The sequence below is a fragment of the Papio anubis genome, chromosome 3, assembly GCF_008728515.1.
Source record: "Papio anubis isolate 15944 chromosome 3, Panubis1.0, whole genome shotgun sequence".
NCBI classification, from domain to species: Eukaryota; Metazoa; Chordata; class Mammalia; order Primates; family Cercopithecidae; genus Papio; species Papio anubis.
The window spans coordinates 173,200,386-173,344,564 of NC_044978.1; the positions used below are offsets into that span (position 1 = coordinate 173,200,386).

The 144,179-nt window shown below is 37.0% G+C and overlaps 1 protein-coding gene and 1 pseudogene across 5 annotated transcripts; one reads left to right on the forward strand and one right to left on the reverse strand.

Moving 5' to 3' along the window:
• Positions 1–3,200: 3,200 nt before the first annotated feature.
• RAB28 (RAB28, member RAS oncogene family) lies at positions 3,201–121,280 on the forward strand. 4 transcript variants are annotated; one of them, XM_021938301.2, is made up of 8 exons: positions 3,201–3,485; positions 7,992–8,088; positions 13,121–13,209; positions 30,085–30,214; positions 107,438–107,541; positions 112,420–112,497; positions 117,105–117,180; positions 120,345–121,279. In XM_021938301.2, exons 1-7 carry the CDS (start codon positions 3,411–3,413, stop codon positions 117,147–117,149), a joined length of 618 nt encoding a protein of 205 aa, XP_021793993.2. In that variant the 5' UTR covers positions 3,201–3,410; the 3' UTR covers positions 117,150–117,180; positions 120,345–121,279. The 4 variants fall into 4 exon arrangements, with proteins under 4 accessions (XP_021793993.2, XP_021793991.2, XP_021793992.2 ...); XM_021938300.2 differs by lacking the exon at positions 117,105–117,180 and adding an exon at positions 119,018–119,112 and having other exon boundaries at positions 3,226–3,485; XM_021938299.2 differs by lacking the exon at positions 117,105–117,180 and having other exon boundaries at positions 3,224–3,485.
• On the reverse strand, positions 98,487–99,373 carry LOC103884226 (annotated as a pseudogene). Its single transcript, XR_646748.3, has one exon. The product of XR_646748.3 is annotated as a proteasome subunit alpha type-1 pseudogene (transcript).
• Positions 121,281–144,179: the final 22,899 nt, after the last annotated feature.

Below are 144,179 nucleotides of genomic sequence, written 5' to 3' on the forward strand. Positions count from 1 at the left end.
GAATGCCTGGTACATAGTAGGCAGTCACTAAATATTTGTAAATTTAATTACTTTTTTTTTTTTTTTTTGAGACAGGGTCTCATTGTGTCATCCATGCTGGAGTGTGGTGACACAATCACTGCTCACTGCAGCCTTGACCTTCCGGGCTCAAGTGATCTTCCTACCTCCGCCTCTGAGTAGCTGGGACCACAGGCACCCACCACTATGCCTGGCTGGGTAATTTTTGTTTTTTAAAGTTTTTTTAGAGACAGGATCTTCCTATGTTGCCCAGGCAGGTCATGAACTCCTGGGCTCAAATAACCTTCCTGCCTCGGCCTCCCAAAGTGCTGGGATCACAGGTATGAGCCACCATGTCTAGCAGTCACTGAATATTAATGAATCACTTTGATCATCTTCCTGTGGAATGGGGAGTTTTTGTTTTATTGAGAAAGACATACCTATTACCATTAGCTGTAATTTATAGTGATAAGTTTTGGCTTATCATCAGAGATAATATTTTAATAACCAGGCCTATTCACCTACAGGCCAGGTTGTTTCATAACGGAAGAAACTCCTTGAATGTGGATGTATTCAAATAACATTTGAATAATTATCTGTTAGAGATGCTATAAAAGATATTTTATACAATGTCTAGAATTCTTATAAACCTTTTGTCTATTAGTTTTAAAAACATTGAAGACCATTCCTCTAATTTTTGACCCCGTTAAGAGCATTGTACATGACAATCCACAAAGATATATTCTTTTTGGTGGATCAGCTCTATTTTTCTTTAGTATGTCAGAGTATCATACTGGAAGCTCTCAATGCTAACATGGTCCTCCTCACATAGAAAGTTTTTTTTTCTTTTTCTTTACAGAATGGCTCTAAGTCTTTAAATTATAACTTTTAACCCAGAAACTTACCATATGTGTAAAATATGATCACTAAAATAATGCAACTTTTTGTTTTGTATAACATTATCCTATTGATGTACCCATATCCAAATGAATGTCTCTTAATCAAAGCAGTCATCTCAGAAATTGATGAGTGAAAAATGAGAAATTTTCTTCTAGACTTCCCTTCATATAAAATCACATATGAAAACTAGGCCTATGAGTTTAGCTAAATCTAGTTTTTGGCCAAAGTAGTTATGTCGGTTGGAATTTTTTTGTTTGTAAGTAACAAAATACACTACCAAGGTACCTTATTATTATTTTCCATAACAAGAAACCTAGAAGATAGGCTGAAAAAGTGTAGTAGTTCCAAAAATCCTGTTCTTACCCAATAATAACAGCAAAGGAAAGGAGGAGGAGGACTCTTCTGTATCTCTCCTTTTTTCTTTTCCTTTTTTTTTTTAAATAGTGGGGGGAGGGTTTTTTTACAAATGTCTTCCAAAGGACACTGTCTTCTGTCTCATTAGTCAGGTGGATCACATAGCCATCTAAGGAAGACTGGAAAAGAAATTTTCTTGCATTTTAACTGCCCTTATGTACAAGAAGGGGTTAAGTCTGTCCCCAATGGAAGTAGATTCTTCACACTAACAAGTACATATCCTCTTTCTTCGAATTCTTATGAACAAATCTGGTGAATCGAAAATGGGTGGTGGCAATGGTGGTGGGGGACTGGGGAAAGAATTGGGTACTAATACTTAACTGGGTACCTATAATTGTGGGCTAGCCCTACCTGCAGATGAAGAGACTGAGGTTCTACATACAAAACTTATATAAGGTAAATTGGGTAGAAAGTAGTGACGCTTCCAGCACGGATCGTCATCTAATGATGATGGTGACGATGACGGTGATAATTACACTGGTTAATATTGAGCGCTTACTACACACCAGGCATTGTACTATCTACTTTATGCTGATTATTTCATTTAATTTTCAACCCTACAAAGGCAGTAGTCTGTTTTATAGATGAACAAACTGAGGCTCAACGACATGTATCTAGTAAACCTGTGATTAAACTCCAGTGTTGCCTCCAGGTCTGGGCATTTCTTTACACTGTTCTGCTTCCCTGTTCTAATGCCCATATGGTCTCCAAGACTACTGCCTCTGGGCTAAGCACTTTGTTAACTTAAGATACTTCATCTGCAAAATGGGGATAATTACACTTTATAATTCCTAAGAGTAGTAAAGGTAATAATAAATTTAAAGTGATTAACAATGAAACAAACATAGCAGGACAGCATTATTACTTTTGAACTTATCTCACTATATTGTAATTTTCATTTATGCCGTTTACCTACGCTCCTGGACTGAGATTATCCAGGGTAGCAGTTCTTAAATGTTTTGGACTCAGGGCCTCTCTATAATGTTAAAGAATTACTGTGACCTCCAAAGAGCTTATGTTTATGTGGGTTACACCTATGACTACTGCATTGAAATGAAAACTGAGAAATGTTTTAAAACAACAACCACAAGCTCCCTTAGCTGCCAGAGATGACGTCGTACACAAAGCATATCCTCCAGGAAACGGTATACTTGTCTGTATTATCATGAAAATTGTTCTGAGGTCATCGGGATTTCCTGGGGTCCCTAGACCATACTTTATGAGAACTGCTGCCTTAGGGTAAAGATGGGGTGCCCGGAGGTTGGCGCTCAGTAGCGTTTGATGAACGAACCATGGGAGCCTGGGGTTGTTCAGATGAGGAAACCGAGAGTTAAAGGGGCCGAAATAAGCAGCGCCAGAGCTCCACTGTATTCACGGCCGCCATTGCGGCATCCCGGCAGCCTCGGCCCTTAGCAGATGTCCCCTCATCCGCCCCGCGGCACCCTCTTCCCTAGTCTGGTTTTTCAGGGGCCATTTCTGGCGCGCCCCGCCAGGCTGCCGGCGTCCCTGGTGCCCGGAGACAGGCCCCGCCCCGCCGCCGGTCCTCGAACTCCTGGCTGCCAGGCAACCCTGGCGCATAGCCCGGGCGTCACTGCTCCACCCCGTCAGGCTGAACCATTCCCTTCAGAGACTTTCTCAAGAGGGAAGGAGAAAAAGGAACTTGATGGAACGCCTGAAAGCTGTTCTGCTGCCGTTTTCTCTCCTTAATTTGAACGAACACTTCTTTTCTTCTTCTAGCCAACTACCTCCTGAAGGGCAACGCAGCAATTCGCCTCTCCCGCCAGCATGTGCCCCCCACCAGTCCAGGGCCGCGAGTAGTTTGGCTCGTCAGGGAGGCCGGCGGTCGGCGCGGGTTGGCTCTGAAGCGGGGGCGCGCGCCCGACGTGCGCGTAGGGGGCGGGGCCGCGCGCAGAGGGCGGGGAGGTGGGCAAGATGGCGCCTGCCGAGTGATCCTCCTCGGGTCCCTCCTGCCGGCGCGGAGACACCGGGGCGGGGGTCCTGCAGCCGCTACCTCCCTTCCTCCTCTCCCCCGCCCCCGGAGCCTTCCTCCTTCCCTTCCCCCCTCCACCTCGGGGGGCGGGCCTGGTTCTCGGGACACCATGTCGGACTCTGAGGAGGAGAGCCAGGACCGGCAACTGAAAATCGTCGTGTTGGGGGACGGCGCCTCCGGGAAGGTCAGTCCTCGAGCAGGCCCGCCGTCCCTGGCCTGCAGGAACCCCGGCGCTCCCCGGCCTCCTCCCCGCCGCCCGGCGTCGCCTAGTTACCCCAAGCTCTCGGGCTTCTAGGCCCGGGCCCGTCTGGTTGTGTGGCCTGAGGCCAGACACGAAATGGGCGCTTGGTGAAGGCCGACGCTGTCCCGCTCCCCCTTACAAAAAAGTCACTTCCTAACTCGCCGTCTGGATTGCGAACTCCTGCAAGACTCAGGCCAGCCTTTCAGCTTCCCGCCTCTCAGGACTGGCAGGGATTTGCCAAGGCATCTTAGCTCCTCTTACTTGTAGTCCAGGTCACACTTGCTCCTCCCCTCCCACCCCCTTTACCGTTTCTGATGCTTCCACTGCACCGTGAGTCCCCAGGAGCGTGACTCTGGGATCAGTATTTCCCGGGTGAGAATAGGGGGCTCCGCCACTTAGTCGTCGAGTCATTGGAGGGCAAATTGCTAATCAGTTTGAGCTTCATCTGTAAGATGGGTATTGAAAAGGGCCGCCGCAAAGGGAGAAATGTGAAAATACATATTAAATGTGAAAATACACATAAAACCTTTAGAGCACAGTGTCCACTCTATACACGTTAGTTGCTATTTTAGTATCATACCTGTTCATCACCTCTGTTTCCAGCTCAGCACTCGGTACAAGCAGTCGGTCAACAAGTGTTTATAGAGCTCCTGTTATGGGCAGGATGCTGAGGCTAGAGCTGCTTGCGTGACAGAAGGGATCCCTGGTCGAATGAATGAGAGTATCAGGCAGCATCAGTCTTATTATCTCCTAGGCAGCGGCTCCTACCCCAAGGTTGTGAAACTCCTGAAATGGACTGAAAAGTGCCCGGTGCTTGCTCTGGGGAGACGGTCCATAAGATCTCAGAGAGGTCTATGATCCCTCCACCAACAAAGTGAAGAGCCTCTACCCGGATGCCTTCTTACGTATGCTTCTGTCAAAGGCGCCAACACTTTCTGGGATTATTGCTAAAGTTTATCTCCCCTCTACTCCCCTCCCTTATCCCAACCATAGTCTAAAGAAACCCAGGCTCTGTTTCCTGTTTAAGGCTTCACATTTCCCTGTTGCTGGTCGCAGTTTGGACCCTGGTTTCTCTGGTGACGACTTCTCTTTGCATCCTCCCTGGCATAGCTGCTTCTGCCTTTGGTTCTGACATTTGAGTTTCGAGGTCCCCTGGGAAAGATGTAAAATTTCATATGCAAAATTTGGAGTATTTTGTTGTTTTTTTTTCTTGTCTTCTTGGATCCTTTGTTACAGATTTTTAAAGCTGAGGAAAACAATATGCTATGATTACATTTAAACTTTGGGGGAAGAAAGGAACTTGGGGTAACTTTTCTTTATAAAGTATATTAATTTTTGTATACTTAGTAAACTTTTCGAATGAATGAATTGCTATAAATAAATCATCATTGTTTCTAACACCTTTATTCAATAAAAAGTTTGTTAGATTTTTATAGTTTCCTCATCATTTAGATTTTCTTTTGAAGGCCGTCTACAGTTTTGGCTCTTAAATTTTACTGTATTCAATTCATAACTGTTCTTATTTCCCTTTTAAAATGATAATGACAACGCATAACATAATACATTTGTAAAAAGACACAAAAATTGCTGGTTATCCTATATGCTATCATAATTCGTTAAACTTTTGTTCATTTTTCTAACAGTATTTATTGTACATATATTACTCAGTGAAATTTGTTCATAATTTTGGGTCTGAGTTTTTTATTTAACCTATCATACACGTTTTCCCTTTGTTGCTAATTTAGTGTGAATAATTACAGTTTTTTATTTCTGTTTAAAATTTTTTCTGGTATAGGACAGCATAATTTTTTTCACTTCCATGTTTTAGAGTTAGTATTATCATTCTGCTTCAAAGGATAACAGTAATATTTTTTATGGTGCTCTGACTTAATCTTCATCATCTTGCCTAAATAACTTATTTTAAAACTGTAACAGTTTTTTCTAATAGGAACTTCCAGACGCAGACATCTGACACCTAACCTTCTTTCATCATTCTTAAATCAAGAATTTTTTTCTCCATACCCTATTAAGTTCTCAAATACTTGGCAGCCACCAACATTCCCATTCTTTTTCCTTTATTGTTCTTTTCTTTGTGAACTCAGCCTCTCTTTCATTCTTATTTGTATCCTGATTTAACTCTTGGCTCTTTTTTCCTAGCATTTGTTTTTCCTGCTCAATGGAACTCTGAGCATTTTTCAACACACTGACAGATGCAGTAGAGTATTGAGATGATGACTTAACAGTTTCTCCAAGAGAAATTTAGCTCCTCCCTCCAGTATCACGTGTTTCTATTTCTTTCCTTTTCTGATTCATATTTTTTCTTTTATTACATAATCTCTTAAGAGCTTTTTGAGGCAAAATATTCATTTTTTCTGTCTTTCCAGTGTTTGTAAATGTAGTATGGTTAAAAAATGTTCGTAGAAATTTACCAAATCAAAAATGTTAGTAGAAATTTTCCAAATCAAAAAATATAAAGATTCAGATAAAAATATTTCTGATATGGAAGCTAGTTGTTCACTTAATACCTGTAATTAAGAAGGATATTTATAGAGTGACTTGAGAAATTATTGAATGTGTAAGATTGCATGCAGTCTAGATAATTGAAGAGAAAGTGACCAACACTGGTTCAGTTGATTCTCTGTTCAATTTTTATCTCAAGATATTAGGAGATGATATAGTAAGAACTTGCTTTAATACTCTGTATGTTCCCAGTAACCTGTATTTTTGACAGTTTATACTCGATTCCAGTTGAAAATCCCAACTTTATATTTGCCTCAAAAGTGTGAAAGCAGGGCTTTCAAAATCTAGAAGTCACTTTTTCAGGAAAAGAAACTTCCTTAGAAGTTTTCTGAATACTCCTTAATATGAAAATATTGAACTCTGCGGTTCTTTAAAATGAAAAATTATCTCAAATGACATTATGTGGCTGTTACACATGCCTTCAGTTTCTCTTTGACCTTTAACTATCAGTCTATTAAATATTTTGAATTACCTGTAATAATATAAGTAGTGATAGTTATTTTTTTCTAGAATTCTGAACCTCATCAAAGATAATTTTGTGGTGTAAGTTAGATAAGGTCAGTAGAATAATATAGTGTAAATGAGAAACAAAAGTCTGTAAAAAGAAATATCTATCTTTTCAATTCTGATCTCTCAGTTTTGATATTGTTACATGTGTCAAAAATACAACAAGTTTGTTTGTTGCTAGATGTCTAGCAGAATATCCTTCACATGGTAGTGCTCAACAAATACTTGGCCAATTATCTTAGAAATTTATTACAAATGCTGGGTGTTTAAACACAAAAATATTTGGAATTACGATGTCCAAATTGCCATTTGTGTGAAAAATATTGTTCTGTGTAAAAGGAAATTTAGATGAACTTGCTAAAAGGAATTGAAGTTTGGCCAAATTTTCTTTTGCACTGTTGTACTACTTATGTCATAATGAACTGTAATCAGCTGTCTTAGAAATTTTATCTTAGTTTTCATTATTTTAAGAGTTGACATGTAATTTTAACTTTTAAAATAGAAAACAGCTATTTTCTCTTAACATAGAGAGTCTGTCTTGAAGAGCATAAAAGCTAAGTGAAGTTGCCTTTCTCTTTTTTGGAGGAAGTTTATAAATAAAAATAGTGCATTTAAAATGTTTAAGAATTTGTTGAGTTATTGTTATTTATTTGTTACTAGAAAATTCTTCTTTTGCTTTGATAAGAAATGATACTTTAAAAAGAAAACAGTTTTTGACTAAAACTTTGAGTTTCTATTTAAAAAAATGTATATCTGTTCTGGTTATAATAGCTTGTGACTTCTTGGCATTATGGTTCTTGGATGGAAAATATTCATTTTGTCTGCTTTATATTAATCTTCAAAATACCAACTTCTTTATTTAAAAGATACATATTGTCACAGTCATTCTTTAGGGTCATTTTCAATTAACATCTTTAAAAATAAAGAAAAATTACACATGATACTTTTCCTGTGGGGAAAAGAAAAATTCTGTAAGCAGGTTTCTCCCTCCTTAATTAATGCTTCTTATTATTAGCTGAGGGCTCAGCTACCCTTAGAATATTTAGCCTCAGAAACTGATCTAAGTTAGATAAGATCTTTAATTATGTTTTAAAATAATTCAGATCTTTATTATTATTATTTTTTTTCTGTTGATAACTCTCAAATTCTGATTTTCAGCAAGGAAAAGGATCTTGACAAGCAGGGGATTTAAAGAGATCTAACCCATTAGTTTATTGTCCCTACTGATAGCTGCTGGCCAGTGAAATTTACCTGGTGGTGTTAAGTCTCTCCCGGCCTTGTAACTGATTAGAACTACTTAAAGTTGCTTGTTGGATTAATTGGAGTATACATGTTAAGATTGCTTAATAAGATTTAGTAGTGGTCTTATGATTACATTTCTTTAATGAATTAATTTTGACATTCTGTGCGTCAATTTTTTAGACCTCCTTAGCTACGTGTTTTGCTCAAGAAACTTTTGGGAAACAGTACAAACAAACTATAGGACTGGATTTCTTTTTGAGAAGGATAACATTGCCAGGTAAGAGACTAAAAAGTCTTAACGTAGAAGATTATAAAAAAATCTTACAATAAATGCCATAAGAAAGAAATGTGTAAAATTTTGGGGCTGCTTCTACATGAAGATGTATAGAATCAGTATATTTATCTTAGGGAGGTTAACTTTCATCACAATCTATCATGAAGGCATATTGTCCACGGGTGTGAGAAAAAGTTTATATACTCTCCCACTCCTTCCCTGTTTTTGGCTACTATACATTTTTTGAGGATAAACAATGGTTGCTTATAAAATTCTGAAAAGCTTTTAAAAAATTAAGTGCTATACATTTGTCAACAGATATTGTATTAACCAAATGTGAAAAGATTGGGAAGGATTATTTTTTAAAATATTATTTTGATTTGCCTCTACTTTAGTTTTTTTGTTTAAAGTTGGAACAGAAGTATAATGTAGCTATGGAACTTCTGTGCTCTAATATGTGAATGCTGTTTTATGCAAGGCAGCATGAAATTGCTGGCATTTAATAGACCACTAAAATTTAGGGTCCCTAGGCACTCATAAAAATACAGTTTGAGCATTCAAGATGTTTCACTTCACCATGCAAAGAAACTATTTAGATGCCAGTTGCAGCACATTTTGTGGGAAATACGGGGAAATAATAACAAAGAAAGAGTGGTTTATGTTTTAAGTTAGTTTCTGAACAATTGGGGCTTTAAAATGCTGTCCTTTTAATTTCAATGGTTAAATTATATGTTTAAAGTATTTTATTAAAAGCAGTTTATCTTGATTGACTTTATAAACCATCCGTCCCTCTCCTCTGTGAGGAAGCACATTTGGAGAAAACAGTTGCAAGTGTAATGTCAGATTCATGTACTGAAATGTGAGTGATATAGTGGGAAGGGGTTTAATACATTCCAATTATTATTGAAATATGTTAACCTCTCAGACACCCCATCTATCAGACAACTCCCCATGAAAGTTTTAGAGTAGCTAATGAAAACTCTTGGTAATGGAGGTATTCTTCTTATCTCCTTAGTAATATACTTTGTTATATTTTGTGATGGTTTGTATTTGGCTACCAGTGAAAAATAGATTAGGAGATATCCCATGAGAAAAAAAATAATTTCAGTTTTTCCATTACTGGGTTATTGTTCAGCAAGAGGTTTAAGGAGAAACATATGCGTACTTTGTTTCATTTGTATTTTCTTTTAATGTATCCAAAACTGAAAACGTCATTTTAATTTTATTATTCTTCGTCTTACCGATAATCTATGCTGCATTCAGAATTCTTAATAGCAGTCACTAGCCGAATACATACACAAATCACATAATATAGAGGCTGGAAGCTTATTTTTGCAGCAGTTTTTTTCACAGATGCCAGTTGTACGCAGAGAGTCTCAATATAATATTTTGCTATTAGCTATTTTGTTTTGATGCTTAATTTGAAAAACCACCACACCAACTTTTTGTCTCATTACTTTTAATATTTCTCATTTTTTAGTTGAAAAACTTAAATAAAGAAACAAGTACCTACTCAAATATTAAAAACAAAGACTGGTTTTTAGACATTTCATACAGGCGATATATGTGATGATTTCTGACCTGTAGCACAGCACTACCAATTTAAAAATTTTGATTACTTTGTAAAAAATATTTGATATTCTTGAAATCTAGATTAATAGTATAATATTTTAGACTCACACAGTACTTAGGTTAAAAAATGAAATTAGGGCATGTATACTCTTAATGAATGTATATTTTAATTTTCCTAGTTAAGTTTTTATTTTGATGGTAAAGTTCCAGAAAAAAAGTTCTATTTTTTTTTTTAAGGCAGTTGGTTTTATGCTACTTAACAGACTCAAACTTATGGTAGAAATTTCAGTAAGAAAAAAATATTTTAATGTATTTTGTTTTTATATAATTAATAAGTATATTAAGAAATGAGGTGAATAAATTACAAGGTTTATAATTATTCTTTATATACTTTAAATTCATTATAACTGTCAAATGTAGGATCATTAATATATCATTAGCTGAATAAAACATTACAGGTAGCTTTATTGAATTTATAGCATAGTCAGTGAATCTAATATTTGTTAGTAGTCTAGTAAGTCCTCTGACCAGTTAGATTGTTAGGGGTGTAAACCTCCTGTCCATCTATTTACATTCTCTTCATGCAAGTTTTCAAGATCATTACTTTGCAAATACTCATCCATTTTAGTATATTTCATGATCCGGTATGCTGTATAGTCTGGATGCAACCACTGTGCAGATTTTACTGCTTAAAATAGTGTATCTGTTAGTCAGAGATTCTGCTGATAGAGCTTCTTAAGAGTCTTAGTCAAATACTTTCAGGAAGCTTGTGGGTACAGTCCAGTAAACAGCGTTCTACTGTGAAAAAGATTTCTGAGTCTTTAGTACAAGAAGTGGGCAGACTTGTGTTTTTAGTTCCATCTTGACTATGCAGCACTTTAAGTAAGGTTAACCAAGGCACCAAGTGTACTTTTACAAGGTCACTGTTGAATCCTCTTGGTGGCTTTAATTCATACCAAAAGCAACTTACCTGTGTTTTGTCACCTCATTTATTTTATTTTTTCTTCTAGTTACATGTCATTTCTTACAGAGGAGCAGGAATTTTGTAGCATTCTGGGTTTGGGATTAGATTTCTGACAATTTCCTTAATGTTCTGTATCGGTTAGAAATTTGTATTAGATAGATTCTTGATTTAAACAAAATTATAATATTATTTGAATATTCTTATATAGCTTTATAGGTGTGTCATCTTGAAAATATACTAGGAGAATTCATATGTTTATGCCTGCAAAAACAATAATGAATAGTGATTTGAATCATATCCTCATGCGATTTTGCTCCTCAAATAAGGAATCTACATTTTATTTTTAGCTTTATGTGTTAATAATCCTAAAATTAAAATGTGGAGTTAAAAATATATTTCTAGATATAAGAAGTAATATGAAGTTAATATCATTTGTTGAAACTGTAAAGATAGTAATTTTTTGTTAGCATTCTACATTAGTGGACTATCAGTAATTCGTAGCTATTTTTATTTCTGAGTCACTATAATTTATATGTTTAAAAAAACAGGCAAACACTGACAACAGAGTTTATTTGGAAAGGCATGCATTTAAAAAGTATCCTCAACACATGAATATGGGAGACAATTGGATAGATAGATGATTTAGGGTCTTGATATGATTGTAGTCAGAATTTGAAAACATGTAATGAAGATCATGTTCCTGAAATTGTAGTCAAAGTGTTCACAACACCTCGTTCAGATAGGATCTGAATATCAGAACTTCTAAAGAAGAAAGCTTTATATTTTTTGTTGTGAGGTTAAGCAATAAGGACTATTGACTCTGAAAAAATGGGATTAAACACCTTTTAGTGCTTATTTAGTATTGCCTAAAATCTTCCTCTGTAAAAGTTAGTATTGTTAAGCACTGTCTTTTGAAGTAATCAAATAACTCTAAAGAGTTGTGCAAGTAAAATGAATAGCCTACTGCCTGCTTAGGGGTTTCTGAAACTATTATATATACTTCTTAGTGATGGCTAGCCCTTTCTTATCTGCTTAATTTGAGACAGCATTATAGAAGAATTATTTCAGCCTTGAATCTCAAAAAATTTAGATTTTTAAGAAATTCGATTTGTATAAGTTTTTGGACACATCTTAGTCTGTGACGTTTTGGTTTTTGTATTCATAGGGCTTTAAGAACATTTTGGTCATTAGTGTAAGTGTAGAAAGTATGTGTCTGTAGGAATAATGGTGGTGATAAAACATTAGCGCTCATTAATGCTAATGGAAGTTCCTCGTGGAAATCCTCTGCACGGTGGCAGATGGAACAACCTATGTTTAAATAATGGAAAGATTGTAATACAAACTCACCAAAATTTAGAAAACTGTGCTGGTTAATCAAATGTCTTTTTCTTTTCAGTTGCATAGTTAAATGGTATGACTAACTGTCTCTGATTTTAGTGTTTTATGTTGGCGTATAAATTTATATCTTTATAATCTTTTTTTGAAATGAGATCATTTTTCAGTTTCTAACCTTTTATTTTATTTTCTTTTGATTTGCAAATCATTCAGAAAGTGCTAATTGAGACTCTGGAGAAAACTCCATAATCTTATGAGGGATATAGTTTAAAATGTTCAACTAAATAGCATAGTTTGGCTTTTGTAAGCATACTCATCAGTTGCATTGAGAAGAGAGAACAGCTTATCTCATAAATTTTTGTATCAACCAAATATTTTACAAAATGCATGAAAGGATTTTAAAGATTCCCTTTTAGAATGCTTTTATAATGCTCATAGGGGAAGATGATTAGTTACACTATTTTATGAAGGCTTGGAAGTATACATAGTTTGTTTAAATGGAAATGCTTTGAACAAGTTTGAATACATTGTAATATTTAGTGATATACATGGTATGTATCCTACATTTGTTCTGAATAGGGCTATCAAATGTGTTTCTATTTTATGGGTTAAATTTGAAAACACAATTTTTTGGTTATGTTTGCCATATCCTAGAGTAGCTGACAATCACATTATGAAAAGATTCATTAATTTGAGCTGAAATTATGGGTGCATTTTTATAGTTTGCTATTATTCCATGAGTTTTAGAACCCATAGAGTTTAGAACCTGCAACAAAATTCATATATATGATTGGATGGTTGAGTATTTAAAGCTTCAGTTTTTATTTCTAAAGTACATTTCTTGCTCCATGGATGTGTGTTTCATTCTATTCTCTAAGAAAAACGTTTTTCTAAGGCTTAAGTTTATAAATTAAAGCTTACTTTGTTTTGTTTTGAAAGTGATTGTAAATATGGTTCCATGGAAATGGAGTAAAAGGATAAAACTAGATTCTCCACTATGATTTCTTTTGACATTGTTTTCACAATTCCAAATATGTGAGCCTGTACATAAAGGCAAATTGGGCTCAGTTTCTTATTGTGACTTAGTATTCTGTGATACTGTGTCAGCTGTTGTATTGTTACTTAATTTTTTTGATATTTTTATATTCATTTTTTATATTCTAGGAAACTTGAATGTTACCCTTCAAATTTGGGATATAGGAGGGCAGACAATAGGAGGCAAAATGTTGGATAAATATATCTATGGAGCACAGGTATGATATGAATTCTGATTATTCCAGTATTGAAAGTATAGCATTTACAAGCACATATGCAAATCTACACCCAAATGCACATACACACACACATACTTTCTTTCTAACTTTTTATCTGATATGTAGAGAGAATAATTTTATGTTTGTGCTAGTCCTTTGGTTTCATTCTCTCCAAATTATGTTTGGAATGATTTGGGTGAGGGAATAGGAAAACTCTTTAACAGCTTTCGTATGGTATTTATATTACTAGGTGTTATTGTTAGCAGTTCAATAAATGCAGTGATAAATGATATTTTGATATTTATTAGCTGGTTTGGTTATAGTGACTACTTTTAAATAAACTGAATGAAAAATACAGGGATGAAAATTTAACTTCATCTTAAGTTACAAGGACTAAAAGCATATCTATATGTCTATATTTTTGTGTAATGAATATTGATAGCTTTTCAGATTTAATAGACATGTCAATATTTTCTATCAGATAACTAAATATGACAGTGTATATGTGAAACACGTACAATAATTTATGATAATGCTGTATTTTCAGAAGAAAATCCATGTAGAGCAAGAAAAATGAAAGTGAAAAATGAAAAATGACCTGAATAATTACATAAATTTGGCCACATGAGCTTATATTCTCCATGAGCTTATATTGATATAATTTATAAGATTTTAAATAAAGTTATTATACAAATAGAAAATATACAGGGTGGTAATATACTTTAAAAAGTTAATAATTTCTCTCTGAGCATGTTCACTGAAGAATTGTCTTTTTAATATTTGGCAGATTGCTTTTGATTAAATGACACACTTTAGAAATGCAGTAATACTATTGAAAGTAATCATCCGATGAAGTAGAGAATATGGTATATAGCCAAATATTAAGTACGTTGTGCTTACTGAGCTCTGTATGTAATACTTGATGTGCTATTTCTTTATTTTTGCTTTTTTAAATTAGTGTGTATCTTCTACATCATCTGGGGACATAGGGGTAGTAGTAAAAATTTTTAGTTCTTTATTAGAGTTTGGTATTTTAAGTGGGACAAATATAACTTGGTTATGTGGAACCATGTTGCTCATAATAAATGATTCTATAGGGTGGAGATATAGTAGGTTAAGCACTGCTGTACAAAGTTTGGTTCATGTCAAGTACCATTGCCTTGATTGTGGATGAAAAATAGATTGTGATTTATTTTATAAAATATTCAGAGAAGGACAGTATGGTTATAGAGGCTAATATGGTTCTGAATCACATATAAAGGCCCTAGAGTTTTGATTTTTTGCATTGCTGATATAGAGATTTGGCTCTTAATGCTCTTATCTTTTATACATGGTTCTTTGTCTCCTGCAAAATTTTTCTGTTCACATTTATAGCATTTTCATCTGTGGTTAAGTGACTTGGTATTTTATGCATGTTCATTTTTCTCTTAAAAAGTACATCTCAGAATTTTGTGTATGGCTTTTTTGTTTTATTTATTTATTTATTTTTCTGTTTTAAACTGATTAAAGTGGATACTAAGCTAGATAAAACTTGCTGGACAGAGATTTGTGGGAAGCCACAGTTCTTGTTTCATTCATGTGGTTGATAACATGGGAAAATAACACTCTTATCTTTGTTCCATAAAATCTGTCTATAAGGCCACATAGAGGATTTTTAAGAAAATGAAGATTCGATCTAACTTCTAATGAAATTTGACTCTTGGTGTCAAATGGAATAGTCTTTTATGATTTATAGGTGCAACCAGAGTTAGTGGAGAACAGGAGGACTTTATGCATTTCAGGGTAAATAATAATATATAATTCAATTAATACATTTTTCTTTCCTTAAAAATTAGGGGAATATTATGCCCATGTGTTGAATTCTATTAATTCTATCTTCAAATCATTAAAAAATTTATTATCTAATTTATTTAAATTATTTAAAATTTATTACTATTATATAAAAATTAATATTGATGTGAAATTTGTGTATTATAAAGTTAACCATTCTAAAGTGTAATAATCAGCTATACGCAGTGGCTCATGCCTGTAATCCCAGCTAATTGAGAGGCACAGGTGGGAGGATCACTTGAGCCCAGGATTGTGAGGTTTCAGTGAGCTATGATCACACTACTGCACTTCAGTCTGGGTGACAAGTGACACTCCATCTTTAAAAAACAAAATAAATAAAAAATAAATTATATAATCAGTATCATTTAGTGTACTCACAGTATTTTGTGACCATTTCCTTAAGTCAGTTTTTGACAGTATATATTTTATGTTATTACAAAGCTGCCTACGATCAGCAGACATTAATGAGAACATTGGTAGACATTTCAAGAATTTCCATCTTTTTTGAAAGTCCATAAGTTTAGTAAAATGTCTTCATTATTTTTTAAGGTACTTTATTTCTTGGGAGAAAGTGAATGTTATATTTCTTAGAACTTGTATAAGGTTTCTATCTTGAAGGTACATACTGACTTAGTTTCTCTTTTGGTAGTGCGTTTTATTGTTTATACTTTACGATTGCTGTGACACTTATATTCATGTACTGTGTTTTTATTAAACAACAATGTACAGTATTTCTGAGAAATTCATGAATCTTTCTATGAAATTGCCTGACAAAACTGGGAATTCTGAGATGATGAAATGAATTGTTAAAAATAGATGATAGGGCATGGGGGCAGGCACTTGTAGTCCTTGCTACTTGAGAGACTGATACGGGAGGATCACGTGAGCCCAGGAGTTTGGGGACTGGAGTGAGCTATGATCATGCCATTCTACTCCAGCCTGGGTGAAAGAGCGAGACTCAGTTTATAAAGAAAAAAAAAAAGGATGATAATATAATAATTTTTTCTGCTTTCCAGAGATTCCAAATAAATGCTGTGTTAAGTGCATAAAGTCATTGACCAGTGGTCTATTTTGTTAAACTATTTTTAAATTCTATATCCAGGCTAGAGAGGCTGTGACTCATTATTTACTACTATAAATTGGAGAAAATGTTACTTTTCAAAACCAGTGATTTCAAAAACATCCTGATAGCATTTTAATAAACTCAATAATTTTATATAATAATATAATTATTCTTCAAAGTAGATCTATATTGCTTCTGGAGTTATAGATGCTTTATATTACCTATCTCATGAGTACTTTAGATTTTGGTATACTACAGGACAGAAATCTTCCACAGAAATGTTGAGACAAGCTTTTTCAGGATATCAGTTTAATGTGTTATTTAGGGTTTATTTTAGGTTCTCTAACTTCTGTAACTTCTGTATTGTATATAGAAAGAATTATACATGTCTGGGTCATTAAACTAATCAATCTGTTTCTTTAAAGCATTTCTTAACATCTGCATAGAAGCTTATTTGTAGGCTGGGAGTTAACTTGGACCCAAATAAAACCGATTATTTTACCCTCTTCACTCCCCTTACCCCCAGCAACATTTAAACGTTAGCAGTAGCCTGTTGAAAGTGTTGGTGAAAACTAAATTGAATTGACACCCCAAAAAGAATTAGTGAGGTATTTTGACAAGAACTAGTTCTAAGAATTGAAATATGTCCCAGTTAAATTCCCAGATTTTAAATTAACTTAAAAATTTCTAGGAGTCTTTAGAAAGATGTTATAGGCGATTTTTCATAGTGGTTAAGAGCAAACACACAGTACATAGTGTTTAGTGCCCTGTAACCTGTGGCTAACAGAGGCTAATAACAAACCTCAGAGAAGGACTGGATGTTTCATTTTTGTAGCTCTTTCTGTCCTGGAATCTAAGTGGTTTGCAAACACTGACCCACTGAGCATAAACTCAATGAAGTGTAGTCACTTGTGAGGTAGAACATAACCACTATTATGTACCAGTGGCCCCACACAGATGAGCCTGCTTTTTAAGTACCAACAAAAGGATTTGGTGCCTACATGACAGCTAGGGAGAGGGTGCATCTTAAAACTGGACTCTGCAAGACCTTCTGCTCTCTTTTGCTGTAAGTTTTTTAGTTGGATATTTGCCAACTTATAACATGTTTGTGCACTTTCTTTGCGTGTTTCTTACAGGTTATACTTATAAAGCAAGATATATGTTGTTAATGGCTATTATATAATCTGTATGATTTAATTCATTTCTATATATAACTAAAAAACTAAAGCAGATTATTTGTCTTGCATATAAGGGAGAAAACAAATAACCTGCATTTTGGGACTGGGAAACCTTTCATTTTTTGAGAATGTTAAACAGTAACAGTGTGTGTACTGTGTTTAGCACACATTACACTGAAGAACTATATCTATGCAATGCTTTACAAGACTGTTACTTGGTAGGCATCAGTGTTTGTTCTTTCAAAACTTCTATCAAGGCCAGGTTAGTGGGTCATAATCCCAGTGCTTTAGAGGGCCAAGGCAGGATAATTGTTTGAAGTCAGGAGCATGAGACCAGCCTAAGCAACATAGTGAGACCCTTTCTCTACAAAAAATTTAAAAAATTAGCTGGGCACTGTGGTATACGCCTGTAGTCCTAGCTACTAGAGAGGCTGAGATGGGAGGATTATTTGAGCCCAGGAGTTCGAGGCTGCAGTGAGCCATGACTGCATTCCAGCCTGGGGAACAGAGCAAGACCCCATCTCTTAAAAAACAAAAATGCTGTCAATTATTACCTTGAAAATGGTATCCATTTGATTTACTCTCTCATAATGCTTATTAGATATGGTGGTGAGTGCAATAGATGAAAACAAACTACTATATAAACTAACATTATATAATATTTACTAAAAATCTTGATGTTTACAAAATACTATGGATGGTAGTATTTTCTTGGAATCGAAGTTGGAGGAAGGCAGTTAAGGCATAAAATGAAGGAAACTGTTGTTGAAGAGGGATTTGTTAAACTTGAAATCTGATTTCCAAAGGTCATGTAGAAGATTTGGGAAGAAGAGCAGCAGCTGAAAGGTAAATTGGGAAGTGGAAGGAAAGGATGGTATGGGGTTGAAGACATAGGAGAGAGATAAATGTCAGATATGTGGTTGATAACAAAAGTTATCTGGGACATGAGACATGGCAATGGATTTAGATGACCGTAAGATTGCCAAGAAAATTAGATCTAGAAGTTCCCAGGTAGGTTGCAAGATGTATTCCATGTTTGAGGGAGTTGTACTTTCTTGTGGCTGAGAAGATTCCGATAGTTTTCTGGAAGGGATCAGAAGAGTTCTGGATTGATTGATGTGGTCAGAGACTTAGGGATTTGAGGGTGCTGGTATTTGAGGGATTTGAGGCTCCTGAAGAGGTGAGTACTTAGAGGTCTGGCTTTGAGGCTGGTGAGTAGAGGCCCTGAGAGTCAATAGTTTTGATAATGTGTGTCTTTTAAAGATTTGGTCCATTATATTTATATTGTCAAATTCGTGGTCACAAAGTTATTTATATTATTTTTTTAATGTCTGTGGAATAGGTAGTGAAGACCCTTATTAATTAATGTTGTTAATATGTGTCTTCTCTCTCCCTCCCTTTGTTTTTGGTTAGCCTGACTAGGGGTTTGTCAGTTATACTGATCTTTTTTTAAAAACACAGCTTTTGGCTTTGTTGATTTTTCTCTGTTGTTTTCTTCTTTAATTTCAATTATTTCTTCCCTAATTTTTAATTACTTTCTTCTGCTCGCTTTAGACTGAAATTACTCTTCTTCCTCTAGTTTCCTACAGTGGAAGCTTAGATTATTGATTTTTCTGCTTTTCTAATATATGCATTCAATGCTAAACACTTTCCCTAAGCACTGCTTTTTCTGTATTCCACAAGTTTTGGTAGGTTGCATGTATTTTGTTTTTGCTTCAAACTATTTTAAAATTATTTTTGAGACTTCTTTGATGCTTGTGTTATTTAGAATATATTGTTTAATCTTCACATACTTTGAGTTTTTAAAGCTATTTTACTGTTACTGATTTCTGGTTATAGTTTGAGAACATGGTTTTTTTGATTTCTGTTTTTACAAACATGTTAAGGTATATTTTATGGCCCAGAATGTAGTTTGTCTTGGTGAATGTTCCATGAGAGCTAGGGAATAGTGCATATTCTAATGAATACAGTAGTCTATAAATGTCAATTAGATGAAGTTGATTGTTAGTGTTGTTCAGATCAACTATACCCTTACTGATTTTCTGTTTGCTTAATGAAAAAAGTCTTCAACTCTAGGGGGATCTGCAGATTTGGAACTCCTTGCAGTTTTATCAGTTTTGGCCTCATATATTTTGATGCCCTGTTATTAGGTGCATATATAGAGAGGATTGTTATGTCTTCTTGGAGGACTGACTTATCATTATGCCAGTCTTGTCTTTAAACTTGATAATTTTCCTTATTCTGAAGTCTGCTTTGTCTCAAATTATATAGCTACTCCAGCTTTCTTTTTGTTAATGTTTTCATGGTGCTTTTCTATCCCTTTACTGCTAACCTGTCTGTGTCTTTATATGTAAGGTCAATTTTCCGTAGGCAATGTATAGTCGACTCTTCTTTTCTCATCTCCTTTGACAATCTGTCTTTTAACTTGTGTATTAAATTCACATACAAAGTGGTTATTGGGATAGCTGGGTTAACATCTGTCGTGTTCGTTTTCTATTCTTTGCACGTTTTCTTTGTTTATCCCCTCTTATTTACTTTCTCTGGTTTTATTTGAGTATTTTCTCTCCTGTTTTAGCATATCAATCATACTTCAAAATTTTTTTTAGTGATCGTTCTAGAGTTTGCAATATATATTTTAAACTAAGTTTAGTGCTTCATGTGTAGTGCAGGTCCCTCAGAATATTCTCAGTTCATCCTTTTTGTCCCTTATGGCATGGCTGTCATTCATCTCACTTATCTATATGCTGTAATCATCCAGTACATTATTATTACTTTAAACAGTTGTATTTTATACCAATTAACAGTAAGAAAAATAATTGATACTATGTTATCTTCATTTTTTCCTTTTCTGATATTCACTCACTCTTTTTTTTACATTCTGTATGATTTTATTTAAAAAATGTTAACTTTTATTGTGAAGTGGCAGTTTATAATTGGTTATATTTATGGAGTACAGAGTGATGTTATGATTTATGAATACAATGTGGAATAATTAATTCAAGCCAATTAGCATATTCATTATCTCAAGTCCTTATAACTTTTTTATGTTGAGAACATTTGAAATTTACTTTTAGCAGTTTTGAAATGTATGATATGTAATTATTAACTGTTTTAACCACACTGTGCAATAATTCTCAAAAAAACCTTTATGTCTCCTGAGATTTTGTACCCTTTGACTATTTCCCCATTTCCCCCAACCCCTAGCCTCTGCAACCACCAGTCTACTCCCTACTTCTGAGTTTGATTACTTCAGATTTCACATAAGTGAGAACATGCAACATTTGTCTTTTTGTGCCTGGCTCATTTCACTTAGCTTAATGTTTTCCAGTTCCATCCATGCTGTTGCAAGTGAGAGACTTTTCTTTTTTTGAGGCTTATAGTATTCCATTATGCATATATACTTCATTTTCTTTATCCATTCATTTGTTAATGGAAACTTAGGTTGATTACATAGCTTGGCTATTGTGACAGTGCTGCAACAAACATGGGAGTGCAAAAACCTCTTTGACAAACTGATTTCAAATCTTTGGGTAAATACACAGAAGTAGGATTGCTGGATCATATTCTTAGTTTTTTTTGAGGAACCTCCACACAGTTTCCCCTAATGACTATTCTTCTTTACATTTTCACTCAGAGTGTACAGAGTTCCCTTTTCTCTATATCCTCGCTGATACTTGTTATCTTTCATCTTTTTGATAATAGCCAATAGCCATTCTGACAGGTGTAAGAGGATAATTTTTTTGCTTTTAATTTGCATTTCTCTGGTGATGTTCAGTATTTAAAAAATGTATCTGTTAGTCATTTGTCTTCTGAGTAATGTCTTTACAGGTCTCTTGCCAATTTTTAAATTTAGTTTTTTGTTTTCTTGCTATGGAGTTGTTTGAGTTCCTGGTATATTTTGGATGTTAACCCCTTCTTGGATGTATGACTTGAAAATATTTTAATTTGTAGGTTGTCTCTGCACACTGTTAATTTTTTCCTCCTTTGCTGCACAGAAGCTTTTTAGTTTTCCCGTATTGGCTATTGCTTTTGTTGCCTGTGGTTTTGGAGTGAAATTCAAAAAATTATTGCCCAGACCAATATTTTGTAGTTTTTCCCCCTAAATTTTCTTGTAGTAATTTTGTAGTTTCTGGTCTTTGAAATCTTTACTCAATTTCGAGTTGATTTTTGTATATGTTGTGAGATATTGGTCTGCATGTGGATATCTAGTTTTCTGAAAACCATTTATTGAAGAGGCTGTCCTTTTCCCATTGTGTGTTTCTAGCTCTGTTGTTGAAAATCAATTGACTGTACATGTATGGCTCATTTCTGGACTCTCTCTTTATGTTATGTTGGTCAGTGTGTCTATTTTTTGCCGGTACCATGCTGCTATAATTAATATAGCTTTGTAATATAGTTTCAAATCAAGTAGTGTGATGCCTGCAGCTTTGTTTTTCTTATGTGTTTGTGCTCACGATTGCCTTGGTTATTTGAGTTTTTTCCATGCTACTCATTTTTTCCTATGTAGAGTTTAGTTTCTGACGCATATCATTTTCCCTCTCCCTGAAGAACCTCTTTTAATGTTTCCTTCAGAGCAGGTTTGCTGACAACGAATGGTCTATTTTTGTTTTTCTGAGAAGATCTTTATTTCTCCTTTACTTGTGATAATTTTGAGGGGTATAGAATTCTAGGCAGTTTTTTTTTTAATTTTAATTTTCTGCCAGTATTTTTTTAAAAATTATTATGCTTTAAGTTCTAGGGTAGATGTGCACAATGTGCAGGTTTGTTACATATGTATACATGTGTGATGTTGGTGTGCTGCACCCATTAACTCGTCATTTACATTAGGTATATCTCCTGATGCTATCCCTCCCCACTCCTCCCACCTGACAACAGGCCCCGGTGTGTGATATTCCTCTTCATGTGTCCAAGCATTCTCATTGTTCAATTCCCACTTATGGGTGAGAACATGCGGTGTTTGGTTTTCTGTCCTTGCGATAGTTTGCTGAGAATGATGGTTTCGAGCTTCATCCATGTCCCTACAAAGAACATGAACTCATCCATTTTATGGCTGCATAGTATTCCATGGTGTAGATGTGCCACATTTTCTTAATCCAGTCTATAATTGATGGGCATTTGGGTTGGTTGCAAATCTTTGCTATTGTGAATAGTGCCGCAATAAACATATGTGTGCATGTGTCTTTATAGCAGGATGATTTATAATACTTTGGGTATATACCCAGTAATGGAATGGCTGGGTCAAATGGCATTTCTAGTTCTAGATCCTTGAGGAATCGCCACACTGACTTCCGCAGTGGTTGAACTAGTTTGCAGTCCACCAACAGTGTAAAAGTGTTCCTGTTTCTCCACATCCTCTCCAGCACCTGTTGTTTCCTGACTTTTTAGTGATCACCATTCTAACTGCTGTGAGATGGTATCTAATTGTGGTTTTGATTTGCATTTCTCTGATGGCTAGTGATGATGAGCATTTTTCCATGTGTCTGTTGGCTGCATAAATGTTTTCTTTTGCGAAGTGTCTGTTTATATCCTTTGCCCACTTTTTGATGGGGTTGTTTGATTTTTTTTCTTGTAGATTTATTTAAGTTCTTTGTAGATTCTGGGTATTAGCCCTTTGTCAGATGAGTAGATTGCAAAAGTCTTCTCCCATTCTGTAGGTTGCCTGTTCACTCTGACGGTAGTTTCTTTTGCTGTGCAGAAGCTCTTTAGTTTAATTAGATCCCATTTGTCAATTCTGGCTTTTGTTGCCATTGCTCTTGGCGTTTTAGACATGAAGTCCTTGCCCATGCCTATGTCCTGAATGGTATTGCCTAGGTCTTCTTCTAGGGTTTTTATGGTTTTAAGTGTAACATTTAAGTCTTTAATCCATCTTGAATTAATTTTTGTATAAGGTGTAAGGAAGGGATCCAGTTTCAACTTTCTACATATGGCTAGCCAGTTTCCCCAGCACCATTTATTAAATAGGGAATCCTTTCCCCATTTCTTGTTTTTGTCAGGTATGTCAAAGATCATATGGTTGGTAGATGCATGGTATTATTTCTGAGGGCTCTGTTCTGTTCCATTGGTCTATAACTCTGTTTTGGTACCAGTATCATGCTGTTTTGGTTACTGTGGCCTTGTAGTATAGTTTGAAGTCAGGTAGTGTGATGCCTCCAGCTTTGTTCTTTTGGCTTGGGATTGTCTTGGCAATGCGGGCTCTTTTTTGGTTCCATATGAACTTTAAAGTAGTGTTTTCCAATTCTGTGAAGAAAGTCATTGGTAGCTTGATGGGGATTTCATTGAATCTGTAAATTACCTTGGGCAGTATGGCCATTTTCACAACATTGATTCTTCCTGTCCATGAGCATGGAATGTTCTTCCATTTGTTTGTGTTCTCTTTTATTTCATTAAGCAGTGGTTTGTAGTTCTCCTTGAAGAATTCCTTCACATCCTTTGTAAGTTGTATTCCTGGGTATTTTATTCTCTTTGAAGCAGTTGTGAATGGGAGTTCACTGATGCTTTGGCTCTCTGTTTGTCTGTTGTTAGTGTGTAGGAATGCTTGTGATTTTTGCACATTGATTTTGTACCCTGAGACTTTGCTGAAGTTGCTTATCAGCTTAAGGAGATTTTGGGCTGGGACAATGGAGTTTTCTAAATATACAATCATGTCATCTGCAAACAGGGACAATTTGACTTCCTCTTCTCCTAATTGAATACCCTTTATTTCTTTCTCCTGTCTGATTTCCCTGGCCAGAACTTCCAACACTATGTTGAATAGAAGTGGTGAGAGAGGACATCCCTGTCTTGTGGCAGTTTTCAAGGGGAATGCTTCCAGTTTTTGCCCATTCAGTATGATATTGGCTGTGGGTTTGTCAAAAATAGCTCTTATTATTTTGAGATACGTCCCATCAATACCTGATTTATTGTGAGTTTTTAGCATGAAGGGCTGTTGAATTTTGTCAAAGGCCTTTTCTGCATCTGTTGAGATAATCATGTGGTTTTTGTCTTTGGTTCTGTTTATATGCTGGATTATGTTTATTGATTTGTGTATGTTGAACCAGCCTTGCATCCCAGAGATGAAGCCCACTTGATCATGGGTCGGTAAGCTTTTTGATGTGCTGCTGGATTCGGTTTACCAGTATTTTATTGAGGATTTTTGCATCGATGTTCATCAGGGATATTGGTCTAAAATTGTCTTTTTTTGTTGTGTCTCTGTGAAGCTATGGTGTCAGGATGATGCTGGCCTCATAAAATGAGTTAGGGAGGATTCCCTCTTTTTTATCAATTGGAATAGTTTCAGAAGGAATGGTACCAGCTCCTCCCTGTACCTCTGGTAGAATTCATCTGTGAATCCATCTGGTCCTGAACATTTTTTGTTGGTAGGCTATTTATTATTGCCTCAATTTCAGAGCCTGCTATTGGTCTATTCAGGGATTCAGCTTCTTCCTGGTTTAGTCTTGGGAGGGTGTATGTGTCCTGGAATTTATCCATTTCTTGTAGATTTTCTAGTTTATTTGCCTAGAGGCATTTATAGTATTCTCTGATGGTAGTTTGTATTTCTGTGGGATTGGTAGTGATAACTCCTTTATCATTTTTTATTGGATCTATTTGATTCTTCTGTCTTCTTTATTAGTCTTGCTAGCAGTCTATCAATTTTGTTGATCTTTTCAAAAAACCAGCTCCTGAATTCACTGATGTTTTGAAGGGTTTTTTGTGTCTCTATCTCCTTTAGTTCTGCTCTAATCTTAGTTATTTCTTGGCTTCTGCTAGCTTTTGAATGTGTTTGCTCTTGCTTCTCTAGGTCTTTTAATTGTGATGTTAGCGTGTCAGTTTTAGATCTTTCCTGCTTTCTCTTGTGGGCATTTAGTGCTATAAATTTCCCTCTATACACTGCTTTAAATGTGTCCCAGAGATTCTGTTACGTTGTGTCTTTGTTCTCATTGGTTTCAAAGAACGTCTTTATTTCTGCCTTCATTTCGTTACATACCCAATAGTCATTCAGGAGCAGGTTGTTCAGTTTCCAAGTAGTTGAGCGGTTTTGAGTGAGTTTCTTAATCCCAAGTTCTAATTTGATTGCACTGTGGTTTGAGAGACAGTTTGTTATAATTTCTGTTCTTTTACATTTGCTGATTTCACTTCGTTCTCTTCTTATTCGCATGGTTTCTGATGAGGTGTTCTCTGTAATTTTTCTGCTTTTTCATTTATGGATATTTTCCCTATTCTTCTAGCTTCTTTCAAGATTTCTCTTTTTTTTTTTCTTTTGAGCAATTTGAATATATGCCTAGATATAGAGTTTTTGGTATTTATGCAAATTGGTGTTCTCTGAGATTCTTAAATATGTGGTTTGTTGTCTAATTAATTTTGGCAATTTCTTGGTGACTGTTACTTCAAATACTCCCTAAGCTTGATTCTGTCTTCTTCTGATACTTCAGCTGTGTGTGTGATGCACCACTTCAGACTGTCCCACTGTTCTTTGGTGTTCTGTTTTATACATTGTTTTGTTCTTTTTGCATTTCAGTTGTAGAAGTTTCTATTATCCTGTCTTTAAGTTCACTGATTTTTTTTTCCTGTGCTGTGTCCAACAATGTACCCAACAATGGCATTCTTTATTTCTGTTACAGTGTTTTTGATATCTAGCATTTTGTTTTTATTATCCCTTGTTTTATTATCCTTATCTGTGCTTGCATAATGTTTTCTTTTTCCTTTAGAACCCTCAACACATTAGTCATAGTTACTTAAAATTGCCTGTCTAGTAATTACAAAATCTGTTTCATATCATAGTTTGGTTCTGATGCTTGGTTTCTCTCTTCAAATTACCTTTTGAAATTCCTTGTAATTTTATATTGAAAGCTGGACATGGTATACTGAGTAATAAGATTCAGGTAAATAGACTTAGTGTGAGGTTTTACGTTGTGCTGTATTTCATATTTACTTTAGCTGTGGGTGCCAGAGGCATTGTTTCCTCTAGTATCCTTGTTTTTGCCTCACAGTCTTTTTTGGTATCTCCAGAAACTCTTTAGGTGAAATCTGTCTTGCAGCTCTTTCAGATGTTGGTGCCCTGGTGGTGGTGTGGTAAAGTATGGGGGAGGAGAAGCATGCTATATTTTTATGATAATATTTTAGTCTTTAGTGAGCTTGTATTTCGGTACTGTGACCTTCACTCGTGTTTCTTTCTCCTCCCGGTTAGATGAGACAGACTGGCTACAGGAGGCTGGAGTTGGGAACTTCTCTTTCCAGATGGAATACAATGTTCTGATTAAGCCATTTCTTCCGGAGAGTTTGCCTTTTTTGTGGCTAATGCTCTGGGCATATTTCACAATGGTTACTTTTCTCCTCTCTTCATGCCAGAGCCTTGAGAGGGTCTTTCTTGTTACTTTACTGATAATCTGGTGGGATATCTGGAATCTGGTCGTATATCCATGCAAGTGTGGAGGTAGCCCCTAAGACTGAGGGGCCCTCTAGGAGTTGCTCACTCCTAAGCTAGACCTCAGTCAGCCTCCAGCAGTTTGTCAAAATTATCACTACTATTTCTAGAGGCTGCTACTCCAGGTAGGCAGATCTTGGCTGTAACTTTTTGGATTTGTTTGTCTTTCTAGATTTCAGGGTGATGATTTGCCTTGTAATATCAGTTTTCTGATGAGTCCAAGAAAAGTCACTGATTTTTTGTTTGTTCTGCCTTTTTCTTATTGTAAGGACAGGAGTGATGACTTCCAAGGTTTTTTTTTTACATGTCAGAGTTGAAATTGAAGGTCCTATAATTCCTTTTATATTTTAACATTTTTAGTTTTCTCATTTTTTCATTTCAGAATTTCACCACAGTGGTACTAGTTATGATGGCAAGAACAAGGAAAAATAATAGTTTTTACATTATAAATGGTACTGAGAATATGAACAAGGAGATGTTTGTGTTGCTAGATAGCTAGGTGAGTGAACAGGAGTTTATCCTTCTATATTTTTTGTGAATCCTGAAAGATTTCTAGGAATCACCAACTGAAAAATGTTGGGACACATTTGTCTAGATCAGAGATTGGCAGATTTTTCCTGAAAAGAGCTAGATAGTAAATATTTTATGCTTTGCAGGCCATGTTGTCTCTGTTGTAGCTACTCAGCTCTGTGGTTGTAGCACAAAAGCAGCCACTGATAATACTTAAACAAATGATTGTGACCATATTTCAGTAAAAGTTTATCTACAGATACACAGTGTGGGCCAGATTTGACCCATGGCCATATTTACCAATTTGTGGTCTAGAAGAACAGTTTTTAATGTTTTTGTTCCATAGCTCTTATCCCGTACTGAATATCAGTAGATGGTGGCCATGTTTTATTTGCATATATTTTACCATATTCCGGTATTGTCCCATGTTTGGATAAAGGTTTTCATATATTAATCAAAAGGGTTCAAAAGGTCTTAAGAGGCAGAGGTCCAGGCTTTATTTGTGAGTTTAAAACCTACCTCAAAGTTGCCATAAAAATGTGATTCTTCTTCACGTAGTTGATAACAAAAAAAAAATCTACAATTGCATGTGGTATGTTAATTTTAAAATAAGTACTTTTATCATTTCGCTTTATAATGTAGGCATATCAGGTGTTTTAAAAGTGAGGTAACAAGTGTTGCCCAAGATCAATAGATGGGACCAGGACTGGAATCCAACAGCAACCTGAGTTCCAGTGTAGAGCTCTTTTCAACAAATAATGTATGATATCACCCATGGCAGTTGGAGCCATGTCATGGAGCCAGTAGATTGAAGATTAATCTTCAGATATTAGTTCTGGGGCTTTATTCTTAATAAGAAAAGTGAGATACTGTTTGTTTTAGACAATTCTATGTTGGGCATTATTTCAAACCATCTTGGAAGACAGACAGAAATAGATGTTCAAGTGACCAAAATGAACCCGATGAGTGATTTTGCATATTATAGAATATTTAAAGCGAAAGGGATCTTAGAGACCATCTAACTCAAATATCGAATTTTAGAGATAAGAAACCTGAGACATGGAGAAGCTAGGTAACTTGGGGGCCAATATGGTTTAATAAAAGAGAATAATAATCCTGGAAGGTCATAACAGAAGTATGCTAGGGCTGGCTTGCTCTAGCTTCAGAGAGTTAATTGTTAAATTTTTAGCAGTTTTTGTGAGCCAGTTATTAAAAACTTTGACAATGCAAAATTACATATAAAGTCACACATTGTATTAAAACAAAGGTATTTATATGCCTCATCTCTATCACTAATTATTTTGCTATGTATTTCTGTTATATGTGTTCTCGAGGTTGTTTACATCTGCTATATCTATATGGTGGAAATGTTTTATATTGGTGACCTCCCCAACTCTGTTCAGTGGGTGTCATTTTGATAGCTTATAAATGACCACAGGCTAGCATTTACACCATGAACATTGGCAAACATTATGGCAAACTCACCCCTGCTGGGCCCTGAACCCCAAGCCAATTGATTAATATTTACCAGTGTCTCACTAGTTATGACTTCTGTGTTCTGTACTTATTTATGTGTTTAGTTTTGCTGCCAGACTGTGAGTTCCTTATGGTTTGGAACTTACATCTGTAGAATCCAGCACAATACTTGGAGTTTAGTTGACAGACAAATGTTTTTAATTATTTAGTCTTTGGTTCAAATCCTGGCTCCATCACTTACCTATCAGTATGACCTTGGTTATTTTAACCTCTGTTTATTATTTAAAATGGAAATCATAATACCAGCCTTTCATGATTGGTGTGAGTATTAATGAGAAGACCTTGACGTGTGTCTGGTATACAGTAGGTGCACAGAAGTAGTTGATTACTACTGTTATAACCTAAGAAGTTGACATAAATGCCATTAGGGTTCAGGCTTATACTGTATGTAGAACTTTGTATTAAGTGTTTGACCACAAACTGGATGAGAATCAGGAATGTGGTGCTGTTATTTTTGTGTGCATATATACTTCTCCTTCCCACACAAAATAATGAGATAAATTAAAAGGAATATGATATATAAGAGGCAGGAAGCAATCCTTCTGTTATATTTGGCATTGCTCAGACTCTTATTACAGTACTATGTCCAGTTTTACATTGCTCATTTTAAAGAGGATGTCAAAAAACTATATGTAGTGTGTCCTGGGAAGAATCAGCAGCTATGATTAAAGGGATAGAAAAATAGGCCCTTTGAGGCAAGTTTAAGGAACTGAGTTTGTTTACTCTGGAAAGGAGATGGTAGAGGAGTTACTTAACTATCTTCAAGTATATGAATGGTTAGTTTAAGAAAGATGCTCTCAGGTTCTCCAAATGCACAGTGGACTAAAAGAGGAAATCGACATTTCATTTAAATAAAATTGTATTAAACACTTAAATTGTCTATCAAGGGATATCATGGAATCTTTGTTTTTGAAAATGTTTAAAAAGAGTAGCAGCAGATGAATATTTATTGAAAAGTTTTAATGTTTGACCTCATGAAAGTGAGAGGTAGGATTGTAGATGTTGTAGCCTTTTCTACTTCTTTGATATGATTTTCTTATATTTACTGTAACTTACCAAGCATATTCCAGATATCTTATTGGAAGACTGCTTACAATTTTGATAAAATTATGTTTTAGCTTGCATTGCATCTTAGTTGCTGGATTTGTCTTGAATGAAAACAGTCACTATTATCAATCTGCTAGTAAGCAATTTAAATGGAAGTTTATATATAAAACACATTTTATATAAGTTTATATATAATATACATTTGTATTTTTATATCCATTTTGACATATCTGAAGCATTACTCAAGTATTCATTAAGATTTTTTTCACCAAATAGTACTTTACAGATATTTTGTAACTCTTTTGTGACAGGGAGTCCTCTTGGTATATGATATTACAAATTATCAAAGCTTTGAGAATTTAGAAGATTGGTATACTGTGGTGAAGAAAGTGAGCGAGGAGTCAGAAACTCAGCCACTGGTTGCCTTGGTAGGCAATAAAAGTAAGTTATTACTGCTTATTTATGTATGGTACAGTTTACTTGCTGTTGTGGGCAGAATGTTTGTGTCACCCCTCACCCCCAATATATATGTCGAAGACCTAATCCCCAAAATGATGGTGTCTAAAAGTGGCGTTTTTGGGAGATAATTAGGTCATGAGAGTGGAGCCCTTAAGAATGACATCTGGCAGGGCGCAGTGGCTAATGCTTGTAGTCCCAGCACTTTGGGAGGCCAAGGCAGGGGGATTGCTTGAGGCCAAGAGTTTGGGACAAACCTGGCCAACATGGTGAGACCCTTGTCTCTATTTAATTAAAAAAGAGAATGGGATTAATGCCTTCATAAGAGACACGAGAGAGAGAATAATTCTTTCTGCCATGTGAAGATAGGCAAGAAGCTGACTGTCTGTATACCAGGAAGAATGCCCTCACTGAATCCTGAATCTGTCAGTACCTTGATCCTGGACTTTAGTTACCAGAAGTTTGAGAAATAATGTTTGTGGTTTAGGCCATAGTCTATGTCATTTGTTATGGCAGCCCAAACAGAGGACTTATTGAGACATTTGCCTATCCTGTAGTTTTAATTCCTACAAAGAAAGATTTGATATTTGGAAACAGCTTTTCTGGAGTGAGCAAATTATTTGAGTAGAAAATTCCTAAGAGTGTGTACAATCTTTTCAATAACCATTTTGCTGCATGGTCTATCGTAACTGCTCCACTGCTTTGGTCAATTCCTGTGAAGGTAAGTTTAGGTCTGACAGTGTGTGTTTTGGCTTCCTGTGGTCTAAGAAAGCAACATGGACTATTAAGAACAGCAACACAGCTGCAGATTTTATGATATTGCATTGCAGTTTCAGCTCTGTCCCAGAGGTTTTGAGCAATACATTTCATTAAATGATCCCCTATTTTAGGTAGGAAAGAAGTGTCTACATTGGAATTTTATATGCATTGTTTCTTGCTCCTGTCTCTTATAAACTTCCTCTTCTACATTTTCGGGTTTGTTCTGAAATATAATTTTTTTTTTTTTTTTGAGAAAGAGTGTATTAGGGAGAAAAGAAGTTCTTGGTAAAAACTATGGGTTTGCTAGTAATTTTGAGACCGGTCTCTTGGGCTATGATAGATAGCAGAGAAAAATGATAAAACTGAACTCAATACATGACTGTTTTTTGGTTCCTAGTTCTGCAATGCAGTGACTTAGAAAAAGAGACATTAATAAAGGTTTTCAAATATAGTCATGTGTTGTTTAACAACAGGATATGTTCTAAGAAATGTATTGTTAGACAGTTTCATTGTGTGAACATTATAGAGTATATATTAGGGTTCTCTAGAGGGATGGAACTAATAGGATAGATGTATATATGAAAGGGAGTTTATTAAGGAGAATTGACTCACATGATCACAAGGTAAAGTCCCACGATAGGCCATCTGCAAGTTGAAGTGCAAGGAAAGCAGTAGTGGATCAGTCCGAGTCCCAAAACCTCAAAAGTAGGGAAGCCGACAGTGCAGCCTTCAGTCTGGCTGAAGGCTGAGAGCCTCTGGCAAACCGCCAGTGTAAGTCCAAAAGTCCAAAAGCCAAAGAACTTGGAGTTTCATGTTCAAGGGCAGGAAGCATCCAGCACAGGAGAAAGATGGAGGCTGGAAGACTCAGCAAATCTGCTTTATTCTAGCCATGCTGGCAGTTGATTAGAGCGCCCACCTAGATTGAGGGTGGGTCTGCCTCTCCCAGTCCACTGACTCGAATGTTAATCTCCTTTGGCAACACCCTTAGTGACAGACCCAGGAACAATACTTTGCATCCTTCACGCCAATCAAGTTGACACTGAATATTTACCATCACATAGAGTGTATTTACACAAACCTATATGGTATGGCCAACTACACACCTAAGCTATATGGCACAACCTATTGCTCCTAGGCTACAAACTTGTATAGCATGTTACCATACTGTAGGCAGTTATAACACAATAGTGAGTATTTATGTGTGTAAGCATAGAAAAGGTACAGTAAAAATATGGTATAAAAGCTCCATTATAATCTTATGGGACCACCATCATATATGTGGCCCATTGTTGATAGAAACATTGTTATGCAACACATGAATGTATGTGAAATATTGTATGACTCGATGTTTCCCAACTTATTTGAGGTCAGAAAAAGAGAAAATTACTTCAAATTTTACCATGGAGAATTTAGGTTAGGTATTATTTCCTGACTACAAGGGTTGTTAAATCAATACCTACATACATTACCAAGAGAATTATCTTTTCCAAAGGTCTTAAAAAATGTAGTACATTTTTTTTTTTTTCTCTGTAATTGTTTAGGAAGCAGTGCTTCCTGAAAGACCAAACCAAGATTTCTGTATTATGTGGCTTTGCACACTGGATGAGCATTTAATAAGTTCAAGCTTAATTTAAAACCATGATGACACAGGTGTGAATGTCATTTCTCTGAGGAGTTAAAAATACAGGCATTATCATATGCTCTGGAAAATAGTATTACATATCATGAAATGTTATGGCTTGGGTAGAAATTGTAGTTTGCTTTTTAAAACCTTTAGTTAAATTTTGCTTATCTGTTTTGCAAATGATTCTTTTTAATTGAGCGAATCAGATGCTTTTCATTTCATTGAAAATCCCCCTTTGGCAAATCATGTTTTGATGAGCTTAAGTTCTATTTCTGGGTTCAGCTTCTCATTTTAGTTGTCATACAAAGCGTTGGCTTATATTATGGTTAAGTATGTGCTTTATAAAGGAGGCTTCACATTACCTTATGAGAAATTATAGAGTATCTGTGGGAGAGGGGTTATAATTTGTTTTAATTTTTTTCAGGGTATAATCTAACTACCACTTGGGATAATGGTGTAGTGATGCATAATTATATACATTATGTTATGTGTATGCTGTCCTGTGAGGCATCCACTGTTGGTCACTGTCAAAAAGACAGGCTGTTAGAGTAGATGGGCTATTGGACTGGACTGGTGGTGGCATGCCCAGGTTTTAAAAACAAATATTTGTACAAGTTATTTGAATTTATGCAAGAAATTGATGCAATGTTATGTTGGAGATTTAATAGCATAAAAGACAAGACTTTATTTTTATTTTTATTTTTTTTACTTTTGGCATAGCTATAACCCCTTTTTTGTATGTATTTATAATATACTCTTTCAGAATGAGATTATATATCAGTATATGCAGTCACACAGAATGTTATATATGTAAGATAAAGAGATTATAGATAAATATTTTCCTGAATATTATTTACTACATAATCTGTCACTGACCCAATTTCATGTGATCATGTAATGAAAGATCCTTCTGCAGTTAAACCTATTAGGGCTTTAACCCTAAGTCTCCTGAATATATTATGATTTCTATTTCCAAATTAATGTTATGTTGGTATGGTATAGTAGTATGTATTTATTTTCTTTTGTGGGGGATATAATTATATTAAAAAGCAATACAATTAACAAAGATTTTTCACACTGGTTAAAGGCAAAGCAAGAGATGTGATGGGAAGACATGTGAAGCTGGATTATTATCCTCATTACATAAACATAGTCATCTTCTTCCTAAGTGTGGTTTTAAAATTTATCATTGTGTACCTTTCTTTACAACTTAGATAGAATGCATATGTGGAAAAGAAATGTGTAGACTGTGGAGATACTGGTAGCAGTAGCCAGCTTTTAGTTAGTAGAAGGAGGGAGAGAAAAAGAGAGGGTGAATACACATCTCCATACACGTTACAAGATTATTTGCTTTTTATTAAAATATATTAAACCTTCAGAAATTTGGGCTGAGGATAGAGGATATTCTGATACAAAGATGAATTATGGACTCATTTTTATGAAAAGTTAAATTTTATGGTTAAATATCCAGAGTAACTAGAGTAGGTTAATGAAATGGCAAATAGAGGAAGAGGCTTCTTTTAATGAAGTGAAAGAACGATTGGCAACTAGTACATTATGTCAATATATAATTCTTAAAAATTAACATTTATTAAAATGAAGTTTTCTGTGTTCCGTTTTTAAAGGCTATCAGATGCTAATTAGTGTTATTTTGTTTTACTGTTTAAGTATTAAATGAAATATTGAGGTCATAGAGCTTTGGATTTAGACAGACTTTGCTTACAAGCCCATTTTCTTCACAGAAGAGCAGTGTGACATCATACAAGTTACTTTACGTCTTTATGCCTCAGTTTCCCGCATCTGGAAATCAGGGTAATAGTTTATGTTGGATAAAGTTGATTTAAAGATTAAATGAGATACTGTGTGAAAAGCACTGTGCTTGTGGTCTTTTGCATAGTAAGTGCCCAGTAACTATGAATTAGTTTATTAATCATAATGGCCTTTTAAAAGTACTGAGCATAGATAGCTTCAACTTGATTTATCACAAATTGCAAATTAGTAGAGCTAAAATTCATGTTCTGTGAAACTTTCCTGGAGAAAATGTTTATTAGAGAATTTCCTTATTACCATCTTATTTCTGTTCTCCCCTACCCTACCCCACCAGAGATTGATAGTTCTTATATTATGTGTTGGGTAGGGCCATTCTTTCATTGAACATTTTTGAGGGTCTGCTATGTGTATTAAGCTAGCCGTTGTGAATTTGCTGAAAGGTTGAGACAAAGAAAGTCTTTAAGGAGTGATGGGAACCTGCCAACTAGATCTTAATCTTATTCTCTGCCATCTTCAAATTAAAAAAAAAAATGTCTTTGTTTTGCTCTATCTGGTTGTTGATATTAATAAATACACTTATGGACTTTAGCAAGAGAGCTTTAGCAAGATGACTGAATAGAGAACCTGGCACTTGGTGAATGGAAGCCCAGAAGGGCAGTGTGGAGACACCCAGCCTCTGCAGCTCCGTCTCCCCTTTCCAGGTCAGATTGGTCCACAAACAGGAGAGACTTCCCCTTGTGGGGAAAAGGTAAGCAGAAGATTCCTACTAGTCCCCGTTGCTACCACAAACATCTACATTCCTTACTACAGGAGAATCCCACAGTTCTTGCAACCCTGACTCTCATTTGGAGAGCTCCTAGGAATTCACACAGCTGCCTTGCTCCAGATTAGGAGTACAAGGTGTGCATTCCTCACTCCCCACCCACCCCTTGTGAGTCAAGCTGCTGCAGCATGGTGCCATCTTGAGACCAGAGCCATCTCTGGAGTGTGCACTCTTCTGGGTATCATTAGCCTTTGGACCTCTCCAGCACTGGGACTCCATCTTCATTCCACCAAGTCCAGATGGGTGGCTGAACACCACAGCTTCAGCTGCTCAGAGCCTGGGCCCATGATTGGCTGTGACTCTGGTCCTGCGCAGCAGGGAAACCAATCCCTACTGCCCACATTCAAACAAGAGGAAAAGTCTGGCAGTCCTCCCAGGGCAAACCTGCCCTTGAGCCAAACTGCTGTGTACCCTCCCCTGAGCAGGAGAGATCCTTGAACCACTGAGGGGCTTACTCACCCTCAGGCTGGTAGAGTGGCTGTGTGTCTGTGCCCAGGGCCTGAGAAACAGCCCATTGGGTGACTTCTGGCAGACACAGTCCCAGGCTGACCGAACATTTGTGTGTCTGCATCCCCTGTCTGAGAAACAGCCCCATAGGCTGCCCATGGCAAATATATCCCCAGGCTGACCTAGCAGCTGTGCATCCTTGTCTTAGGTCTGAGAAACAGCCCCATAGGCTGCCCCTACCAAATACCCTCCCAGGCTAGCCATCGATATTCTGGGTCTGAGAAACAACCCTGCAGACCACCTCTGGCAGAAATGCCCCTAGGCCAGCTAAGCAGCTGTGTGCACCTGTTCCAGGCCTGAGAAATAGCCCTGTGGGCTGCCTCCAGCAGACACACGCCCAGGCCAGCTGAGAAGCTGTGTAGCCATGTACTAGACCTTAGAAACAGCCCTTGGCAGGCACTCCCCCAGGCTGGCCTAGCAGCTGTGCACCTGTGCCCCCAGCCAGAATAACAGGCTGCAAACCAGACCCTAAATTGGACAAGTTACCATATGCATGCATGCACCCTGACCTGAGAAACAGCCCAGCAAGCCCACCCATGGCAAAGTTGTACCGTCACTGCCACATACTCTCTCAGCCTTGACCACTGAGCCACTCATAAATGTCATGAGTGTGGATTACAACTGAAGAAACTGCATAGACAAACACTACTGTGTCCAACCAGAAACACACCCAGTGCACCTTCACTGAACTGACACCCAGGGCCCATCTTTATAAGTCTCTTATCATACTCCCTAGAATTAGAAGAGGTGATTCTTCTACCAGATGCCTAGAAATCAGCATAGGGACACATTAAACATGAAAAAGCAAGGAAATGACACCTTTAAAGGAATATAATGATACTCTAGTAACAGACTTTAATCATAAGAAAATATACAAAACGCCAGAAGTGGAATTCAGAATAATAATATTAAGGAAAGTCAGTGAGATACAAGAGAATATAGATAGAAAATTCAACAAAATCAGGAAAATAATTCGTTATATGAATGAGGAATTCAACAGAGAGATGGATATAACCAAGAACCAATCAGAAATCTTAGAGCTGAAGAATTTAATTAATGAAATAAAAAATACTATCAGAAGGTCCAACAACAGATTCAGACCAAGGAGAAAAAAGAGTTCTGCAACTTGAAGACAAGCCTTTTGAAATAACACAGACAAAAATAAATAAATAAAAAAGGAAAAAAAAAATGAGGAAAACCTATAGGGGCAAAATAATATAGGATTATTAAGTGAACAAATAATTATATTATGGAAGTTCCAGAAGGAAAGAGAAGGGAAAAGTTGTAGGAAACTTATTTGTTGAAAGAATAGCTGAAATCTTCTTAATCTTGAAAGACAGATGAACATCCACATCTAGGAAACTCAAAGAACCCAAAGTAGATTTAACCCAAAGAGGTCCTCTTCAAGGCGCATTATAGCCAAATTGTCAGAAGTCAAAGAGAATTCTAAAAACAGCAAAGAATAGTGTCAAGTCACATATAAGGGAATTGCTAGTGGACTAACTGTGGATTTTTCAGCAGAAACCTTACAGACCAGGAGAGAATAGAGTTACCTATTGAAAGTTCTGAAAGAAAAAAAAAAAAGCCTGTCAGCCAAGAATATTAGAATATTATACCCAGCAAAGCTATCCTTTTTAGACAAGCAAGAACTGAGAGAATTCATCATCACTGGACTGGCCTTACAAAAAATGTTCAAGGTACTCTTACATCTGAAAGTTCAAAGACAGTAACCACCATCATGAGAATATGTGAAACTATAAAACTTGCTGCTAGAGCCAATACACAGAGGAAAAAGAGAAAGAAAGAAATTTTATTACAACAGAAAATCATTCAACTATAAGAATAAGCCACAAGGAAGTAAGGAACAAAGGGTATACAGAACAACCAGAAAGCAGTCAATAAAATGACAGGTATAAGTCTTCACCTGTCAATAATAACTTTGAATTTAAACTCATTATGTTTCTCATTTAAAAGATAGACTTATTTAATATGTTAAGACAAATAAACAAAATAAGACCCAACTATATGCTGCCTACCAGAAACTTAAAGATACACATAGACTGAAAGTGAAAGGATGGAAAAAGATACTCCATGCAAACAGAAACCAAAAGCAATCAGGAGTAGCTATACATAAATCAGACAAAACAGACTTCAAGTCAAAAGCCGCACAAACAGGCAAAGGAGGACATCATATAGTAATAAAAGGATCAATTCAGCAAGAGAACATAGCAATTGTAAATATATACATACTTGATATCGGAACACTCAAATATATAAAGCAAATATTATTAAATCTAAAGGTAGAGATAGACTCCAATACAGTAATAGTTGTTGACTTCAGCACCCTACTCTCAGCATTGGAAAGATCACCTAAACAGAAAATCAACAAAGAAACATTGGATTTAAACTGCATGATAGACCAAACTGCACCTAACAGACATTTACAGAACATTTCACCTACCCAACGACTACATCATAAACCTTTTCATCAGCACTGGGAACTTTCTCAAGGATTGAGCCATGTATTAGGGTATAAAATAAGTGTCCAAAAATTTAAAAACTTTGAAATCATATCAAGTATCTTATCTGACTATATGGAATAAAACTAGAAATTAATAGTAGATGAACATTCAAAACTATACAAATAACTGGAAATTGAACAGTATTCTGAATGACCAGTGGGTGAAGGAATAAATTAAAAAGGAAATTTAAAAAATTCTTGAAAGAAATGAAAGTAGAAACACAACATACAAAAAGTTATGGGACACAGCAAAAGCAATACTAAGAGGCAAGTGTATATTAATAAATGCCTACATCAAAAAGCTGGAAGGATTTCAAATAAACTGCAGTGAATCTCAAGGAAATAGAATGCAAGGACAAACCAAACCCAAAACTAGTAGAAGGAAAGAAATAATAAAGATCAAAGCAGATGTAAATGAAACTGATACTAAAAAAATAAGAAGTTCAACAAAAGAAAAAGTTTTTTTTTTTAAAGATATAATCAACAAACCATTAGATAGACTAAGATAAAAGGGAAGTCTCAAATAAATAAAATCAGAAATGAAAAAGGAGATGTCACAATAGATACCATAGGACTAAAAAGGATCATTAAAGACTCCAGTGAACAACTATACACAGTTTTGAGCTTAATAAAGAAATCAAGCAAGTAAGCTGAAGATCTGCTGCTAGAGTTGAAAACATACTACAAAGCAGTAGTAAGCAAAGTGGCACAGTACTGGCATTAAAACAGACATATAGACCAACGAAATGGAATAGAGAATACAGAAATAGATTCACATATTTACAGCGAATTGACTTTTAACAAATGTTCAAGAACACTCAGTGGGGAAAGGACACTCTCTTCAATAAATGGTGCTGGGAAAATTGGATATCCATATGTGAAATAACAAGACTAGACCTTCACCCCTCACCCTTATACAAACACAATAAATATAAAATCAACTAAAAATGTATCAAAAACCTAAATGCAAGATGTGAAACTAAAACTACTAGAGTAAAACAGAGAGAAAACACTTCAGGATATTTGTCTGTGAAAAGATTTTATGAGTAAGATCCCACCAGCATAGGCAACAAAAGCAAAAGTAAGCAAGTGGGATTATTGCAAATTTAAAAACTTCTGAATGACAAAGGAAACAACCAACTGAGTGAAAAAGTAATCTACAAATTGGGAAAAAAATTTGTGAATTACTCATCCAACAGGGGATTAATAACCAAATTATACAAGGAATGCAGACATCTCAACAACAAAAAACGAAAACAAAACAAAGACAAACAAAAAAACCACCCCAAAAACCTAATCCAATTTAAAAAATGGGCAAATGATCTGAACAGACATTTCTCAAAAGAAGACATAGAAATAATCAACAAATACATGAAAAAAAATGTTCCTACATCACTAATCATCAGGGAAATACAAATCAAAACCACAATCAGGTATCATCTAACCCCAGTTAGGATGGCTCTTACCAAAAATACAAAAGAAATAACAAATGCTGATGAGAATGTAAAGGAAAAGAACTCTTTATACGCTGTTAGTGGGAATGTAAGCAGTATGGATGTTCTTCCAAAAACTACAAATAGAACTACTGTATGGTTCTGCAATCCCACTGCTGATTATTTATCCAAAGGAAAGGAAATCAGTGTATCGAAGAGATATCTGTACCCCCATTTTTATTGCAGCACTATTAATAATATGGAATCAACCTAGATTTTCAACAGCAGATGAATGGATAAAGAAATGTGGTATATTTGCAAAATGGCATACTTTTCAGCCATAAAAAAGAATGCAGGCCGGGCGCGGTGGCTCACGCCTGTAATCCCAGCACTTTGGGAGGCCGAGGCGGGCGGATCACAAGGTCAGGAGATCGAGACCACGGTGAAACCCCATCTCTACTAAAAATACAAAAAATTAGCCGGGCGCGGTAGCGGGCGCCTGTAGTAGTCCCAGCTACTCAGGAGGCTGAGGCAGGAGAATGGCGTGAACCCGGGAGGCGGAGCTTGCAGTGAGCCGAGATTGCGCCACTGCCCTCCAGCCTGGGCGACAGAGCTAGACTCTGCCTCAAAAAAAAAAAAAAAAAAAAAGAATGCAATCCTGTCATTTGTGGCAACAGGAATGGAGCTGGAGGACATTATGTTAAGTGAAGTAAGTCAGGCACAGAGTGTTAAACACCACATGTTCTCACTTACATATGGAAGCTAAAAATAGTTGATCTTATAGAAGTCACAAATATATCATACTAGAGGCTGGGGAGGGTAGGGGAAAGTAAGGGTTAGGAAGAGATTTGTTAAAGGATACAAAATTATAGCTAGATAAGAGTAATAAGCTCTAGTGTTCTAGACCACTGTAGGAAGACTATACTTAACAATAATATATTGTATGATTTCAAGTAGTTAGAAGGAGGATATTGTGGGAGGCCAAGGTGGGCAGATCACAAGGTCAGGAGATCGAGACCATCCTGGCTAACACAGTGAAAGCCCATCTCTACTAAAAAGAAATACAAAAAATTAGCTGGCGTGGTGGCAGGCACCTGTAGCCCCAGCTACTCAGGAGGCTGAGGCTGAGGCATGAACCTGGGAGGCGGAGCTTGCGGTGAGCTGAGATCGCGCCACTGCACACTCCAGCCTGGGCGACAGAGGGAGACTCCGTCTCAAAAAAAAAAAAAAAAAAAAAAGGGGGGGGGGATATTGATTGTTTCTAACACAAAGAAATGATAAATGTTTGAGATGATGGATATGCTAATTACACTGATCTGATCAGTATACATTATATATAGAGAGCAACATCACCATTAATATGTACAATTATTCCTCAATTTAAAATATTGGAAAAAAATAAATACAGTTATGTTCAAATCTCCATCGAAGGCCATGATTTTATTTTAGTGAGGTAAAAAGTAAATTTCTGGTAGGTAAATTTCACAGTGGGTAAGAGGGTTAGTTATTGATTTATTCTGTGCATATCACAGAAGTTTGGCTGAAATTTAACAATCTCTTGAACTCTATGTGGTGTGAGATGTCTGAAAAGCTACAGATCCAGCCACATAAGCACCCAAAAACAGTTATATTTTCATATTAGACAACTTCTGCAAGGCAGGGAGCCAGATCTACCAGGCCTAATACCAGGCTTGCTGGCTTTGGCCTTCTTGCTCTTCCAGCATTGGGGCACTCTCACTTGATAAGAGCCTACACTGTAGAGCCTAGAGATTTTTTTAATTTATGTCCACCTAAGGGCTTATCGTAGGTAAACCTGGCCATGGCCTAAGGTACACTATTACCTCTCATATAAACCACAGTACTAGCTTCCTAAGTGGTCTTCCTGCTCCTAGGTTTGCTTTCCTACAGTTCTGTTCCCAAATTGCAGTTCAAATTATAAGACTTTTCTGCTTAAGACTCTTTGGTTGGATTACATCAAATGAAATCCAAACTCCTTACCCAAATTTACCAATGTTAGGGGATTGAGCCCTTACCTACTACTCAGACTTCATCTTCCACATGCTTCTTTGCCCACTATAAGTGCAAGGCATGTTTATTTCTTTTTTTTCTGTTCCCAAAACATTCCAAGTTCATTTGTATCATACTTAGAATTTCTTATGCTTGAAATGATTTTCCCTGTTGTCTTTGCTTTTGGCTAGCTCAATTTTGTCATTCACATCTCACCTTCAGTATCATTTTTTTAAAGTTTCGTTTTCAAGGAGCCACCCAGTCTTCCTGTTTGTCAAGCCATTAAGTTTCAGTTATCTGCATATTCTTATTGTCATCCGATATATTGCTTCTTGTCTGTATTTCACCACTAAAATCTAAACTCAGAAAGCTAAGGACCTCATCACTTACAACAGTGCTTGAACTAATACCGAATGAATGAATAAAAGCCTTTTCATGAATACTGTTGGAATTATAAGTGTTTATGGCCCTGGATGTGTTATTCAGGGAAAATGATTTTTTTTTTAATGAGGAAAAATACGTATGTAGATATAGGGAATCCATTAGATGGCCTTCAGGGCCAAGTGGCCTATTGAATTCCACCCTGATGAGTAATGTCAGAGGCAGTGTCTTGGGAAATACGTCATAGTTTTATACTAGATCATCTTTGAAATAAAATTTCACAGATTTTATGTTATAATTTCAGGTTAAATAAATATGAAAGATTTAGGAAGTTTGCTTCTTAAATCCTAACTTGTGGCTTTTACATATATGTTAGGAATCTCAGCTTTTGACTTTTTATTTACAATTTTTTTGTGTTTAATTAAAAAAATCATAATCTGTAATGAATTACAGTTTTAATTTTTCTTTCAGTGTTTCAGGCAAGGGTATAATTGTAATGAAATGGAAATTCAGGAATATTAACTTTTTAAAAAGATTAATTTTAAGTTCAATGTTTTATAACCACATGGCATTTTAATTTGTCATTTTGTTATTTTCTATCTTTAATCCATTATGCCTTTATACTATCTGATCCATCAGCTAGTTTCTCCCCTGACTAGCTAACATTCTCAGTTGGATAGATTATAAACAGAATTAACAGGGGTTGCATAGAAGCTGCCCTCTTCCTGATTTATAGCTTTTTAGTTAGTGGAGGGGTGGTGGTTATCGGTAACTTGTATTGGGGGTGGGAATTATCATGCTCCGGTATAGAGTGGATGGATGAATGATTTCTGCTCTTAAAGATGTTAACCAGATCCTTTTGCAAATAAAGACTAATAACTCAGATTTTTAAACAATCTTCATGACAGATGAGGGCATAGAGAAGAGTGCATCAACACTAATTAAGAATGTTGAGTGTATATTCTTCTTAACAGTGATTGATAGTTCTTGGAGTACTATCTCTGTCCAGGAAGTGATGTTTTACATTGGAAAGTTTAAAGGTTACATTTTAATGTACCCTATAAGTTGTGTTCCCTGAACTCAATGAAAATGTATTAGTAAAATAAGTAAACTTCGAGTTGAAAATTTTACTTATGGTCTCAATACAATTATCAGTAGGCTTTTAAAACAGACTTTTTTCCTCAGTAATAGAGAAGTATAAGAAATGGTTATATGTCCAGTTTGAACACCATTGAAATTTATATAAAATTACTTGCCTATACTGTGACTCTTTTGAGTCTTCAAAAATTCTTTATCTGTAAAACAGACATGTGAAACTATTAAATTGGTAATATTTAATTTATTTTGAAGGATTCATATCAACTTATATAAAATTTATCACCTACAGTATTCTACCAAAGTGAACAAGTCATTGTTACCAATTTGTTTAAGAGAGCTTCTAATTTATGAAGCATAAACAAAAACTCTTTTGGGGATTTGAGAAGTTCATTCTCTTTACACATTTTAAGCTAAAACATTCTGCCTTTTCACCATTTCTTTTACTACTTTGCTTCTTTTTTGTTCCAGATAATACTAATCCCGAAGTATCAGAACCAAGTGTCTTTTTCAGATGGAGCCAATATTTCTGTCTCTATTGCTGCTGCTACTGCAACTTTTTTTTTTTAACTTGTCTTCACATGTAAATTTTTCAAATAGAACTGTGATCATTTACTTCCTGGAACATACTGAGATCATTCTATGTATTGAAAGAGAAAGTATTTTGTTGTATTTACTTAAAGCTGTTCCCTCACATGATACTTCACACTCCTGTTGTATTTTAAGGACATGTTGATAGCATTTCAAGTTTAATTGGCTGAGTAGTATCTCCAAATCAAATGCATAAGCTTGCCTTCAGACTGTTGTTGTTACTGACAACTATTGGGGAATAAAATATCAAATGAGTGCTGTTTCATAATGTCAATCAAAAACTGTTTTTCATCTGACAGTTGTTGTAGTGATTTTATTTTGTTATTTCATAGTTACTTTTTTGGATAGCCTACCCCAAACCATTTGACAGTACTATAATTTACTTTGCCTGAGCAGTATTATGGTTTTTGTGGTTATGTTTTCATTGGTTTTGGAGGAGTTGTATAAGCATTTTGATCATAACAATTTGTTTATATGATATCGCTCCACCTTTTTGTCACAATAGAGAAGATTTATTAAATGCTAATGAAAGCATAATTCATCTTATTTGTTTTCTTTTAGGATGAATCTTTGATTTTAAATTTTAGAAGAAATTGTTAAATGTTAATATCAAATAAAGAACACAGAGCTATAGAAACATTTCTTTGTGAAAAAGGAATTTGGAAAATTTTATTAATATAATTTAAACTCCTTTAATAATGTATTTTAGTCTGTATTTGCAGTGGTTGTGGAAAAAAGCCAAAATAGTTTAAAGGAACACTAGACTGGGTATCAGAAAACTTTAGATATTTTTCTAGGTGCTGTAATTTTATCTAGTTACAGGAGCTTGAACAATTTCCTTAACCACTTACGGTCATCCTTTTACATAAAATGAGAGGATAGTACTGAGTAATACCTAAGCATCTTTGACCCCTAAAATTTGATGACCCAAGCTATGTTTAGTTTTAAGGTTGCTTAATTGAACATGGTTATTGCCAGACAGTTTTAAGAGCGTTTGATTTTAACTTCATTTGTAGTTTAAACCTTGTCTTCTTAGCTTTTGCAGAGTGACTTTTTGGCTGTATTTTATCATTCAGTTGTTAGATTATTAAGATCTTGTTTGCATATATGGTATATGATGGATAGGTACATATACATCAGCATAATAAATATAGCTATTAATAATAATAAATCTGGATTTATTGAATTCTTACTATTTGCCAGGCAAACCTTGGATATATGGCCAACTTTAGTGTATTTTTGGGACTCTAAAAATCGCCTTTTCAAAAAAAATTTTAAATTGTTCCTGAAGTTAGAATTTAAGTATTTTCCACTTTATGTGACATTGTTTTCTGAAATTTCAGATGAGTGTGTAGTTTAGCAGTGTAAATAAAGCAGTTCAACAGGTAAGGTCTTTTTTTCTCTTTCTCTTTTTTTTTTAAATAACAGAAATGTATTATCCCACGGTTCAAAAGTACAAACTAGGTTCAGAAATATGAAACTAAGTCGCAGGCAGGGCTCTTTAAGATATAAAGAGGGAAGGATCTAGGAAAAGGACAGATCAAGAAAGACTTTGTGGGCCATCGTATGGGCTTTTGACTTTTACTCCAAGCAAGATGGAAAGCCTCCAAAGGTTTTTTAACAGTGTGCAGTGATTTAACTTGTATTTGGAAAGGATCACTACAGCTCTTGTTTTGAGAGTATACTATAGTGGATAAGAGTGGAAGCAGGGAGACCAGATAGGAGGCTTTCGATGTAATCTAGGTGATACATAATGGTGGCATGGACTAGAGTGATAGCAGTGGAAGTAGTGGAAAGTGGTGGCTAGGACTAATAGATTTTCTCACAGTTGGTCGTAGAGTAGAGGGGAGAAGAAGCAACATAATGCCAAGATTTGGGGCCTAAGCATGTGGCAGGCTAAAGTTGCATTTACTGAGATGAACCAAACTGTAAGAGGAATAGGTTTTGGGTAAGGATTCAAAGTTTGGTTTTAGATATATTAAGTGTGAGGTGCTTATTAAGCATACATGTGGAGATGTTTAGTAAGCAGTTAAGTGTATCTGTAATTCCAGGGGTAAGATGTGGTTTAGAGGGGAGGGGCCAAGACGACTGAATAGAAACAGGCTCCTGTCTGCAGCTCCCAGTGAGACCAACATAGAAGGTGGGTGATTTCTGCATTTCCAACTGAGGTACCCAGTTCATCTCATTGGGACTGGTTAGGCAGTGGGTACAAGTCACGGACAGCGAGCAGAAGCAGGGTAGGGCATCGCTTCATGTGGGAAGTGCACGGAGCCGGGATCCTCCTCCCCCAGCCTAGGGAAGCGGTGAGGTCCTGTGCTACCTACCCTGGGTGCTACGCTTTTCCCATGGATTTTTACAATCCACAGATCAGGAGATTACCTTGTGAGCCTACACTACCAGGGCCCCGGGTTTTAAGCACAAAACTGGGTGGCTGTTTGGACAGGCACTGAGCTGCAGGAGTTTTTTCATACTCCTGTGGCATCTGGAACTCCAGTGAGACAGGAAAACTGTCCACTCCCCTGGAAAGGGGGTTGAAGCCAGGGAGCCAAGCGATCTTGCTCAGTGGGTCCCACTCCCACAGAGCCGCGCAAACTAAGAGCCACTGACTTGAAATTCCCACTGCCAGCACAGCAGTCTGGAGTCTGCCTGGGAGGACCAAGTTTGGTTGAGGGAGGGGCTGTCGCCATTACTGTGGCTTTAGTAGGCGGTTTTCCCGTCAATGCTAAGGAGATTTGGAGGTTTGGACTGGACAGAATTCACCACAGCCAGCAAAGTGACTGTGGCCAGACTGCTTCTCTTAATTCCTCCTTACTGGGCAAGGCATCACTGCAGGAAATCCAGCAGCTCCATTCAGGGGCTTTCAGATAGAACTCTCATCTCCCTTGGATAGAGCACCTGGGGGGAGGGGCGGCTGCAGACTCAGGTTCAGGGGACTTAATCTTTCCTGCCTGCTGGCCCTGAAGAGAGTGGCTGATCCTGACAAGGGAGATTCTCCCAGCAAAGCGCACCAGCTCTGCTAAGGAACAGACTGCTCCCTCAGGCAGGTCCCTGACCCTGCGCCTCCTGACTGGGAGAGACCTCCAAACAGGGGTTGACAAACACCTCATACAGGAGCGCTCCAGCTGGAATCAGGTCAGTGTCCCTTTGGGATGAAGCTTCTAGAAGAAGGAATAGGTAGCAACCTACTGTTCTGCAGCCTCCACTGGTGATACCCAGGCGAACAGGGCCTTGAGTAGACCCTCAGCAAACTGCAGAAGACCTGCAGAAGAGGGGCCTGTTAGAAGAAAAACAAGTGGAAAGCAACAATAACAACAATATCAACAAAAAGCCCCCACAAAAACCTCATCCACGGGTCAACAGCCTCAAAGAGCAAAGATAGATAAATCCAGGAAGATGAGGAAAAACCAATGCAGAAATGCTGAAATTCCAGAAGCCAGAATGCCTCTTTTCCTCCAAATGATCGCAGTACTTCTCCAGGGCACAGAATGGAACTAAAGCTGAGATGGATGAACTGACAGAAGTAGGGTTCAGAAAATGGGTAATAATGAACTTCGCTGAGCTATAATCCAATGCAAAGAAGCTAAGAACATTGATAAAAGGTTACGGGAGCTGCTGACTAGAATAACCAGTTTAGATAGGAATATAAATGACCTGATAGAGCTGAAAAACTCAGCATGAGAACTTCCTGAAGCATACACAAGTATCAGTAGCCGAATCGATCAGGCAGAAGAAAGGATATCAGAGTTTGAAGACCATCTTGCAGAAATAAGGCATGCAGACAAGATTACAGAAAAAAGAATGAAAAGGAATGCACAAAACCTGCAAGAAATATGGTACTATGTATAAAGACTGAACCAACGATTGATAGGATTACCTGAAAGAGATGGGGAGAATGGAACCAAATTGGAAAACACACTTCAGGATATTATCCAGGAGACCTTCCCCACCTGGCAAGACAGGCCGACATTCGAATTCAGGAAATACAGAGAACACCACTAAGATACTCCACAAGAAGATCAACCCTAAGACACATAAGTTGTGGTCTAGAGATAAAAGTTGGGAAATCAACAGCAGGTTGATGATATTTAGAGCCAGTGCGACTGGATGACCTTTACCAAAGGAGTGAGTTTAAAAAGAGATGAGGTCTAAAGATTAAGCTTTGAGTTACACCCATGTGTTGTTAAAACCACAATTAAATATCACCACACACTTCTTAGATGGCTGTTATCAAAAAGATAAAAGGTAAGTATTGGCAAGAATGTGAAGGAAAAGGAACCCTTGTATACTGTTGGAAATGTAAGTTAGCACAACCATTGTGGGAAATAGTGTGGAGGTTCCTCAAAAAATATGATCCAGCAATTCTAGTTCTAGTTATATATTTAAAGGAAATGAAATCAGTATGTTGAAGAGAATCTTTACTCCCAAGCTCATTGCCGCGTTATTCACTATAGCCAAGATGTGGAGTCTACCTGTGTGTCCATCATTGGAAAAACAGAAAGTGTGACATATATATATGTGTACACACATGCACACAAATACTATTCAGCCTTAAAAAAGAAGGAAATCGTGTCATTTTTGACAACTCAGATGAACGTGGAGAACATTATCTAAGTAAAATAAGCCAGGCACAGAAAGACAAACACTGCACGATATGACTTTTATGTGGAATCTAAAAAAGTTGAACTCTTAGAAGCAAAGAATAGAATGGCGGTTGTCAGGGGCTATGCCAGCTGGAGACTGTGGGTAGATGTTGATCAAAGGGTACATACAAAGTATCACTTAGGATGAATAAGTTCTGGGGATCTGTTGTACAGAATGGTAACTATAGTTAATAAAAACATAGACAAGAACATTGAGAAGAGAGTAGTTCTTTGTAGATCTTAAGTGTTCTCACCACGAAAAATAAGTATGATAAGTGAGGTTATAGGTATGTTAATTAGGTTGATTTAATTGTTTACAAGTATACACATGCCAAACATTACATTGTCCAAGGTAAATATATACAATTTTTATGTCGATTATACCTTAACAAAGCTGAGGGGAAAATAAGCACCTCACTTAGTGTTTATTATTTAGTAGCACATAAGATTATGTAAAAAGCATTTTGGCCAGGTGCAGTGGCTCACACCTGTAATCCCAGCACTTTGGAAAGCTGAGGCGGGCAGATCATGAGGTTAAGAGATGGAGACCATCCTGGCCAACATGGTGAAATCCTGTCTCTACTAAAAATACAAAAATTAGCTGGGCATGGTGCCGTGCTCCTGTAGTCCTAGTTACTCAGGAGGCTGAGGCAGGAGAATTGCTTGAATCCAGGAGGTGGAGATTGCAGTGAGCTGAGATCGTGTGACTGCACTCTAGCCTGGTGATAGAAGGAGACTCCGTCTCAAAAAAAAAAAAAAAAAAAAAATTTAAGAATTTTTTAAATTTAAACTATATAAAGCTTCTAGAACCATATCTGTTATATAATAGTGCTATATGTGTTAGTTGTTATTGTCTTTCCCATTCTTGCTTCAAATCCTGTCTTCTACTTATGGGTAATGGGAGGAGGTCCTGCTAAATATATATTTTTTTCTAATATAAAGATTTAAAAATCAAAAACTTGATATTGTGAAATATCTATGAAATACATAAACAATGATTAAAATTTTGGTTATAATTAATATTTAGAAGCCAAGCCTTCATTTAAGTTATAGTTTAGAAGTATTTTTTTTTTTTTTTTTTTGGAAATTTGGTTAAATTCTGCTGATGGAGGTGATATAATTTGATATCTAATCTGAATGGTGAAAGCTCTTGTGCTATTGCCATGAATTTTTATCTCAAGTTTATTTTGCTATGTAGACATGTGTATAATAAAAAAAAGATGCTGCATAAACCATCATTTGAGTTTGAATGTGCTTCTGTTTTTGGTTGAGGTATAAATGTTATTTCTGGCTGTGTCCTTCATACTTAGCTCTTCTTACAACAAATGGAAAGTCCTTAATTGTACCTGAGGGAATAGTTAATCCATAGTGGACATATGGTGGACAAAAGCTGAGTCTACTAAATGAAATAAAATTATAAATGGTAAATGTGAATGCCTACAAAGCCTGGCAGCCATGTAGGATTGACTATTTGAGAGTACCCTGTTTTGTGTATAACAGTTCTTTTTTGGTGAGTTTGTGTGGTATATGTAGTATAGATTTGATTTTAAAATGTGCTCTCAAGTTATGTATAAAGCATATTTATCTTTTACTGTTCATTGAGTTCATGATGTGACTTTGATGCCAACAATAGAGGACGATGAGCTCACATTTTTGGAAAGTTACTGCTCTTTTGATTGGGGGCAGTTAATTAGCATTAACCCAGAACAGCTCTTGGGCTTTATGGATTTGGGTGTTATGTGGTTGGACTGCTCCAGCTAAAGGTTAAGTATTCATGGAAAATGGTCACAGCCCTTTTACTTAAAGAAAACATGTTACTTGTAAGTTTTCTTTTGATTTTACTTTTACAGTTACATTGAATGTCTTCATTCATTTAGCCATCCATAAAGCAAATATTGTTGCACATGCAATGGATAATAAGTCTTTTTAGGATTACTTGTGTGGTATGTCACAGATCATTAACTGCAAGTAACCACCTGACTTGGGGGAAGCCTGGAAGCATCATTATAGTGAAATAAGCTTTTATTTAGGTATCACTGTAGCACATTGATTTATAGAATTGTCACCAATGGCTACTTTGAAAATATATTGTCATTATCATTTAAGGAATGGTAGAGATTAATTGCTGTAGACTGTAACAAAGTTATGTTGATTACAGTGGAAAATATAAGAAATATTGTGATCTGTATTTAATTACTTTTTAAAGGATTTTTAGGTAATTAGGCTAAATCGAGTAATTCTTTAGGATACTTTCAACTTTGTGTATGATTGAATATATGTACTAAAGGCATGTTTTCAGTTTTCCCTACTTTGAAATGCCTTTAAATTAAGAAGCATAGCAAGGCAGTAGCAAACTTTATGTAATTATTTAACACAGTTAATGCATATTAACTTTCCTTTGTGAGTACATGGCATTGTGTCCATCTTACTTCCACAACAAGACTTTAAGTCTACAAAAGAAAGACAATATCTAATTTAGTACTTTTGTTTCACAGGGAGGGAAAACATTAAGGATTTTTTCATTCCTTCCCATTTATGTATTCAGACCCTACCAATTTTGCAAAGCTCCAGTTTGAGTTTCACATTCCTAACCTTAATCCTTATTCCACATTCCTAATTGATTTGTTTCATGCTAAGGCCTTTCTCAGTGGCATGTATGTGGCTGTCTTCTCCTTTTGTCTTCTCATGTTTTTTTTTTTCTGTGCATGTCTGTGTCCTTATCTCTTCTTATAACATTAGTCATAGTGAATTAGGGTCCATGCATATGGCCTCATTTTACCTTAATTACCTCTTTAAAGGCCCTGTCTCCAAATGGATTCACATTCTGAGGTACTAGGTATTAGGGTGTCAACATTTAATTCTGGGGTGATACAATTCAGTCCACATCAGAGCCATTGTGATCTGATGTTATAAGTAAATCTCACGTAATCATAGAATGTTGAAGCTAGAAGCATGTAGAAAGGTAATAATTTCTAATCTTGTAATTTTATTTTATTTGCTAATGAGGAAACCAAAAACAGAGCCCTTTGGTATAAAAAGGGATTTAAATTTTTAGACAGTTTTTACATATATAAAATATTGATTATTGTGATTAATTACTTAAATTATTTAAATAACTTTTTTGATAACAGTAAAATCAAATACAGATGCTATGCAAATTAAAGAAGAAAATGTAAATGTGAAAGTAAATGGTGCCTCCCCACTTTTTTTTCTATCCTGATACTTCTAATGGATGCCAAAAGAAGAGTGAAAGTGAGTTGATTTCAAAAGCTTGGTTATTTCTCTTCTTTTTAAACTATTGCTTTCTAATGACTTATATCAAGCCTAATAAATATGAAGCATATGAAATATCACCTTTAAGTTATTTTTGGAATATGAGGTATAAATTAAAAATCTATTGGACACAATAAATTCATATTGTTACAATCTTTTACTCTCTATATAAACAAAGATTTTGATGTAGATAGCTTTTTTTCCAAGTGGATTGTCCTGGAGAAAAATTTTAGGTGCAGCAAGATAGTCATGACACATTTAATATGTTATGATTAGTTGTGTTCTGTATTATGAATAATTTACTAATAAGGTAGATGGAAATATATAAATAATGCTACTTTGTATTCTGATATAATGTCTAAAGAGAGACATGGATGGAGATAACAGCTAGTGCTTTGGGAATCTTACATATATAATTGTGTTTTAGGGCGTTATAGTACTAGGCTCACTCTTTGGGTGATGTGTTCAACAGAAGCCCAAACCCTAGCATTATGCAATATGCTCATGTAACAAATTTGCATATGTATTCTCTGAATCTAAAGAAGATAAGAACAACAAAAAATGGATCAAAGGCCTAAACGTAAGAGCTAACTCCATAAAAATCTTAGAAGAAAACATAGGTATAAGTAAACATGACCTTGGGCCAAGTGCTCATGCCTGTAATCTCAGCACTTTGGGAGGCCGAGGCAGGTGGATTGCTAGGGGCCAGGAGTTTGAGACCAGCCTGGCCAACATGGTGAAACCCCATCTCTACTAAAGATACAACAATTAGCTGGGCATGGTGGCATATTCCCAGCTACCCATGAGGCAGAGGCATGAGAGTTTTTGAGCCTGGGAGTTGGAGGTTGCGTTGAGCCGAGATTGTGCCTCTGCACTCCAGCCTGGATGACAGGGCGAGACTTTTTCTCAAAAACAAAAACAAAAATAAAACCAATATGACCTTGGATTAAAGCAACAAGTGCAGCAAGTGTCTTGAATACTTAAATATAAAACCTAAAGCAAAGCAACCAAAGAAAAAAACAAATAATATTACATCAAAATTAAAAATTTGTGTGCCTCAAAGGACATTAGTGAGAAGATAAAAAGACAGTCTGTAGAGAGAGAAAATATTTACAAATCATGTCTGATGAGTATAATATCCTATAGAAAATACTTGAACCTCAACAATATAAAGACAAATAGCTCAATTTAAAAATGGGCAGCAGATTTGAACATACGTTTCACCAAAGAAGATATACAAATAGCCATGAAGTACATGAAAAGATGCTCATCATTAATCATTAGGAAAATGTCAGTGAAAACCACAGTAAGACACCATGTCACACCTAGTAGGATGGCTATAATAAAAAAGAGAATAGAATAACAAGTGCTGGTGAGGCTGTGAATAACTTGGAACCCTCATATATTGTCCGGTGGAAATGTAAAATGGTGCAGCTGCTGTGAGAAACAACTTGGCAGCTCCTGAAGAAATTGCAGTTATGCAGTTCCTCAAAAAGTCAGAGTTACCTTATGACCTAACAGTTCTACTCCTAGGTATCTTCCCAAGAGAAATGAAAATGTATGCCCACGCAGAAATTTGTATACAAATATTCAAAACAGCATTATTCATAATAGCCTAAAAGTAATAACAGTCCACATTTCTGTTAACTGAAGAATGGGTAAATTGGATACAAAAAGTAATATTGTTCAGCCAAAAAAGGAATGACATATTGATACATCCTATAACATGTATGAATCTTGGAAAGATTATTATAAATAAAAGAAGCCAGATAGAAAAGGCCGCCCATGTATTTCATGATTCCATTTATAAGAAGTGTTCAAAATAAGTAAATCCATAAAGACAGAAAAACTAGATTAGGGGCTGGGGAGAAAGCAAGAAGGGGAGGGAAAGGTAATGACTACTAATAACTATAGGGTTTACTTTTGGTGTGATGAAAATGTTCTGGAATTAGATAGTGGTGATGGTTGCACAACCTAGTGAATATGCTAAAAACTATACACTTTAAAATGTTCAGTTTTATGATATGTGAATTATGTCTCAATTTTGAAAGATTCTGTAACTATAATCTTAAACAGTTTTTAAAATAATATGGTTTATAGTCTTATTGGGTGATATAAATTGTTTTGATTTATATTTTACCAATCTGGATTAATACATGGACAACAAAACTTTGAATCATGCATACAAAACTCCAAGATCCTCTCTTAATCTTCAAATTTTTCTCCAATACATTTGACTTAGGGTAATGGCCTCCAGGTGCATCAGTGTTGCTGCAAATGACATGACTTTATTCTTTTTTATGGCTGTGTAGTATTCTATGGTGATTATTTACCACATTTTGTTTATCCAGTCCACTTTTGATGGGCACCTAGGTTGATTCCATGACTTCACTATTGTGAATAGTATTGTGATAAACGTAAGAATGCAGGTATCTTTTATCGATGAATTATTTTCCTTTGTGTAGATAGTAGTGGGATTGCTGTGTTGAATGGTAGTTTTATTTCTAGTTCTTTGAGAAATCTCTACAGTTTTCTGTAGAGGTTGAACTAATTTCCATTCCCACAACAGTGGATAAGTATTTCCTTTTTTCTGTAGCCTCTCCAATGTCTGTTATTTTTTTGATTTTAAAATAGCCATTCTGATTGGTGTGAGATGGTATCTCATTGTGGTTTTAATTTGTATTTCTCCAAAGATTAGTGATGTTGAGCATTTTTTCATGTTTGTTGGCTGCTTGCGTGTCCTCTTTTGAGAAGTGTTGTGTGTCATTAGTCCACTTTTTGGTGTGGTTATTTTTTTTTTCCTTGATTTAAATTCATTACAGATTCTGGATATTAGTTCTTTGGCAATGCATAGTTTGCAGATATTTTCTCTCATTCTGTAGGTTGCCTGTTTACTCTGTTGATAGTTTATTTACCCTTGCAGAAGCTCTTTAGTTTACTTAAGTCCCATTTGTCAGTTTTTGTTGCATTTGCTTTTTGAGGTCTTAGTTATAAATTTTTTGCCTATGCCAGTGTTTAGGAGGGTTTTACCTATAGTTTCTTCTAGGATTTTTATAGTTTGAGGTCTTACATTTCAGTCTTTAATCCATCTTGAGTTGATTTTTGTATGTGGCGAGTGGTAAGGAAGGTTTCAGTTTCATTCTTCTGTATATGGCTAGCTAGCTTTCCCAGCACCATTTATTGAATAGGATATCATTTCCCCATTGTTTATTTTTCTCAATTTGTCGAAGATTAGTTGGTTGTAGGTGTGTGGCTTTAATTCTGGGTTCTGTATTCTGTTCCATTGGTCGGTGTGTCTATTTGTATACCAGTACCATGCTGTTTTGGTTAGCATAGCCTTATACTATAGTTTGAAGTTGGGTAATGTGATGTTTTCAGTGTTCTTTTTGCTTATGATTATTTTGGCTATCCAGGCTGTTTTTTTGATTCCATATGAATTTTAGAATTGTTTATCTAATTCTATGAAAAATGGCATTGGTAATTTGATAGGAATTGCTTTGAACTGGTAGATTGCTTTGGGCAGTATGGTCATGTGGTCATTTTAACAATATTGATTCTTCCAATCTTTGAGCATAGGATGTTTTCCATTTGTTTGCGTCGTCTGTGATTTATTTTAGCAGTGTTTTATAGTTCTCCTTATAAAGATCTTTCACCTACTTTGTCACATGTATGCCCAGGTATTTTATTTTATTTTTTGTTACTATGGCAAATCTGATTTTGTTCTTGATTTCGTTCTAAGCTTGAACATTATTGGTGTATAGAAATGCTACTGATTTGTGTACATTGATTTTGTATCCTGAAATTTTACTGAAGTCACTTATTGGGTCCAGGAGTCTTTTGGAGGCATCTTTAGGGTTTTCTAGGTATAGGATTATGTCATTGGTGAACAGTGACAGTTTGACTTCCTCTTTACTGATTTGGATGCCCTTTATTTTTTTCTCTTGTCTGATTGCTCTGGCTAGGACTTCCAGTATTATGTTGAATAGGAGTAATGAGAGTGACCTTCCTTCTCTTGTTCCAGTTCTTATGGGGATTGCTTCCAGTTTAGCCCGTTGAGTGTGATGTTGACTTGGGTTTGTCATAGATGGTTCTTACTATTTTGAGGCATGTTTCTTTGATGTCTAGTTTGTTGAGGGTTTTTATCATTAAGAGATGTTGCATTTTATTGAGTTCATTTTCTGCATCTATTGAGATGATCATATGGTTTTTGTTTTTAATTCTTTTTATGTGGTGAACCACATTTATTGATTTGTGTATGCTGAGCCATCCTTGAATGCAGGAATAAAGCCCTTTTATTTTAGTGAATTATGTTTTTGATGTGCTGCTTGATTTGCTACTGTTTTTGTAGAGGAATTTTGCTTCTATGTTCATGTTGGCCTGTAATTTTCTTTTTATATTGTTCTTGCCACATTTTGTTATCAAGAAGATACTGATTTCATGGGATGAGTTAGGGAGGTATCCCTCCTTGACTTTTTGGAATAGCTTCAGGAAGATTGGTACCAGCTCTTCTTTGTATGTCTAGTAGGTTTTGGCTGTGAAATCCGTCTGGTCCACTGCAGTATTTGTTTGATATATTTTTTATTGCTGATTCAATTTTGTAACTCGTTTTTTGTCTGTTCAGGATTTTAATTTATTTCTGGTTTAATATTGAAGGTTGTGTGTTTCCAGGAATTTATTCAGTTCCTCTAGGCTTTCTAGTTTGTGCACATGGACGTGTTCATAGTAGTCTTTGGGGAATCTTTTGTATTTCTGTGCTGTCAGTTGTAATGTTCCCTTTGTCATTTCTGATTGTGCTTATTTGGATCTTTTTTCTTCTTGGTTAATTTAGCTGGCAGTCTATCAGTCTTGTTTATTTTTTCAAAGAACCAACTTTCAGTTTCATTTATCCTTTGTATTTTTTTCTTGGTCTCAATTCCATTTAGTTATGCTCTGATCTTAGTTATTTCTTTTCTTCTGCTGCCTTTGTGTTTAGTTTGTTCTTGTTTTTCTGGTTCCTTTAGGTGTGACATTAATTGGTTAATTTGAGAGATATCTGTCTTCTTGATGTAGGCATTTAGTACCATAACTTTACTCTTTACACTACTTTTGCTGTATCCCAGAGGTTTGGGTATATTGTCTGTTTTCATTTATTTTAACTAATTTTTGAATTTTTTTTGCCTTAATTTTGTTTTTTACCCAAAAGTCATTTAGAAGCAAGTTGTTTAGTTTCCATGTATTTGTTTGGTTTTGAGAGTTCCTCTTTGTATTGCTTTCTTTTCTTTTTCTTCTTCTTCTTCTTTTTTTTTTTTTTTTGAAATGAAATCTTGCTCTTTGCCAAGGCTGGAGTACAGTGGCGTGATCTCGGCTCACTGCAACCTCCACCTCCTGGGTTCAAGTGATTTTCCTGCCTCAGCCTCCTGAGTAGCTGGGATTACAGGCACCCGCCACCATGCCCAGCTAATTTTTGTATTTTTAGTAGAGACAGGGTTTCACCATGTATGCCAGGCTGGTCTCAAACTCCTGACCTCAAATGGTCCACCCAGCTCGTCCTCCCAAAGTGCTGGAATTACAGGAGTGAGCCACTGCACCCGGCCTGTGTTGTTTTCTAATTTTATTCCATTGTATTCTGAGATTTTTTTGAATTTTTTGAGACTTTATGACCAAGCACATGGCAGTCTTAGAGAATGTTCCATGCATAGATGATAACAATGTATATTCTGTGGTGGTTGGGTGAACTGTCTATAAGACTACGCCAAGAGTCCAATTTAATTCCTTTGTTAGTTTCTGCCTTGATCTGTTTAATGCTGTCAGTGGGGTGTTGAAGTTCTTCACTACCATTGTATGGTTTTCCATGACTTCACTTAGGTATGGTAGTATTTGTTTTATAAATCTGTGTGCTTCTGTGTTGGGTAAATATATATTTAGCATAGTTAAATCTTGCAAATTTAACCCTTTATCATGATATAATGCCCTTTTGTTGTCCCAATTTTTATTTTAGTTTTGGCGGGGGCACATCTGCAGGTTTCTTAAATGGGCATATTGCATGATGCTTACGTTTGGGATATGATTCATTCCATCACCCTGGTACTGATTGTGGTACCCAGTAGGTAGTCTTTCAGCCTTTACCCCACCTCCATCTGTCTCCTCTTTAGTAGTCTCTAGTGTGTTTTTCTCCCTTCTTTATGTCCATGTGTACCCAATGTTTGGCTCCTCCTTATAAGTGAGAACATGTGGCATTTGGTTTTCTGTTTCTATGTTAATTTAGGATAGTGTCTTCCAGTTGTATCCAAGTTGCTGCTAAGGACATGATTTAGTTCTTTTTTATGGCTGCATAGGAGTCCATGGTGTATATGTACACATTTTCTTTATACAGTCCACCATTGATGGGCATCTAGGTTGATTCCATGTTTTTGTTATTGTGAACAGGGCTGCAATGTGCATATGAGCATATATATATATTTTTTGGTAAAACGGTTTATTTTCCAGTAGTTATATACCTTCATAATGGGATTGCTGGGTCTAATGGTAGTTCTATTTTTATCTCTTTGAAAAATCTCTAAACTGCTTTTCATAGTGGCTGAATTACTTTCCATTCCCACCAACAGTGTATAAATGTTTCCTTTTGTCTGCAGCCTCTCCAGCATCTATTATTTTTTAACTTTTCAATAATAGCTGACTGGTGTGAGATTATATTTCATTATGGTTTTGATTTGTATTTCTCTGATGATTAGTGATGTTGGGCATTTTTTCATATGTTTGTTGGCTACTCGTCTGTCGTTTGAAGTGTCTGTTCATGTCCTTTGCCTACTTTTTAGTAGTTCTCTTAATTCCTTTCTCTGGGTGTTGACCTCTTTTGCAAGATTAGGGAAATTTTCCTGAATGTTTTCCTTAAGTATGTTTTCTAAGTTTCTTACTTTTTCTTTTTCTCTCTCAGGAATGCCAGTTTGTCATAGGTTTGGCCACTTTATATAATCCCATAGTTCTTGAAGGCTTTGTTTCTTAAAGTGCTTTTTTGTTTATTTTTGTGTGACTGGGTTAATTTGAAAAACTGGTATTCAAGCTCGGAAATTCCTTCTTCTGCTTGGTCTAGTCTATTGTTAAAGCTTCCCATTGTGTTTTGAAAATCCTGTACTTAATTTTTCAATTCCAGAAGTTCCACTTGGTTTTTTCTTAATATAGCTATCTCATCTTTCATATCCTAAATTGTTTTTCTGGTTTCTTTGTATTACATTTCAGCTTTCTCTGGATCTCAGTGAGTTTCCTTGCAATCCATATTTTGAATTTTTCATCTGTTATTTGAGACATTTCAGTCTGGTTAGGGTCCATTGCTAGAGGGGTAGTACTATCTTTTGGAGGTGTCAAAACACTCTGCCTTTTTGTACCGCTTGAATTCTTCTGCTGATTATTTCTCATCTGAGGTATTGTCACTTCTTATTTTTGGATTTGCTATTGTTTTGTCAGGGCTTTTTGCTTTTTTAATTCTTTTTTTCCTTGAGGGTATTACTGTGGTGTATATGGTGTATGATTGTTTGGCTTCGTTTCTGGGTGCTTTCAGGGGACCAAGGCTCTGTTTGGGCTCCTTGGTTGTGGGTAGTTTCTGTGTGGTGGCTTTCTCAGATGCTGCTTGTTGTAGCGATATATTGGATATAAGGGCTGACACACTATCTTCTGTGGGCCTGATGGTGTGGAGGTCTCTGGAATCTTATCTCGTGGACTAACACCAAGCTCTTCTGGTAGTAGGTTTTTAATTTCATGGTGCAGTTCTGGGTATAATCCAGTAGATGGCGCTTAAAAATAAGAGCTGGCAGGTAGGCTTTGTGCCATGTGGATGTGCCCACCCTGATGGGGTTGGTGAGAAAATCGTGAGGGGGTGCACTAAGGTCTTGGGAGAAGGGGCAGGGGGTGCATCAGCTCTTCATCTTGAGCCCTTAGGAATGTGATTTGCTTCTTTATCATGCCCTTGTTGCAGGGCTCATAACCTTCAGTTGTCCCTGGATTCAGTGTGGCTGTGGGCCACAGATAAGCCTTTCTGACTACTACTACTAAAATGGGGCTGAGGAGGCAGAGCCTTTATTCCCAGTCCAGGGCAGTCAACTCTGTGTTCTGTCCTCTGTTGCCGGGGTGCTGCCACTTTTTGTAAGAAGGTGGTGGTCAGCTTGCCCTTTGTGAAAGCCTGAGTGGTCTTGGACTGACTTTCTTTGCAATGGAGCTACCATGACAAGCACAAAAGACACTTTCTTTGAGGCATGCCCACTAGCCTGTGGCAGGAAGAACACTGCTGCTTCCACAACAGTGTACTAGGGGAGGCTGGGAGATGACCCTCTCTCCACGTCTGTTCCTGGGTGTCAGTGCTGGCCCATTCAGTGGTTGGTGCTGCACTCGTTTCCTTTGTCCCAAGTTGGGCTTTGGTGGGCTGTACTTCCCTCCACCTTTAGTGGTGGGACAGGCTTAGGGTTAGATCTTTGGGGTACCACAGCTCCCTGGGGAGCTTCTGGTCCCCTGTGCTTGCCAAAGTCAGAGTGGGTTATGGGTGTATTTGTGGTGCATCTGGTGAGACAGTGGCTCAAGGTTGGAGATACCATTGGCACCATGGGTGGAGATTCCTAGGCAGGGTTGTGGCACCATGGGTACACAACCGTCATGGCACCCACTGTCTCAGTTCAGGTTTGAAGGGAATGTAGGCACATCTGTGCAAGTTGGTCACCTGGTTCTCTATTCCCGGTAAGTACTCAAATCGCCACCAATAGTGTTGCCCTGAGTCATGAGGACAAAGAGTCTCCTAAACAGTGTGGTGGTCGGCAGACTGTCACAGAGGTGAGGGGAGTGGAGAAGCACCCCCACCTACCCTTTCCATGGGACTCTGAGTTTCTTGGGTGTCAATTTCTATTAATCCTCATTCTGCTTTCCTTTTTTTGCAGCCCAGCTTCTTCCTTTAGGCATTCCAACAGATCCTGCTCCCTTCCTTTAGTTTTCCTTTTGGAATGTGTCTATTCACTGATACCTTTGGTCTTGTCTCTGAGGAGAACTGACATCCAATATCCCTAGACAGCTATTTTCTGCTCTTTGTTCTCTTTGATCCATTTTGAGTAATTTTTTTTTTTTTAAATATGATGCGAGTAGGGGTTCAGTTTTTTTGCGTGCAGATGTCTTGTTGTCTCAGCATTATTTCTGGAAATGACTATACTTTTCCCACTGAAGTGGTCTTCAGATTCTTGTCAAAAATCAATTGACTACAGATGTTTGGGTTTATTGCTGGAGTCTCACTTCTGTTTCATTGATCTATATGTCTATCCGTATACCAGTATAACACTGTCTTGATTACTGTAACTTACTGTAGATTACTGTATCAGTTTTACAGTTTATTAGATTTGTATTGAATAAATTAGATTACTGTAGTAAGTTTGAAATCAGGAAGTATGGTTCTCTCTACTTTTCTTTTTGAGATTGTTTCGACTATTCTGTGTCCCTTACATTTCCATGTGAATTTTAGGATCAGCTTGTTATTTTTCTGTGAATAAGTCAGCTGGGAATTTTATTGGTACTGTGTTGAAACTGTAGATCAAGTGGGGAATATTGCCATCTTTACAATATCTTCTTCCAATCCATTAATGTGGGAAGTCTTTCTGTTCATTTAGTTTTAAAAAAATTTCTTTCAATAATGTTTTTTCACTTTTGAAGTATAAAAGTGCGCTTGTTTTGTTTAATTTATTCCTGTGTAATTTATCATTTTTAATGCTGTTGTAAAATTGTTAATGGAAATGCTTTCTTAATTTCATATTTGAATTTTTCATTGATAGTGGATAGAAGCAAAACTGACATTTGTATGTGGAACTTGTATTCTACAGCCATGCTGAACTAGTTTACTTCCTCTAATAGTTTTTTTGTGGATTCTTCAAGATTTTCAATATATAAGACCATCATCTGCAAATAGAGAAAATTTTATTTCTTCCTTTTCAATATGGATGCCTTTTGATTTGTTTCTTGTTTAATTGCCCCAGCTAGAACTTCATTAAATAAAGAGTGAAATTGGCCAGGCGCAGTGGCTCATGCCTGTAATCCCAGCACTTTGGGAGACTGAGGCGAGTGGATCACTTGAGATCAGGAGTTCAAGACCAGCCTGGCCAACATGGTGAAACCCCTGCCTTTGCTAAAAATAAAAAAAATTAGCTGGGCACGGTGGTGGGCGCCTGTAATCCCAGCTACTCGAGAGGCTGAGGCGGGAGAATCACTGAATCTGGGAGGCAGAAGTTGCAGTGAGCTGAGATTGTGCCACTGCACTCCAGCCTGGGTAACAGAGCGAGACTCTGTCTCCAAAAGAAAAAAAAAAAAAAGGTGAAATTAGAATATTAGAATTTTTGTCAAATGCTCCTTCAGCACTTATTTAGATGATCATTTACTTTTTCCCACCCTTATTTCAGTGTTATTGTGATATGTATAGGTATAAATCTCTTTGAGTTTATCCTGCTTGGAATTTGCTGAACTTTCTGATGTGTGGATTAATGTTTTTCACTAAATTCGGGAAGTTTTTGGCTATTTCCTCAAAAAACCTTTCTGCTTTTTTCTTTCCTCTACTGGAGAGGAATACTTGGTGCTCTCCCTGTTTTTTGAGGCTTTGACAATTTTTGTTCACTTTTTTTCTTTCCGTTCCTTACACCATAATCTCAATTGATCTATCTTCCAATCCTCTGATTATTTCATCTGCATTCTAGAATCTGCTGTTGAGCCACTCTTTAAAACTTTCATTTAAAAAGTGCTTATTGATTAGTTCAATGTTTTTTTGTCCTTTCTGGATGTTTCTGATTTTTATCCAGTTTATTGCTCATATTTTATTGTACTTTACATGTGTAATACCCTTTTATTGAGTCTTGAACATTTTATACTCTTGAGAACTGGATTTTCTTCTTTTTTACTTTGGCAGACACTTAAGTTATTTGTGGCTTGATACTTTTTAAGACTTGTTTTCATGCTTTGTTAGGGTGCTTATGAGGGAGGAGACCACCCTCATACTGTCTTATGCCCAATTTGTGCCTCCAAAGAAAGAAGTAGTAAAAACTAAAAGACAGAAATGAAATCCGTAGGCAGACAGCCCGGTGCCGTGCCCTGGGCCTGGTTAAAGATCCACGCCTGACCTAACTGGTTATGTTATCTATAGATTCCAGACATTGTGTGGAAAAGCATTGTGAAAAATCCCTGTTCTGTTCCGTTCTGATTACCAATGCATCCAGCCCCCAGTCACGTACGCCCTGCTTGCTCAGTCGGTCAGATCGATCGATCATGACCCTCTCACGTGGACCCCTTTAGAGTTGTAAGCCCTTTAAAGGGACAGGAATTGCTTACTTCGGGAGCTCTGTTTTTGGAGACATGAGTCTTGCTGAAGCTCCCAGCCGAATAAAGCCCTTCCTTCTTTAACTCGGTGTCTGAGGGGTTTTGTCTGCAGCTTGTCCTGCTCCACTTACAATCTAGGGTTACTTTAGCCCTATTCCAAAGGTGTTACTCTTCTCTGTTCTCCACTGAATGCCCTGAGCATTCAGTGAGTTTCTTCCTATCTCCCAGGTCTGTTTGCATTCTGGGAATTTTTCTGATTGCAGCTTCCTGGTTCTTATTTGCTCAGCCTCATGGAGTTCTGCTGTATTCATGTGAATAGTTAGTAGTCAAAAAGATACTGAAGGAAACCCATGCAGATTTCTGGACCTTTTTTCTCTGTAGATCTCTCATTTTTGGTAATTTGTGCGGCACAATCCCATGTGTTTCCGCTAATTTTTAATTGTTATCTTGGCTTCCTCTATTTGCAAGCTATACTCTCCTTGTTTTCTCCTCTTTAGTAGATCTAGAAAGTACCTATAGGTAGAAGGAGTGACTATAAAGCTCACCTTGTTTTCTTGAGTAAGGGATCACATGTTTGTCTTGTCTGATGTTCATTATGTGAAATCAATTGCATTATATATTTTGTCCAATTTGCCATTTGTTTATTGCAAGAGGAAAATCTTGTCCTAGTTATTGTGTCAAAGCTGGAAGCAGTAGTAGTTTAAGAAGGCCCTTAAGTCTTCAAATATTTTATATCTTCAGAATGTTCATATCAAGTACAATATAGATTTCACCTACCCACCTTTTGGGGTAGCTGTTTTAATGAAGAGAGTTTCAAAAATTAGAAACAATGAGAAAAACCTCAATAATGGATAAGTTCACTTTAAAATATGAGGTCTATGGGGAATTCAGATCATTTTGATCATGAAACTGAGCCATTTTCTTACACTATACACGTCCTGATTTCAGGCAAAATAAGGAGGTAGAGGAGGATGTTAATGATGATTAATAACCCATGCAAACCAAAGTTTTATTAGGCAGTTGCCTTGAAAACTCAAACCTCTAAAGTACATGTTATATCCTCGGAATCAAGTTAAGCTAGCTGTACGGGTGAAAATATTCTCATTAGTCATAATCTTGAGAGTAAAGGTTACCAACAATAAAACTAATAGTAAAATATTTTGAAGGCCAGCCAAATGTTTTGATTAACCCTGTTGAATAATGTGAGTGTAATCTCATCAATATAATAAGGTAATGTATTTATTTAGCAAATACCTGTTGAGGACCTGTTATATCTAGGAATCATGCTAAATACTAGGAATTAAAAATGAATAAGGCATAGCTTCTATTCTTAAGGACCTGATAGTTTTCAAGGTATAGCCATAAAAATATGAGGAAGGTTGGATTTGTAGTATTAAAAATGGACAGTTGCCAGTTTATGGACATGCAAGGGAAGGTGGGATATTAAATATGAATCAAAATAAAGGATCAGTACCATGTAAGTATTTTGGAGCAAAAGTCAAAGCTGTAGACATGGATATAGCATGCTTTGAGGTCTTTTGAAAGCATCTTTTTTTTTTCCCTCATAATTTTCATTGTTTCAAGTTATTCCTTCATGGTCCCCTCCTCGGAGATTCATTTCTGATGTTGCATCCTCATTAGTATGTGAATCTTATAAAATTGGATGAGATGAGGTGGTAACCTGAGACTAACAAGAGGATGAATTCCTTTTTGCCCGGCCTTCCTCAGTAAGGCTTTTGCATTGAATCTTTATGAAAATCTCATGAGAATTTGTCAAAAAGATGAAAATGTCAGAGATGATCTCTAGTTTTAAGTTAAGCAATTAGGTAAAATCTTCATTTTAGAATATTATCTCAAGTTTAAATCTCCAGAGATAAATTTGATGGTCATATAGTCATAAAACTTAAAGTTATCAATATGACATTTAAAATCTTATCTTACTTTTAACTTAACCTTTAATTTATTTTTCTTTTATATTTCACTGCTATAAAACAAGCAGGTGTTGAGCAGGAATGGTTGCAGGAAATAGTACCTCATAGTGCTAATCCTATGAGGACAATCACATGTATATTGTTTAGAATTGATGCAGTTCCAAACTGTGATTACTGTACTGTCATATTTTTGTTGCCACAGAACTTTGTATACATGTGTTACAACCAAACCAAAACAAACAAACAATACAACTAAAGCAAATATAAGCAGCTAAAACAATAGTACAACTAAAGCAAAACAAAACAAGACTACCAGGGCTTAGAAAAGCCAAGAACTTTACCAGAGGTTAAATTAATCCCCCTATAATGACAGTATCTTCAAGATCTCGAAGAAATGCATATGGACCAAATTTGCCATTCGCTAAGAATTTCTCCTTTTCAGTTGCATGTGTACATATGTACGTGCATGCGTGCACACACCTAGCCACAACTTTAATGTAGGATCTTGAGTCTTTTTCATGATGCTAGAGATTGAATATGCTAGTGTTGGGGTTTCTGAAGCAGAAATATTGTGTTAAATTATTGTGAAGGACTTCTAGGAAATAGTGTTTGTTGAAATAGTTTTACATGAAATTCAGTCCTTAATTTAAGTATTAGTTTAAGGGAACTTCTTTGATTCCAGAATCAATTGCCTGCTTGCCGATCTTCTTGATAAAATTCATATTGTAACATCAAATAATTTCTTAAAAGTACCATATTTGGTGCACTTCTAAAACATCAAAAAATGTTTCTTGTCTAGTTTTGATACCAGGAGTATTGGTATCAAAAAACTTTGATACCAAGAGTGTATAACTCTGGAATCCAGATGAAGAAAATATTCCAAGGAGGGAGGAATCAATATGTCAAATGCTGCTGATAGGTACATAAAAGAAGATCAATAATTTACTGTCGGAGTTAGCAACAACTCATTTCTTATCTGTATAAGAGCAATTTTGGTAAAGTGGTGAAAATAAAAGCCAGATTAGAAGCAGTAAGTGTAGATGATTCTTCTGAGGAGTTTGCTTTAAAGAATTCAGATAAATTGAAGCAGAGGTGGGGGTCAAAAGTTTTTAAATTGTTTTGCTTTCAATGTTAAGATAGGAGAAATATGTTTGCATGCTGATAGGAAATAGTAGAGAGAGAAATTGATGATGTAGGAGAGAAAGGTTAAAATTGCTGGAGTGATGTCATTAAGTAATTGAGAAGAAGGTAGGATCTAGTATACAAAAAGAGGGTTTAACTTTAAGAACATGGATCACTTACTGGTTCATAACAGAAGTATAGGCAGTTGCCTGTGTACTGTGTTTGATGTGTAGATCTGGTGACATTTGGAAAGTCTCTTGACTCCAGGTTCTCAGTGAAATAGGAAGCCTAGTCTTTTTGTGTGGGTTGAATTGTCTCCTTCCAAAAGAGATACTGAAGTCCTAGCCACTAGTACCTGTGGGTGTGATCTTATTTAGAATTAGGGTCTCTGCAGATGTAATCAAGTTAAGATGAGGTAATATTTGATTAGGGTGGACCCTGAATCCAATGACGTATGAGAAGAGAGAAATTTTGACTGAGATCCAGACACACAGGAAGAAAGTTATGTGAAGATGTAGGTAGAGATTGGAGTGATGCAGCTACAAGCCAAGGAATGCCAAAGTTTGTGGGTAACCGCAAATAACTAGGAAGAGGCAAGGAAAAATTCTTCCTTAGAGCCTTCAGACGGCACTTGGCCCTGTCAACATCTTGATTTGAAGTATGAGAAAATAAATTTCTGTTGTTTTAAGCCACCCAGTTTGTAGTACTTTCTTATGGTAGCTTTACGAAATGCAATATTCAACTGAAAATGAGGAAAGGATTGATACTTGATTTCTCATAGATACTTAAAAAACTTTTCGTTTTCTCATCCAACACTTTACATAATAGTAAGCTTCCTTGACATTTTTATTGGCCGATGAATAGAATGTTTTTAGCCCATTTTTAATGGACAGAGCATTTGTTATACCTTCCTAGCTTTTTACTAGTCTTTACAGTTGTTTTTTTTTTTTTTAACCTTTTATACCTCCAAGCTTATGACTTTGTCCAAATAGGTTTTCAAAAAGCTGGTTGCAGCACTTAGAACTGATAGAACTCCCCTTCCCTCCCCAGTGATCCACTGTAGACTAAGCTAATAATTATTGCTTTGATATTTTTCAATATCCTATTAAAAAATATCAAACATACAGAAATGTTGGAAGACTTTTACAGTGAACACTTACTTGTATTCTCACTATCTAGAGCAGGGGTAGGCAAACTTTATCTGAAAAGGGCCAGAAAACAGATATTTTAGGCTTCAAGGGCCCTACAGTGCCTGTTGGAATTAATCAGCTGTCCCACTGTAGTGTAGAAGCAGCTATGAATACCTAAATGAATGAGTATGACTGTGTTCCAACAAAACTTTATTTATCGACACTGACATTTGAATTTTATATTTCACATCATGAATTATTGTTTTAACTTATTCTCACGTTTTTTTTTTCCCCCCCAAGACGGAGTTTCACTGTTGTTGCCCAGGCTGGAGTGAAATGGCATGATCTCAGCTCACTGCAACCTCTGCCTCCTGGGTTCAAGTGATTCTGCTGCCTCAGCCTCCTGAGTAGCTGGGATTACAGGCACCCGCCACCACGCCCAGCTAATTTTTTGTATTTTTAGTAGAGACGGAGTTTCACTCTGTTGGTCAGGCTGGTCTTGAACTCCTCATCTCAGGCGATCCACCCACCTTGACCTCCCAAAGTGCTGGAATTATAGGCGTGAGCCATTGCACCTGGCCTCTCACCCTTTTTAAAGGTTAAAACTGTTCTTAGCTCATGGGCCATAACAAAAAGTGGCGGATTTGGCCCACAGACTACGGTTTGCTGCCCCTGACCTAGAGTCCACAATTAAAAGCCTGTTTTGTTTGGTTTTTCATATATGTATCCATCTAAACATCCTTCTGTCAGTCTAGTGGTTCACCCTCTCTTTGGTGCATTTCAAAATAAGTTGCAGACACTATACTTTAAATACTTCCTCGAATGTATCATTACTTAGAGTTTAATTTATTTTGAGGTAAAATTTACATTGAAATGAAATAAAGTTTGTGTACATTTTTTTGATAGGCATTTTTTTTTTCATTTTAAAAAATTATATTTTAAGTCCTAGGGTACATGTGCACAACGTGCAGGTTTGTTACATAGGTATACATGTGCCATGTTGGTTTGCTGAACCCATTAACTCGTAATTTACATTAGGTATTTCTCCTAATGCTATGCCTCCCCCTGCCTCCATCCCATGACAGGCCCCCGTGTGTAATGTTCCCTGCCCTATGTCCAAGTGTTCTCATTGTTCAGTTCCCACCTATGAGTGAGAACGTGCAGTGTTTGGTTTTCTGTCCTTAATGATAGTTTGCTGAGAATGATGGTTTCCAGCTTCATCCATGTCCCTGCAAAGGACATGAACTCATCCTTTTTCGTGATTGCATAGTATTCCATGTTGTATATTTGCCACATTTTCTTAATCTGGTCTATCATTGATGGAGATTTGGGTTGGTTCCAAGTCTTTGCTATTGTGAATAGTGCCACAGTAAACATACGTGTGCACATGTCTTTATAGTAGCATGATTTATAATCCTTTGGGTATATATCCAGTAATGGGATTGGTGGGTCAAATGGTAATTGTAGTTCTAGATCCTTGAGGAATCGCCACACTGTCTTCCACAATGGTTGAACTAGTTTACAGTCCCACCAACAGTATAAAAGCATTTCTATTTCTCCACTTCCTCGCCAGCATCTGTTGTTTCCTGACTTTTTAATGATTGCCATTCTAACTGGCATGAGGTGGTATCTCATTGTGGTTTTGGTTTGCATTTCTCTGATGAACAGTGATGATGAGCCTTTTTTCATGTGTCTGTTGGCTGCATAAATGTCTTCTTTTGAGAAGTGTCTGTTCATATCCTTTGCCCACTTTTTGATGGGGTTTTTTGTTTTTTTCTTGTAAATTTGTTTAAGTTCTTTGTAGATTCTGGATATTAGCCCTTTATCAGATGAGTAGATTGCAAAAATTTCCTCCCTTTCTGTAGGTTGCCTGTTCACTCTGATGGTAGTTTCTTTTGCTGTGTGGAAGTTCTTTAATTTAATTATATCCCATTTGTCTATTTTGGCTCTTGTTGCCATTGCTTTTGGTGTTTTAGTCATGAAGTCCTTGCCCATGCCTGTGTCCTGAATGGTATTGCAAAGGTTTTCTTCTAGGGTTTTTATGGTTTTAGGTCTAACATTTAAGTCTTTAATCCATCTTGAGTTAATTTTTGTATAAGGTGTAAGGAAGGGATCCAGTTTCAGCTTTCTACATATGGCTAGCCAATTTTCCCAGCACCATTTATTAAATAGGGAATCCTTTCCCCATTTCTTGTTTTTGTCAGGTTTGTCAAAGATCAGATGATTGTAGATGTGTAGTGTTATTTCTGAGGGCTCTGTTCTGTTCCATTGGTCTATAACTGTTTTGGTACCAGTACCATGCTGTTTTGGTTACTGTAGTCTTGTAATATAGTTTGAAGTCAGGTAGTGTGATGCCTCCAGCTTTGTTCTTTTGGCTTAGGATTGTCTTGGCAATGCGGGCTCTTTTTTGGTTCCATATGAACTTTAAAGTAGTGTTTTCCAATTCTGTGAAGAAAGTCCTTGGTAGCTTGATGGTGAGGGCATTGAATCTGTGAATTATCTTGGGCAGTATGGCCATTTTCACGATACTGATTCTTCCTATCCATGAGCATGGAATGTTCTTCCATTTGTGTTCTCTTTTATTTCGTTGAGCAGTGGTTTTAGTTCTCCTTGAAGAATTCCTTCACATCCCTTGTAAGTTGGATTCCTAGGCATTTTATTCTCTTTGTATCAATTGTGAATGGGAGTTCACTCATGATTTGGCACTCTATTTGTCTGTTATTGGTGTATAGGAATGCTTGTGATTTTTGCATGTTGATTTTGCATCCTGAGACTTTGCTGAAGTTGCTTATCAGCTTAAGTATATTTTGGGCTGAGATAATGGGGTTTTGTAAATATACAATCATGTCATCTGCAAACAGGGACAATTTGACTTCCTCTTTTCCTAACTGAATGCCCTTTATTTCTTTCTCTTGCCTGATTGCCCTGGCCAGAACTTCCAACACTATGTTGAGTAGGAGTGGTGAGAGAGGGCATTCCTGTCTTGTGGAAGTTTTCAAAGGGAATGCTTCCAGTTTTTGCCCATTCAGTATGATGTTGGCTGTGGGTTTGTCGTAAATAGTTCTTATTATTTTGAGATATGTTCCATCAATACCTAGTTTCTTGAGAGGTTTTGACATGAAGGGCTGTTGAATTTTGTCGAAGGCTTTTCTGCATCTGTTGAGATAATCATGTGGTTTTTGTTATTGGTTCTGTTTATGTGATGGATTATGTTTATTGATTTGCATTTGTTGAACCAGCCTTGCATCCCAGGGATGAAGCGGACTTGATCTTGGTAGATAAGCTTTTTGATGTGCTGCTGGATTCGGTTTGCCAGTATTTTATTGAGGATTTTCACATGGATGTTCATCAGGGATATTGGTCTAAAATTCTCCTTTTTGTGTGTGTCTCTGCCAGGCTTTGGTATCGGGATGATACTGGCCTCATAAAATGAGTTAAGGAACATTCCCTCTTTTTCTGTTGATTGGAATATTTTCAGAAGGGTTGGTATCAGCTCCTCTTTGTACCTCTGGTAGAATTTGGCTGTGAATCCGACTGGTCCTGGACTTTTTTTGGTTGGTAGGCTATTAATTATTGCCTCAGTTTCAGAGCCTGTTATTGGTCTATGCAGAGATTCAACTTCTTCCTGGTTTAGTCTTGGGAGGGTGTATATTTCCAGGAGTTTATCCATTTCTTGTAGATTTTCTAGTTTATTTGTGTAGAGGTGTTTATAGTATTCTCTAATGGTAATTTGTATTTCTGTGGGATTGGTGGTGATATCCCCTTTATCGTTTTTTATTGCATCTATTTGACTCTTCTCTCTTTTCTTGTTTGTTAGTCTTGCTAGCGGTCTATCAATTTTGTGGATCTTTTGAAAAAACCAGCTCCTGGATTCATTGCTTTTTTTGAAGGGTTTTTTGTGTCTCCGTCTCCTTCAGTTCTGCTTTGATCTTAGTTATTTCTTGCCTTCTGCTTGCTTTTGAATTTGTTTGCTCTTACATCTCTCATTCTTTTAATTGTGATGTTAGGGTGTTGATTTTAGATCTTTTCTGCTTTCTCTTGTGCGCGTTTAGTGCTATAAATTCCCCTCTACACACTGGTTTAAATGTGTCCCAGAGATTCTGGTACGTTGCATCTTTGTTCTCATTGGTTTCAAAGAATATCTTTATTTCTGCCTTCATTTCGTTATTTATCCAGTAGTCATTTAGGAGCAGGTTGTTCAGTTTCCATGTAGTTGTGTGGTTTTAGTAAGTTTCTTAATCCTGAGTTCTAATTCGATTGCATTGTGGTCTGAGAGACTGTTTGTTGTGATTTCTGTTCTTTTATATTTGCTGAGGAGTGCTTTACTTCCAACTATGTGGTAAGTTTTGGAATAAGAGTGATGTGGTGCTGAGAAGAACGTATATTCTGTTGATTTGGGGTGGAGAGTTCTGTAGATGTCTATTAGGTCTGCTTGGTGCAGGGCTGAGTTCAACTTTTGGATATCCTTGTTAGCCTTCTGTCTTGTTGATCTGTCTCATATTGGCAGTGGAATGTTAAAGTCTCCCATTATTATTGTGCGGCAGTCGATAAGTCTCTTTGTAAGTCTCTAGGGACTTGCTTTATGAATCTGGGTGTTTCTGTATTGGGTGCGTATATATTTAGGATAGTTGGCTCTTCTTGTTGAATTGATCCCTTTACCATTATGTAATGGCCTTCTTTGTCCCTTTTGATCTTTGTTGTTTTAAAGTCTGTTTAATCAGAGGCTAGGATTGCAGCCCCTGCTTTTTTTTTTTTTTTTACTTTCATTTGCTTGGTAGATCTTCCTCTGTCCCTTTATTTTGAGCCTATGTGTGTGTCTGCACGTGAGATGGGTCTCCTGAATACAGCACATTGATGGGTCTTGACTCTATCCAATTTGCCAGTCTGTGTCTTTTGATTGGGGCATTTATCCCATTTACATTTAAGGTTAATATTGTTATATGTGAATTTGATCCTGTCATTATGATGTTAGCTGGTTATTTTGCCCGTTAGTTGATGCAGTTTCTTCCTAGCATTGATGGTCTTTACAATTTGGCATGTTTTTGCAGTGGCTGGTACCAGTTGTTCCTTTCCATGTTTAGTGCTTCTTTCAGGAGCTCTTGTAAGGCAGGCCTGGTGGTGACAGAATCTCTCAGCATTTGCTTGTCTGTAAAGGATTTTATTTCTCCTTCACTTATGAAGCTTAGTTTGGCTGGATATGAAATTCTGGGTTGAAAATTCTGTCTTTAAGAATGTTTAATATTGGTCCCTAGTCTCTTCTGGCTTGCAGAGTTTTTGTTGAGAGATGCGCTGTTAGTCTGTTGGGCTTCCCTTTGTGGGTAACCCTACCTTTCTCTCTGGCTGCCCTTAACATTTTTTCCTTCATTTCAGCCTTGGTGAATCTGACAATTGTGTGTCTTGGGATTGCTCTTCTCGAGAAGTGTCTTTGTGGTGTTCTCTGTATTTCCTGAATTTGAATGTTGGCCTTCCTTGCTGGATTGGGGAAGTTCTCCTGGGTAATATCCTGCAGAGTGTTTTCCAACTTGTTTCCATTCTCCCCATCATTTTCAGGTACACCAATCAGACGTAGATTTGGTCTTTTCACATAGTCTCATATTTCTTGGCACTTTGTTCATTTGTTTTTACTCTTTTTTCTCTAAATTTCTCCTCTTTCTTTATTTCATTAATTTGATCTTCAATCACTGATACCCTTTCTTCCACTTGATCGAGTTGACTATTGAAGCTTGTTCATGCCTCATGTAGTTCTCATGCCCTGGTTTTCAGCTCCATCAGGTCATTTACGATCTTCTCTACACTGTTTATTCTAGTTAGCCATTCATCTAATCTTTTTTCAAGGTGTTCAGCTTCCTTGTGAGAGGTTCGAACATCCTCCTTAAGTTTAGAGAAGTTTGTTATTACTGACCTTCTGAAGCCTGCTTCTGTCAGCTCGTCAAAGTCATTCTCTGTCGAGCTTTGTTCCGTTGCTGGCAATGAGCTGCAATCCTTTGAAGGATAAGAGGTGCTCTAGTCTTTAGAATTTTCAGCTTTTCTCCTCTGGTTTCTCCCCATCTTTGTGGTTTTATCTACCTTTGGCCTTTGATGCTTGTGACCTACAGATGGGGTTTTGGTGTGGATGTTGATGCTATTTTTTTTGTTGATGTTGATGCTATTCCTTTCTGTTTGTTAGTTTTCCTTCTAAGAGTCAGGTCCCTCAGCTGTAGGTCTGTTGGAGTTTGCTGGAGGTCCACTCCAGATCCTTTTTGCTTGGGTATCACCAGCATAGGCTGCAGAACAGCAAATATTGCAGAACAGCAAATATTGCTGCCTGATCCTTCCTCTTGTAAGCTTTGTCCCAGAGGGACACCTGTATGAGGTGTCATATGGCACCTACTGGGAGGTGTCTCCCAGTTAGGCTACACAGGTGTCAGGGACCCACTTGAGGATGCAGTCTGTCCATTTTCAGAGCTCAAACACTGTGCTGGGAGGACCACTGCTCTCTTCAGAGCTGTCAGACGGGCGTTTAAGTGTGCAAAAGTTTCTACTGCCTTTTGTTCAGCTATGCCCTGCCCCCAGAGGTGGGGTTTACAGAGGCAGAAGGCCTTGCAGAGCTGCGGTGGGCTTCACCCAGTTCGAGCTTCCCGGCTGCTTTGTTTACCAACTCAAGCCTCAGCAATGGCGGATGTCCCTCCCCTTGCCAGGTGGCTGCCTTGCAAGTCGATCTCAGACTGCTGCACTACTAGTGAGCAAGGCTCCGTAGGCATGGGACCCACCAAGCCAGGCGCAGGATGTAATCTCCTGGTGTGCCGTTTGCTAAGACCATTGGAAAAGTGCGTATTTCGGTGGGAGTGTCCCGATTTTCCAGGTACACTCTGTCATGGCTTTGTTGGCTAGGAAAGGGAAATCTCCTGACCCCTTGCATTTCCTGGGTGAGGCGACGCCCCGCCCTGCTTCAGCTCGCCATCTGTGGGCTGCATCCATTGTCCAACCAGTCCCAGTGAAATGAACCACGTACCTCAGTTGGAAATGCAGAAATCACTGTCTTCTGCGTCAATCATGCTGGGAGCTACAAACCGGAGCTGTTTCTATTTGGCCATCTTGGAATGGAATCTTTGTTTGTGTACATTTAATGAGTTTTGACAGATCATATACTTATGTAATCTAAGTCCTTATCAAGATACAGAATATTACCATTACTTCAGAAAGTTTGTCTTCAATCTTTATCCCCACCCCCATTCTTAATTATTTACTCCATGGATTGGTTTTGCCTGTTCTAGAATTTCATATAAATAGAATCATACATTATATTGTTCTGGCTTTAATTTTTCTCTGTATTTCTATTCTCTTAGAATTTGTCTTTTAAACTTGGCTGTGTTGTTAAACATACTACCTACATATTTTTCAGCATTTATATGTGATTGTGAACTGAGTTGGCATATTTAAAAAAGTCAGTCTCTGGTAGTCTCTGTTGATGATATGATTATATCTGCAATTAATGATGAGTCTTCTTCCTTACCTATAGCTTACCTCTTATTTTACTGAATTGTCTAAAATTCTTGAACAGTTTTGAATAACTACCATGATACCAAGCACCTTTAATACTGACTTTATAAGAATTGCCTTTAGTTGGTATTTTATCATGAAGTAGGAATTTTGTTTTTGGCCTCTAATCGATATTCTCTATCAAATTAAGGAAGTTGGTTTTCATCCTGTGCTATTCATCTTCATATTAAGAACATGAGTTAAGTTTTATTTAATGAAGGCATATATGATGTTTTCCTCATTTTGCTTATTCATAATGGATTACATAGAAAGATTGAATTTTAAACCAGCCTTGTAATTCCTAAATTAAACTTCTTTTTGGTCACAGCATATTCTCTTTTATATACTGCTAGATTCAATTTAATGTTTTATGTACAATCTTTGCTTTTAAATGAGATTGGCCTGAAGTTTAGATCTTTTACTACCTGTTATAGTTCCTCTTTGATATTAGAATTTGGTGTTTCTTCTTTTATTCCTAGTCAGTTTTGATTATTTATATTTTCATGGATGATTTGATCTAGATTTTTGAATTATGGGTGCATGGCCAAACGACTTTCCCTTACAGCTTAAGTGTCTGATCTTCAATTAAACAATGTAGCTCTGTTCCCATGGTAACCTGATAAGGTAGTATGTGTCAATAACATTATTGCAAAACATTTTTATGATAAAAATGAAACCTGATTAGTAAATAACAGCTGGACTGGGAGGGACCAGAGATGAACTATAAATAGTGATAGAAACCATAGTTTTTGGACTTTTCTGATTGTGGAGGCTCGTGCATGGCTTGTCACTTGGAGGGGCTCTGGAATCTTTGCTTATGGAATGTTACAAGAGAAATTGGCTCTTGTGGGACAGGGGACTTTTGAGCTAACCCTATACCCATGTGTCAGTCTCATATGCTCATATTTTTGCTGTCACTTGAGGAGAAAATAGCTCCTAGACTGCTGTGTAATCTGTAGTTTCCCTCTGAGAAAGACTAGATGCTGGCCAGCTGGCAAGCTATAGTTCTTGTCTTCTATCTTTTGGAATAGACTTATGCCAAATGTGGCCTGTGGTCATTTTTGTGGGTCTGAACATTTTAGCACAAGTTTATTGGAATAAAGTTATACTTGGCATTCTCTCTCTTTAAAAATCCCTTCCTCATCTGGGATTATATCCCCTTTTTTCCATTCCTAATTTATAAAAAACTATCTCTTGTTTTCTTATTTATTACTATCTTTTGTTTTTATTCATCATGCATAATTTTTAAAACATTCATTTTCTCTTTTAAAACTTTATGCTTTTTTCTCTACTGGTTCATTAATTTTGGGGGATACTATTAAAGTGTGACAAGAGCACAGTAAAGAGTAGTCGTCTTTTTACAAAGAAGGGCTGCTAGGATCTTTATTCCTTGAGTTACTGCATGTATAGAAATATTCTTGGTTTTAAGTTGAAATAGCATACTGGCTGGACAGCAAATTAGTTTGCCACACTTTATTTTCTTGAGAAGTCTGTATCACCATGCTGTTTTTCAGTATTGAGTGTCAAAAAGTCTAAGGAAAGTTTCATTCCCCAGATCTTCCCTACTTCTCTCTCCTTTTTTGCCGGTGTTTTTTAAGAGGCTCTTAGAATAGAGAGGTCAAGTCCATGTTCTAGGCTGAGAATAATTTTTCTTAAGACACAGGGTTGTTTGTGTGAAAATAAATATTTTAATTGTTTTTCCCCCCAGCCACAGATTGACATTAGATAGTTGCTTGCAGTGTATAGATCCCCACTTCTACTCCCACCCCCAGCTCTCCTGAATATATGAACAGATTGCTTACTAGCAATCTGAGCAATGATGTTTTGGTCTGTTGTGATCTAGGGAAACTTGCTGCCACCTGGATCTCAGAAGTTCTAGGTGTTCTGAAGGACAGTTTTCTGTGTTGTGCAGTCTGGATAGCTCTCCTCTGTTACCTTTTGTGCTCTTAACCATAGGCATCCTTTCTTGATTTTACATGTGTAAACCCTTTTTGTTTACCTTGACTGAATTTACTCCCTTCTTCAACAAATTGTGGTATAGGGACTGTAGATGTTTCATAGGTTCAGCAAAGGAGAAATTTTCATTTATCTTTTTTTCTTTTTTTTTTGACTTTTGAATGGAAAACTAAACTTTCTGACCCTGACACAGTAAAACCCTAAAAACATTTTAGAATCATTTTGTCTCTCATAATTTATACAGATAAAAGCCTTGTCTTTTGTCTTTGCCTGTTAAGTGAGTTATTGAATCATTTCATTAATTAGATCATGGTATATTTGATCTTATTTTTCAGTCTGTTATTTGTCTAATATATTTTTCTTTTTTCTCCTCCCTTGTTTTCATAATCAATTAACATTTTAAAAACTTATTTTTCCCCCTAGAGATTTGGAAATTTTTCTTTTAAATTATATTCTTTATTTTCTAATTATAATTAATCTGATTTTATTTTTAAAATATGTTTTAACAGTAAATTACTCTTAGTTAAATAACATTTAACATTTGTGTTAAATTATTACATTTAACATATAATTTGGAATTTCCCTAGCAACATAAACAGTGTCTATAGCCTTCAGCCAAAATAACACAAATATGCTTGTACTTTTGATTTTTACCTTCCTCTTCATATTTAGATTTTTGTTAATCTTAATTTTTCTTGTCAGATTGTTATTAAGTTTACATTAGTTTTACAATATGCTTCATATCATATCTATCATATCATATATCATATATCATATCATATCATATCATATCATATATCATATCATATCATATATCACTGGGTTTCCTTGACTTCTTTTTTCATCAACTTTGCTTGCATTCAATGAACTTTTTGTTTTGCCTGAGTACATCAGCTATTTATTCACAAAAGTTATATTAATTAATGTTTCTTGTATCTTTGTTGTCTGAAAATTTATTATTTTGCCAACATTTGAACAATAGTTTGGGCTGTTTCTTTTGTTCAAAATCTTTTTCTCCTAATAACCTATAGTCATTATTCTGTTGTGTTTTGATATTTAATATTGAAAATAAAAAAATCCGATACTAGTCTTGATTCTTCTGTATTTTTCCCTCTCATTGAGTTTGTAGGATTTTTTTCTCTGTTTCTTTGGAGTATTGGGAAATTTATCATGTTGTTTAGATCTTTTTTAACTTAATGCCTGTGGTACCTGAATGGCTCTTATCAGTCTTTAAAACCTGTGCCTTATATCAGCTCAGGAGAATTTAGGTGCGTTTGTTTTATTATTTCTCCCTTTCTGTTTTTTTTTTTTCTATTAGACAGGCATTTGAGCTGCCACAGACATTCTTTATGGCTCTAAATTAACCAGAACAATACAGAGACCTTTAAGTTCTAAAGACTTTACTCATTCCTATTTAAATATGAAGATAGAACCTTCTTTTCCTTACCTTAGCCTGTTCTTGCCTTATTTTTACAATGTTGATTGTAACGCTACCATACACATAGTTTTGTTTTTCTGTTTTTTCTTTTGCATTGTTCTTTATTTTCTTTTTTTTTTTAAATCTCTTTTTTTTTTATTATACTTTAAGTTCTAGGGTACATGTGCATAACGTGCAGGTTTGTTACATATGTATACTTGTGCCATGTTGGTGTGCTGCACCCATCAACTCGTCAGCACCCATCAACTCGTAATTTACATCAGGTATAACTCCCAATGCAATCCCTCCCCGTGAAGTATTAGGCATACTTTTTGACCCTTTGCGGGTCAGCCCTAAGTAACAGGTATGGTAGTAACTCTCACTCGTAACTGATTTGCTAGCTGACCTTGTAGGTGTGAGAAATCCTGTGGACCAGCAGTTCCTCCAGCTCCTACCAGATCTCTCCCATCAACTTCTCTGAGTACTTGCACTGCTTGTGCAGCTCTCCAGTGATTGGTGCAAGCTTCTCCCATAGGTCACCCTTGGTATCAGCATTAAAGTTGGTGAGATCCAGGTGTGAGTTCTATTGCTAGTTCTTGTTAACAACTAACATTCAGACATATTTTTACATTATGCTATAGACATATAATGTATTATGATGTAATCAATTGTAATGTACTGCCTAAGACTTATCTTTTTGGCAAGTGTAAAGTTTGAGCACCTGTTTCAGTGACAAGTGATTCTTCACTGGAATTGATTTCAGTGTCTTGTTTTTTCATGATTATTTACTATCAGAGATAATGTATTTTGCTTTTTGAGGGTGACTTGGATTTGTTGGAAATAGGCAGAATTGTTTGTAGCCATACTGGTTAATTAATGTCACTTTTGACCCCACATGAGATTTTATTATAATGCTTTATTTTCCTCTGATGTGCTTTTGTCTAAAAGACAGTATAATAAAGCAAATGGACAGGTCCAAAAATATTAAATTTTAATTAGAATTACTATTAAATATTTGTGGAATAACTTCATAACTTCTTAGCGTGCAAGATATCATTGATATGCTTTTTAATAAACTTATCAACATTTATGTCATTGAAATGTTAGCATGGCAAATTATTCAAAATATATCATTTGTGTAATGTGTTCTAAAACATTGATAGAGTGGGAATTATTCTTCAATTATTTTGTAATATCTTTTTTAGGATTTTAAAGTAGAGAATGATCAGTATATAGTCAATTTAGAAAATTTAGAAAATTCAGAAACTTGTGAAGAAAAAAAATCACTCATACTTGTATCTCGTACAACCAATCACTTGTTAATACTTGTATTTTTTTCATTTTTTTGCACATATAATTTTTTTCCCTCAAGGATTTTAGCCCACATTGTTTTTCTTGTTATACAGAGTTTTAAAAAGCTCTGTTTTGCTATTCCAAACAATAGAAGAAGTGGACTCCTCCCTAACTCATTTTATGAGGCCAGCATCATCCTGATACCAAAACCTGGCAGAGACACAACCAAAAAAAGAAAATTTCAGGCCAGTATCCCTGATGAACATCAATGCGAAAATCCTCAGTGAGATACTGGCAAAGCAAATCCAGCAGCACATTAAAGAGCTTATCCACCACAATCAAGTTGGCTTCATCCCTGGGATGCAAGGGTGGTTCAACATACGCAAATCAATAAATATATTCCATCACATAAACAGAACCAATGACAAAAACCACATGATTATCTCAATAGATGCAGAAAAGGCCTATGATAAAATTCAACACCCCTTCATGTTAAATACTTTCAATAAACAAGGTATTGATGGAATGTATCTCAAAATAATAAGAGCTCTTTGTGACAAACCCACAGCCAATATAAAACTGAATGGGCAAAAGCTAGAAGCATTCCCTTTGAAATCCAGCACAAGACAAGGATGCCTCTCTCATCAGTCCTATTCAACATAGTATTGGAAGTTCTGGCCAGGGCAGCAGGCAAGAGAAAGAAATAAAGGGTATTTGAATAGGAAGAGAAGAAGTCAAATTGTCTCCCTTTGCAGAAGACATGATTGTATATTTAGAAAACCCCATCATCTCAGCCCCAAATCTCCTTAAGCTCAGAAGCAACTTCAGCAAAGTTTCAGGACACAAAATCAATGTGCAAAAATTACAAGCATTCCTGTACACCAATAATAGACAAACAGAGAGGCAAATCATGAGTGAACTCCCATTCACAATTGAACTCCCATTCAAAAAGAGAATAAAATGCCTAGGAATACAACTTACAAAGAATGTGAAGGACCTCTTCAAGGAGAACTACAAACCACTGCTTAAGGGAATAAGAGAGGACACAAACAAATGGAAAAACATTCCATGCTCATTCATAGGAAGAATCAATATCGTGAAAATGGCCATACTGCCCAAAGTGATTTATAGATTCAATGCTATCCCCATCAAGCTACCATTTACTTTCTTCACAGAATTGGAAAAAACTACTTTAAAGTTCATATGGAACTAAAAAAAAGTCCGTATAGGCAAGACAATCCTAAGCAAACAGAACAAAGCTGGAGGCATCACGCTACCTGACAAATCCTGCTACAAGGATGCAGTAACCAAAACAGCATGATACTGGTAGCAAAACAGATATATAGACCAATGGAACAGAACAGAGGCCTCAGAAACAACCCCACACATCTACAACCATCTGATCGTTGACAAACCTGTCAAAAACAAGCAATGGGAAAAGGATTCTCTGTTTAATAAATGGCGTTGGGAAAACTGGCTAGCCATATGCAGAAAACTGAAACTGGGCCCCTTCCTTACACCTTGTACAAAAATTAACTCACGATGGATTAAAGATTTAAACGTAAGACCTAAAACCATAAAAACCCTAGAAGAAAACCTAGGCAGTATCATTCAGGAAATAGGCATGGGCAAAGATTTCATTGCTTCATGACTAAAACACCAAAAGCAATGGCAACAAAAGCCAAAATTGACAAATGTGATCTAATTAAAGAGCTTCTGCACAGCAAAAGAAACTATCATCAGAGTGAACAGGCAACCTATAGAATGGGAGAAAATTTTTGTAAATCTATCCATTCGACAAAGGGCTAATATCCAGAATCTACAAGGAACTTAACCAAGTTTACAAGAAAAAAACAACCCTATCAAAAAGTGGGAAAAGGATATAAACAGACGCTTCTCAAAAGAAGACATTTATGAGGCCAACAAATATATGAAAAAAAGCTCATCATCACTGGTCATTAGAGAAATGCATATCAAAACCACAATGAGATACCATCTCACGCCAGTTAGAATGGTGATCATTAAAATGTTAGGAAACAACAGATGCTAGAGAGGATGTGGAAAAATAGGAATGCTTTTACATTGTTTGTAGGGGTGTAAATTAGTTCAACCATTGTCGAACTAATTGTGGAACCATTATGGAAGACAGTGTGGATATTTCTCAATGGTCTAGAACCAGAAATACCATTTGACCCAGCAATCCCATTACTGGGTATATATCCAAAGGATTATAAATCATTCTACTGTGAAGACACATGCACACATATGTTTATTGCAGCACTATTCACAATAGTAAAGACTTGGAACCAACCCAAATGCCTATCAGTGATAGACTGGATAAAGAAAATATGTCGAATATATACCATGGAATACTATGCAGCCATGAAAAAGGATGAGCTCATCTCCTTTGCAGGGACATGGATGAAGCTGGAAACCATCATTCTCAGCAAACTAACACAGTAACAGTAAACCAAACATCATATGTTCTCACTCATAAGGGGGAGTTGAACAATAAGAACACATGGACACAGGACAGGGAACATCACACACTGGGGCCTGTAGTGAGGTGGTGGGCTAGGAAAGGGATAGCATTAGGAGAAATACCTAATGTAGATGATGAGTTGACGGGTGCAGCAAACCACCATGGCACATGTATACCTGTGTAACCTGCATGTTCTGCATGTGTATCCCAAAACTTAAAGTATAATAATAATTTTTTTAAAAGCTGTGTTTTGTAGAGCTACCTAGAATTTCCATTGATTGGATTTCCCATAGTTTTCTCATTTTTCTATTTGTAATTATTTTTGAATTCAAAAAATAACTTTTATAATATAAAGGTGAAAATGAATCAGAAGGCAAACTTAAATGAATAATAGATCTCAGTAAACCAAGAAAGTGAGAGAATTGGCTGCTGAGGAATAGAAAACTCTTGTTAGTGCATTAACCTGAAAAGCTGTAATGTTTATTTGTCCTAAATTCTCACAGTATAATCTTCCTCTGTTCTTCAAATAGTGAATATTCTGAAAAATGGAAATCAGAGTTCAATAGTTCCTCTTCTATTGCTCTCCCATGATTATAATATTTATTAAGAAATTTATGAATTTCATCCATAAATGTTGGTTGTATTTCTGACAAATATTGGAAAGGATGCTTGTCAAGTTATCTGATTTAAAGTTTTTATCTTGTAGTAGTCAGTGAAAGGTGTGTATGTTATGAGTTTCAGTTAGGAACAGATGATTCATTAACATAAGAACAGTTGCCTATCCAAAGAACTGTAGTTTTCAAGTGTATTATCTTTACTTTCTTTAATTTACTATATATTTCTCATAGGCTGACAGCTTTCTTTTACTGCTTTTCAGTATAAACTCGTATGTTTATTGTTTCAGCTTCATAGAACATATTGCAACCATGAGATATACTTCTGGGGTTTAATTTTAAATAAGCACAATGTGCTATATGTGTTTCAAAGTTAAAGTGTATCATTTAGTAATATACCCCAGTAAAAGAAAGAAAGACTGCTAGTTTTAAATCAGATATTCTTAGATTGGGATTTTGGCTATGTTTTTCTCCTCCCAATTTAGAAAATTTTCAGTTGATCTTCCAGCACAAACCATTTACTTCTCAAGTATGGGTTTAAATTCTCATTAGGAGACAGAGATATTCTACACAAAATGTTGGATCTTTTAAAAATAAATATCTGAATGTGGGGTTTAAAAATCTTTAGGAGTGATTATTAAATTCTATTTTAGAATTTTATGTAATTTGGGAATAACAAAAAAAAAAAAAAAAGGTACAGAGTGACCTTTCTTAAAAACAAAGCAAAATGGTGAGTATCTGAAAACCAACAAAAAAGTTGGTTAGTATTGTTAAAACGTATTAACTGAATTTGTCCATTTTAGTTTCTGTAAAAAAAGTATTATTTGGTTTAGAAATGACATCAAAGTTAATTGGTATAATTTTGTTTCCTTCCATATTCCAGCTTCCTCCCTACCACTGCCATTTATATATCCATAAATTATAATTTGATATGCTAATATATTGAGACAATGAACTGAATTCTTTGCAATGGAGATGTTTGAAGCCTAGAATATTTCTAGGTGTGAAATGTGAAATTAAGCTCCTTCTTTCTTCAGGATTTTTTTCCTTTTTATGCAGTATAGTTTACTGATCATTATTCTATATTTTGATAAGAATTTGTGATAATTGATTAAATTTTGTGTTTAATTTTAGATTGAGAAATGGATTGTTCCTCTTTCAAAACTGGTTTTCTGTTAGGATCATCTTTACTTGTAACTTTTCCTTAAGTAGATCCATTTTTTTATTGTCTTGTCTTTGCTGTGCTGTGCTGTGCTGTGCTATATTGTATTTATTTTCTGAGATAGAGTTTCGCTCTTGTAGCCCATGCTGGAGTGGAATGGCATGATCTCGGCTCACAGCAACCTCTGCCTCCCAGGTTCAAGTGATTCTCCTGCCTCAGCCTCCCAAATAGCTGGGATTACAGGCATGCGCCACCCCTCCTGGCTAATTGTGTATTTTTAGTAGAGACAGGGTTTCTCCATGTTGGTCAGGTTGGTCTCAAACTGCTGATCTCAGGTGATCCTCCCGCCTTGGCCTCCCAAAGTGCTGGGATTACAGACGTGAGGTACTGCGCCCGGCCAAGAAGATCCATTATTTTTTTAGAGAAAGCATTTTCTTGAACAGTTGTCTTATTATGTATTTATTGGCTTATTGTCATATTGAACTAGCACCATCTTCTGAGAGTTTGTTACATTACAGTTTAATATTAAAATCTAAGGAATGTTTTATAATTGAGACAATGGTTTCATTTTTATGGGAATTTAAAAACTTTTCTAAAATTAATTTGGCTAAATGCATTTTGATGATTATACATGTATAACTATATGTTGGAATTTGACTTAGTTCTTATGTATTACAAACATTTTCACACATTCAGTTTTCTTAGATTTTAAAGTATTCATTCATTTATTTACTCATTTGTGATTGCCTTTTATGTACCAAGCACAATAGTAGGAGAGACAGTATGATAGCATTATCTTAAAATAATGTACTTGGTATGCCGGGGCAGTTTACAGGAAGAAGTGGGCAAGGAAGATTTTACAGCATAGATAATACTGAAACAGAATCTTAAGCAATATGCAGGAATATGTCATAAAGAGAAGGGTGAGAAAGGACAGTCTAAGAAGAAGTAAAAAAAGAATGAATAAAACTACAGAAGTTAGCAAATGGTCTGGAATATAAGGGGACTTTGCAATATTTTGTGACAACTGGAACAGAGTGCAAGGCAGGAAGAGTTGGGAAATAGACCAAATCGTTTAAGGAGTTTGGATTTTCTCACAAGAGCTATAGAAAGCCACTAAAGGTTTTTGAGCCAGAGGTATAGACACAAGTCAGCAAACTATGGCCCACGACCTGTTTTTCTGTGACCTACTATCTAAGAATGCTTTTTACATCTTTTTATCATAGGAAAAATGTAAACAAAAACTGTAATTTATGACACCTGAAAATTATATGAATATCAAAATTAAATGTCCATAAATAGTTTTCTAGGAATAGAGCCACACTTATCTGTTTCTATCTTTCCTAGTACTGCTTTTTCACTACAAAACAGAATTCAGTAGTTACTTCAAAGAATATATGAGCCAGAGGCCAGACGCAGTGGCTCACGCCTGTAATCCCAGCACTTTGGCAGGCCGAGGTGGGTGGATCATCAGAGCTCAGGAGTTCGAGACCAGCCAGGGCCACATGCCAAAACCCCTTTTCTACTAAAAAATACAGAAATTATTCGGGTGCAGTGGCATGTGCCTGTGTTCCCAGCTACTTGAGAGGTGAGGCGGGAGGATCACTTGAGACTGGGAGGCAAGGGCTGCAGTGAGCCGTGATTACGCCATTGTACTTCAACCTGGGAGACAGTGTGACGCCCTGTTTCAAACTAATAATAATAATAATAATAATAATAATATATGATTCAGAAAGCCTAAAATATTTACTGTCTGGCCCCTTACAGAAAATGTTTGCTGATATCTGGTCTAAATATATCAATTAAAATATAGAAATCATATTGGATGGAAAAGCAAGAGCCAACTACTCTATACAGTCTATAAAAGTCCACTTTAAATATGAAGATTCAGGTAGCTTAGAAGTAGAAGGATGGGAAAAGGTATATTTTGTAAAGACTAATCAAAAGAAAGTTGAAGTAACTCTATTAACGTGAGAAACAAGAAATTTAGTAGAGATAAGGGAGAACATTACATGTTGATCAAAGGGTCAATTCACAAAAAGGTAAGCAATTCTCAATGTATATAAATGCAGCAGAACTTGCACAAAGCAAAAACTGACAGAACAGAAAGGTTAAATAGACAAATCTACCATTGAAGCTGAGATTTCAACAATCCTTAATGTCTACATGTTTTGTCAATAACTGGTGGAACATGTAGACTGAGAATCAGTAGGGATATAGAAAGGCATGAACAACATCGCTCAGCTAGACCTAATAGACATTTATAGAACATTCCATCTGACAACAGAAGAATATATGCTTTCAAGTGCAAATGAAGTATTTATCATGATAGACCATATTCTTGCCTATAAAAATATCATTAACAAATTTAAAAGAATTTAATGTGTTCTCTGACAGTAATGGAATTAAACTAGAAATCAGTAACAGAAAAAAAATATTTGTAATATTCCCAAATATTAAGAATTTGAAAAACTCCTAAATAGCCTGTGGGTTAAAGAGGAAATACATTGAATTGCACAAAAATAAAAAGACTACATTTAAAACTTTATGGCATGCTGCCAATGCAGTGTTTAGAGAAATATGTTTAGCATTATTAAATGCTTATACTTGAAAAACAAAGTTTTCACAATCAGTGATCTAAGTTTCCACCTTAAGAATGTAGAAAATGAAAGGCAAGTGAGCAGAAAACGAAAAAAGTAAAGGTAAGGGTAGAAATTTAAAAAATAGAGAAATCAATGAAATCAAAAGCTGATTCTTTGAAAAGATTAATAAAACTGATAAACCTTTAGCCAAAATGACAATAAAAAAAGAGAGAAGATACAAATTACACTGTCAGGAATGAAAGAGAAGAAATCACTATAAATTCTCAGGCATTAAAGGGAATATAAGTGAATATTATGAAAATATTTACTTCTGTTAATTGACAATTTAGAATAAATGAACAAATTCCTTAATTTTTTTAAAAATTATTATACTTTAAGTTCTGGGGTACCTGTGCAGAATGTGCAGTTTTGTTACATAGTTATTATACATATGCCATAGTGGTTTGCTGCACCCATCAACCCGTCACCTACATTAGGTATTTCTCCTAATGCTTTCCCTCCCCTAGCCCCCGCCCCCCAACAGGTCCTGATACGTGATTTTCCCCTCCCTGTGTCAATGTGTTCTCATTAAATGAACAAATTCCTTTAAAGACACAAACTGTGTTCACTCTAGAAATAGGTAATCTGAATACTTCTGGATTTATGAAAAAAATTGAATTCATAATTTGGAATGTTTCCACAAAGAATACTACAAAGAATACTATGGATCCAGATGATTTTACTGGTGAATTCTACCAAACATGTGTGGAATAAATAATACTAATTGTATGTAAACTTTTCCAGAAAACCAAAGGTGTTGGAATACCTCCCAACTTATTTTATGACACCAATATAATAATCTATTAAAATCAGATAAAGACACTATAAGAAAACTACAAACCAATATTCCTCATGAACATAGATACAAAAAATTCCTTTACAAAATATTAACAAATTGAATCAAGCAATACAAAGCGTACTATATTATGACCAAGTGGAGTTTATCCTGGAAATGCAGTGCTGGTGTAATATCTGAAATTATTTAATGTAGCTTACCATATCAGTAGGCTAAATAAGCCATATGGTGATCTCAACAGAAACATAAAAAGCATTTGATACAATTCAGCATCCATTTATAGTTAATAAAAGTCTCAGCAAACTAGGAATGAGAAAATGAGAAGAAACTTCTTCAATTTCATAAATGGCATCTGTGAAAACCCTACGATTAATGTCATACTTAATGATGAAATAGTGAATTTGCTTTCCACCTAAGATTAGGTACAAGGTAAGGAAATTCACTTCCACCTCTCCTATTCAACACAATTTTTAAGGTCCTAGCTATTATAAAACTGCAAGAAAAAGGTGTATAAAACATACAAATTGAAAAGGAAGAAATAAAACTACAAAATTCTCGAATGATAAAACAAGACCTAAATAAAAGATAGCAAATACCATTTTCAAGGATACAAAGACTCTCAATATTATAAAGATGTCACTTGTCTTCAGATTGATTTATCCATTCAGCATAATTTCACAAAACTCCAAATGGTATTTGTGTGTGGTATTTAAGCAAACTGTATCTAAAATGTATAGGGAAGATTAAAAATCCAAGAATAAGAATATGCTTCTGAGAAGCATTTGCCATGCCAGTTATCAAGACTTACTAGCAACAGCTTTTATAAAGACAATAGGGAATTCATCCAAGTAAACAGTATTGAGACACTGGAAACAAATCCTCTCATAAATGGAACTTGGATGTTATAGTGGAGGTGATATAGAAGATCTTTGAGAAAGAAGAGAATGCTTAATAAGTAGTCCTAGGATAGCTGTTATTTTTATAGAGAAAAAGAAAATGCATATTACCATGCACAAAAATCAGTTCCAAATAGATTAAGGGCTACAATGTTAATGGCACAACTATACAGAATTAAAAAAAAAAAAAAAAAAAGAGTATCTTTCCTACTTAGAGTGTGGAAGGGTTTCTTAAACAAGACATAATTGCTAAATTTAAATATTGGCTATATTAACTACAGAAGATAAACATTTGTTTCTATGAAATGATACAGTAAAGAATTAAAGACAAGCCACAAACTGGGAGAAGGTGTGTGTAACACAAAATAACTGAAAAAGACTGGTATATTTTTTCAAATCTACAAGAAAAAGGCCATTCATTAAAAAAAGGACATACAACATAAATAGAAATTTCATGGAAGAAGAAAGACATATAAATATAAGTGCAGTCTCATCACTAATCAAGGAATGCAAAATAAGAACATGAGATTCTTAGGCTTTCTGGATTGGCACAAATCCAGAAGCCTAAGAATAGTAAGTGACAGATAATGTCAGTCTACAGGAACTCATACTCACTACTAGATGGATTATAAATTGGTACAGCTACTTTGAAAACAATTTAACATTCTGCAAAGTTGAACTTTCATAGAGTATGATTCAGCAGTTCTTCTCAGCTGTGTATCTTAGACAGCTAGGCATATTATCAGGTGACATGTACTGAGTAAGAATATTCATGGCTTTGTTGTTAGTATCTAACAGTTGGGAACAACTTGTGTTCATTAGTCGGAGAAAAGATCTATAGATTGTGGTAGATTTATAAAAAGGTATGTTATATGGCAGTAAAAATGAATGAACTATATGTACTTCATTGGGATGACATGGATGAAACAATATGCATGAGAAATGCCAGACACAGATGACTACATATATGAAGAGAAAGCAGTGTGATAGCTAAGAATAGACTCTGGAGCTAAACTGCCTTGGGGATGAGTTGTGGCTCCACCACTTACTAGCTGTGTACCCATATATAAAGTCTTTTATCCCTTTCTCTGCACCTCAGTTTCTCATTTGTCAAATGATGTTTGTAGTGAGGATTAAATGATTTAATATGTGTAAAGTGCCTACAGAATAGTGTGATGCTGTATAAGTGCAATTCTTACTACTCTGAATTCTGTTGTGATTGGGCAGTTTTCTGTTTACTCTTTACTTCGTTGTTACTTTAAATAATGTTCTATCACTCCCCATCTTCCAATAGGGCTAATAATAATATATGGTCATTGTTGGTAATGGGAAAATATAAAGAAGAATTAAATAACCATAATATAGTTGCCTTATTGAGGCAGTCTTTTGTTTTGTTTTGTTTTGAAATGGAGTCTTGCTCTGTCGCCCAGGCTGGAGTGCAGTGGCACGATCTCGGCTCACTGCAAACTCCAGCTCCCGGGTTCATGCCATTCTCCTGCCTCAGCCTCCCGAGTAGCTGGGACTACAGGCGCCCACCACCACACCCAGCTAATTTTTTGTATTTTAAGTAGAGATGGGGTTTCACCGTGTTAGCCAGGATGGTCTCGATTTCCTGACCTCCTGATCTGCCCACCTCAGCCTCCCAAAGTGCTGGGACTACAGGCATCAGCCACCATGCCTGGCCGGCAGTCTTACTATGGCTGGTGTACTTTGTGAGATGCCAGGGTATGCTAGTGTCTAGGTAAGACAGATACACTTCTTTTTTTTAATGCAATTCTATGTATAAATGGTATAAGTGAATTTGGGCCTCATTGTATCTACCTAGTATGTAGAAGTTTGCAAATGAACCTGTATAGCACTGTGCCAGTATGAAATTGTCTAATAAGAATTCCTGTGGTGAATGCCCAAAACATGAATAAAATAAAAAGACAGTTTATTAATTTTTCCAGTGCCTTTAGGCTTTTGATGATATATGCACAAATGTTATACAAGCAACAAAAGTTGTAGATAGCCACAAATATAAAAAGATTTACTAACTAAATAGTGCTTTTAGACCTATTATTTCCTCTAACCTGAGGCAAGAAGAGAAATGGTTATGCATTAGCCATTACTAAAAGGGATTTAGGTAACCTAATTAATGAAATTGAGGAAATAATGTGAATTCTTACTCCCTCCTCTGTCTGCTTGATACTGGCTGCTGCTGATGGTGGTGTTTTGGTGGCTATTTGGAGTTAGGAAGATTCATTATTATCCCCTTAGAATCCTTATAGGTTGGTTTGTGGATATGTATGTGATTGTAGAGTATAAACACAATGCAGTTTCAGTAGGAAAATCTTGCAGCAGTATGCAAAATCTATAGAAGTGCTGGAGAATTGCTAGAATCAAAGAAATTAACAAATGAAGGTCTGGCAGAGTCAGGTGATAATAATTGAAGAGAAAATCCACAAGTTTCATGACATGTTTAGATAGGTCACAGGAATATGATTTGAGGATTTAAAGAATTAATCATGGTCCTTGTGAAAAATAATAAAAACCATGTATAAATACTACAACAGTGACCTTTCTTTATGATCATATAAGAAACTAGGTTCGAAGAGAAGAATGTCATATTGTTATAATTTTAGTAAGACTTTTATAATAATTAGTGGTAGGAATATATATTAGTAGATTTAAATTTAAATTTTAATGGAAACTTTTATATATGTTCTTTTGTATTACATATCTTTTTCTTTCTTTTCTGTTTTCATAATATGTGTATGTGTCATCAAATAATGTTGTTTTGCCCTTTAAAATTTTTATATAAATGCAGTTATTTATTCCTTTGTATGTTGCCCTCACCACCTATGTGAGATTCATTCTTATTGTGGTGTGAAACTCTAGTTCATTAATTTTTAGCCTTGTGTAGTATTCCTGTAAAATGCAGGTATACATATTATTTTAGACACCATTGATCATTTGTATTTATTTTAAGAGCCTAAAAATATTTCTCTTCACTCAACACTTTGTGAGTGGTTGTTTTATGATGTACTTTGTTAATTTGTTTGTTTTTGTTTTTAGCTGCATGTTACAAAACAACCAAACAAGTGTAGGCCAAAAGTAGCAACCTTATTATCTCAGAATATTTGACTTCATAAAGTCTTAATTTCTGTGTATCAAAACCCTCATGAAATGTTTAGAAGGAGAATCCTAACCTAAGGGGAATGTTTGGAATGAATATGGCAGATGTCCGTAATATACAAAGTGCTTACCCAAATTGATAAGGTAAACACTTAAAACCCACTTTAGAAAGTGGGAAAAAAGAGGCATCTTCTAAAGAAATATAACAACTGGTATACAGGAAAATTGTTAAACTGCATTGAGGTCTTTAAATTTATACTAGAAACAAAAGTAGTTTCTTTGATGACACCTTTTTTCTTCCTCTGTTTGTGGAACACGTGGATTTTCCAGGCAGTTATATTTGTAAGAAGGTTGGTTTAAGAATCTACACAGTCAAAGTCAAATTCTGCTAATTTTTTATTTTCTTGCATTAGCAGTTCTTCTAATACGGCATGATTTACTATGTCATCATAGAAAGACAGCATTAGAGAGTGTACATGGCAGGGTAAAATTAAACACATGCTCACAATCAAATTAATGTATTTCATCTGTCTTCAACTAATAACAATCTGTCATGTTATCTATCTGAGTAGGGGCATAAACAGTTTATTTTGTGTTTGGAGTAACTTCCTGGAGGTAGTTAATGTGACAAGTAGTTTGTTTGAATTGAGTATAACCAGATCAACACTCAAGATGTTTCCTTGATAACCTAAAAATTACTGTGAAATCTGTACAAGTGCTATATTTATATTTTGCTTTTACTTCTTTTAAGTTAGACAGTGACATTTTTTACAATAATTTCACTGAGAATACTCTGTTCCTGCCATTATGTGTGGACTGAAGAGCAAAAATAGTTTATAATTGTAATGTTTTTTCCATTGACAGCAAGTAGACATTAATAATATAATTAATTGATAATATATTCCCTCTTTAAAATACATGGAATAACATTCTGGTTTGAATGAAAAAGTCTTGTTCATTATAGAATATGTTCTTACAACATGTTGAAAAATAAATACTTGGGAAACTAGGAACATTGTAAAGCCTCAGGCCAGTGTAATATAGATACTCTTATAAAGTGCTTCAGAATTTTAAAATTGTACTTAAAACTTTACAACATTTAGTCTGATCAGTAGCTCTGATCTGTGAAATGTACAGAGCTGATACAAATCTATCAGTAGCTCTGATACATTTGATATGTCTAGTTTAAAAATATTTATTACATTTAATACTGTATCTTTTAAGACTGCCCTCTCCCTTGTTATCAGTAATCATACAGGTGGATGCAGTGGAGATCCTGAGTAAGGAATCTTGAATGCCAGTAAACAAATAGTACCTAAAAAGAAAAGTAATTGTATACTTGGCTATTTGTATTAGCGTGTGTGTTTTAGAAGTCAAAGTGTATACATAATTTTAACCACATGTGAATCAAATTGAATACATTATTAAGGGAATTTTGCTTGTTATGTTTGAGCTACTCATGGGTCATTTTTAAACTTTATGTAATTTCACGTAAAGTTTCAGAACCTGTATGCACAGCTGCAAGTTCTTTGTAAATAACTGTATAATCAAGTGATAAGGCAAAGCATATCTTATGTTCTGTGATGCTTAAGGGATGGTTTTTATGATTTGTTACTAATTAATACTTTTAATGTATTAACAAATATAAAACTAGCTATATCGTAGTGCATATTTTTAAAGAAGTGATTATTTGAAGTTTGTCTTTATTATTTTAATTAAAAATCTAAATAAAACGTAGACTGTTAAGTGACTGTTAATTCATCCCTAAAGTTGATGTTCAAGAAGAACCTTTGAGAACCTCCAGCCGGATTTGAATTAGATAGCATAGTTGTAGTTCTGGTGCTACTGATGACTAGATTTGAGACTTTGGTTCAGTCATTCTGAACCTCAGTTTTTGTGTCTGTGTGAAATTAGAATAATGCTTACCTGTTCCCCAAGGTTGTTATGAGGCCCCAAAGGGTTTTGTAAATTTTTAAACAGGGTTAGGTTGTTTCTGAAGTCTCTTAAAGTGGTTTCTCTGCTTGTTTTTTTGTCCTCAGGCATTCTTTCTCCTCATGGTAGCTAGAGTAATTTTTTCAAAATCCAAAATCCTATTGTGCTGTTGGTTACAATCTTACAATGGTTTTCCGTTACTGTATTTGAGTAATATCCTCATTATGCTGTAGGTACCACTCTTGCTTATTATGCTTCTTTGTTTTCCTCAATTGTACTCCATCTTTTTCCTCTTTTAGGTTTTCATCCCTGTCCCAATGACTAAAACAGTGTTTTCCTCCAACTACCTTTTTAATTTGTTTGGTTTATTCTTACCATTTAGATCAGGGGTTCCCAACCCTTAGGCCATGGACTGCTACTGTTCCATGGCCTGTTAGGAACCCAGCCACACAGCAGGAGGTGAGCAGTGGGCGGTGAGCATTACTGCCTGAGCTCCGCCTCCCGTCAGATCAGCAGCAGCATTAGATTCTCATAGGAGCATGAACCCTATTATGAAGAGCACATGCGAGGGATCTAGGTTGTGTGTTCCTTATGAGAATCTGATGCCTGATGATCTGAGATGAAACAGTTTTATCCCAAAATTATGCCCTCCTACTACCCCCATCTGTGGAAAAATTGTCTTCCATGAAACTAGTCCCTTGTGCCAAAAAGGTGGGGTCCACTGCTTTAGATCTCAAAGAGATCTTGCATGGCTATCCTATGTAAAATTGTCAGTGCTGTCCTGATTCCTACTCCTGTCTTTGACTCTCTTATTCTCTTATCTGGTCACCTCCTCCACTTTCAGATTATGGTAATTGTAGTAATTGACTCATTTATTTACATGCTTCCTCACTTATTATTCTTTCTACCTCATTAGTGTTAGGATAAAGATAATGTCTATATTGCTCGCTAATTTATCCCTTGTGCTTACTAGCATAGTACTTGACATGTAACGGGTGGTCATATTTATTTAATACATTTGAAGTATTGTTTTACCTCTTTTAAAGAAGTGCGTGTACTGTTTTTTTTTTTTTTCTTTTTTTTGTAGCCTGTGATTTTATAGCTGTACAGTTAATCGGAATAAACTTTAGGTCGATTAATGTGCAGAACTGTAGTGACTGTCAGGAGGAAAAATAATCAGCTACATGTATATAATATTATAAAACTTGCCATCTTCTATTTTTAAAGTTATGATATAGTTAATTATATGTACAAGATAGGTAAACAGAAGAAAATGTCTAATCAGAAAACCTATAGGAGGGTAACATTTTTTGTCATTTAAAATTTTCTTTTGAATAGATTCTAAATTTAGAACAAGGAGTTTTCAGTCCATGTAGTCAATGAAAGTAATTTAAATCCAACAAGGGAAAATGTAAGGTTTGCTGATACATGTCACCTGCAAGAATTCCCTTTTTGTGCTTATATATATATTTTTCTCGGGTAGGCTGGAATATGTGAGGAACTGTGTAGATGATCACCTATTCACACATAAACTTCTTAACACATACAAAACCCTTAGGCCTAGGCCCTGCTGATTTCACTAGCTCTTGGAAGCCAGGTTCTTTCAGACGCTTTTGTACATATTCCTTTTGAAAAGGAGATTTTGGGCTGGGATGATGGGGTTTTCTAAATATATAGTCATGTTATCTACAAACAGGGACAATTTGACTTCCTCTTTTCCAAATTTCTTTCTCCTGCTCTGGGTATATACCCAATGGATTATAAATCATGCTGCTATAAAGACACATGCACACGTATGTTTATTGCGGCACTATTCACAATAGCAAAGACTTGGAACCAACCCAAATCTCCATCAATGATAGACTGGATTAAGAAAATGTGGCACATATATACCATGGAATACTATGCAGCCATAAAAAAGGATGAGTTCATGTCCTTTGTAGGGACATGGGTGCAGCTGGAAACCATCATTCTCAGCAAACTATCTCAAGAACAGAAAAGCAAACACTGCATGTTCTCACTCATAGGTGGGAATTGAACAATGAGAACACTTTGACACAGGAAGGGGAACATCACACACCGGGGCCTGTCGTGGGGTGGGGGGAGGGGGAGGGACAGCATTAGGAGATATACCTAATGTAAATGATGAGTTAATGGGTGCAGCACACCAACATGGCACATGTATACATATGTAACAAACCTGCACATGGTGCACATGTACCCTAGAACTTAAAATAAAAATAAATAAATAAATAAAGTGGAAAAAAAAAAAAAAAAAAAAGGAAAGAATGTACATCCTCTCTATCCTTAAGGCTATCTGACTACTTTTTTCTCCTCCTTCAGTATGTAACTGAAGCATCACTTTCTCTGTGACATGGCTCCTGTCATCCCTAAGCAGTTGTAGAAGTTTCCTGTCTCTGTATTCCTGTTATAGATTGTCTTATACAGATCTTTGTTACTCTCATGATTTCAGAATTTCATTATATAGCATCTTGTTATTTGTGTCCCTCTTAGCCTTCCCAGCATTTAGCACTACATAAGTAGTTGGTGAGTAAATGAATGCCTGGAAAAACCACAGTGACACTAGCTAATACTTATTGAGTATATGCCAGTCACATACAAAATGTCTTGCTATATGCTAGTCATTGCTTTTGTGTATTTATTCATCTTATCCATTATAGCAACCTTAGGAGATAGGTACTATTATTGTTCTCATTTTATAGATGAGGAAACTTACTATATTTATTGTTTATAGCATTATGTTTTTAAATATGTATACATTGTGTAATGGCTAAATCAAGCTAATTAACATAGGTATTACCTCACATACTTACCATTTTTTTGTGGTGAGAACACTTAAAATCTATTCTTTTAGCAATGTTCAAGAAAATACTTATCATTTTTTTGTGGTGAGAACACTTAAAATCTATTCTCTTAGCAACTTTCAAGAATACAATACCTTATTATTAACAAGAGATGGCAAATGCTGGCCAGGATGTGGAGGAAAGGGAACCCTTGCACACTGTTGGAGAGTGCGTTCTTTATCACTATGCACTACTTTCTTTCCAGATGAATCTGTAAATAACTGAAGAACTGTAACTGTATTCAGCCCAGATTTCTTCTGTATTTACCTTAATGCAAAGTTGAGAAAAGTTATTTCTTGTATGGGACAAGTTCTTGTATATAATCTATCATCTCTGGATAACAGAGATCATCTCTTGGGATATGAAAATATTTTACTGTTAGGACATTTTCTTTATAAAGATATTTGATATAATTTTAATCAGAATTGTTTACTATTTAATATAATAAACTTTCTGTTACTCATCAAAATCTGTCTCTATATCCTAATATACAGGCCACTTTATCCTGGAAGTTCTCCAAGTGAATAAATTCTGAACCATCGCATACATTTAGAGAGTTAGTGTTCCACTAGAATCAGCAGGGACAAATGAAGGATAAAATGATAGCTTTAGATTCAGAATTTTTTAAAAAATTATACTTTGAGTTCTAGGGTACATGTGTACAACGTGTAGGTTTGTTACATAGGTATACATGTGCCAGGTAGGTTTGCTGAACTCATTTCATCGTTTACGTTAGGAATTTCTCCTAATGCTATCCCTCCCCCAGGCTCCCACCCCCTGACAGGCCCCAGTGTGTGATGTTCTCCACCCTGTGTCCAAGTGTTCTCATTGTTCAGTTCCCACCTATGAGTGAGAACATGCGCTGTTTTGTTTTCTGTCCTTGTGATACTTTGCTGAGAATGATGGTGTCCGTGTCCCTGCAAAGGACAAGAACTCATCCTTTTATATGGCTGCATAGTGTTCCACGTTGTATATGTGCCACATTTTCTTAATCTGATCTATCATTGATGAACATTTGGGTTGGTTCCAAGTCTTTGCTATTGTGAATAGTGCCACAGTAAACATACGCGTGCATATGTCTTAATAGAGGCATAATTATAATCCTTCGGGTATATACCCAGTAATGGGATGGCTGGGTCAAATGGTAATTCTAGTTCTAGATCCTTGAGGAATCGCCACACTGTCTTCCACAATGGTTGAACTAATTTACATTCCCACCAACAGTGTAAAAGTGTTCCTATTTCTCCACATCATTTCCAGCATCTGTTGTTTCCTGAATTTTTAATGATCGCCATTCTAACTGGCGTGAGATGGTATCTCATTGTGGTTTTGATTTGCATTTCTCTGATGACCAGTGATGATGAGCCTTTTTTCATGTGTCTGTTGGCTGCATAAATGTCTTCTTTTGAGAGGTGTCTGTTCATATCCTTTCCCCACTTTTTGATGGGGTTGTTTGTTTTTTTCTTGTAAATTTGTTTAAGTTCTTTGCAGATTCTGGATATTAGAGCTCTTTGTCAAATGGGTAGATTGCAAAAATTTTCTCCCATTCCGTAGGTTGCCTGTTCACTCTGATGATAGTTTCTTTTGCTGTGCAGAAGCTCTTTAATTAGATCCCATTTGTCCATTTTGACTTTTGTTGCTACTGCTTTTGGTGTTTTAGTCATGAAGTCCTCGCCCATGCCTATGTCCTGAATGGTGTTGCATAGGTTTTCTTCCAGGGTTTTATGGTTTTAGGTCTAACATTTAAGGCTTTAATCCATCTTGGATTAATTTTTGTATAAGGTGTAAAGAAGGGATCCAGTTTCAGCTTTCTATATATGGCTAGCCAGTTTTCCCAGCACCATTTTATTAAATAGGGGATCCTTTCCCCATTTCTTGTTTTTGTCAGGTATGTCAAAGATCAGATGGTTTTGATTTCATATGAACTTTAAAGTAGTGTTTTCGAATTCTGTGAAGAAAGTCCTTGGTAGCTTGATGGTGAGGGCATTGAATCTGTAAATTACTTTGGGCAGTATGACCATTTTTCATGATATTGATTCTTCCTACCCATGAGCATGGAATGTTCTTCCATTTGTTTATGTCCTCTTTTATTTTGTTGAGCAGTGGTTTGTAGTTCTCCTTGAAGAGGTCCTTCACATCCCTTGTAAGTTGGATTCCTAGGCATTTTATTCTTTGTATCAATTGTGAATGGGAGTTCACTCATGATTTGGCACTCTATTTGTCTGTTATTGGTGTATAGGAATGCTTGTGATTTTTGCACACTGATTTTGTATCCTGAGACTTTGCTGAAGTTGCTTATCAGCTTAAGCAGATTTTGGGCTGAGACGATGGGGTTTTGTAAATATACAATCATGTCATCTGCAAACAGGGACAATTTGACTTCCTCTTTTCCTAATTGAATACACTTTATTTCTTTCTCTTGTCTGATTGCTCTGGCCAGAACTTCCAACACTATTTTGAATGGAAGTGGTGAGAGAGGGCATCCTTGTCTTGTGCTAGTTTTCAAAGGGAATGCTTCCAGTTTTTGCCCATTCAGTATGATATTGGCTGTGGGTTTGTCATAAATAGCTCTTATTATTTCAAGATACGTTCCATCACTACCTAGTTTAGTGAGAGTTTTTTGTTTTGTTTTGTTTTGTTTGGTTTTGTTTTTTTTCACCAGGCGGTGAAACAATTTTATTTCACAGTTGTCTTTAAAACCACAAAGACACCTATTTTCTTCATATAAAAACATTAGTATAGATACCCATACTTTCTAGAAAATGATTATACAGACCCTCTCAAAGAAAAATGTATTCCATTATATAGGTTTCAGTGAGGTTGCTTGGAAAAGACTCACATCTGGACTGATTCCTAAAACATAGCATTCCAGCACTCTGAACTTTTGGTTCAAAGTATAGATTATTGTCATCAGTATGTGGTGCCTGTATTCTTACATATTTGATAATACATATATAGACTGGCTTATCACTTAATGTTCCATTGGTCCATCAGTCTTTTCTGCAGGTTCATCAGCAGGTTGAGCAGGCTGTGCCTTTCTCTGTGGCCTTTCTTCAAGACCTTCGAGGAGTGGAGACACATCATCATCATCATAGATTGTAAACTCCAAGTCTTTACCAATAATTCCAATGGAAACATTCTTTGTAGTTAGGTCCTGTTCTGCAGGAAGTGTCGCTCTTAAGGCACACAGACCATGTTTAACTAGTTCATTTAAATTGCACTCCATAAATTCAGACATATATCTCTCCAAGTAAGTACGAGCTGACTGGGAACGGGCTCCAATGGACATGGCTCTGCAGTCAAAATAGTTAGCAGATGGACAGGTTTGGAAAATGTGAGGGCCCATATCATCATAACCGGCAATAAGCAGCCCAACACCATATGGTCTCCGGCCATATCGTTGTGTTTGTATCTGCGTCTTGCTTCCAATTAGAGATACAAGACGAGACATAGGCAGTGGTCTATCGAATACAAATCTGGAATCCAAACACTCCTGACGCAGAAGATTACATAACAGTCGAACATCAGCAGTAAGCCCCGCAATTGAGGTTTACAGCTTTTTTTTTTTTTTTTTTTTTTTTTTAGCATGAAGGGCTGTTGAATTTTGTTGAAGGCGTTTTCTGCATCTGTTGAGATAATCATGTGGTTTTTGTCTTTGGATCTGTTTATGTGAAGGTAGATTCAGAATTTTAATTTGTTGCTTCTGAATTAAAGCTGTAAACTTCAATGAAATAAAAACAGAACATGGTACTAAAATATCTATGCGTATAGTGATATATGTGTTCAGTTTCCCTTCAAATAATCTGAGAGTGGTGGTATGGATGAAATGGATTGGTCATGACTTGACAGTTGTTGAGGCTAAGTGATGAATACTTCAAGAGTCATTATACTATTTACTTTTTTATAAATTTGAAATTTTCCATTAAAGTATTTCAGAGTAGTGGATTGTCAATAACTGTAGCTTTGGAAAGCTATATTTTTTAAAAGTGTGGTTAAAAAAACCACAAAATTTACCATCTTAACCATTTTAAGTGTACAATTCAGTAGTGTTAATGTGGTCATATTGTTGTGAAACAAATCTTCAGAACTTTTTCATTTGCAAATCTGGAGTTATATAGCCATTAAACAACAACTTCCCTTTTTCCTCTCCCTACATCCCCTGGTAACCACCATTCTACTTTCTGTCTCTGAATCTGACTACTTTAGTTACCTCATAAGAGTGGAATCATATGATGTTTGCATTTGGTGACTTCCTTATTTCACTTAATGTATTGCGCTCAAGGTTCATCCATGTTGTAGCATGTGACAAGATTTCCTTTTTAAGGCTGGATAATATTCCATTGTATATATATACTGCATTTTGTTTATCCAGTCATTCATCAATGAACATTTGGATTACTTCCACCTCTTAGCTATTATGACTAGTGCTGTTGTAAACTTGGGTGTGCAAATATCTCTTCAAGACCCTGCATTCAGTTCTTTGGGATATATACCCAGAAGTTGGATTACTGGATCATACAATAGTTCTATGTTTAACTTTCTCAGACACCCCATACAGTTTTCTGTAGCAGTTGCACCACTTTGCAGTCCTACCAACAAACACTAGTGTTCCAATTTCTCCACATCTTTTTCATCCTTGTTTTTTTTAAATTTAGCCACTTTAATGGTGCAGTGATATTTCTTTGTGGTTTTGATTTGCATTTCTCTGATGATGCATTAGCTTTGAAGAAATATCTATTCAAGCCTTTTGCTTATTTGTAAATTGTGTTTCTTCTTGTTGTTGAGTTGCAGGTGTTCTCTATATATTCTACATATTAACCTTTTGTCAGATATATGGTTTGCAAATATCTTCTCCCATTTTGTAGGTTGTCTCTTCACTCTGTTGATTATGTGCTTTGATGCAGGAAGTTTTTAAGTTTGATGTGGCCCTGTTAGTCTGTTTTTTCTTTTGTTTCTCTGCATTTGGTGTCATGTCCAAGAAATCACCACCAAGTTCAATGACCTGAAGCTTTTTCCCTGTGTTTTCTTCCAGGAGTTTTACAGTTTTTTTTTTTTTTTTTTATGTTAAGGTCTTTAATTCATTTTGAGTTAATTTTTGTGTGTGGTGTAAGATAAAATGTCCAACTTCATTCTTTTACATGTGAAAATCCAGTTTTCTCAACATAATTTGTTGAAGAGATTGTCCTTTTCCCCACTGAGTTATCTTGGCCTCCTTTTAGAAGATCATTTGGCCGTGTATGCGTGGTTTATTTCTGGGCTTTCTATTCTATTTGGAAGACTACATTTTTAACCAATAAGATGTTGCTCTTAATTAGCATTTCTTTTATGGTGTATCCAACTCTCCAAGTAAATCTTGCTGTCTGAAAGCAGAGATGTTAGACTAACACCACATTTGTTAAAAGATCTTACAAAATACTGAATGATAGTGATGGGTGAAAATTGACACTGGGAGTTCTTGGGTTATCAAGTCTATAATTTGACATGGGGAAAGTCAGGGAGGAAAAACGAGCAGATCCCACAACAAGTTTTGCATTGAGTAGACAGTGTCTTTAGAAGCACATATGCTTTCTGGCATTCAGAAGTGGTGGTGCTATCTTTTCAGAATTGTATTTTCATTCCAGTCAAAAGTATCCACTCCATGCAAATACTTTTTTTTTTTTTTAATTGAAGAAGCAATCATGTTGAAAACATACATTTTTTTCTTTGATTCTTCACAGACAACTATTTTCTTCAGATTTTATTGTTGAAGAAGAATCTAGCAAATACCAAAAGATGACATGTTCGAGCCATCTGTACTTTTACCTAAATGTGTAACAAACCTCCACACTGTATAATTACTTCTCATACTTCAGCATTGCTTTCCTTGTGTCTTCCAACAAAATGTGTTGACAATGAGGTATCCTTTTTTGTTTTTGTACTATTTTCTATGTATCACTTGAGCCATTAAATGGCAACAGAAATAACATTTCCCCAATGATACAAGTTTTGTTAATATTTTTCCCTCATAAGTAAAAATGTAAAATAGGCTTCACAATTTATAATTAAATTTAATGTAATTTTATGACTATTTGATTACATGTGAGATGACCAGAATAATAGAGACAATTATGATGCTTAGATTTTCATTGTCTTGCTAATCGTGATAACTTCTTGTATTTTCTTTTAACTTTTAAGTTCATGGATACATATGCAAGTTTGTTACATAGTTACACTTGTGTCATGAGAGTTTGTAGTACAGATTTTTTCATCACCCAGGTATTACAACTAGTATCTATTAGTTCTTTTTCCTGATCCTCTGTCCCCTCCCACCCTCCATCCTCTTGTAGGCCACAGTGTCTATTGTTCCCCTCTATGTGTCCATGTGTTCTCATCATTTTTCTCCTACTTATCAGTGAGAACATGTCATATTTGGTTTTCTGTTCTTGCATTAGTTTGCTAAGGATAATGGTCTCCAGCTCCATCCATGTTCCCACAAAGGACATGATCTCCTTCTTTTTTATGGCTGTATAGTATTCTATGGTGGATATCTACTGCATTTTCTTTATACAGTCTATCAATGACAGGCATTTAGGTTGACTCCATGTCTTTGCTATTTTGAATAGTGCTGCAAGGAACATATACTTACAAGTGTCTTTAAGATAGAATGATTTATATTCCTTTGGGCATATACCCAGTAATGGGGTTGCTGTGTTGAATGGTAGTTCTGTTTTAAGTATTTGAGGAATCACCACACTGTTTTCAACAATGGTTGAACTAACTTATACTTCCGCCAACAGTATGTAAGCATTCCCTTTTGTCTGCAATCTTGCCAGCACCTGTTATTTTTTGGATTTTTCCATTCTGACTAGTGTGTGATGTTATCTCATCGTGGTTTTGATTTGCATTTCTCTAATGATCAGTGATGTTGAGCTTTTTTTCATGTTAGTTGGGTGCATGTATGTCTCCTTTTGAGAAGTGTCTGTTCAGGTCCTTTACCCACTTTTTAATTGGGTTAGTTTTTTTTCTTGTAAATTTATTTAAATACCTTACAGATGTTTGATATTAGATGTTTGTCAGATGCATCATTTGCAAACTTTTCTCCCATTTTGTAGGTTGTCTGTTTACTCTGTTGATAGTTTCTTTTGCTGTGGTGAAGTTCTTTAGTTTAATTAGATCCCATTTGTAAATTTTTGCTTTTGTTGCAGTTGCTTTTGGCATCCTGAAATATCTGCCTATTCCTATGTCCAGAATGGTTTTGCCTAGGTTGTCTTGCAGGGTTTTTTGAGTTCCTTGTGTATTCTTGATATTAATATTTTGTCATAGTTTGTAAATATTTTCTCCCATTCTGCAGGTTATTTCTTTACTCTGTTGATTGTTTCTTTTGCTGTGTAGAAGGTTTTTGTTTGATATAATTCTATTTGTCTACTTTTTGGTTTTGTTGTCTGTGCTTTTGAGGCCTCATCCATAAAAATCTTTGCCCAGACCAATGTCTGTAAGCATTTCTCCTGTTTTCTTCTAGGAGTTTCACAGTTTCTGGTCTTAAATTTAAGCCTTTACTCCATTTTGAGTTGATTTTTGCTTATGGTGAAAGATAAGAGTCTGTTTTTATTCTTTCGCATGTGGATGTCATCATGAGGTTAGCTGGTTATTATGCAGACTTTTTTGTGTGGTTGCTTTATAGTATCACTGGTCTGTGTACTTAAGTGTGTTTTTGTAGTGGTCGGTAGTGGTCTTTCCTTTCCATATTCACTGCTTCCTTAAGAGCTTTTATAAGCCAGGTCTGCTAAGAATTCCCTGAGCATTTGCTTGTCTGAAAAGGGTCTTATTTCTTTTTTGCTTAGTTTGGCCAGATATGAAATTCTGGATTGGAATTTCTTTTCTTTAAGAACATTGAATATTAACCCCCAATCTCTTCTGGCCTTTAGGGTTTCTGGTAAGAGGTCTGTTAGTCTTATGGGCTTCCCTTTGTATGTGACCTGACCTTCCTCTCTAGCTGCCTTTAACATTTTTCCTTTTATTTCAACCTTGGAGGATCTGATGATTATGTGTCTTGGGGATGATCTTCTTGTGAAGTATCTTACTGGGGTTCTCTGCATTTCCTGAATTTGAATGTTGGCCTCTCTTGCTAGGTTGGGGAGATTCTCGTAGATGATATCTTGAAATACGTGTTCCAGGTTACTTCCAGTCTCCCCATCTGTTTCAGGGACACCAATGAGTAATGGATTTGTTCTCTTTACTTAATCTCATATTTCTCAGAGATTTTGTTCATTCTTTTTCCTTTATTCTTGTCTGACTTACTTCAGGAAGCCAGTCTCCAAGCTCTGGGATTCTTTCCTAAGCTTGATCTATTCTGCTATTAATAGTTGCAGTTGCATTATGAAATTGTTGTAGTGTGTTTTCAGCTCTGTCAGGTCGGCTGCATTCTTTTCTGTACTGGCTATTTTGTCTTTCAGCTCCTGTATCATTTAGATCTTCCTTGGATTGGGTTTCAACATACTCCTGCATCTCAATAACCTTTGTTTCTATCCATATTCTGAATTCTATTTCTGTAATTTCAGCCATCTCAGTCCAGTTCAGAACCCTTGCAGGAGAAGTAGTGCCGTCATTTTGAGGAAAGAAGGTACTCTGGCTTTTTGAGTTGTTAGAGTTCTTGTGCTTATTCTTTCTCATCTTTGTGGGCTTATGTTCCTTCAATCTTTGATGTTGCTGATCTTTGGATTTTTTTTTCTTTTATCCTATTTGTTGACCTTGAGAGTTTGATTGTGGTATAAGGTGGGTTCAGTCAACTGGCTTCATTTCTGGAAGATTTTAGGGGGCCAAACCTCAGCTCCCAACTTCTGGACTTCATGCTCTAAATCTGGGGGACTTGTATCCAGCCCCAACATTGTTCTCTGACTCGTCGAGGGTAGGAACCCACTGTGCTGGTGGGACCTACGTATTCCTGGACCACTGGTCATTACACTTCAGTGGGTGGTACTAGCCAAAGTGTTTCGTAAGGCAGCAGCAGTGGGATTTGTCCTTGTTTGCATGTATTAGCAGCAGCAGCAGCAGCAGCAGCAGCACGGTGGGGTACGCACTCATCAACTGCAGCAGGGTGCTAGCAGGTGCCTGCGTCCCTGCAGGCATTCACAGCGGCAGCAGAGGCATTATTGCTTTGAGGGACACAGGGCCCCTGCTGCTGGCGACTGTGTCCATGGTGATGCTGGTGGTGGTGTTAGCATGGGGGTCTGGTGCTGGCAGGTGCAGGTCTGTGTCTGCCCTCTGTGCATGATCACTCAGGTGGGGGTGGCTGCTCAGGGTAGGGGAGGTTCATTGTTCTCCCTTCCTAGTTTTACTCTTGCAGCAGTGTTGGTGCAGGGATGGGGCTCTGGAGCTGGTGGGGCTGGCAGGGTTCAGTGGGGTGAGGGAGCAGACAGGCTGGTGCTTGACTGTGAGCACTACTTTCCAACCTGAAATCTCATGAGAACTTATTTACTATCATGAGAACAGCACAGGAAAAGCCATCCCCATGAGTCAGTTACCTCCCACCAGATCTCTCCCAAGACCTGTGAGGATTATGGGAGCTACATTTCCAGATGAGATTTGGATGGGGACACAGCCACCCAAGATGAGATTTGGGTGGGGACACAGCCAAACCATATCACTACCTACCACAATACCTGGCATATGATAGATGCTCAATAAATGTTTGTTGAATAAATCATTTTTTTAAAAAATTGACCAATGGTAGTGCTAGTCTTTCCATGGTTATATTTGTTAGAAAAAAAAACTTTCGTTTGATTAGTAAGTGATACATGGAGATTTGGAAGGAAGGAGAGAGAAAGAGAAAGAAAAAACAATAAACCATTAGAAAAAACAAATGTACACACACATTAAGTGACACAACTTTTATATTTATTTATTTATTTATTTATTTATTTATTTATTTATTGGATGGTGATTTAAATGGGTGGTGACTTCAATGGGAATTTTTCCTGGCGACAGGATTTGTTCTTACTCTTGTTGAATTAGAAAAATTTTTTAGCTTCAATATTATGATAAATTGGATATGTAAATGTCATTGCTTATAGCTTAGTATTTTAGTCTTCCACAAATTGATGCCTGTGGTATCTGGACATTCCTTGGCCTGTTCTTGTAAATAAGGAGATAGTGATGTTTAAGGAATAGCACTGTGGCCAGAAAAGCAAAAAACAAACAAACAAACAAACAAACCAAAAAACCAAAAAGACCAGGCGTGGTGTCTCACGCCTGTAATTCTAGTGCTTTGGGAAGCCGAGGTGTGCGGATCATTTGAGGTCAGGAATTCAAGACCAGCCTGGCCAACATAGTGAAACCCCATCTCTACTAAAAATACAAAAAATTAGCTGGGCGTGGTGGCAGGCGCCTGTAATCCCAGCTACTCGGGAGGCCAAGGCAGGAGAATTGCTTGAACCTGGGAGGCGGAGGTTGCAGTGAGCCGAGATCATGCCATTGCACTCCAGCCCGGATGACAGTGCAAGACTCCGTCTCAAAAAAAAAAAAAAAAATTCTGTATTTTCCAAGGTAAACAATATAAATGGGGCTCAGGAATACCCCATTAGATTAAAAAAAAAAAAATCTCCTAGAGAGAAAACCCTTGAGCCTACAAACTAAAGACTTTCAATATAATTTTAAATAAAGTCTTTTATGTAGTATGAGTGTGTTTTTTAGTTGATAATCAATTGGCACTATTATGTAGGCTTACTAGATTTGCAAATTTACAAGTTTTTACAAGTCAGTTGGGTCCCTTCCTCAGGAAATCAGTTTAAGGTTTTTTTTTCCTATATTGACTCAAAGAGCCTAGTTGTCCTTAAATCCTGTGAATATATTTGCCTTATAATTTGACGGCATTGAATAAACACCCTTATAGGGTCTGTAGTGTTGTAAAAAGAGAAACTGTTAAATAAAGGATCACATTTGGAAAAATAGACTGTGCTGGATAAAACCAGTATTGCATGTGAGTACTGTGGTTTGCTTTAAAGCACCTACAACTATTCAAGGAAATATATCCTTGCCCCTTACTCTCAAAATGGATACTCTAGATGGAAAACAACTGAACTACGTCTTTGTGAAATTAAACTATGGCTATAAATTAATATAAACACCCAATGTAATATTGATCTCTTAAGCAGAAAGTTATGTATTTGTGCTAACATTCAAACTTATAGAGATTACAGAGCTAACTATTAATTATTAAAGTAATTAAACTGTTTCAAGCCAAATATGCTTGGGTAAGTACAACTTGCCTTCAATTAATCACCATGTTTAAATGTACTATATTAAGTAGATCTTTTTTGCACATCATCAGTGTGCCTGAACTTATACAGATGATAATAATAATGATAGCTCACATTATTTTTAGCACTTATTTGCTGGTCATTGTGCATTATACATAGATTAATTATCAAATAACTCTATACAAAATAGGTATATTTATTATTCCCAGTTTATAGATGTGGAAACTCAGTCATAAAGAAGTTTAATAAATTGTCCAAGCTTGCACAGCTAGTGTCTAAACTGGAATATAATATTGGAAAGCAAGTCAAGCATGTTAAAAATGTATTGATAGACTCTAATATTGAATTGTTTTCTCTCTTTAACACCTTTCTAGTTGATTTGGAGCATATGAGAACAATAAAACCTGAAAAACACTTACGGTTTTGCCAGGAAAATGGTTTTAGTAGCCACTTTGTCTCAGCCAAGACAGGAGACTCTGTAAGTAAAATAATGAATACTGTATATTATAAGTGATGTTTTACTTTTATTTACAACATTCCTAGGAAGTATGCTTCCATTATTTAACCTTTGGAGCAAATTAATTCCTATTGAAAACATGAAATTCCTTAGATTAGTTATAACATGTTTATTCTGGTTATATTACTTTTATAATTTATTTAACATAATTTTATGGTTATTTTTAAAAAGGGAATTAAAATGAATATAAACCACCCATAATGTCAGTATCTAGAGGTAACCACTCATAACCTCGTATGATTCCATCTAGTCTCTTTTCCTGATGCTCATACTAGTACTGTTGCCTGTGGCTAGGAGATGGCATTCATTGAGTGCTTACTTTATTATAGACACTGTACTACTCTGATTATCTCCGTTTTATAGAGGAGTCTTAGAGAAATTATGTAATGGGGTCCAGATTACACAGCTAATAAGTGGAGGAGAGAGGATTTGTAAAGGCAAATAGTGACACTCTGGGACTCACAGTCTTAACCACAAGCCTGTATTTATTTTTAAAAATTACGATTATAATATAGAAATAATTTTATATTTTACTTTTTACTTCATATTTTTATTGTTTCCATGTCATTTAATAATAGATTGAATAATTCATTTAATAAATGTTCAGAAATTTATTCAGTCTTATTCTTATTGTGGAACATACAGGTTGTTAAGTTTTGAACATAATGTTCTAATGTAAAATTTTGTCCATAAGTTTTTGATGTTTTGGTTATTTTCTTCAGGTAGAAAGATTCCTTGAAAGGGGATTGAAACATTGCCAAATCACCAGCAGAAAGACTAAATTCATACTATCACCAGCATTGTATGATTGCCATAACTACATCCTTTTAACATTCAGGATTTATTTATGTATTTATTTTAAAATCTTTGTCAAATTGGTAGGCCCCCCCAAAAGAAAAAAGATACTTCACTATTTAAATTTGAATTTCTTTGATTATAATTGAGGTTGAAATTTTGAAAGTTTTATTATTCACTTTGTGCTTTTTACTTGTTATAATTTTCTATTGCATTAGAAATTTTCTATGACCATCTTTATGTTAGTGCTAATAGTCATGTGTCACAGTTTTTTCAAATAATCCTCACTGACCCCCATTTGACTATTTTTCCAGTTGACATTTTTCAACTAAAAGAAGTTTGAAATTTTTCTGTGGTTTAATATTTTTGATGTTTTTCTCTGTAATATCCTTTATAGTTTTATACCTAAAATAAATATTAAATAATATGACTGGGGTTTGATCTTTCTTTTGGTAACACTCATTAAAAAATTTGGACTCTTGGAATCCTTTCGCCTCAGACAATGTGAATATGGGCACATATGCACCCATCCATGCCTTTGAAAAAAATGTAATGTCAGTAATTGTAGATAAATTCATCCATGGATTCACTGGGCTTCTGCCCTCACTTAATCTTCCCAGGGGTCTTTTTGCTATTTCAGAATTATTTTAACTTGTAGTATTTTCACTTGTTTTTAACCACTTAGTATTTTTTTGCCACTTAGTGTTTTTTGTGTGCTTATATTGAACCACTATTAAAAAACTTCATTTTTTTTTAAGTGATACTTTGAAATGGTTTGTTCTTATGAAATTACTTTAAGACTTGTAATCATCTCTAGCTCCAGGTAACTTCCTCTCATTGTTTGAGGAGTTGAGCTCCTGGCTTACTATTCTTTCTCTGATATTACCTATGTCATAATTCTTAGTGATTTCAGTATCCTTGTTTCTTCCTGACTCCACCTTAGTCACTCTCGCATACCACAGATCACGTCATTATAAATTACTGTGGCTCTTCTATTACCTCAGTATCAGGCATCCTAATCACTAACCACCAACCATCTTCTGTTTCACATCCTTGAATGTCCTAACACAACCATTCTCAACCCTAGCAAGACCTGCAAGACATTGATCCTAACACCTTTGCAAAATCTTAACCTCCTTTCATGTCTTCATTTTTCTCTCTTCTGAACTTAAATCTCATGGCCAGTCCAAATCATTGCCATGCACATACTCTCAATTCCCTTTTTCCTCTTTCACTTTGTCAGACCTGCTTGGCTAAATCTTAATTCTGGTTTAAACCAAGCCTCTGCTTTTTCATGGGTATGCTCATGAACATGACCAGAGAAAAGCACAGAGGTATGCTGGAGGTTTCACTTGAAGTTCACAATCCCTAATCTCAAGTGGGCCCTTAATGCTGCTCAGTAATTATGCCCTATATCCCTAGTCTACCACCTCTTCCCTCAGCTAGGTGACTTTTTTTTTTTTTTTTTTTTTTTTGAGACAGAGTATCACTTTGTCGTCTGGGCTGGAGTGCAGTGGCGTGATCTCAGCTAACTGCAGCCTCCGCCTCCTGGGCTCAACCAATTCTCTGCCTCAGCCTCCCAAGTAGCTGGGATTACAGGTGCCCACCACCACGCCCGGCTAATTTTTTGTATTTTTAGTAGAGCTGGGGTTTCACCATCCTGGCCAGGCTGATCTTGAACTCCTGACCTCGTGATCCACCTGCCTCAGCCTCCCAAGGTGTTGGGATTACAGGCGTGAGCCATTGTGCCCAGTCAATGACTATTTCATAGCTTCTCTTCTCTCTTCAGAAGTGTTCAAACTATCCTCCTCTATTCTATCAGCTGATGACCTTGTTTCCTATTTTATAAGAAATTTGAAACAAACAGAAGACAACTTCTACATACTGATGCTACCAGGTCTAACCTCATCCTACTTACCCCATCTGTTCTCATATCTTCTGTCTTCTCTGTGGTTACTATGGGATCTATTCTAGCTAGGGCCAACTTCTCCATTGTGTGCTAGTCCCATTTATCTTTGCTGAATCAAGGATATTGCTTTAGCAGTTCTGTTTCATATGTTTTATTTTTTTTCCATCTACTGGATTATTCTTTCAGCATACAACATATTATGACTTCTTTTATCTTAAAAACAAGAAAGCTCTTGATGCCACATTTTTTCTCTAGCTGTTGCCTCATTTCCTTCCTTCACTTTCCAGTATATGTTTTGAAAGAGTTGTCTCTAGTTCTTCTTTTCCCAATTTCTCTTCTAGTTCCAGCAGACTTTTGCCCTCAGTATTTTACCCAAACTGCTATTATCCAGGTCATCAATGGCCTCCTTTTTGCTGAATCCAATGATCAGTACTCAGCCGTCATCTTACTTGACTAAGTAGCAACATAAATAATTGCTGATCACTCTCTCCTCTTTGAAATACTCTCTGCACTTAGCTTCCAGGATACAATGCCTCCTGTTTTTTTTTTCTACTTCACTAACTACTCTGTCAGTCCCCTTGACTAATTTTCTTACCTCTCCAACCAACTAAGGTTCAGTCCTTTGATATCTTTTTCTACATGTATTCCCATAATGGCTTTATTTAGTCTTCTGGCTTTGCTCAGACTTTTCCCCTGAACTCTAGACTCTTATATCCAACTGCCTGTGCAGCATCTCCACTTAGATGTCTAATAGGCTGCCCAATTTAACATATTTAGAACTGAGCTCTTGATATTCCCTCCTAAAATCTCTCACAGTCTTCCCCACTTTAATAAATAGCAGATCTACCAGTTGCTCAGGCCAAAAAAATTTTGGAGCCTTTCTTGACTCCTCTTTTTCTCTCATACCCCACATCTGTCACCAAATCCCATTGGCTATACTTTGAAAATATATCCAGAACCTGGTGACTATTTCTTACTGTGTCCACTCCTACCACTTTTGTTCAGCCTCCATAATCTTTTACATTAGTGTCTTTGCTGATTCTCTTTTTGTACACTTGGTCTCCTATAGTGAATGTTAATACAAACAACCAGACTAATGCTGTTAAAATAAAAGTCACATTGGGCCACCCTCCCATGCCTTCCATTCATTTGGAATAAACGTCAAAGTCCTTCCAGTAGCCTACCAGATTCTACATGCTTTGCAGTCCTCATCTCTTTGCTCATCTTCTTTTAGAACCACTCTTTCTCTCCACTCCACCACAGTACTTTTCCTATTGTTCCTTGAACATTGACCATCAATGAACTAAAATATATTATGCTTCTTAGGGTACAAACGGCATAAGGCTATCAGAAATATGTATCCATTTTTTGTTAGAAATAAAAATTAACAAAGTTTTGATAAATATTCTGTAAGCATGTGATGAGTAGGGATAAGAATATGGTAGGACATTTATGAAGAAAAGATAGTTATACTACACTAAATGTCAGGATTGGAACTCTAGTAATTATAGTAGACCTGACATAAGCTAGCTATGTGTGGAAAGGCTATTTATAGAAAAATATTTGTCTGTTTTTGTTTAATCGTAATGGCATATATTTTTCCTTTGAACTGATAAAATATAGTAAATAGTACCAAGTTGCTTTACTCAAGATACATGGAGAATTTGTTGGAATGATGTGAAAGTCACAGAGAGTATTAAAGTGTTAGAAGGTAAGACCTTTTAAGATAGGCCACAGGCGGCTAAAAGGACCAAGATAAAATTGGCAATGAAAAGTAGGGTGGTAAAGTATAGATTATTTTTATTTTCTTCAGTAAGTATGGGAGTTTTTATACTAGTAAGTAAGATTGTTTTGTTGTTTTTTAAAGTGGTAGCTGTAATCATCATGTTAAATCTTTAATGTGTGTGTTTAGAGAAAATTCATTGAATTGGATGGAGTTTTGAATTATGGCTTAATAATTTAAAAAGTATTATATTTAAAATGTTGCTACATTTGACAAAGGTATTTTTGGAATCACCTGCTATATCATATTTTTGCAATTATTGCTGTTTATCATTTTTAAAACAATTCTGTTTATTTAAAGATAACTTAAGCATGACTCTTTTATATAATTTAAACCCATTTTTGTTATGTAGGTCTTCCTGTGCTTTCAGAAAGTTGCTGCTGAAATCCTTGGGATCAAATTAAACAAAGCGGAAATAGAACAGTCACAGGTGATTACCTTGAACTTTATGTTTAAAAAATTAATGAATTTCTTACAAGGCATTAATTTTCACCCATAAATTCTTACCCATTTATGCCTTCTGTGTACGTGTCTCTAAAAGCTTTGGGAATAGATTGTATGTATGACTCAGTGTTTATTGCAGAAGATGGAGAATGTTAACTTTTTATGTTAACTTTTTACCAAATTATGATACCCTTGAAACCTCATTTTGTCTCTTTTGTTGGGAAAAAGATACTGGTATAAAAAAAATTTATTAGTGGTTAACTAATGAGTTTAGGTGCTGACCACATTGTTTGGTACTTCTTTATTTAAATCCTTATGGAGCGTCTATTCAATTTTAAAACATCCTTGACTGTAATGATATTAGTTTTTGATGTTGTTTTGTTGTCAGTTTAGTTGTGTTATTAATTAGTAAGGATTTCTAAGTTTTTTCACTATTCCTAGATAGTTCTGTTAGACTAAGAAAAAAACATGCATATCAGTAGCCAAGAACTTTAAAGTACCACTATAATTTTCCACTAATTCATATGTCTGATAGGATGAAAAATCAGAGCAAGCGCCTAAAAAGTTATGCTTCAGAAGTGGTTTGGTTAGAAGTAACAAACTAATTACATTTTTCCTCAATTTCTTCCACCCCATTCGCACCCTGTGCAACTAAAAAAGTCTGATTATCTTTTCCCATCCTTACATTTTTCTTTAATTCTTTTAGAGTTAGTTCTGTATCTTTTTCCCATGGTCCCTCTGTGTGTGTGTGTGTGTGTGTGTGTGTGTGTGTGTGTGTGTTTTAAAATGATTGAAGCAAATATTTGAAATTGTTATACTGATGTGGATGTTTCTAGGACTTGATTAAAATATTTGAAATGCTAAACATTTGCTAATTTTAATTCCCATCATTCAAAGACATTTGTTTTATTTAGCACTTGGTATGGCCAGATACAGTGCTAAGATACTTTGTGATGTTTAAATAGCTCGCAGACACATAAAAAGTGGTTACTTGGTTTGGATCTAGGAGAATATAAGAAAGAGAAGTCACCATGATTTGCTTGATCACACAGACCTTGGATCCCAGAGGTCAAGTAATTCCTTTGCTTTTTAGCTTCTCTGTCTAAATAATGTTTCTCTCTGCTTAATTAGACAGTCTGTGATTATCATAAGTGATTTATTCGTCATATGTTGTATACTCAGTATAGTGGTGGGTCTAAAAAAGAATTAAAAGACTTTAAAATGTCCCTGCTTTCAGTAAAGAAACTTAATAGGTTATGTGCCAGGGGGACTGTGTTATCTCAGTTAATCCTCATAACTCCCTGGATCAGGTAAAATTTTATCATTTTATGATCAGGAAGCTGAGACTGTGGAGAGATTCAGTAACTTGATCACTAACCCTTAGTTGGGCACTGGTGGAGCCAGAATTTGCACCCAGGTCTCTCTGACACCAGTGCCCTTGGTGTTTCCACTCTACTATACTGGGGGAAAGTGTACTGGGCAGCTTGGAGTGGGAAGGGAGAAAATGGCTGAAAGAGGAGCTGATATCAACAATATACCTGGGTAGAAAAGCTTAGGTTGTATTTTAGAAACAGAAGAGCAGTTTGGTTAAAATAAATGACCATTTGTGTCAGAGTTTGAGAACAGATTTTGGGGATTTATGAATGCCAAGTTGATTAATTTTATTTGACCTATAATCATTTTGAGGTAGGGCAATAAATGAAAGCAGTTTTTAGATAGAATTAATCTAATGGGATATTTTTGTATGTCATTGGATAGGAGGGAGATTGAAGTAAGGAGACTGAGTTACTGCTACCATGTGAAAATGGCCAAAGTCAAGGTGGAAGGGAAAGAGGGAACTGATAGGACTTGTGGAATTATTGGATAAGAGAGAATAGAAGTCCAAGACAATAACCCTGAGGTTTCTTGCTTGGAGGAATGAAGACAGGGGAAACCAATGATTGTGGTCTTTCTGAAAGAGGGAATGGTGGACTGGTGCTTCACAGGTGAGAGGGCCGCACTGAGGAAGAATTCCTTGTACTGCCTGAGCTGTGCAGCGGTGATCAGATACAAGGAGACCTCTGGAGAGATGAAACAACTGGAGGCAAAATTTGGGGAAAGCTTTATTAATATTAGCTCCCTCGTGTTGCAAGATCAACAGAGTTACTATTTTGACTTTGGATATGGGCTTAATATCCTGGCGTATTTTAAATAAAGAGATATTAGATGTGTTAATTACATAATTCTCTACCCTCCCTGCACATCCACCTTGCTTATTATGCTTTGAGATTTAATTCTATCTTCAGTTTGTTGGTGGCATTTACTCTTAATGCATTCATTTGAAAGGGAATTCAAGTTACTGCAGCACTCTTCTATATGTTTGTCAAAATTCTTTGTATATAGCAAGAAGCCTCATTAGTCTTTCTTGATCCTGATGAATTTGGTGTTTTTGCCAATTAAATTATTGATTTTACAATTCATATTTCTTAGTGGAAACATTTTTGCAAGTTCATCTAAAAGACTAGGAAGTGCAGATTATATATATACACACACACACATATATATACACACACACACATATATACACACATATATACACACACACATACATATATATACACACACACACACACACACACTGCATGTGGCTTTTGCGACATTTGAAAGATTACTGGGGGGATTCAAGGGAATCTTTGAAAGTACTTTATATTATTCTATAGAGAAGGAGTTAAATGGCAGACTCACCAGTCACATTGATGTTGATGCTCTACTATAATAATTTACTTTGCGACATAAGTGTTTACAATGAGGTTTTAGTCCTAGTTCCATTCACTGATTATTTAAAGAGATTCTGCTAGTTTATTTCTAACCTAGATTGCTCTTATTTGGGAGTTATATAAAATGAGTTATCAACACACTTTGTAAGCTTTACAAGGAAAAGGAAGAGAGAGAAAAGAAAGTGAATGCAATTTATTAACACAGTAAACATATTTTGAGGGTCTGTGTAATGCCAGGGACCACAGTAGAATCTGGGGATACAGAAATGAATAAGAGAAAGTCCCTATCCTCAAGGAGCTCCCGGAATAAGTGCGGCAGCCAAACATTTAAACAGTGAACACTATAGGTCCCTTTTCCACAATTCCCAATTTGGTTAATAGTTTCATTTGCATCATTTATGTAGTCTTCCCCTTTCTCCCCGACCAACCATTATCCTCTAAGATATTGTAAGAATTGATACTGTTGTTAACAAGTGTTATAGTTTCCCAGATTGTTCAGATTTTTTATTTGCAAAGTGCCTAGACTTTTGGGAGAAAAAATAAATTTACAATTGCTGTTGTTTAGGAAATCCAGCCATCAGCTCTTTAAGAATGCATTAGATAATTGATAAAGAAAAAGCATAGTCCTTTTAGTCCTGTCTTGTGTCCTTCAGACTGAATTGCGAGGAAGTTTTGCCATATCTACTTGGTGTTAAGAGTTCTTAATACATTTTTAAGCCTCAACATTTTTACTTGCCAATTAATAAACTATGAATATCTACTTGATTTGAATTAGGAATGTATTACTTTTTAAAATACCAAAAAAAATTTCTATCATGTCTGAGATATTCATTAAACTTGCTAAAAATATATATTCCTTATTGTCCCCTCAAACTATTTTCAGACTGTATCTGAAAGTATCTCACGTAGGGCTTGGCGTGTAATAGACATACTCAAGATTTTAATTATCTTATTTGGCATATTATTGTACAGTACCCTTTTAACCATTAAGAGTCCTTTCTGCTTTTTAGCTTTACCTGAATATTGATCTTCCTCAGATTCTTCTTACCCATGTGTTAATTTTTTATGATTATTTTCTCCAGTATGTTTATAAAAACTGTCCTGGGATTTCTTTCTTATCCTAAAGACCACTTGTTTTCTTGAGGAGCATATTTTCTCATTTTGTGCATACTACTCTAACCCTCAGATATTGAACGTTGCTTAATGGATTTTCATATCACATACTATTTTTTCTCTTTCCTATTCACCTTTTAAATTAATTTTTTAAGTAAAATTTCAAAACCAGATGGGACTTTAGAGATCATGTAGGTTTACTTTTTAACAGGTTGTATCCTATTCCATGCTTTAAATTGTATTCTGTAATCTTGTTGCACTTTGAATGTATACCAGTCAGAATGTTCTGTAATAGTTTAAAATCTGTTTTGTATGCTAGACTCTTATTATCTCAAGAAACAGAGATTGTGCATTATTTACCTAAATGTCTGCAATATCTGGGACAGTGGTTGGCTTTGAATGAATGATAGCGACAAATGTTTTAGCCTTCAGGGTGTGTTTACTCCATATCCTGGGCATGAAAAACTATGGCCTTTGCAGTGGTAAATATGTTCCTTATTATCTGGAGTAAGGTGCAATTGCACAGTTGACCAAATTTATCTTTAGTTTAATCTCTCCGAGAGTCCATCTATACTCCTTACACCTTGTGCCCCAACCCATAGGTTGCTTTCTTGCTTATGCCCTCCATTGCTACTGCTTCCATTTCCAGTATCCACTTGGCAAATGCTCTTTGAAAATATCAGGGTTAAGCTTGTGTTCACTCATATAACTCTTTTCCTCTTAGGGCCACTTCATTATTTTCATTTCATCAACTAATAGCAGAGAATAATTGAGTGTACTTTGTGGCTCTAAAAATAAAGGTTGGTATTTTGTAGGTAACATTTTCTCTAAAAACATCAATAAATGACTTTTAAATAAGCTGACTACAGTGAAACCACCTACCGTGAAGTTTATGACATGGAAATTATGTTTTTCTAATCATAGAAAGTGAAATTTGGAATCTGCAGAGCCTTGGTTATGGGTTACAGTTTGGAAACACTTTACAAAGCTTTATGTCAAAGAGTCAAAGCCCCTGAGAGTGATGCTGCCTTGTTAATTCTTCATTAATTTGATGAAAATTAATAATGAAATCCAAGTCATTTACGTTAGTGAGTTCTTGGACCAAATTGTCTAGAGCACAGGACAGTAATCTGGTTGTGTTTTTAGGATAAGACTTAAACCAACATTTTGTTGGATTAACGAGTTGCTTACTGATTATGAAAATCCCATCTCTTCATTGTAACCCATAGTTTGGCATGAAACAATTAGGTTTGGGGAGGTTAGCTAATGGTATACAATATTTCACTGATGTACCCCCTACTCATACCTCATTTGGCAGTTGGTAATGCTTGTGTTGATAGCATCAGGCGGAGTGCCTAGTAAATCATGAGTCTTGTCCAAAAGTTAATGCTGCTTGTTGCTAGAGAACTTAAGCAGAAGCCACCCAAGGCTAATATGTTCGTATGCCTCAGCATCCTATTCATTTACTCTCAATTGTTTATAGATTCTTTATTTATAAATGTAATCACAGATAGAAGCTCATATTAAGATGCCTTTCTGTCTATCTTAGTAAATTAATAGATGCTATTATGAAGGATGAGTGTCCTGAAATAAGATATTTGCAATCACATGGATAGCGAGGATAGTTTTAAATCTAAAATATTTGGGTAGCATGTTATATCTGTCATGCATATTGGTCACATGTGGTCTTTTTATCCTAAGGTAATAGCAATTACGAATATAACAAGGTAAAAACAAATCGTTTCTTATTTAGTAAAACTCTTAGATATTTGAAAGCAGCAGTTGTTGTACTTAAATATTGTACCTCGTGAATTTTTTTTACATGACCTACAACTGCATTTTGAATTTGTTTGTTTCTGTATGGAATTTGGAAGTATGGAGGTTAGGATTGGGAGGAATGGGAGAGTGAGCATCACAAGGAAGTCTAGGACAAGTAATAAATAGTATTAAATATAAAAATTGTAAATGGCATATGGCTTCCTCTGATGTCTTCATTCCTCTCCCCACATTCAAAGAAATTAATTACTCCTTCCTCTGTGTTCCCACAGCATATTATAAGTCCACTAGTTAAGTGTTTAACTTGTATGGCAATTAGTTGTATATGTGTTTCTCTTTCCATTGGGTCCTCAGCAACTTGTGAATAGATTCTGTGTAAGTCACCCATACATTCACAGTATAGAGTGACTGGCACGTAGTATATCTTCAGTAAATCTTGTTCATGGAAATTGAATTAATCCTTTTATTGCACTTTAACATAGAAGAACCTCATAATTCTTCATAGTCTTCTGAAATTCTGGGCATTATATATGTTATATATAATTGTGTTATCAAAAATGGAACTCACAATTTGGGAAGTTTAGTGGTCATATCTATTTCAGTAATTAAATAGAATTACAAAGAATAATGTTTCTTGGGCCTTTGTTCCTTTTCTTTTCTTTTGTATGTGTACATTCTGCTGTGTGTGTGTGTGTGTGTGTGTGTGAGAGAGAGAGAGACATGTTTACATTTATATGTTAATTTTATGTTTCTGCTTTGGTGTTTCTTTCTATATTCAGTCATTGAACATACTTTCCATTTTGTCTTTTTTTTTTTTAATTCTTTATTCTTTGTCTCATTTATGTTGTATGGAATTGACAGCATATTGTCAGGGCAGAAATAGTGAAGTACCTGGAAGAAGATAATCAACATACCAGCTCTGCTCAGAGTAGAATCTGTTCAATACAGTAGTGCAGGTATTAAGGGATAAATTATTACAGTTTGGGGAGGTGGGAAGGGAAAAACAGTGAATGCTATCTTGTTCTTTATTCCTTATGAATAGGGAAGTTCAGATGATTATTGTACATTATTGGAAATTAATATCGCGTCTAAGTCTTGATTTAGAACTAAAAAATTGGTCCTCTGCCAGGAGACATGAATTAAGAAATTGGGAACAAATTAAAATAACATTGCAGTTACTTTTAAACATATTTGTCTTTATGGTTGTGTTTATTACATGTGCAGTGAAGTGGAGAATTGAGGCAGTTATTTCATTATTCATTCCTTACCATTTTTCCTGAAATAGCTTGGTAATTGAAAGAGTATTTTTAAAATTTGCCTTGAATTGCCCTTCTTTGTCTGCTTGTGTGTGCAGACTTTGTAGAGTTGAAAACAGTAAAGGATTTGTTTTAAAGTATTACTTAGAGATGAATATTAAGCATATTGTTAAATGTATCATTTTAGATATTCCTTGAAGTGTGTGTTAGAGGGAAGGAAGGAAGAGTTAAAAGTATCTTTTGGTTTAAATTATTTTACAAACGAATATGAAGTAATTTTCTAAATTTTTCATTATACTGTATTTTGTTACAGTTGTATTCATAACCAATAGTGAGCCATTTGGAAATAAGTTAGGGATTTTGGAGGAAAGTTTTAGAAATCGGAAAAGATTTAAAAATGGGTTGCTCAGAATATTTCTGCTTTATATGTGAATCCTCTTTAACATTTAAGTGTCTTCTTACAAACTCAAACTGCTGTAAACATTCAATGAAAAGGTATCGCTAAATATAATGGCTTATGGAAATATTAATCAATAATGTTATTTTTTACTTTGAAATGATGAGTTCTTTTCTATGATTTAAAATACATGTGAATGATTCATTTAAATTATTTTGCTCTAAATTATTATCAGGGTTTAATTTTTCCTTATTGATTTGTCAGTTTTTCGTTAGACTTATGATAACCTCAAGTTAAATGTCATAAAACCAGGGACAACTCCATAGCTGAGTTGCCATTCTCTTCTTGAAAACAAAAAAACAAAAAACACTTTTCATTTGTTTGTCTGGCTTATTCTTTTAATATCAACTCCTGCTTCATTTGTGGTGTCCATCATCAGAAGCTCAGCAGAGTTCAGAAAATAAAAATATACTTTAAGGAGCTCTTTCTAAATGTTCTGATGTCCTGATAATAACTCTGTTTTCTTTTATGACAGAGGGTGGTGAAGGCAGATATTGTAAACTACAACCAGGAACCTATGTCAAGAACTGTTAACCCTCCTAGAAGCTCTATGTGTGCAGTTCAGTGAGCGCATTTTTCTTTTGTGTTGATAGTTCTGGCTGCCCTTCACCTCTGGGTGGGCCTGAGGACTTCTAGGAACTTGTTTTATCAGTGACCATCTCTGTAGTTCAGTTAACACTTTCCTCCCAACTTGCTTCATCATTGCTGTTGCCTCACAGTGGCAGGCCGCTCCTTGGATTTGAAAGAATTCAACTTTGGGACCACACACTTTGAATTCAAAATGGAAAACCCATTCCCTGGACTTAGACTGCTTCGTTGCAAAAGAATGATGTTGCTTCTTTGTATGTCCTTGCTTCTTTTTTCAGTGATGTAAATTTTTTTAACTTAATATGAAAACTATCCAAGTCTTGATCATCAGCCAGGATTTTGCCACAGCAATTTCATTCTCTTATCGGAACCTGTATGTGTCAAAGTATACTTCAGAGTGCAAACTTTAAGCAAGTAATATATTTTACCTACAGATACTTATCAAGACATTCTTTAGCTATCTATTGTGACTAAAAGTATATAAAGCTGTATCTAACTGAAAATGCTTGAAATAAGGCTGTAATAGAAATATTTTTTCATTTTTTAAAAAAGGGCCTAAATTGTTTATATTGTAGTTTGTAACTCACAAAGTAGTGAGTATTTGATATTGTATTTTTATTACTGTATCATTGTCATTATGTTTTGTGTAACACTCAGGTTTGAAGGCTTTCTGAATTTTGATAAATGTTCAGCTGATGCTCCACATGGAATTTCTCCTGCAAACTGCGTAAGAGTACTCCCGCAAATGAGTTACGACATTGTGGATCAGACTGTACCTGATGTTCAGATGTTTTTCTTTCATGAATAAATTTATTTAAATTACTTCTTTTGGCAATTTTCTTTCAAACGTCTTCCTTTTCGTTACAGAAAGGCAGTGTGTATTTGGATACAAAATTAGTGATTCTGGGAAGTTTAATGTATAGTCAGTCACTTAGAATTGTTAGGTTATTTTGTTGGACCAATTAAAATCCATACTCCATAGCTTGGCATTTCAGGGACTTCACATCAGCTGCCTCCTACCTTTCTACCTTTTCTCATGCCACTCCACTGTACCATCATCACTCCTCTGCAAACACAGCTATGGACTCATTCCTATTTGCTTTGTGATGCTCTGCTTTCCTGTTTTTGCTCCACAGGTCCCTCTGCTGGGAATTCCTCCTCCTTCTCCAAATGTCTGCCTCCTGCCAGCCAACCTTTAGGCACTGTGAGAGCAGGACTCTGTTTGTCTTGGTCATAGTTGTGTGGTTTTTGTGTGTGTGTGGTTTTTTGGTGTATGTGTGCTAAGATACAATGCCTGGCATGACTGGTGCTCCATATTTGCTACATTGAAGCATGAACAAAAGCCACCCCTCCACAAAGCCAGTCCTTGTCTCCACAGCTCACAGTTCCACATCACTACCTCTCTGATAGCCACTGCCCCTTTCTGCCTTGAATCACTGCTATTTGTGCCCCTGTTTTTTATTGTTTAATAATCCATGAGCTCATTGAAGGGTAGCTCTGGTCTCTTCTCGCTCATGTCTCTTACAGTGCCTGGCAGCATGCCTTTGTCATGGATTTGCCACAAGTGTTTGTAGAAATTTGGATACCTAATTTTAGAGGTGTAAGGGATTTTGGAAAACTTTGTTCACTTCCTTATGTGGCTAAGGAAACTGAAATGTGGACAGAAAAAGTAACTTGCCAGAAATCATGAAATCATAGAGCTAGGCTTGGTAGATCTGTCTCTAGGCCGAGAAATTAAAAAAAATTAATTAAAAAAAGATTTTGAAAACCCTACTTCTTAGTGGGTCCAGCCTCTTTCTACTTTGATTTTTATATTTTTCATTTTATAATTGGGCAGACTTTTAGACCCTTCAAGTGATAAACCCTTCAAGCCACTGCAGCTTATCTTCCTGATATGTGCAGGCCAGTTGACTAGGGATGTTAATAGAATATAAAGTTGAACAAATGAGCTCTCAACCTTCAGGACTTTACAGTCTAGTGGGAGGGATGTTTGTTGTTGTTGCTGCTATTTTAAAAGCTGTGATTGATTGAAGCCTTCTATTAAACTAAACTTGCCCAAGGCTTTACATTTAGTAAAAGGTGAGGCCATGATCTGTTTGGTCATTTTGTGTTGATTTCACCTCCATCTATGTGAAAACCGAAGGATTTTAAAAAAATTTTTTTCCTCCCAATACAATTACTGCAGTACGATAAAGTATGACTTAACACATATGTATGAAGGTCTACGAGACCAAATTTTTTTAGTGGTGTGTTTATAAACTTAGAGCACTGCGTGGAACTGAGCAGGGGCCAGGGAAGAAAATGATGTTAGTAGGCGTTCTTTGGCCTGGACATTTCTAGGCATTTGTTACATGGACTGTTTTATTTTCACATCTATCTGTGAGAGGGGAATTATTGCCTCCTCTCATAGAGGAAACCTAAGCTGAGACTAAGTGATTATACGAAAGGCCTTCCTTCAATAAGGGGTAGAGCCGGGGGCTACACAAAATGTTTCTGTGACAGAATGGACTATGCTGGTACTGGTTTTAGGCTGCCTTCCATTTGTGAAGGTCACATAACTCATGCCCTTCCTGAGAGTTAAATAGGTCTTAGTTTAAGCTGTTCTTTTGAGAAGTGGCGATGGGCCTGTGTGGTCCATCTGCCTGACTACCTTGACCAGTAGCATGTGTCCACAGGGGCTGGTGGTGGGAAGTTTGCCCTCTGATCACTCAGATGAAACAGCAGTTTCCCCTCTGTACCCTCTTGCCCGCCTTCAGTCTCATTGGCGTTATGTCTCTCCCAGCTGAGCATGAGTGGTCCTTGACAGCCTTTTGCCTCAAGGAAAGCAGATGCAGTACAGCATATGGCCAAAGCGGATTTCTGAATTCCATATTACAATTTTCCCCATACCTCGGGTTTTATTTTTGAAACAGAAATGTAGGATTCATGCTTATTTTACTTTGTTACCTCTCCTGTCTATAGTTTTTAATTTAAAAAATTACAAGTCTTTCCATCTAGTTTTAGGTACTTTGTCTCCTGAAGACACATGCTATAGAGTTTCAAACACATTGTGGTCACTTCTGCTGCTTATTGGGCTTTTGAAAAACACAAAAGTCCAACCAGAACTGGTCATTGGATGCTGCCTTTCAAGTGCACCCTCTATTATGTGTGGCGAACCACTCTGGAGTGGTTTTTGGAGTGGCCCACAGCACTCCTGTGACTCCTCTATTATTCCAGGAGGAGGTAAGCCAGGGCCCTTTAAAGTTGATCACTGAAACAATGTGATGGCGCAGAAGAGTTTGTCTGTCGTTTAAAAATAGAAGAGTTTTCTGGCCATAACCTGTGCTAGTGGTTGCTGTAATCTTGGATATCCTGAACAACAGTTGCAAGATTTAAAAGAAACTGAAATGCAGACCTGTTTAACATTATGGTAGAATCCATGGGTCACCTCCCCAGAACACATGTCGCCTCTCCAAACAGTTTCCTAATTTCCTGATAGAGCCCTCCCCTCAATTTTCAACTGCTTCTAGCTCCTCATGAGTGGGTCCTCACTGAAATAAACCCATTAGGATATTAAACCCCCTCGCCCCAGTAGTCGGCTCTGAAATGAACTGATAACTCCATCATCGCTAATGAAATTGGAGGAGACATTTGCTAAGGTTTCTGAAAAAGGAAAGAATAAAGAAATATTTACCCCCGTAAGTTTTCAGAAGACTCTTTGCCAGCTGGACTGGAATGAGAAAGGGTGTGGCTCTGAGTGACACTGGCAGCCATCTTGAGGCCACAAGGGAGAGCTGGACCAAGGATGGTGCTGATGCCAAGAAAGCAGAGGTGGAAAGCGGCGATGATCCAAGTCCCTGTCACCATCTTTGAGCCCTGGATCCAGCCATGCCTTGAACTGTTCAGCAGAGAGTTATTATTATTTAATCATTTAGACCAGTGTTATTTTATTTTTTGGTTACTTCTTATATTGACACCTATTATGTACTAGGGCCTTTGCTTGGTACCCAAAATAGAGATGAATATGATCTGTGTTTTGCCCACAAATTCATAGTCTAAGCATGTGGGTAACTCATCAAAATGTAATCTGATTGTCACATACTGCAATCAAACTAATACAAGATGTAACTTAGCAGTGAGTGTGGGAAAAAAAACAGGAATTTCAAATAACAGGAAACAGGGATGACAGTGTAACACAGTTGCTCTCACAAGCTAGCATAATCTTAGCCTGCATTAATTAGGTGTGTGCATATGAATCCCCTGTGGATCTTGATTCAGTAGGTGTGGGATGGGTCTGAGGTTGTGCATTTGTAACAGGCTCCCAAGTGATGCAAATGCTACTGGCTTTTGGATTACACTCTGAATTGCAAGGGATTAGACCATGCCTGTATGGATGCCCCTCTTTAAAAAGGGGATAATAAGTCACATTCGGATTACAGTGAAGGAATTCAATGTGAGGAAATAGTTGAAGGAAGACAGTATGTTTAATATGGAAAAGAGAAGGCCTCACACAGACTCTGCTGATAGTCTTCAAATAAGTAAGAGAGTGTGCTTTAGAAAAACATTATGTTTGTACTATAGGACCTAGAGTACCCCAGAAATAAGAGGGGTAGACAGAGGCTTTGGGAAGATTTCCATTCAGCCTAATAAAGAACCTTGAAAACATTTGCTTCCCAAAGATGGAAGAGATTGCTTTATGAGATTTCATATCATGTTGCAGGGTTGCAAATTTATAAGCCTTCTGGGGCTAGGTGGTAAATAAATATAACAGAGGTTAAGAGTATAAGACCATAGGGAGTGGTGGGGATTGACAAGGTGGAGAGCATGTCCCTGCCTAAAGTCATTTTGATTCAATTTTTAAAGTTATATTGACCAGCTAAAAACTGTATATGGATAGGGCCATGACTAGCCTATACAGAGCTTTTGTGCCAGTTAGAAAAAATGTGTTTCTTTCTCATTTTATTTCCTTCTTTTAGAAAATCGTCTTACTATTTCTTTTTAAAAACAAGGCATTTTACTGTCCTGGAAATGGATGATAAATCTACAACACTGGTGGCCCTATGGTTGGCAGGGTCCCATGATTTGTAGGACCCTATGGATGGACTGGATTCACAGCCCTATGGTAGTAGCCCTATGGATGGACTGGATTCAGCCCTCTGGAGCCCAGGTTACAACCCTTGTGACTGTAAACCTGTTTCTGAATGTAAAGCTGATGAAATTAGGAGAGAAAAGTATTTGTCTAACATTTTCAGAGAGCAAAATCATAGTGTTCAGGCTAGGAAGACCCTAGGAACATGGGAGGCACAGCGTCTACCCTCAGGGAGGTTTGGGGCTGGAGGAGGAAGCAGGTGAGTTCGCAGGGCATCATGGCACTCGAGGTGTCAGGAGAGAATTCATCTGTGGTATATGTATTCAGGGCAGACAGCAGGTCAGTTCTACCTAAAGAGGAGTGGGGGGACAGATTTAATAGAGGAGGTGAGGCTTGGAGAGAAAACCTTGAGTGTGACAACCTTCACATTGTGGCATCCTCTCTCCTGGGAAGTGAGACGTTCAGTAGAGGATGGCCCTTTGGGCTGAGCTCAGAACCACACACATTCCATTTTGCCTAGCCCTTTGTAGCATCAGTTTTTCATGCTGGAGAGCTGGAAACAAGAGGAAAGGCAGACTATTTGTTTTAAAGCCCGTCTTCCAAGTCATATTGAATGTTCTTAGGCATCCCACATGGTAGATTGAGGCTGACTCAGGGCCATAGACTGGGCAGAGATCACTGGCACAGCCTGTACAGCAGCTCTTTAGCTGCCCTCACCTAAACCTCTTGACTTGGTCCCTTAATCTTGAATTAATCTGGAATCCACAGGTTGCACAGGGATATGATTCCTAGATACTGTGACTCTCGAGTCCCTTCTCCTTTCCCACTACTGCTGCCTGTGTCCCCAGATGCCTGGACTTCTCCAACAGCCTTTCTCTTTAGAGACGTCCACAATCTGCTGAATACACAGCTGTGTTTAGGTCACTTTTGCATTCAAAAACCCCTCAATGGCTCCCTATTGCCTTTCCCATCAAAGGAAGACAAATTCCTCAGCCTGAAATTCAGAATCCTCTTAACAGCTTCCCTACCCTTCTTTCTAAAACATCTATTCATCTTCTTTTTTTTTTTGAGACCGAGTCTGGCTCTGTGGCCCAGGCTGGAGTGCAGTGGTGCGATCTAAGCCCACTGCAAGCTCCAGCTCCCGGGTTCACGCCATTCTCCTGCCTCAGCCTCCCGAGTAGCTGGGACTACAGGCGCCGCCACCACGCCCGGCTAGTTTTTTGTATTTTTAGTAGAGATGGGGTTTCACCGTGTTAGCCAGGATGGTCTCGATCTCCTTACCTCATGATCCGCCCGTCTCGGCCTCCCAAAGTGCTGGGATTACAGGCGTGAGCCACCGCGCCCGGCCTATCTATTCATCTTCAACTCTGGTGAGCACTTTGTTCTAGCAAGTGGTTCCTCAGTCTGCATCTTTGCAGAGATTTTTTCTAGGGGAAGAAAGACCTTGGATAGGGCAAGGTAGAAAACCTGCTTTTTTTCCTAGCTCCAAAACCAACTTCATATGTGACTAGTCAAACCACTTGCCCTCTCTGGGCTCAGTTTCCTCATCTGAAGAAAACAGGACTTTGGACAAGAGCAGGGATCTGGGACCTATTTGTTGAATGCAGTTATATGCACTCTTTCTCATCACTATGGCTTATTTATTATGGGTGTACTACAGGTGCACTGAGCTCTTTGTAAGCATTTTCTCATTTCGCATAGGTGGTAGTCAGCCTTCAAGATGGTTCCAATGATCCTTGCCTCCTGGTATTCACCTTTGTGAATCCCCTCTCACATTAAATCAGAGCTAACCTGCCATCCGTAGAATACTTACAGAGGTGGTGTGTGATTTTCGAGGTGAGGTCATAAAAGGCATTGTCAACTTCCTCCTTGGCCCCTTGAATTGCCCCTTCTGGGGGAAACCAGACACCGTGCTGTGAGGACACTCAAGCAGCAATGTGGAGATGGCTATGGAGAGAAGACCTCCCACCAACAGCCACCCCCAACTTGCCAGTCCTTTGTTAACAGCCAGCTTGGAAGCAGATCTTCCAGCCCCAGTTAGGCCTTAATGTGACTGCAGCCTCACCAAAGACCCAGAGCTAGAAACATCTAGCTGAACTGCCCCCAAATTTCTGATCCAAAGAAACTGTGAGATAATAAATGATCATTGTTGTTGTAAGCCCCTAAGTCTTTGAGTAATTTGCTTCACAGCAATAGGTCACTAATACTATTTGTATTATCTCTGACAGATGAGGAAAATGACATTCAGAGCAGTTTAATAGCCCATCTGAGGTTGTGAACTGGTGAGTGACAGGACAGGGATGCAAATCCAGGTCTGCCTGACTTCTCACCCATCACGTTATACGCCTCATGCCTCAGTGTCCCTCTGCCACGTTCAGAGTAGGTGCTTATTACATAGTTCCAAGTGAACAAACAAACTGTTTTCATGACTGAGTATATAAATCAATTGCACAAGTATATATTTAGAAAAGGAGCCCATAAAAATTAAGAATGAAAATTTTCAATCTCATTAAATCAGGTTGGATTTTCCTATTGCTTAGGAGTAATTTCTTCAAAAATTTTAGTATCCTAAAATGAAAACTTTATGCTCAAGAATAAAATAAAGAACAAAAGAATTTTAGTCTCCAATGAAAGTAATCCTATTATTTGTTCTGATTATATAAATATTGTAAAATAATACACAGAAAAATCAATTAGAATCACCCCCTCTCCTGCTGAACATTATTGACGTTCTGGTTAAAAGCCATCTTCCAGGTTTCTCTCTAGATATAAATACACATATCTGGAAGCTATACTTACACAGGAGTTGCATTATATTAAATAACTAATTTGAAATTTGCTTTTTTCACTGAGTGATACAAGCATTTTTCTACATCCCTAAGTATACATATCCATCATTATTATTGACAATGGTTTTCAAGTATATAGTTTTATGATAATTTAGTTCATCATTCTCCTCTATGTGGACGTTTCCCTTTTCCCCAAGTTTTTACTATTATTAGAAACTGTTTTGTTGAACACCCTATGTATATCTTTCTATATTTTCTTTTATATAATTACCCTCAGGATAAATTCCTAGAAGTAGAATGGCTGGTTCAAAGAGTATTTTGAAAGTATCATATATCTTCATAAATTTTGCCAAACTGTCCTTCAGAAATACTGTCCTAACTTATATTGCTAATTGCACATGAAAGTGTCCACTTCCCTGTGACCTTGGCAACAGTAGAAACAGTAAATTCCGCATGTTAAGTTTAGTGGGTGTGCTGACCTGTCTGGTCTCCTACACGGCACTGATGAGAACTGACTTTCGTCAATAATCGTGAGCAGAGGCAGATATGATCTCTGCACGGTAGTGAAGATTCATGCCTAGAGGGACGTCTTCCTGGTGCCTCTATTTTGGTCTGAACATATTTTAGTAATGTCAGATTGTTTCTTTTACACCCAGTAAATATCCTTAGAAACCTTTCATTCAAAATCGTTTATTCTAACTTGAGTTGTATAAAGTCACAGCACACCAGTGGCTTATTAAAACAAAGGTAACCAACCTTCCATATAAGGAGCCTTTGTTTTCCTGATGTTTTTCTCCCTTCCTCTGAAGCCTGCTGGTCAGAAGTTACCCCTCTTACACCCCCTCACTTGTATATCATACCTCCTTCTCTGGTAGTACCGCTATGCCATCCTGCAGCCATGAGGCTACTTGTCCCATTTTCTTTTAGACCATGAACTCTCTAAGGCCAAGAATCTGGCACCTGGCACCAAAGATGTCCCCAGTAAAAGTTTATTGAATAAATACAATCTATATTGTAGGTTGTCATGAGTAACTAAACAGCCCATGGAGTGAGCTGGCAAGAGCTCTGTCACGGAGACAGTAAGCTGAAGGATTAAACTTGTCTCAGCCACTCATTTGAGTGACCTTGGGCAGATTCCTCCACCTCTGTCAGGCTCTGTTTCTTTCTGCAGTGAGTTTGTTGAGTGATATCAATGGTTCCCAAACCTGGTTGATCATCAGAATCACCTGGAATCCTCACCAGATACAGGGCTCTGGGTTCTTTTTTTTTTTTTTTTTTTTTTTGAGACGGAGTCTCACTCTGTCGCCCAGGCTGGAGTGCAGTGGCCGGATCTCAACTCACTGCAAGCTCCGCCTCCTGGGTTCACGCCATTCTCCTGCCTCAGCCTCCCGAGTAACTGGGACTACAGGCGTCCGCCACCTCGCCCGGCTAATTTTTTGTATTTTTTAGTAGAAACGGGGTTTCACCGTGTTAGCCAGCATGGTCTCGATCTCCTGACCTCGTGATCCGCCCGTCTCGGCCTCCCAAAGTGCTGGGATTACAGGCTTGAGCCACCGCGCCCGGCCAGGGCTCTGGGTTCTTTTAAGAACCACTGGACAAACTCATCTTTATATCTACCTTCCCATTATTTGACCAAGAACATATTGCCAGCAGTAAGCTTCAGTTTGCAAATCTATAAAATGGGGATGATAACCATGGTGGCTGCCCTAAGAACTTCATGGGGCTGAGGAGAAGTTCTAATTATGGGGGGAAGGAACTCAAAACACAACAGTTCTAAACAAGTATGTGAACTGCTGGTCTTTTCTGTCTGCTTTTTTCAATGGGACTTGGAGTATAGTTTTGACTGACCAACCCTAATTGAGAACTTGTGGCTCCCCTTTGATTATGAATAGGAAATCCTTTGCTGAGGCCCTGTCTTTTGCTTCTCTCACTAGCAATCCAAATTCCCTTGAAATATTTCCTCCCTTGTGGAAATCTGATCTAACCTGGGTGTGGAAGATTATCTCTCTCCAGCTTCCCAGAGACGCTTGGCTCTCGAGCCAACTTAACCATTTCTTCTCACTCCACTCTACCCCTTCTTCTGTCCCTTACTCTGATCCTCTGACTTTTTCTCAAATTTGTCTTCCAATTGGCAGGTGGCCCACTGGCAGACTGGCTAGCTTCCCTATGTTGAGTCAGGGTGTAGGGATGATGCTGTAGTAAGCTGCCAGAATGCGGAGCAAACCAAGATGTGGACGCTGTCTCATTACTCCTTTCACAACCAAGTACAGAAGGACCTCATCCTGTTTGGTTTTGCTTCTGTCTTTGGAGGCCCACCCCTGAAGACAGTTGAAGATGAGGAACAGAAAAGGGAAGATAGAGGGAAGGGCTGAAAGATTTATCAAGTAGCTGCTACGCACCAGGTTCCATGCTGGACCCTTTGTATATATTTTAAGAACAGCCAACCTTGATAGCACTCCTGGTTTGCCAGGCAACTTACACAGAGTGTCTGATTTAATCCCCATCCCAGGCCTGAAGTGAGAGTTGTCATTCTCATCTTACAGATCAGGAAGCTGAGACTTGGAGGAGTGAAATGTCATGTCCAAGGTCACACGGTCAGCAAGAGCCAGAACCAGATTTTGAACCCTGACCTTACTGATTTGAGTCTGTCCTGCCTGACAGAAATGGCATTTTTTCAGGCTCCATATTTAGCATTCGAATTTCCAGAGAAAGACCTGAACCTAGAATGAGATTTCTTTTCAGTTTTTGGAGCCAAAATTATTTTAATTTTATGGCTAGGAAAATGTAAACTTACATTTTCAGCAGACCAGAGATGATAAAGTATGCATTTGTCAAATAAAATTCTTTGCTGTGATAAAGTAAATCATTCCTTGGCATGTAAAAAATTAGGCCTCACTTGAACTGTTTTCACTTCGGCCTTTGCTAATATTTCTGTTATCTCCATTAAGGATTACAATGATGAATGCCTTTTATTCGCATAGTTAAGCACTTCGGTGAATGTGTGAACACACAGAGCTTCATAAGTCATAGGGAAATGAAACAACATGGTCACCACAAGAAATATCTTGAGAGTCTGACAGATTGGGGTTGGCATCCTGTCTCTGCCACTCATGCGCTATACGACCTTGGCCAAATTCCTTAGCTTTTCTGGTTCTCAGTTTCCTAATGTGTAAAATGTGAATAATAATACATATCTCCCTGGGTAATTTTAAGGATGGAATGAGATGACTTACTTATAGCACTTTGCATTGTACAATACCTGGCATGAAGTGAATGCATAATAAATGTCACAGTTATTATTGGAATAATTCTCAAGGCAACACGTTAATGGCAGTACCCAGGGCTCACTGAACTTAAAGTTTTTTGGCCATCAAGACTGAGTCTCGGTCGTCTTGTTCTGTGGGCCCCAGCTGCTGATGTACTTATGCTGCTCTTAGAAATAGTGCAGGCAGTAAGCAGGTGAAGTTCATTAGTAGCTGTATCTGTTGAGATTATTTTGGCTGCAAATAATAATATCCAACTTAACATGTCTTAAGAATATTAATCGGCTGGGCACGGTGGCTCACGCCTATAATCCCAGCACTTTGGGAGGCTGAGGCTGGTGGATCATTTGAGGTCAGGAGTTCGAGACCAGCCTGTCCAACATGGTGAAACCCCATCTCTACTAAAAATACAAAAATGAGGGGGCATAGTGGTGCACACCTGTAATCCCAGCTACTTGGGAGGCTGAGGCAGGAGAATTGCTTGAACCTGGGAGATGGAAGTTGCAGTGAGCCAAAAAAAAAAAAAATATATATATATATATATATGTATATTAATCACTTCTCATAAAACATATGCTCAGGGTAAGGTGATTGCAGAGTAGTTTAATTAACTTGCCCCAAGTTGCCACCAAGTTCCCATTTCTTTCTTTGCTGCCATCCTTGCCTGTGGCTATTAGGTTGGCTCCTTCATGATCCCAAGACGGCTGCAATAACTCCAGGCCTCACACCTTTACATCACAAAATGCAAAGTCAGAAAGAGGAAAGATGGCTCATTCTATCCTCACATCTCTTTCAAAGACAGGAAATGAATTTCCCCACAGCACCACCTCCCAGAAGACCTCTCATCAGTTTTTTGGGTCAGAATTTTATCAAATGTTTATCCCAGACCAGTGGTAAGGGAAATAGGCAGGGCCAGTGATTCTCAACTCTAGCTGGGAACAAATTGGGCATCTTTTAAAATAATTACAGATGTCTAGGTTCTGCTCTTAGAGGTTGATTTAATTGGGTTTATGGGGGGTCTTGTACACACGTGTGTGTGTGTGTGTGTGTGTGAACATGTGTACACTTCAGGGAGCTCTGATGTGCCTCTAAGATTGAGAACCATTGGTTTAGACCATCCAAGTTTCACCTTCTGGGAGAGAGAGCATTTAAGCCTTCACTGAAGCACATGGCCACAGGCATCTGAACCAGATTGCAGTTCTAGAAAGAGGACCATGACTACTGGGGGAACATCCAAAAGAATCTGAAAGAAGCAATGGGATAGGAATGGATAACCCCTCCCACTGAGACCCTGCAGTCCTGGAGTGAATGATACCCCCTAAAGGTGTGAAATGCTTTCCAGTCAACCAGCACTAGAATCAGTGAAGCTGCTCATTGTTGAAAATGCAGATCCCTGGGCTAAACTACAAATCCACAGTCTCTAAATCTCTGGGAGTGTGCACTTTCCACAAGATCCCTAGTTGATTCTTATGCTCACTGATGATTAAAAATAGTTGCCTAGTGGATTTCACTGCCAGCCCAATCACCACAAGGGTTCTGGAAACAACAAACATCTCCTTCTCCTAGAAAATTTAGGATATCTGGATTAGGCCATGTGGTATTGTGAAAAGAACACGTGTTCAAACCTGACTGATCATCTGACTGATCTGAGTCTGAATTCCTGTTCTGCTACCTGTACTGGTATCTGCATCATTTTGGTAAATTTCATCTCTTTGAGCCTCCATTTTCTTATCCACAAAATCAAGAGAGTAATACCTACTTTTTAGAGTAATGTTGAGATTAAATGAGATCAAGGAAATGAGAGCAGCTGACACAGATTAGGGCACAATGGATGTCAGTTAGAATTTGGGTCTTCTAACTTTCAGGCCCACACTGCTTCCCAAAATAGTTTACTGAGGTTCTTCCAAAAGTAATAGAAAGGGAGCGCTATGCTCTAGGTTGCAAAGAGCCAAAGCACTGAAGTTGAGACACTTCCCCAAAGTGAAATTGCTTGGTGTTTCAGCCTTAAGGAAAAAGTCTTCCTGGGAAAGCAAAGCTAACAAACTAAAGCTTCCTGGAGGGCTGATTGTTTTAGTCCAGATCAGAAAATATAATGGGCCTGCCCTGGAGTCTCTGGCTTGTCTGACATGATTGTGACCTGAATACATGATGAAAGCAACAACAGTAATGTTCCTCTGGGTTGTGAGGCAGGAACCTTGGCATGGATTGTTCAGAAAGGGTCATAGGCACGGTTGGGTGGAAGGTTTTCTATCACTATTTAGGAAAGAGTGAAGTGTGAGGTCTGGCTGTATTCAAGGCTATGCCAGACTCCAAAGAGCCCATGCTTAACTGCTTAATGGAAGCTCTGGGCTTGGCCAGCCTCCTCCCTGTCAACCCGGTGGCCTCTCTATCTGCCTACTGTACAGGGAAAGAGTCAAGTGTAAACTAACACTTCATGTAAATGGGCTGTCAGGTCACTGAACCAATATGTTACAGTTAATCTGTTAAAAACAGCAAGGTCCCCCGTTTGTAAACATCCCCTTGATAAGCTCTTCATAGCATATACAACCTAGGAAAATGAATGGCATCCCACCAGCTGCCCTGGAGTCAATATTCCTCTGTGCTCGTCCGGATGACCTCTCAATTCAGCTCAGCCCAGACTGTCCCAGCCCAATTCATGTGGACCCACCTGAGCTGAGCTCTGTACTACTCCTGGAGTGGGGGTCAGGGGTTCCCAAGGAAGAGCCTGAGAGAACCTCCAGCTTTAAATGACTTAGATAATGGGGGATATGGTAACTTTGGAATACTGCCTGGTGTAAAGGCTGGAATTGTGGACTGAAAAGTTACGCACCCCTGGCCTTGGATCCTAGTTCCCAAGCTCAATGCTGCATGGCTTTGCCAAGTTAATGAGTCACATCTCATATACTTTTAACTCCTGTGGATTTAACTCCATGCACATAGTAAAAGAGAGTGAGGAGAGAGACTGCTATAAATAGTGTGGATGATTTTGACTTCCAGTCTATTCAGTGAACAATATAACCTGGAATGAGAGGTGGGAGATGTGGAACTCAGTTGTCTGAGTCAATTTTGGTCCTTGCTTGTCACTCATGCCATGAATATCTTGTGTTGGGTGTGATTCAAGTATTTTGGGCATACATAGTTGGCTGTAGGACTCCTTTTGCCTGGCTTGCTAACTTCAGAATCCAAGCCCTGTGTAAGATTGGTTTTCATGCTATCTACCCAACGTAGTGGTGGCACTTGTCAGGCCATACTATGTCATTTTCCCTTTTCAAGTGGGAGACCCTTTGAGGGAAGAATCTGGTTCTTCAATTTTTTGGTTCTCTTGCTTCCCTTCTCTCCCAGAACCTAGCACAGAGCCCTGTACTTAATAAATAGTAAAATTAGCACTTGGTGCCTACAGTGGTCCTCTCTGCCCCTACCTCATCCTTAAATGGAAGCAAAAGCAGGAGTACTCCAGTGTGACTTACCGTCTCTAGCCAAGGTGGTCAGCTCAGGGCTGAATCCATCTCTAGGGTTACAGAACTTAAGAATAACACAGTGGCTTAGAAATGAATGATGGAGGTAGAGCTTTTGATGGCATTCAAATCCCTGGTTCCATTGTGTCCTGGAGTTCAAACATATATCTATGCTTAAGTTCTGTGAGACCCAGCATCCATGTGAAAAGCTCATAGGCTTACCTAAGCTAGTTCAGGGCAGGTTTCCATCACTGCAACTAAAATTGTCCTAAGCAACACAATAATTTAGATTATTAAATGGTCCTGTGTCACTTGGATCAAGAGTTCAAGATAGACTCATTAGCAGGGATTCTCACAAGCAGTCCTGCCTTAAGAATAAACCCTGTATTCTTAAGTGGCCACAGAGCTGAAAGAATTAGTTGATATTCATAGGCCCAGGCCATCACTTGTTTGAACCAAACCTTATGCAAGTATACTCTAGAAATGAAAATTCCTCAGGGCAACCATTGCGATGCACTGGTTACCTGTCCTCAAACATAACTAAAGGATGAAGTGTAGAGACTGTTAGCTTTGCTTTCCCAGGAAGACATTTTCCTTAAGGCTGAGACACCAAGCAATTGCACTTTGGGGAAATGGCTCAACTTCAGTGTTTTGGTTCATTACAACCTAGGGCATGGCACTCCCATTCTATTGCTTTTGGAAAAACTTCAACAAACTATTTTGGGAGACAGTGTGGGCCTGAAAGTTAGAAGACCCAAATTCTAGTTTGCTATATGATTATGAACAATTTGCGTCGTCTCTCAGGCCCTCCATTTACTGGTTTGTAAAATGAGGGCATTTGATTAGGAATGAAACACAAGTTTTGTCTGGCCATCTGCCTCCACACTTGCCAGCCAACTCCACTTCTACCTTCCCACCCAAATTACCATGTAATGTTCAGTGCACAGACTCACAAACTAAGGAATGAAAGAAATATTCTTTTATTTTTCTACAATAAACTTAATTTTTGCCTGAAGCCGTTCTTGTACCTGTGTGGTCTGTCTCATTTATTTTCCCAGGGTCACGAACAAGTTCTGGAAGCTTTATAAAGAGGCAGGTCCATTTGGTCTTCACAGGTATCCATCTTCACCAGCATCCACAGAGACACCCCCATTATACTGTTTCATCCTCAGTCACTGGTCTGAACAGGTTGCCTTGGAGATGTCTCATTGGCCTGAGTAAGGTTCCTTCACGCCAGCAGTTCTGTCCTCTACCCCTGGGCCACTCTTGGACACATGTGTATCATTCTGATGCTACCAAGGCAGTCGGACTTGAAAACATCAGTGAGTTGTCTCGCTCTGATTGCTGAGACACCTCCACAACCATGTCTATATTCAGACCTTGCTGCTACCCTGGTTCTGATCCAGGTGAAGAGGAATAAATCTCCCTTTCTTTCAGATCCAGCAAAGTGTCTTTGGGACTCATTCCAAGAATCAAACCCAGAGCCTTTTTCAGAGACACTGCACTTCTCTGCACTCCTCACTTTCCTTCTGACTCACTACAGTTTCTTAAATTGGAGTATCTTTATCATGCAGGTGTGCACCTCTGTGTAGTTCCTTTGGCCCATTTTGCTTTCTCCTCAGTCTATTATCTGTGCTGCATCTTACCAATTTCTCTCACAACCTGGGATCTTAACACTGAAAACCTAAAAAGACACTTTTTTGGCCTTTTTTTTCATATGATTTCCCTAAAATAATGGACACTGACTGATGCTACTTTTGACGGAATATGAAGAAGGAAGGCACACATGTAAATAAGAGTATGAGAATAAAAACCCAGTTCATTTTTCTAAATATTATCCCACAACACAACACAGTGAAGTGTGAGCTGTGCTCCAATGGAAGCACTCTGTCTTTTTGCATCAGTTGGCATCTCAGTTGCAAACAACAGAATCCACTGTGTTTTAAACAGAGAAGGCATTAATTGGTTGCCTTCAGAGTCTTTGGGAGGGCCAGAGAGCCGTGCTCAGGGATAATGCAAGCAGGGACACTCACGTCACACCCCTCCATGGTTCACAGCTGCAATCTCATGGTAGTGGGGCCCAGATACCACAATTGGCACCACACATGAATGCGGGGCACTATTTCTAAGATCTCTGCCCCTCTGCTGAACTGCCTCTGCCACATGCTGCTATTCTCACCCTGAAGTTGATTCTGCATGGTACCTCCTTACTCACATCGTTCTGTCCGGATAGAAGGAATATGTCTGATGGACAGAGCTGAGGTCATGTGCTGACCTCCTAACTGCAAGGAAGCCTGGGAAAAGAAGCTTTCTGGCTTAGAACTTGAAGAGGTGGGACTCATAATGTAGGAAATTACCATAAAGTAGGAAAGATATTCAAAAGATGATGAGTGCCATTGATAACAAGTGTCACAATGCTCTTCTCTGCAGCCAAACTCAAATATTTGACCTGCTCTAGGGAGATTTCCCTGCATAAGTCTCTATCATATGCTTCCTCTCTCCAATTTGTCATAGCCTTTATAGTCTGACACTATAGGGTTTTATTCTCACTGCTGGCTGTTAAGGTCTCTAACACTTCCACAAGCTGTCATAGTCAGTTTAGTTTAGTCAGTGTTAGTCAGTGTTCTGACTCTAAAATAGAAGACAACTTGAGAACAACCTTGTAATGCCTGCTAACTCTGGAGACTAAATCTATGTTCCTGATTGTAATTGTACTGCTTTTGTAAAAAGACATAGTATTACCCTTTTTTTTTTTTTTTTTTTTTTTTTTCTTCTTTGTGCTAGACACTTTTATAATAATAAAAGCCATTTAGGCTGGGTGCAGTGGCTCACACCTGTAATCCCAGCACTTTGGGAGGTGGGAGCAGGCAGATCACCTGAGGCCGGTAGTTCAAGACCAGCCTGGCCAACATGGTGAAACCCTGTCTCTACTAAAAATTTAAAAATTAGCCAGGCATGGCGACATGTACCTGTAATCCCAGCTACTTGGGAGGCTGAGGCAGGAGAAACACTTGAACCCAGGAGGTGGAGGTTGTGATGAGCACTCCAGCCTGGAGTGTTGCCTGGGTGACAGAGCAAGACTTCATCTCAAAAAAAAAAATAAAATGAAAGCCATTTATTAAACAAAGTGTCAAATGGAACATAGGCTAACTTCAGGGCTGCCTGGCACCTGGGCCACCTGCCCTGTGGTGAGAACAGGTTTCCTGTGGGTTGGCCACAGGTCTCTGGACGCACCGACTAGAAGCTTGTATTCATGCCAGGGCAGCCTTCACGTTCTCCAGGGGAAGGACTGTGAAGGAAAAGGTGAGGAGAAACTTACGAGGCGGAAGAGATTTCATCATGTGTTAACTTGAAGAATGGGAGAAAGATTTCCAGAGAAATCTTTAGAGGGAAGTGCTGCCTGAAGCTCTGATTCTTGGATAAATTCATGTAAAAGAATGAGAACTATTGCAGATGGAAAATTTGACTATTGAGTCAGTCCAATTTTAACTGGTTTTTAGAATTTTCAGAATAAATTTAAGAAAATTGTAGAAAATAAAAATGCACTAGAAGCACCCACAAAACTACTATACCTTAACGGTTATACCTCACAGTTGCTATTAATATTTTTATTCTAGAACTTATATTTATAATCTTCCATCCTTTTCACTTCATATCAGTTTATAATGCCTTTTTAAATAGGGCCAAATAGTTTCATAATTATTATTTTTAATGAGTTAAAATGTTTCTTTGAGTAAATATGTCATAATTATACAACTTTTCTCCTATTTTTGGAGATAGAAGGTTTCCTCAACTTTTTAGATATGGTAAATGATACAGCTTCCATCCTCTACACTCAAATGAGTCTTCATGCCCAGCCTGTATTTGCTTAGTCTCAGGCAAAGCTGCATCACTCATTCTGTCTCAGGCCATTACCTCCACGTGTGTTGCCAGTCTCCTGCCTGTATGAGGTCTTATAGCGTATTTAACCCCTTTTCTTTCCTGTATTTTCAACTCTTAAACACTTACAGTCAGGTGTGAGGCTTTCCTGTCTTAAAACATTACCCCCTTGGCCTTGAGTCTCCTTCTTACCCTCAGAACTCCCCCACTCACCCCTGGGTTGCATCTCAGGGTCTCCTGGCTCCTGTCCCCTTCAGCCAATGGGAACTACCCTTGCAAATGCCCCCAGAGGGCTTATACTGACCTTTCTCAGGCTATATCCTAAGACTTGGCTTCTTCATCTTATGATATCCCTGCATCCTTGCCTTCTGTTCCTTTCCAATGGCTCTGTGTCTTCAGACTCTATCTCCTTGCACATGTCTGCCTTTACTTACATATTGTTTCTCCCAAGAATCCTATTCTTGGTTTACTTCTCACCCAAGAGATGTTCTCTCTTTCTCTGGAGTTTTATTCATTCTCAGTTTCAACCACTCTCAATGTCTTAGTCAGGAGTCTCCAGAGATACAGAGCCAATTAGATAGACAGATAGATAGATGACAGGTAATCTAGGAGATTTATTATGGGAACTGGCTCATGTGATAGTGGAGGCTGAGACATACCGAGGCACTACTGTATTCAAGTAGGAGAATCAGGAAAGTCCGTGGTGTAATTTGGTCTAAGGCTTGAGAAACTGGGAGGTGGCTGATATAAGTCCTGGAGTCCAAAGTCCTGAGAACCAGTATCTCCAAGGGCAGGAGAAGAGGGATGACCCAGCTCAAGGAGAGAGAGTAAATTCACTCTTCTCTGCCTCTGTGTTCTATCTGGACCCTCAGTGGATTGTGTGATACCCACCCACATTGGCAAGGGCAGATGTTCTTTACTCAGTTTACTTACTTAAATGCTGCTCTCTCTGGAAGCATTCTCACAGACACACCCCCATAATGTCTATCAGCTCTCTAGGTGTCTTTATCCCTCTCAAGTTGAACATACAATTAACCAGCAACTCAGTGAGTTGCTAACTCTAAATACCTCTACTTCTAACTCTAACCCTTCTCCTACCTCATCCTTCTCCTATAATCAGGTTTCTATCCTTCCATTTTACAAATATTTGTCAAGAGTCTTTTGTATACCAATGTTTTTTTCTAGATTGCATTCAAAGACAAATCAAGAAGAATCCTCCATGAAAACTCATACATCTATTTGCAGTTGGACATCTCCAATTGAATGACATACACACAACTTACATTGAACTCATCCTATAACTCCTCTCCCACACAGATCAGCTCCTCCACCTGTGCTTAATTAATGGCACCACCATCCAGCTAGTTGCCCAATCCAGAAACACAGGAGTTATTCTGGGCTAGCTCTAACCTCAATCCCTATGTCTTCATGATTCAGTCAACAAATATTCCTGAATCTCTATGCTAGCCCTCTCCCCTTCCACCACAGCTATGTCCTTTGTCTGCATCCATTGCTTATTGTTTTGCAATGACCTCTTAATGGATCTCGAGGCCTCTAGGATGATTCCTAAACACCAATATGGCTATGCCACTCCCTAATTAAAATTCCCAGTGGCTTCCCATTGCATGTGGGATAAAGTCCAGTTATCCTAGTATGATTTCCAGGTTCTCTCCTGGCTTACTCCTCTAGCCATCTTTCTGCCTTCTGTGTCTTACACTTTACGGGTTTTGACACTGAACTACTTGTAGTTTAACCAGTTTATTGCTTACTAGATGCATTTCCTCTTTTTCTATAATCACCTTTTCTACTTTCTCACCATCCAGCTCCTTTTTTTTTTCTATAAGCCCAACCTCTGGCATCTTCTGCAGAAAGCTTTTCCTGATCTCTCTTTTCTCACCTCCCTGGGCTTAGTCAGCTCCAGGTTCTGTGTGATCCTAGTAGCCTGTACGTCTCTTTGTAACTACATACATCATGTTGTGTATCTGTTTATGTGTCTGTCTTCTTTAGGAATTCAAATAAATGTTGAATAAATTCATTTTAAAATCCTATGTGTGTGCCTAGCAATTCTATGTTAGTTGCTCAACACTCTTGTTCAGAATAATTTGGTCGGTTTCTCATCATAAAACCAGGGGAGAAACATGTCTGCAGGATTGTCAGAGATTTCCCAAATGGACAGAGAATTGCTACTTCACCTTTGACCTCTCGACCTCTCATCCCAGTCACTGACTTTGAGACCACAGCAAAGCTCCCAGAATTTCAAGCACTGGACAGAGTCTCTGACCAACAGATTAATTTTAGAGTCATTGAAATTCCGCCAACTCTAGGGGGAATGATTGGGAGCCAGGCTGACAACCAGCAAAGGAGGAAATTACTCTCTGTCTCTTTCAAGATGAGAGAGTTGTAACCACGGTGCCTCCCCCAGTGATGCTGTTCAAAAAACATAAATTTAATACTTTTATGAAACTCAATCTTCTAACCATAAGCGTTTCAGGGATCTCTTTGATGTTCAGGAAAAGCAGCCTGGTGCCAATGTCTTTTGCACATATGGTGAGGACCCCGCCTTTCACATGAGCTGAGCATTTTGGGTTCCTCAGCACTCTGGAAGAGTTATCTTTTGTTTAAATGACTCAGCAAACATTTATTTAGCCCCTACCATGTTTAAAACACATTTTTTTCTTTCCCCTAGAGAATGAGCACAGATTTCTGAATCAGTCAAAAGCAAGTTCAAATCCTCTCTTGGCCCCTAACTGGCCGCAGATCATTAGCATACCCCTGAATGACTCAGTACTGGTTTCCTCATCTGTGAAATGTGGTTATAATATTTACCTTTCAGGAAAATATCAAGGATTATGTGAGGCAGAATAAGAAAGAGGCTGCCTTGCCCTGTGCCTGGTACCTAAATGTTTATTTAAAAGAGAAACTACGAGAATCCAACTTTGTGTAAATATTATTTGCATTAACAAACTGTGGCTATGTTACTATAAGAAGCATGTTTAGTAAGACTTTAAAAACCATTATGGATGCATCAGTTAGGAATGTAGTTGGCTGCAGAAACAATAAGCCAGTGGTAGGCCAGTAAATGTTTAATAATGGACTCTCTGGGGGAAAAATAAAGCTCTGATTTGTAGTGTTCACTGATTTCTGTAAAGTGAATACTCCCACCAAGGCTGATTTCAAGCTATCAATGTGGTGTCACTGAATGCAGAGTTGGGAAGATACATAGTATCTAGTATATGGTGTATAGCAATGAAGACATATGATATCTCCACCATTCATACACAATAGATGTACATAAACCCAAGAGCAGAGATAACAGACTAGAGCACAGTTATAGATAATAGTACATTTTGTGAAACATTTAGGAAGCAATGAGTTTTGAGTATTTACAACCCTCATTTTAAATATAATTTAATTGTAAGATTCCACAACTTAATTTTTAATAATGTCTGTGTTTAACAATTGACTATAAAGTTCTGAAAAATTTAACAACTACCTTTCACAAGTTGATGAGAGTCAGCTCTGACACACCACTACATAAAATCCTACTATAGTGACTTAAACACAACACATTTCCTTTGTTTGGTGTAACAGGAAGTTCAGGGATGAGCATCTGAGGGCTGGTGGCTCATCAGGAACCAAGACTCTTTTTTTTCTGCTCTGATGTCCCAAGCACAAAGGCTTCATCCTCGTTCAAATGGCTTCAAGATTGCGAGGTGGCTTCCATCCACTCCATGTCTGCATGCCATGGAGCAACAAGGGAGAAGGAAAAGCATGAAGTGTGTTTATTTGGTAAAAGACATTGTATTCATTTCCTATTGCTGCTGTAATGAATTATTATAAAACTTAACGCAAAACAACAGTGGCTAAAAACAATGCACATTTGTTAACTTATTGTTCTGGATACAGGAGGTCCTTTGTTAGGAGGGCTAGCCTGCTTCTGGAGGCCTTAGGGGAGAATCTAGTTCCCTGCCTTTCCCAGCTCTAGAAGCCACCCTCATTTGTTGGCTTGTGGGACTTTTTTGTCTTGAAAGCCATCAATGGATGGTTGAGTCTTTCTCACATCACAGCACTCTGACTCTGCTTTTGTTGTCACTTCTCTTCCTCTGACTCTTCTGCCTCCCTTTTCCACATGAAGAGCATTGTGATTACATTGGACCCACCTGGATAATCCAGGAGACTCCCCCTGTATTAGTCCATTTGCATTGCTAAAAAGGATTCCCTGAGGCTGGGTAATTTATAAAGAAAAGAGGTTTATTTGGCTCATGGTTCTGCAGGATGTACAAGTATGGCACCAGCCTCTACTTGGCTTCTGGTGAGGCCTCAGGAAGTTTCCAATCATGGCAGAAGGCAAAGGGGGTGCTACTGTGTCACATGGTGACAGAGGGAGAAAAAGAGAAAGGGAGGAGGTGCCAGACTCTTTTAAACAACCAGATCCCATGTGAACTCATATAAAACTCACTCATTACTGCAAGGACAGCACCAAGCCATTCATGAGGGATCCATTCCCATGACCCAGACACCTCCTACTGGGCCCCACCTCCAACATTGGAGGTCACATTTCAAGATAAGATTTGAAGGAAACAAAACATCCAAACCATATCACTCACCGTTGAAAGATCTTTACCTTAATTCCAGCTGCAAAGTCCCTTTTGCCAAGGAGGGTAACATATTCACACGTTCTAGGGATTAGAATGTGAACAACATTGCGAGTCATTATTCTGCCTACCACAGACACTCTCCCCAGGGACTATTTTCCATATCTCACTGTCTGGAGGTGTGCTGTCACAAGGCCACCCCTAGTTGCATGGCAGGCTGGGAGATCAAGTTTTAGCTTTTAGAGCAATTTTGAAAATGCAAGTAAGACATTTAGGGCTGGAAATAACATTTGGTTCACCCAACCAATATTGGCTGCCACAGTAGGAAATAATACATAGCCAAATGGGTCTACACCTCACAGCCTGCTGCTTGACTTAGTGAAATTATGTTTTAAAAATAGACTATTATCCCAAAGTAATAATTGTTGGGTTGACTATACCAAAGGTCATTGCTCACACATGCTTCCTTTCTTCCCCTCCACCTCTTACCTCTCTTCCCTTTCCTTCCCCTCCTTTCTCCTCTCTTCTGCCTCTGTGGGCCTGCAAGTTTCACAGCCTGTCTTTTGGCTTGTAGTAGACCAAGGAGATGGGTTTCTATGTTCACTTTTGTGTCTGACACGGTGTGGTGGGATGTTGTTCGCTATCCCTTCAAATCATGGAACAGGGAATCAAA

Excerpts from the sequence above, each read along its gene's own strand:
- RAB28 (XM_021938299.2), top strand. The coding sequence starts at position 3,411 with ATGTCGGACTCTGAGGAGGAGAGCCAGGACCGGCAACTGAAAATCGTC. Across the intron at positions 3,486-7,991 it reads GGGACGGCGCCTCCGGGAAG|ACCTCCTTAGCTACGTGTTT; the intron begins GTCAGTCCTCGA and ends TCAATTTTTTAG. Across the intron at positions 112,498-120,344 it reads CGGAAATAGAACAGTCACAG|AGGGTGGTGAAGGCAGATAT; the intron begins GTGATTACCTTG and ends CTTTTATGACAG.